At 30.9% G+C, this 144179-nt stretch overlaps 14 protein-coding genes across 19 annotated transcripts; 8 read left to right on the forward strand and 6 right to left on the reverse strand.

Moving 5' to 3' along the window:
- Nucleotides 1-9847: 9847 nt before the first annotated feature.
- Nucleotides 9848-10948, reverse strand: LOC108487928 (protein LEAD-SENSITIVE 1-like). The gene is made up of 2 exons (XM_017792262.2): nucleotides 10791-10948; nucleotides 9848-10487 (listed from the first exon to the last, which is right to left on the reverse strand). Exons 1-2 carry the CDS (start codon nucleotides 10870-10872, stop codon nucleotides 10048-10050), a joined length of 522 nt encoding a protein of 173 aa, XP_017647751.1. The 5' UTR covers nucleotides 10873-10948; the 3' UTR covers nucleotides 9848-10047.
- Nucleotides 10949-18532: 7584 nt separating this feature from the next.
- On the reverse strand, nucleotides 18533-20502 carry LOC108486617 (GDSL esterase/lipase At4g10955-like). Its single transcript, XM_017790760.2, has 2 exons — nucleotides 20352-20502; nucleotides 18533-20012 (listed from the first exon to the last, which is right to left on the reverse strand). The coding sequence occupies exon 2, from the start codon at nucleotides 20003-20005 to the stop codon at nucleotides 18950-18952; it is 1056 nt and encodes a 351-aa protein (XP_017646249.1). The 5' UTR covers nucleotides 20006-20012; nucleotides 20352-20502; the 3' UTR covers nucleotides 18533-18949.
- Nucleotides 20503-23300: 2798 nt separating this feature from the next.
- LOC108454808 (flowering locus K homology domain) lies at nucleotides 23301-28476 on the reverse strand. Of its 3 annotated transcripts, none has more exons than XM_017753400.2 (7): nucleotides 28261-28476; nucleotides 27274-27752; nucleotides 25208-25460; nucleotides 24582-24730; nucleotides 24212-24490; nucleotides 23850-24044; nucleotides 23301-23691 (listed from the first exon to the last, which is right to left on the reverse strand). In XM_017753400.2, the coding sequence occupies exons 2-7, from the start codon at nucleotides 27736-27738 to the stop codon at nucleotides 23521-23523; spliced, it is 1512 nt and encodes a 503-aa protein (XP_017608889.1). In that variant the 5' UTR covers nucleotides 27739-27752; nucleotides 28261-28476; the 3' UTR covers nucleotides 23301-23520. The 3 variants fall into 3 exon arrangements, with proteins under 3 accessions (XP_017608889.1, XP_017608881.1, XP_052874059.1); XM_017753392.2 differs by having other exon boundaries at nucleotides 24582-24739; XM_053018099.1 differs by having other exon boundaries at nucleotides 24582-24739; nucleotides 28224-28270.
- Nucleotides 28477-39051: 10575 nt separating this feature from the next.
- Nucleotides 39052-42186, forward strand: LOC108482384 (protein WVD2-like 1). Its single transcript, XM_053031553.1, has 8 exons — nucleotides 39052-39144; nucleotides 40117-40501; nucleotides 40702-40795; nucleotides 40980-41071; nucleotides 41198-41269; nucleotides 41399-41509; nucleotides 41651-41884; nucleotides 41968-42186. The coding sequence occupies exons 1-8, from the start codon at nucleotides 39122-39124 to the stop codon at nucleotides 41977-41979; spliced, it is 1023 nt and encodes a 340-aa protein (XP_052887513.1). The 5' UTR covers nucleotides 39052-39121; the 3' UTR covers nucleotides 41980-42186.
- Nucleotides 42187-42523: 337 nt separating this feature from the next.
- LOC108476369 (uncharacterized) lies at nucleotides 42524-46574 on the forward strand. The gene is made up of 8 exons (XM_017778608.2): nucleotides 42524-42926; nucleotides 43512-43781; nucleotides 43993-44119; nucleotides 44748-44809; nucleotides 44895-45119; nucleotides 45274-45395; nucleotides 45600-45738; nucleotides 46027-46574. The coding sequence occupies exons 1-8, from the start codon at nucleotides 42582-42584 to the stop codon at nucleotides 46195-46197; spliced, it is 1461 nt and encodes a 486-aa protein (XP_017634097.1). The 5' UTR covers nucleotides 42524-42581; the 3' UTR covers nucleotides 46198-46574.
- On the reverse strand, nucleotides 46565-48512 carry LOC108476455 (probable WRKY transcription factor 74). Its single transcript, XM_017778699.2, has 3 exons — nucleotides 47433-48512; nucleotides 47229-47354; nucleotides 46565-47073 (listed from the first exon to the last, which is right to left on the reverse strand). Exons 1-3 carry the CDS (start codon nucleotides 48173-48175, stop codon nucleotides 46926-46928), a joined length of 1017 nt encoding a protein of 338 aa, XP_017634188.1. The 5' UTR covers nucleotides 48176-48512; the 3' UTR covers nucleotides 46565-46925.
- A 10552-nt stretch (nucleotides 48513-59064) lies between these two features.
- Nucleotides 59065-60542, forward strand: LOC108474697 (uncharacterized). The gene is made up of 2 exons (XM_017776701.2): nucleotides 59065-59939; nucleotides 60028-60542. Exons 1-2 carry the CDS (start codon nucleotides 59444-59446, stop codon nucleotides 60105-60107), a joined length of 576 nt encoding a protein of 191 aa, XP_017632190.1. The 5' UTR covers nucleotides 59065-59443; the 3' UTR covers nucleotides 60108-60542.
- A 19917-nt stretch (nucleotides 60543-80459) lies between these two features.
- Nucleotides 80460-89351, forward strand: LOC108469658 (mediator of RNA polymerase II transcription subunit 14). Its single transcript, XM_017770633.2, is given in 9 exon segments — nucleotides 80460-80947; nucleotides 82004-83068; nucleotides 83279-83376; nucleotides 83631-83805; nucleotides 83913-84921; nucleotides 85008-86026; nucleotides 86817-87904; nucleotides 88305-89041; nucleotides 89044-89351. Coding segments are annotated over 9 exon segments (5496 nt in total). The 5' UTR covers nucleotides 80460-80737; the 3' UTR covers nucleotides 89139-89351.
- A 1582-nt stretch (nucleotides 89352-90933) lies between these two features.
- On the reverse strand, nucleotides 90934-93941 carry LOC108467779 (light-inducible protein CPRF2-like). Its single transcript, XM_017768544.2, has 6 exons — nucleotides 93496-93941; nucleotides 92373-92469; nucleotides 92076-92265; nucleotides 91865-91940; nucleotides 91649-91774; nucleotides 90934-91454 (listed from the first exon to the last, which is right to left on the reverse strand). The coding sequence occupies exons 1-6, from the start codon at nucleotides 93847-93849 to the stop codon at nucleotides 91056-91058; spliced, it is 1242 nt and encodes a 413-aa protein (XP_017624033.1). The 5' UTR covers nucleotides 93850-93941; the 3' UTR covers nucleotides 90934-91055.
- A 3238-nt stretch (nucleotides 93942-97179) lies between these two features.
- LOC108467927 (V-type proton ATPase subunit F-like) lies at nucleotides 97180-99382 on the reverse strand. 3 transcript variants are annotated; one of them, XM_017768753.2, is made up of 5 exons: nucleotides 99245-99382; nucleotides 98954-99034; nucleotides 98764-98845; nucleotides 97883-97965; nucleotides 97180-97609 (listed from the first exon to the last, which is right to left on the reverse strand). In XM_017768753.2, exons 2-5 carry the CDS (start codon nucleotides 99014-99016, stop codon nucleotides 97445-97447), a joined length of 393 nt encoding a protein of 130 aa, XP_017624242.1. In that variant the 5' UTR covers nucleotides 99017-99034; nucleotides 99245-99382; the 3' UTR covers nucleotides 97180-97444. The 3 variants fall into 3 exon arrangements, with proteins under 3 accessions (XP_017624242.1, XP_017624243.1, XP_052887479.1); XM_017768754.2 differs by having other exon boundaries at nucleotides 98954-99018; nucleotides 99245-99380; XM_053031519.1 differs by having other exon boundaries at nucleotides 98954-99150; nucleotides 99245-99350.
- Nucleotides 99383-104337: 4955 nt separating this feature from the next.
- LOC108470172 (GDP-mannose 3,5-epimerase 2) lies at nucleotides 104338-107241 on the forward strand. The gene is made up of 7 exons (XM_017771432.2): nucleotides 104338-104487; nucleotides 105007-105417; nucleotides 105519-105612; nucleotides 105713-105842; nucleotides 105933-106065; nucleotides 106425-106632; nucleotides 106828-107241. The coding sequence occupies exons 1-7, from the start codon at nucleotides 104351-104353 to the stop codon at nucleotides 106981-106983; spliced, it is 1269 nt and encodes a 422-aa protein (XP_017626921.2). The 5' UTR covers nucleotides 104338-104350; the 3' UTR covers nucleotides 106984-107241.
- A 5478-nt stretch (nucleotides 107242-112719) lies between these two features.
- LOC108467939 (probable aldo-keto reductase 1) lies at nucleotides 112720-115235 on the forward strand. The gene is made up of 7 exons (XM_017768769.2): nucleotides 112720-113137; nucleotides 113222-113386; nucleotides 113571-113774; nucleotides 113886-114058; nucleotides 114252-114339; nucleotides 114651-114804; nucleotides 114926-115235. The coding sequence occupies exons 1-7, from the start codon at nucleotides 113090-113092 to the stop codon at nucleotides 115108-115110; spliced, it is 1017 nt and encodes a 338-aa protein (XP_017624258.1). The 5' UTR covers nucleotides 112720-113089; the 3' UTR covers nucleotides 115111-115235.
- Nucleotides 115236-125000: 9765 nt separating this feature from the next.
- On the forward strand, nucleotides 125001-127560 carry LOC108469940 (probable aldo-keto reductase 1). Its single transcript, XM_017771070.2, has 7 exons — nucleotides 125001-125303; nucleotides 125388-125552; nucleotides 125736-125939; nucleotides 126051-126223; nucleotides 126438-126525; nucleotides 126834-126987; nucleotides 127105-127560. The coding sequence occupies exons 1-7, from the start codon at nucleotides 125256-125258 to the stop codon at nucleotides 127287-127289; spliced, it is 1017 nt and encodes a 338-aa protein (XP_017626559.1). The 5' UTR covers nucleotides 125001-125255; the 3' UTR covers nucleotides 127290-127560.
- A 7358-nt stretch (nucleotides 127561-134918) lies between these two features.
- LOC108469939 (probable aldo-keto reductase 1) lies at nucleotides 134919-137545 on the forward strand. Of its 2 annotated transcripts, XM_017771069.2 has the most exons (7): nucleotides 134949-135099; nucleotides 135192-135356; nucleotides 135576-135779; nucleotides 135891-136063; nucleotides 136276-136366; nucleotides 136674-136827; nucleotides 137174-137545. In XM_017771069.2, the coding sequence occupies exons 1-7, from the start codon at nucleotides 135052-135054 to the stop codon at nucleotides 137356-137358; spliced, it is 1020 nt and encodes a 339-aa protein (XP_017626558.1). In that variant the 5' UTR covers nucleotides 134949-135051; the 3' UTR covers nucleotides 137359-137545. The 2 variants fall into 2 exon arrangements, with proteins under 2 accessions (XP_052887838.1, XP_017626558.1); XM_053031878.1 differs by lacking the exon at nucleotides 137174-137545 and having other exon boundaries at nucleotides 134919-135099; nucleotides 136678-136828.
- Nucleotides 137546-144179: the final 6634 nt, after the last annotated feature.

Genomic DNA, 144179 nt, shown 5'->3' on the forward strand with positions numbered 1-144179 from the left:
TTACAATGATTTTCTAAAAACAAAACAGGGGAATTCGAAGTCATTTTGACTCTGTCCCACACCACTTCAAACATCTTATTATCGTAATTCTTTTGCTTACACAGTTTCTTTTATAAGAAACTAGACTCATTAAGCTTTCATTACATAATTTATTCAGCCTCTAACTCAACTCTCACTATTTATGGTGATTTTCCAAAAATCATGTTACTGCTACTGTCCCTAGCAGATTTATTACAATCTACTCTTTCACACATTCTTTGCTTTCATATTATTTAAACATGTATATCATGTCATTCAAGATTGAACTTATATAACGTAGGCATTTAAAATGCTTCACTATCAACTTTAATTCAATCAAAACGAACAAAATACAATATCATATCCACATTTAATTTTCCATGATCATAATCACATATAACAATCATATACTTCCACATAACTTCACAGATTCTTGAATGTATCACGATCACATTTATAGTTGTAACACTTATTCACATATGCATCACTTTATACACTTATAATTCAATCCAAATCAAGATCGCATACGAGTACATAATACGTGCACTGCCCTCATAATGTAACATACATAATCGTAGTAGTTTACCTCGAACATTCAAATTCATAATCTTATTGAATCATCGGCGTTAAGCACGCTAGGTTTAAACCCGAATTCAATCACCAACACAAAGCCTACGGGACTTTAAGCCCGGATATAGTACCAAGATCTGAAGCTCGTGGACCTTAAGTCTGGATATAGTACCAGCACGAAGCCTGTGGATCTTAAGTCCGGATACAATTCCAGCATGAAACATGTGGACCTTATGTCCGGATACAATTCCAGCACGAAGCCTGTGGGTCTTTAAGCCCGGATATAATTCCAGCATATAGCCGGCGGGTCTTTAAGCCCAGATACACATCAAATATCATGCATATTTAATCATATATTAACACATCTCATTCAACATATCACATTAGTTGTCATTTGCTACATTCGGATATAAGCTCCATATGAACACCATCATTTACATTTCGGTTCAAAAGTCATACATAAATATCACATATCCATTTCACCATTCAAGCTTAACCCATATTGACCATTCGATTATAAGTCATTTACATAAATTATTTATCACACAACTTAATTCAAGTAGAACCAAAAGGTCACAGTTCATCTAATATACACATATCAAGGCATCATCAATTATACACTAAAGGTGACTACTCAAAACTTACCTCAGATATATTTGAACGGTTGCGGAAAGGCTACTCTATTACTTTCTCTTTTCCCTTATCTGATTTTGATCCTCTTTGCTCTTGAGCTTAATTAAAACAAATAGATTTGTTTAATTACTTACTCAACTTTATTTCTTAATAGTCACATTTGACAATCATATATAACTTCAATATGTATCATATTTTATAAAATATGCCATGACTCGATTTCATGCTTATTTAATCTATATCTTATTCGCAGACACAAGCAAAGATTCACATAACTTATCATGCTTCCTTATACATGAATTTAACCGTATTCCCGAATGTCTCTATAAGCACAAGGTACATACATAAGGCATATATATATATACCTATATATGACTATCACAATTTAATCATTTACTCATATTTATGCACAACCGCGTATGCACGTGCATATATATAATGCATGCTTTAATATCATATACTTTTATTTATTTTTCAAATTACACTATAGCTTCAAGACATATAGCTAACTCCAAATGTCAACTTATTAAACATTTACCACATTACCAATTGCCATTTATCATCAATGCCGCGCACACAAATACATACATACTCATATGCATAAAATCCGTTTATGTTTAATATATAACCCATTTGGCCTTAACTATTCAAACTTAGCCTTCATATTTAATTCCATTTTATGACCGAATGTAACAAATTCATATAGGTTTCACCTATGCCAAACAATGACCGAACCATTTAATCATGCTTATGGCCGATTATCATATTAACACGAGACACACAAACATCAATATCCAAGTATGCTAATATATCACACCATCAACTAAATCATACAAATAGAAACATAAAATTCATTTGACCTATTATACTTTCATGTGCACATTTTTAACCATATAGCCAACACCTTAATAAACAATTTAAATACATATCACCTACCAATTCACATATCTAAAATCCCCGATACAATCATTTTTTTTTATCATAGCCGAATGCCACAAAACAAGGCATCCAAAATCTCAAATCACTTTATATAATCCATTCAGCCATTTCAAATTAGATACACAAAATTTTATTTTTATTTTTCAAAAACTATCAAACCCGAATCAATATAACATTAAACTCCATATTAATCCACCCTTAGTACATTCGGCCATAATATAGGCACATATACATTTAACTTGATTTCTTCATGAAAAATAAAGGCTATAACCGAATAGTCTTTAACCATTTAAAACTACAAAGCACAAATTATAACTTTAATTTACAAGCTTATATCATAAGAATTTCTCCATTATAATTTTCAAAGTATATTCGGCTATAACACAAGCACACTTAATTTTTACATTTACAAATTCAAACTTTTTTTAAACTTAACATACTTTTATAATTTCAACCGAATAGAGTACTTTTATTAATTCAAAACAAAACATCAAAGTATCATTTCTAAATGAAAAATCCTCTCATGACCGATTGCTCCCATAGCTACCAAAATGAAAATTTGCACATGGGTTATGGAGGAACTAAGAAACTATCCTAAAATACACAAGTAATTTCTTTCAAAACACTTCAAACATACCTCCAACTAAAATCACCAAGGCCAAATATCAAAGAGCCCTTCTGTTCTACCTTCGATTTTGAGCTTGCTCCATTGCCGAAATCCTCAAAGTATATTTCTTCATTCTTTCTCCAACATTCGGCAAGAACAAGGCAAAGATGTATGGCCTTCTTATTCTTTTTTTATTAATCACACCCATTAACTATTATAATATTAATATGTAAGGCATATATGGCTATTCCACTATCACCATGGTCGCTACTTACTTAAAAATGGGGAATTTGACATGCAAATCTTCATATTTTAAGCCATGCAATATTTGACCACTACACTTCAACCTATCACAATTTCAATGTTTTCACATAAGTCCTTTTTAATTAATTTCACATTTAAAAGACAAAATCAAAGCATGAAATTTTCACACATACTTTCACACATACACTTTCACTTATAATAGGCATAGAATATAACATTTAATTATTCTTGTGACTCGATTTTGTGGTCCCGAAATCATTTCCCGACTAGAGTCAAATTAGGGCTGTCACAAGCCTCTTCGACAGATGTCGGCTCAAAATCAACCGTATCCACGGACAATGCTTTGGGTTTAAAAATTCCAGCCTTAGACCGAGTGACCATAGCATGAGAATTAGAAGTACTAGCAGGAGGATCAATAGCAAGAGAAGAAGCAGGTGGAAGAGCAGTAGGAGAAGAGAGGGTCTGTTGTAGGCCAGTCCCCAAAGTAGTCATGGTGTCAACTGAAGGGGGATTTACTAGACTACATGTAGCTGATGAATCAGAGGAAGACGGCTTACAAGTAGTAGCGGGCAAGGAAGCAAGACCAGAATGCTGTCGAGGCCCTGTAGTGGGAAAAGAACGAAGAACAGGAACAAACGAAGAAGTACATACAGGAGGCTGATCACTAAGAACCTAGAATCAGTTAACAAGAACCGCTTTTCATCAAAGACAACATGCCGAGAAATAAGTATCTTACCACTTTATGTTAAACAATAATATCCCTTATGTTGCAAGCTATAGCCAAGAAATATAGAAGGTTGAGTTCGAAATTCAAGCTTGTGTTTAAAAAACGGACGTAAGTATGGGAAACAACAACACTCAAAAACCTGAAGGTGATCATATGCCGGTATACTACCAAACAAATGTTGATACGGTGTCATACCTTTCAACACTGGAATGGGTAGTCTATTGATGAGATGAACTGCACTGCAGAAAGTATAACTCCAGTACGCCATAGGTAGATTGGCCTGAGCTAAAAGAGTGAGACCGGTCTCCACAATATGTCAATGCTTACGCTCAGCAACACCATTCTGTTCAGAAGTGTGAGGACATGAAATGCGATGAAGAATCCCATGACGAGTTAGAACTGGAGCAAAGGCACGAAACTCACCGCCCCAATCACTCTGAAATTTCTTAATACGCTTCCCAAATTGTGTATGAACCATCTGCTGAAATTGGAGAAAATAGTCCACTGCTTGAGACTTGCGTTTGAGCAAGTAAACCCAGGTAAATCGACTATACATGTCAACAAACCATACATAATACAAATTCTCGTCACAGGTAACTGAAGCCGGGCCCCACAAATCAGATACAACTAACTCAAACAATTCATCATATTCAGTACGAGATGAGGAAAAAGGCAATTTATGGGATTTTCCTTGCTGACAAGCTACACAAACATTATCAAGAGAGCTTTTATTTGTAACAATCCGACAATTGTCAAGAATAGCTTTTACAATAGTAGAAGAAGGATGACCAAGCCTTTTATGCCACAAAGTAAAAATATCATCGCCCGTAGATCGATCATGGACATCAGTGGTGTAAGCAGATGGAGACGAATCAACCGAGTCCATAAAAAATGATAAAGCCTATCACGAACTTGGCCCCGCATTAAGATTTCATGTGCCTGAATGTCCTTAATCACACAAAAGGAGGGGGGAAATTCAAAAAAAACATTGTTGTCAGTAGCAAATTTAGACACAGATAGTAATTTTTTTCGGATGCTGGGAACACACAAGACATTTGACAAATGAAGTAATTTTGCCTTTGTAGACAAAAAAATACTCCCGATGGATGAAATACTAAAGGAAACCCCATTGCCCATTAATAAAGAAGAGTCACCTGTATACGGAGAAGAGATATGAAGATCAGACGCATTCTGACACACATGATGAGTAGCCCCCGAGTCTGGACACCAGGAGGAGCTCCCTACCGGCAACGGAACATAGGAGTCATTGTTATCAAAATTAGAGTCATATGTTGTTGCATCAGAAAAATCAGAGGCACGAAACTCAGGAACTCCGGTTGGTATTCCAACAAATTGAGACGAGTCATATTGAGAAGATTCAACATCAAAAACACGAGCTCGCGATTTTGTTCTCCATGGAACCTCAGAAAACCGCACACAATTTGTATTCGGTTTAGAACAATTAAGGCCAGTACTAAGACGAGGCCGAACAGATCCACTAGGCCCTCCACTAGGCCCACACGACGGATCAGCACCAATTGGGCCACGTGGCCTAGCACCATAGGAATAACCCAAATCAGTGTGTTCAATATTGCGGCCAACCATGCGCCCAGAATGTCCATAATCCATATGAAGTCCATGATCAATAGGCGGACTACCATAAAAACCAAAGGAATGTGGCCCAGCTGGCATATGCACAGTATGCGGCCCACGTGTTGAAACAGCCCCCATATTTGGCTAAAGATAAGAACGCACAACAGTACCTCTAGAAAGCCCCATCCAATTTTGACCATCGTGCATCCAATTTTGACCAGGCCATGATTCTTCGTTCGCTCCCAAAGCAGAATCTCCTTGATGTGGCATCGGAGCAGCACGCTGGTGCTGGTCATCACGGTGATAACGATAGAAACAACGCCGAGTAATGTGACCGTAACGACTGCAGATCTGGCACTGGATCAGAGTGCGAAAGCCACGCCCATGCCCACGACCAGGAGATCGACCACCGCGAGAAGAACCGTCCACTGCTGGTGACGAAGAGCCTTCCACAAAATTAGCGGCAACCAGAACATCGAAAATAGTCCACATTTGACAAGCCTCATACTCAAGAAGCGCATCCATAAGACGTTGGAAAGGAACCGGACTGGAGGAGAGGGAGGCAGAGGACATGATAGCATCAAAGTCAGATGACAAGCCTGCAAGCAACACCGATGTCCTCTCGGCCTCCGATATAGGAGAGCCAGATGCTGCAAGAAGGGCACACATGCTTTTGATTTTATCCACATAAGCACGGATGGAAAGGTTACCTTTCTTGAGTGAGTGAAGGTCGTGTCGAAGTTGAGACTGCTTTGCGGTAATGTTTGCTGCAAATAAACTGCTCGCCATCATCCAGACGTCGCACGCAGATCAGACATCCGTGAAAGACGAAAGAAACGAAGAACTAATCGTAGATAACAACCACGATGTGAGAAGATTATCTTGTTGAGTAAAGATCGAGGCCGTTGGATTGGCAACCAGAGTGCCATCAGAGGCTTGGATAAATCGCGCCGAAGCAGACATCGTTCCATCAAGAAAGCCAAGCAAATTATAGCCAGCAAGAATAAAATGTACCTGCTGCTGCCACTGAAGAAAAGTACCCTCATCCAGCTTAACCACATCCTGCCGTAGAAAGGAGGTGACGATCCGATCACTGGAGAAAACCGAGCCACTTAGATCAACAGAATTGGAATCAGGAGAATACGTGAAAGCCATGCTCAAAGATCACCGAGCGACTGATACCATGATAGAAACTAACCAAATTCTAGAGAAATATCTAAAAGGTAATACACTGTATTTCTTAGCTTCCTTTCTCAGTACAAAGGCATAGACTATATACACAATAGGAAAAGCTAACGGCTATTAACGACCCTTAACAATAAAACTAATTCATTCAACAGCCTAACTACCTAATTATGAAACACGTGTGAATTATTCCATACTATAGCAGAGCATGACTTAATTGCTGACAAACTAGCGAAGATAGGCCTCTCTTGGCAGACCTCCCTTCAGACTTTTGAAGTCCCTCTTGATGTGGTGGATACGCTCATCCTGCAAGAGCAAGCTTTTAGTTTATTTTAAAGTCTTTTAAAGTTGTCTTCCTGTTCATGTTTTTTCACCAAAAAAAAAAGAATGTGTTGAAAATTTCATTATTTATCCTAACAAAGTAGTCCTATTTTGTAAGATACTTTGGTGGGAATTGTTATTGTAATATATTTGTATTTCAATTTGGGGCAAAGTCAGAAAATTTTTTTAGGGGATTGAAATTAAATTGTAATTTTTATGATACTAAAAATCTAATTTCACCATTTTAATAGTTTATATCTTTATAATTTTTAAAATATTAAATCAAATTTTATCATTTTTAAAGGGTCAAAGTGCAATTTTATTTTTACCAATTTAAAATTTTAAAAAATTTAAAACACTTAAATGAAAATTTTTCATTTTAGGGAGAAACTGGACCTCTGCCAACCCCCTTAGCTACGCCCCTGATTTCACCATGGCTAAAATAATTATATGTAAAGCTTGACTTAGTTTGTAAGAAAGTTAGTGCTTTATATTATTCTATTAAGAACCACTTTGATTTTATAGCTGCCTTTTTTGATAGAAAATTTAGTAGAAAGTGATCTAGATTTTTTGTATAAGTGTAAGTTTGGTATATAGTGATTTGTAGGATTTAAATCCGTCAAGATCTAGTGCTCTTAGTGTAGTGATTTTGTTTATATGTACTTGTAATTTTTCAAAAAAAATAGTTTAATAAAATATTCATTAGTATTATTAATATATTCATATATTGTCTTCAATAGTTTTTGCATATAAATAAAAATGAAAACAAATATTAGTTTACTAATTTCCTAAAGTTTAACAAATATCAAGCGATATTATATGGTTGGATCATAATAAGGAAAGACAATTTATATTAGTAGATAATCCAAACATGTTATTAGTCTAATCGAAATTGAACAAATCGATTGAAAAACTAATATGTCGTATATCAAGTCCAATTGGAGAGATACCTTGTCTTGGTATTGAAGCAGATGACTCTTAGAAGATCGAGACATAAATGTGACTGACTTGGCTGATAGTATATTGGACAGAATCCAAAATAGATCTTAGATCTGTTTATGAATAGTAGAGAAGGTCATTCAATAGAAAGCTGAGATCGACTTAATCACCTCGTACAAAGCACATATATAATTTCAGTTAAAGTTTAATGCTATAAATATCACAAGACTCGATTTTAAAGAAAATTTTTAAACTTCCGTTGCGTCTAAAAATATTGTTTTTTAAACCAAATTTTCCAACAAAATCATCAATTATACATGGTTGAAATCGAACTGTGTAACCAATCTTTTTGTTTTGTTGTTCTTCACTTGCTAGTCTCCTCAGTTATAACTACTCAAATACCAATGCAAAAATCACTTGTTTCTTCTATTTATTATTAGAGCGAGACACTTGACGTAGTAAGCAGTGATTTTGATATTAATTTTTACTCACTATGAAAGATTCTTCTATCTTACAACCCGATGTTGGATGGATCCAATTAGGCATATTGAAAGGCAAGGATGAAGACTTTTATAAAATCAATCGATGAAAAGACCGGCGTGCAATTCTCATTGGAAGGGAACCTCTTGTAGGTTGCAACCAATTTCAAGGCTTTGAATGCCATTTTGTGGAAGAAAAATGTGATATTCTTGAAACAATTGAAGCTATAGATGCTAATCATAAAATTTGATTCTCGGACTACTGGTGAATGAAACTTTTAATGAAGTTTATGCCAATTTGTCTGTTCTATCAAATTTGCTAGGTTTTTAAATCTCTTCCCGAGAGATTTGTTATCAAAGTAACTGTTATTGAAGAGACAAATCATATATGTGTATCGATAAAGTCATATGTATATATATAGTTATGTTTTGAGCATAAACTAAAATAAAATTATTATACATATGATAAGAACAACATAAAATCAAGAAACAATTAAATTTAATAATGAAATATACCTATACTTTGAAGCTTTTGGAAAGGAGGTTCTTATGCTTGCTGGACAATATTGTTCAAAGGAATCAAATTTAAGATATTGTAAAGTTATAGTTGATTTATGATAAAATTTATCCTATGGATCTAGATGAAACTTTATTGACATGCTTGTTTTATACAAACATGTTAAGATGTTATAATTTTATGTAATTAATAATAATTCATATATAACTAATTTAACTTGAAATAAAGAAGTTTGATTATATCTTAAATACACATTAATTAATTAAGTAATCAAAATAAATACAAGTCAAATAAGTTAATCGAATTGGTTGAAATATAGAAATCTTCGTCCATGGTCGCTAAGGAAGTTGTTTGCGGAAATTGAAGATGGGTGTAGACATATTGCTGAAATCCAGTTTGCAGTCACTAATCACAAAAAGAATAGAATGGTGGAAACTTTAGCAAAGGTAAGCATGTCAAGGTAAAACTTCTTTAAAGCTGCTTGGTGAGTTGCTGTTGAAGCAGAGTGGATGATGCTGGGTTGGTCTGTTGTTTTCTACAGCAGTGTACAACGGGGAAATCTATTGTTGAAGTTGTTTTTGTCTGCTTAGTAATATTTGCTAGATTGAACTTGTTTGGATTGTTCTCAACAATCCTTTTTGTATTTCACTGACTTTGCAAAAAAATAATAATAATAAGTTAGACCTAACTAACTAATATAAGGTTAGTATTAATCCATATAGGGCGTACCTAGGAGATTGGTCGGTTCCTGTCTCTCCTTAAAATGAAAAATTTTCAATTTAGGTCTTTTAAAATTTTTAAAATTTTAAATTAATAAAGGTAAAATTATATTTTGCCCCTAAAATGATAAAAATTTTATTTAATCATTTAAAATTATAAAGATATAGATTATTAAAATAATAAAATTACATTTTACTATCTAACAATTACAATTTAATTTCGATTCCAAAAAAAAATTTAACTTCACTTTCTAAATCGATACAAATAATTCAATTCAAATTAATTAACTAAACAACTAACCAAAATAAACATGAGAGAGAAAATAAGAGATTCGATTATTTGTATTTGATGTGAAAATATATTCATAATTTTTATTGGTATTATTTGCATGTTTTTGTACAGGTTTAGGAAAGTAGCACATCACACACTTTTGCAATACTCTACTAATATTTTTTTTTTATATTATACCACAAAAGCCCAAGTTCAAGTGGCTGTTTATTTCATAAATCATGGCTGATGAGTCCTTAGTTGTTCTTTAATTGGTAAAGGCTTCATAGATCCCTTTGGTAGCATGATATCCAACAGCACCAACCAAGTTAAACCCAAATAACCCTGCTGTTTGATTGCTCATGGCCATGCCCGTTTTGCAATACACCGCGAAGTCCTCGCAGTTGTTGAGGAAAAAATTGTAGCTCCCGAAGCTCTTGTCTTCGAGCAGACGATAGGCGGTTTCGACGACTTGGTTCGCCGGTCTGCAATCCCAAATGCTGCAAGAACCAGAGCGTTTGAAAACCAGTTTTAAGTAAGAAACGTCGTATTCGTAGCGGTAGAGTGAGTGGCCATTGAGGAAGCAATCGAGGCAAGTTTTGAAGATCCCTGCTTGGGGCTTGAACCCACATCTTTGGCAGGGTTTTAGGTTGTAAGTCTTGCTTGGTCCCATCAGATGAATCACCATTTGATCTCCCACATATATGCCTGGTTTAATCACAGGTCTCCCTTTGATTTAGAAATCATGTAATAACCATTATGTGTGAAATTTAACTGAGAACATACACTTGTATCCAATATCCATTCGACCTAGAACTTAGGTCAATTGCTTCTTTCTTTTTTAACTTTTTTTTTAATTTAAAAAATCATTAAGTGATAATAAATTCATGAATGAATGTTATTGGATTTTCCATCCAAAAGAAGCCAAAAAAAAATTAGGAAACCTATAATATTTTCTTCCTGTTCTTTAAGGAAATGAAAAAGAAAAAATAAGAGCAAGAGAGAGTGTACCATGGTGAAAATAGAGACGTGATTTCCTATCAGAAAATATGTGATCTCCTGGTCTTAGAGCGTCTATTCTTACTGTTTTCATCTTTTTAATTCCCTCACCCTTTAAACTTCTATATGTTTGTTATACGCCCTTCTTTAACCCCCCCCCCTCCCCTATATATAGAATTGTGATGTTGAAGCCAAAACATTCAACAAAAGAGAGAATCCATAATAAGTATGAAGAATCATATAAATTTATATATATATATATAGATGCCACTTTATAACCTACTTCAGATTTAAGGAGGATTATTATTATGTCATACTCGTAAACCCGAAAGTAAAAAGACCCAAAGATGTTATAATAAAATATCTAATGCACAGATAATAGGGAGGAAACAAAAGGGGAGTTGTCAATGCCTGATGGTAGGGGAGGAAAAGAACCCTGACACTGCAAAGGATCAAAGCAAGACAGAGCCTAACACGGTCAGAACTAAACAAAAAGAGCAAACGAACAAAACAGAAGGATAAACCAATTCCGATGCACCTTGGATCTCAAGGCTAAGAGGATTGTCACATGAAAGGTAAGGAGGTAAACATAAAAGGCCTCTACGGAGTCCTTTTGATTATGTAAACTATTCATCATCTTGTACCTTTTTTTCATTTTTCCTAAACAAAAACCATTAACTTAAGTATCAAAAAGCGATTGGAATATTAACTCCGGCTACCCATAACACATCTTTCTTTCTTTCTTTCTTTCTTGCAGGCCTTCTCACTTTCACAACTCAATTGCCAGTCCAAATCCTTGTTGATCCAAGGTTGACATTAACAAATTATATTTAACTCTATTTTTTAAATTTATTTTAAAGTTGTAGTTTAAGAGAAGAGATTGTATGAAACTGTGATTTCATATCATTCTTATCCCTTTCTAATAAGAGAATGACAAATCAAATTTTTTCTCTTGATTTTAGCATTTTTAATTGGATTTAATTTTTTCAGGAGGAAAAATCTTATTTTTCATTTTTTTCATTAGAAAGTGATAAAGATGACGTGGAACCACGGTTTTATATAATCTTTTCTCATAATTTAAATTATTTATTTTTAAAAAATTTATCAAGTAGGGAAAAACATAAATATTCTTATAATAAAATCTATTATTTTTTAAAAAATTATTTTTAATTTTTTATAATTGAATTGATGTTCAATTAACTCATAACATCAATTATTATTATTATATATATATACATTATTTTTAAAAAGCATACATAAAGAGTAGATGAGTTATCAATTTTTATCGAAAACTTTTTTCCTTTTTGAAACCATAGGACCAAAATTTATGCACATGATATCAACTTCGAAGAATATTAGAAAATAAATAGAGAGAATAATTAATTATAAATTATCGATACATTTATTTATTTTCCATATGCAAGTCTGTGTCGAAAATTTAAAAATATATATTATAAATGCTGAAAATTAAATTTAAATTTGTAAATTAATTTCATATATTACATGAAGAAATTGAATTAAAATTGAAATTTTAGATTTACTAATATTCGATAATATTGGATGAGTGAGAACAAAATTACTTCATATGAAAAGCGAAAATTTAAAGAATATAATATGACATGGGGCATATGACGATGTAGAAATGTAGTGTGGAAGGCTTGCACTATGTTATCTTTGGCATATATACTTTTCCTTTGAGTTAATGTTACTTTTATTTGCATTTTTTTTTAATTTTACGAATAATAGTCAATTGAGTATTAATTCGATTGGTATGAGAGTATTATTGTCAATGTAGGAGGATATTGGTTCGAGTGTACTTCAATCGCATTATCCTCTTATTTATAGACTAAGTAAGGGCTATGGATAATTTTAGACATAATATCAAAAAGTACAAATATAATCAGAATCTATAATAAAATTATTTTACGAATTTTCGAAAAAGTACTTTCAAACAATTTTATAGTGGAATAAATGAGGAAGAATTGAAACCAATAATAGAGAATCAGATAAAATAAAATAAAATAAGATAAGGGAAAGTAATATTCTTATGCAAATACAAAATGCATCTCTACATGAAGTGGTGTCAAAATAAGGCTTAACATAAATTCTGAAATTTAGTTTAATTGAGTTATATAATTATTTTTAATTAAATTTAGATTTTAACTGTTATAAATTTTCACCTCAAATTAAAGTCTCTTTTGTAAAATTCTTATAATAGTTATCCAATTATTAACTTGTATTTATTTTAGCCACTTAGACTCACAAAATTTTATTTTAGTTATCGACATTTGATGTTTTGGTCACTATTTCATTAAATCATTAACAGAACATTGATGTAACTTTTTTTATGATATAATAACAAATTTAGCCTCCTAATGTTTACAAATTCTATTAATTTGGTCAAAATTCTAAAATAATCAATAAATTTAACATTTAACTTTACATATTCTATCAATTTAATCTTGAATCTTAAAAGTGTAACGCCCCAATTTTCGGGAATTCTGTGAATGTTGGCAAAATTTCATGCTTTAATTTTGTCATTTGTGAGTGAAATTATGAAATAGGACCTATGTGAAAATGTTTGAAAATGGTATAGGCTAAATTGAAGTGACCAAATAAATAGGAGTGCAAAAATAGGAGGATTTGAATGACAAACCTCCCATTTTACATGAAGTGGCTAGCCATCATGTTGTTGTAGACAAAATGTACACTTGATATCCATAATTTATGGTACAAATTGATACAAATTGATAATATGTTAGGTAAATGTTTCATGATAATAGGTTAGGTAAATGTTCCATGATAATGGGTTAGGTAAATGTTCCATGATAATGGGTTAGGTAAATGTTTCATGATAAGAATTTCATGTCTTTTGTATTAAAGAATTAAATGGATGAAATATGAAGTTTTATTAAAAGAAAAAGGGGTGAAAAGAACAAAGTTTTGTCCATCTTTGTTTATCATAGCTGAAAGTTAGAGAAGAGAAAGGAGAGGAGAAAGCTCTTGAGTATTCGGTCATTAGGAGGAGGAAAATTGAAGGTAAGTTCTTGGTACCTTGCTTCTATTTTGAGGTTCATGAGTTCTTCTTGATTCTACCTTAACTCTTGAAGTATATTTTGATTTTTAGTTGTGTTGTGAGCATTTAGTCATGAATTAAAATGAAGGAAATGGTTGTTGTTTCATGTTCTTTTGATGAAAATGGAAGATAAGTGAAGTTGAGCCAAACAAATGAGCATGCATGTGCCTTAGATGTTAAAGGAAAAATCAGCTAACATGTTGTGCTTTAAAATGATGAAATGGAGATTATACTTAAGTAAAATCATAGATATGTGATGATTGATTGGTGATATACATGTTCAAATAACATGCATGCAAGGTATGTGTGAAAGAGTGATTTGGTAATAAATCTGCTTGGAACAGTAGCAGTAACGTGACTTTGGAAAATCACCATAAATTGTGGGAGAAGAATTAGAAGCTGAATAAATTATGTAATTAAAGCTTATTGAGTCTAGTTTCTAATGAAATAAACAAGAACATATTTCGAATTCTGTACAATGAGAAATTTGATTCGTAATGAAGGGTGGTCAGATTAGTCAAACAGTGAAACATGGGAAACTTTGAGAAAATTCTGGTATTGATTGGCTAAACCAAAAATTCTGAAAATTTTATGGATAGAAGATATATGAGTCTATTTTTAGGGAAAATTAACGGAACTTAATTTGGAGTTTCGTAGCTCCAGTTATAAATGATTTAGTGACTGTTACTCAGGAAGATAGCTTGCAGTGAAATTATGATTATGTGGTAAACATTAACAAAAAGTTGTTAATGAGTTGCTTATTGATTTCTTATAAGCTTACTATGATCTGTAGGTGTGGTTGGCCGAATATTGTAAGGGGTTAATATGTAGTTTGTATTTGAATAGTTAGATTAACGTGTTAGTAATCCAATTGTAGGCTGTTCGTGTGTGGATCTCGTCAACATATCGTCGCAAATAGGTGTGTAACTAACACCCTCTTTCTTAGTCTAGATCGGCAAAAGCCGAAAAGCCGAAATGCAAAAAATCGGTATTTTGTAGATTTGCGAGTGTGCGAATGCTCGTGAGGTAAATCGATTAATGTTTTTGGTAAGCTGCAAAATTTGGACTGCAAAGTGTATGATTTCTGTGCCCTCGATATTTTTGGGCTTAATGGGCCAAAATTTGAAATGATGGGCCAACGGGCCCAATTCGGTAAGAACCCTCGGTACGTGATTCTGTAGTACGTGAAAGGTAGGAATATGCATGAAAAACTCTAAAATAGATAATTCTGAAATACCTTTAAAAGTGAAAATTTACAGTTTTACCCCTAGGAGATAAATTACCGAAATACCCCTAGGGTTAAATTGACTTAAATGCATGTTTGACTGTTGTTATTTACTGCATGCCATGTTGTTATCATCTGATGCATGAGATTGGGATATTGACGGAGGAAGTACTGAAAGTGGCTTGTCCCACGTCTTGGAGGCTTTGCCTCAATTCTATGATAAGCGAGCAAAGCAAGGTCGCAATTGTGGAGTGTTAAATTTGGGTGGGTTGAGCTATTCCCACATGGAGTGTATGGCTGGTACGGGTGGAGTGTAGTGGTTGGTGGGTTGAGTAGTCTCCCCAAATGGGCTTGCATATGTTTCTTGATGTTGCATGTATTTTGAAATGGGCCTATGGGCCATATCATTATCTGAATAAGGGGCTAAGGCCCGTTTATTGTGATCTGAAAAGGGCTCGCCCAGATACCACATTATCCGAATGGGCTTAGGCCAATAGGCTTGAGTGACTTGGGCTTTGAATGGGTTTTCCTTACACACTGAGTTTCCCCAAACTCACCCTTTTATTTTCATCCACGCAGAAATCCCTAACCATAGTGGGCTTGAGTCGTGAGGGAATTGAGTGGCCACCCGCTCGAAAGTTTGATTTTCTTCCGTGAACTGGACATCCTTTTATTTACGTTTGAAGTTTTGGGCTTTTAAATGTAATAAGGCCACTTAATTATTTTTGATGGTTTTAATATGTATTACTAAGATAGGTAATACTTATTTTAACTGTTGAAATTGGATAGCTTTAGGCGCGTTTTCAAAAACAACAATTGATTTCAAAATAACACGACAACAAGCAAAGCTTCCATAATAAAAGTATTTTCCAAAATTAATCACTTTTCCTAAAATGACTTAATCAAATCGGTTTTCCTAGAAATATCCATGACGTTAAGGTGTGGCAATGGTAGTATGCATGTCTAGGATTGGATCCGAAGGAGCTTGGTACTTAGCAATCCGATGGACTCACCACCTCTTTTCGGTTTCCTACCGGTGCATGACTTCCATTCACTTTAACCCTTAATGAATTAATCTTTTGAACATCAAGTACGATTTTCGGACTTAGAATGGAATTTTTTTTAACGTTTTTGATGTGGCATGCCGGATCCGGCCTTAACGTCTGGGTCGGGTTTGGGGTGCTACAAAAAGTTTAAAAAAATAAAAATAAATCATTTTTAAAAATTTTGCTTTTTATGGTGAAAATCAAACAAAAATAACTTTTTTAGTTTTAGTGAAAACTATGAAAATAGTTTTTTATTTTTTATTTTCATATATTTTATTTTTTCAAAGATATTTTTAAAATTTTCAAACAAATACATTTTAAAATATAAATAAGGCAACTCACAACTTTGTTAATACACATTATTCTATGCATATCATGTTACTTAGAACGAGCCTCCTTCTTTTATGCCTAGGGCTTTAAAATATGATATTTCATATATTGATACCATTAAATTAAAAAAAAAAAAAAGTAGATATAGGTGTATTGAAGAATTCCTATGACAAGTATTAATAGTTTAATCCCCTTAATCTAATTTTTGTACAATATTTTTAATCATTGTCAATTTCCCCTTTTTATGTGATAGCCCACCTGAGTTCTTGATTCTAACAACTAAGTCTTCTATTAATATTGCAAAGCTTAAGAAGTGCTCCCCAAACTTCCTTTGAGAACTCAATCAAAAAACAGATGATCCCTTGTCTCCTCGGCCCACTACACAATTTGCAGCAAGTGTTGATATTAAGTCCCATAGACTGAAGTCTCTTTTTGGTTGGTAACCTGTTCAAGATCGCCATGCCAAGGGATTTTCCTTCTTTCATTCTAATTTCGACCCAGTCCTTTTTCACAGGCAATTCACCATGACCTACCAGCAAGTATAAGCAAGAACTAGCTTCCTCTCGCAACCCCAAGATCATTCACCGTGACCTGCCACAACTATTGATCTTTTAAAATATAAGCTTGCATCTAAGCTATCCAAAGCGAGCCCTCGCTAGCCGAAGTAGCTTGGATATGCTAACATCATATTAGCGCACGGATCCATATCTCAAGATTCTTTAAACCAAGTCCCCCATCGGATTTGGGCTTACAAATTTCTCCCTAACTTGCCCTTACTCCCTTTGTCGCCCCATCTTTCCCTTTCCAAAGGTAGCAGGCGTAAATCTGATTAGTACGTTGGAGTACAACTTTTGACAAAATAAATTGCCTATACCAAAAATTTTGAACATGAAAGATTACCGATTGAACAAGCTACACTCTACCTGCATCCAAGAAGAAATACGAGCAGAAATCTTCTCCAATAAAGAGAACACACCCTTATTGTTAACCTTCTGGTCACAAGGGGTGCCCTCAAGTACCGTATAGGTAGCTTCCCTATCTGAAATCCAGTGACATGATGAATTGCATCCAACTCTTCTTGAGAAATACCAATAGCGAAAACCTCACTTTTGACGCATTAAGTTGCAGAGTAGACAAAATGTAAAATTGGTCAAGGACGCTTTTAATACCCACAATTGAGCCCATAGTACCCTTCAAAAATATCAACAGATTGTCTCCTTGACTACCACATCCAGCATTTTAAATAGCCCATTCATGGCAATAATAAATAGGTAAGAGGACAGTGCGCGTCTTGACTGATGCCTCTAGTGCCTTTGAAAATCCTACCAGACCACAATTTAGAAAGATAGAAAATAATGTAGTGATGCCATGCTCTTATCCACCCTACAAAAAGATCCAGGTATCCCATGGCAGTCAAAACATCAAGCACAAAACCCCCAATTGAGTGTGTCAAAAGCTTTTTGCAGGTCCGCCTTCATTGCCCACCTAAGGGACAAGTTCTTCCTGTTATAACCTCTTACAATCTCCTAAGCTAACAAGGTATTATCAGTAATACGCCTTTCTTGTATGACAGCGCTCTGATTAGCGGAAATCAAATCAGGGAGAAAAGAGGTGATCCTTTTAACAAGAATTCTAGAAAGACACTTGTACACTACTGAAGAACAAGAGACTGGTCTAAAATCCTTAAACATGATTAGGATTTGGACACTTTAGAGACTAAGACAACAGTAGCAGCATTAAAAGCTGGAAGCATCCTCAAGCACTCAAAAAAGTACTTAACCGCGTTAGAGAGATCATTACCAACTATATGCCATGCAAATTTAAAGAAATGTGAAGTGAAGCCATCAAGCCCTCGTACTTTTTTCTCACTACCTTCATCAAACATAGAGGCTTTAATTCCCTTAGTGAGATCCCAGGTTGCTCCCTCAGGTAAAGAAACCGATAACAAATCATGAAGTTCATCCAGAAGCCATTAACTACATTGCCTTGTGTATTTTATAAATATTTCTTCAGTGGTGGCATGAGTTGAAGACTATTATATTATTAAAATAACTTAAAATTCATGAATTTAAATGTGTTTAAATGCGAAAAATCCTTTGAAAACTCCCCTTCTTACACACTCTAGCTTTTGGCTAATATACATACAAAAGGCTGCTTCTTTTTTAGTAAAATAAAGGAAAGAAACCCCTAAACAAATTAACTATAAACTACTCTCTGGAAAGCAACACCTACCTCATTATAAAAAAATAAATACATAAATTACAAAAGGCTTTTTTATCACCATTTCCATTAAACTCATACAATCTTAATACAAACCAAGCAAAGGCAGGACAGACTAAGGCTTAAATTCTAGGAAATTTATTTAGGATTTACTACAACCCAGTTTTGCATTTTTTTTTTTTTGAAAGCTTATAGTTGTAAACCCTGTAATAATATTAATACATTCCCCGAGATAACCGATGGCAGATCAAGCAGCAGCCATGACAGCGACAAACTATTTGTACTTGTAAACACTGCAATTCAAGTTCAGATCAGGCCTCCACCATTGATGAAGCTCATGAGCAGAAATCATATCTTGGCAAGGATAGAGATTCACTGTCAGATTTGCCGAAGGAAGCAAATGAAGTGGTTCCGAAGTGTCAATACCTTTTATTCCCACTGCACTCATTGCCATATTCCCTAGTGAATGCTGGCTTGTTAGCCTTGCAAGACCCCCAGCTCCAATGTCTTCAAGCTTTTTCCTATGCTTGAAGTAACCAATATATTCAGAACATATGGGGTCTAAATGATTCACAAACAGACATGGAATCCACCCAGATATTGCAGCAAATGATGAATCTTGAATACCATTTGAATTGTTATGATTATCACTTACAGCAGCTGCAAATGCAATGCCAGCTTTGATTAAAGTGCCAGCAAATCGAAGTCCATGCCTCACTTTCTTATTTTTTATTCTCTCAATAGGGGGAGATACATACGGCGGATTAAACAAAAATGCTTCCAAGAAATTCCCTCTTTTCGCCATGTTTTTTCCAGCAAGCATTGCCATGGCTGCACCTAGGGAATGACCGGTTAACCACACCTTTGAAGACCCAACCACTGACACCAAATCTAGAACAGCTTTGATGGCGGTCCTAAAACGACCAGTATGATGAAGTCCGTTTCGAATTATATCGATATCCAACTTAAGATCTCTTGCAAACGATTCTAACTTGATTAAGGTACCTCGAAAGGCGATTACGTACCGAGGGCTTCGATCCATCGAACGATGATACGAATAAGCTGAAGGTTTATATTCGAAAATGGCACCGAAGATGCTTTTATCATTGTCATCAACGAGTGAATTAACCACTTTGAAGTTGAAAAACTCCCACCATGGTGGCGCAACACATTGAGAGACTCCACGTCTAGCTTGTCGATCTTCTTCAAGCATGTAAACACCTTCAACCAAGCTGGCTGATACAGACCTTCGATGGTGGGCGTTGTTCCAGTCGATATTGGTAAGGTATTTGGGTCCGCAACGGTTAAAGTATTCACTTCCAGAGGCCATTATAACACTGCACATTAAAGGAAAAACATATGTGGGTGATTATATATGGGATTTTGAAATGATTTCGATGGGTTTTTTTTTTCCTTCTGTGAATACTATCAATCAAATTACTAAATAATTTTGATGGAAAATTTTTTAAAAAATCTATATTTTACTAATTAATAATATGGCATTATCAACAGAAACAAATCAATCAATAATATAAGAATATTAGTGTATGGTATCAAGTCAAAGAATAATTAAAGCTCTCCTTTTTTCACATGATTTTGGGTTTCCTTCAAAGAATATAAACAAAAAATAAAAAAGCAAAGGAAGTGATAATAAAGAGTGAAAGAAAAGAGAGTACCAGAATGATGGGATGAATAGAGAGGTGAAGCTTTGCCACTCACTTTGAGCTTAAGACACCACCAATTTATAGATGGAACATAATTCCTATCTCCCCAAATCAAACCATAGGAATACGAACAAATCCAAAGCTAAGAAAGAATAAGAATAAGAAAATAAATAAATGCAACTATATGGTTTTCATACACATACCTGATTTTCACATGCATATGTATGTAATAAAATTTTAGTATAATTATAAACTTTTAAATTTTATTATTCTATTTTTAAAAATAATTTATGACCCACAAAGTCAATAATAATAATAATAATTGGAAGTGACTGTCATTGTGTACTTTTAATCTTCAAGTCCAACTTAATAATTCCCTTCTTAAATTCATAATTCTTTCTTATCCAAACCCAATGTTATGTTATGTGGCTGACGCAATATAGGCATCGTATGATTGCTTACATATAATATATGATTATATGTTCTTAGCTTTGCCATTATTCTTTTCCTTTTCAAATCTCCTTTTATAGTTTATTTTTTGGAATTTTTATATTTAATTTAACTTTTATCAGATTATGGCATATTCACTCTGTGAGTGAAAAAATATAATAAATAAATTTGTATATAAAAACTAAATCAATTGATAATTAAAATGTTTGTATTATGTGTCCGTTCAAAACTCATTATATTAAAAATATAAAAATACTCTTATAATAATATAATTTATTTTGTATAAAAAATATTTTAATAATTTTTAATTAAATTAACTCGTGATATCAATTCAATCAAAAATTTAAATATAAGTATAGATTATCTATAGTTGTTGATGGTGTAAATATGATAGTCTTAAAACGCAACAAATATTTTTCCTTTTTCTTTTTCTTTGTTGGGTTGAAGAAACTATGCATTACACAGGGGAATGAGTGCAATGCAATGCAATGGGAAAAGGGAAGAGAGAAAAGATTTGGAAAACTTATTTTTCTCATATATATATATATATATATATATATTTTATACAAACTAACTTGTATATTTTTTTATAAATATTAGACTATAACATGCTCACGAGTCATGGTAAGGATGAAAGTAATTATATAATAAATTTATTAAAAATTAAATATGATTTAATTAAAATGATAAAGTTTAAAGAATGAATATAAAAATATATTGGATTTAAACGCCATTACATACATATATTTTTCTAGATTTATCAAAATATAAACACCTTTAAAATAATATTTATTGCTTTGTAAAATAAATATTTTTAATAAATTCACATGAAGGAATTATATATGTATAGATTATTTTTATTTTATTTTATTTTATTTTATTATGTAGTAATTTATAACTTTCTCATTTTTTTCTTCTAATGATGTATTTTAACTATTTTTCCTATACCAACACTTTATTAATTTAAAAATAGAGAAAATAAATTTATATATTATCTTTATTTTAAGTGTAAATAATAGATATAAAGAGATTGATTCACATATTCACTTAGGAATCTATTTAATATTTATTTTTTAAAAAATTGTTTTTAAATGATAAATTAAAGAATCGAGTCTTCTGTCTATTTAGTTTCTATATTTGACTGATAAGGAAAAATGATATTTTTTATCTTTAAATATAATTTATACATATGTTAAGCATTTGATTAAGTATTATGAGTTACTCGAGTATCATCTCGGTTGGGTAACGACGAAAATATTTTTACTTTACAAGGTAAATTGTATTATTTTGAAGTATTTTGTTATTTCATATTAAAAAAAATTATAAACACGTAGCAGATTTGAAATTAAACCCACTATAGTTTAACTAAAACCTCATTTAATATTTATATTAATTTTTTAGATATATTTGTATATAATTTTACTTTTCACTTGCATCGTGGATGTGCTATATTAATATTGTTGTTTCAAAATATAATAATATTATAATAATTTAAAATAAAAAAATATGATTAGATTCTAAAAACTATGTTTTATATCAATTAAATGATAATTTATGAAAAGACTTAAAAGCCCGGGGGGGTTAATGGTAGTTAGGATAAAAGTTCGGTTATGATTTGGTGTTCAGGTGGTGTAGGATTATTAAATTCAAGAATCACTTGCTTTTCTATGTCCAAACATTATTTTTATTTTTATTCTTTTTCAAGTTAATGTTCCATTATCTTCTATATCTCTATTATTCCCACTCTATTATTCTTCCAGTTTCACATGCATCAATAAATAAAAATAACTTTGCTTTTACAAAATCACGTTAAACCCTAATCATTGAAATGTTCACAAACAACCTTAATCAATGTTCCTTTGGCAGTTGACAAATAATGAGAATACTAAAAGCATGAGATTTTTTCTAATTAGACTTTGTACAAAAATTGTGTAACCCCTCCGGCCCGATAAGCCTCACTCAATTTAAGCCGGACATGGACCTTAGGCTAGCTCAACCTGGATAAATTCAATTTAAATAAAAATTATTTTTAAAATTAATTATAAAAATATTTTATTAACTTTTAACAGTAAACCCATTTTTTGGGTGGGGAGGCCTGGACTTGAAATTTTTTAAAATTGAATAGCACATTTACTTCTAATATAACAATTACTAAATTTAAATATTAATATCCAACATTTATGCTTAATATATATTCAAATATTAAAATGAATATTAAAAGTAATGATTCTTCAAATATACAACATATTTAAAATACATTATATTGAAACATTCACGTAAATTTTAGATGAACATTTTATTGAGAATAATATCTTCTTTTTTATAAATTAATATTTAAAATCATATCCAATGTTGAAAATAAATTACCATAAATGAACTTTTCCTTCCAATTTATTCTTTAAACAATTTCTCCAATTGAACAAGCCACTTGGAGCATTATTCTCTACTGGATTCGAAGTTAACAACAAGATCGAGTCAATGCTATAAGCTTTAAAACAAGAGACTTAAAACTTGGGAAAAACTGGAGATGAACATTAAAATATCAAAAGCATTGAAAATGCATACCATAAAATCTAACATGTTTTGGTTTGCTTTTTAACTCATGACGTTAAGCAAAGATTACAACTTTCTACAGCAGTCCATTGTCCATACTTAAAAAACAAATTTCAGTTAATTTACCCCCAGAATTTTCTATCTCTAAGACAACATCGAAAATCGAAACAATTCTGACTTAGTACCCATAGTTTGAGCCATAAACAGAGCCATACCCTCCCGCATGTCCGGGATTGGATGGTGGCGAAGCATATACCGAACTATGAGCTGCATAAGGATTATAAGCTTGGTCTGCAACCCCACCTGCTTGTGCCTGAGCTGGAGCCGCAGCAGCTTCAGCCATGAAATTCTGCAACATGATTAATTGATATCAGTATTTAGCCCACCATCACAATCTATACAAGACTGCCATGATTAATTCTAACTTGATTACATGATTATTACACAATCATTTTTGTTTTTTATTTTTAAGTATCATTTTTAGGAAATCAGGGCAAAGAACATTGCCTGTATCAGTTGCTGAGCAGTTTGAACTTGTGAAGCAGTTCCACTTATTTCGACTGTCATTTCACCAGGGACACCCCGGGTTTCTTGAATGGTGACAGTTGCCCCACTAGCACGTCGAATATAGCTAATACTTGCACCAGCTGTCCCAATAACAGCATCAGCATAAGATAGTGGAATTTGCATTTGCTGAGTGACCTATAAAGAGAAAACACAGAAAACTTCATTATCTGGTCTAGTTCAAGAACCACGACCATTCATCGACTTAAAATTTTGCAGGACTGGAAATATTGCCGTTAAAACAAAGAACCATAACAGCAGCTGGGGCGGGAAAATAGACACCACAATGTAAGTAGGCAGTATACCTGTGTGATCATTGATGGTGCATTCTGGGGATTTGATGATCCATGGGCACCCATTGGCACTTCTCTTCCATATGCAGAAATACCCTGATGGGGCTGTTTTTCCATATGAGGTGGCATATCAGCAGGAGGGTAGTAATTGTCCATTTGCCGAGGAGGTGGCATGTACTGAGGATTATGACCATAACCAGAACCTCCACTAGCATTTGGAGGGACACCTTGAGGTGGACCCCAGGATTGATGAGGTGGCATGTGATCCATCTGATGATTAGACCTTTGCATCTGGTAAAAACATATAACAGATTTTTCATTACATTTTATGGAAAAGGAGAGGCACAATTAACCATCGGTGAACTAAAAATTGGAGCCTCACATGCATTTCAAATAACGGAATTATACTGCGGTCCACTAAGAACTTCCTGAGATGAGTTGCAATTAGCTCCACTGCTTTGTGCACACCAGCTGCTTCTCCAACAACTTCAACAACCCTATCATCTTGAAGAGCAAAGACGGGAAGGTCTTCTGCAGAATCTCATTTTATTTAAACATAGAGAAAGAAAAAGAAATGTCAACATATCATCAAAAGCAAAAAAAAAAAATTACAAACGAAATCCTTTTAGGAAAATGATATAGCCTGAGATTATCAAACAAAAGATGCCAAAACTAAACAACATCAAATTATTAGGCATTAGTACTAAAAATAAACCATATTCTTGAATTTAGGTAGAAATCAGAAGTCATATTGTCAACGTTATGATTTAATTTGAGAGCAGTATGATTTAAGTTGTGAGCAGTAACATTACTATGATTTAATTTATGAGCGGTAACATTACTCGCCCACAACTTCTTGAAACGCATACATGGAGCAATATGAAATGAAATTAAGAATAAATTTAAAAATAGCTTATGCAGACTGAACATTAAAACTCTACTCTTTCAGCACCGCTAAGTATAAAGAAAAAGCAAAAGATGTAAGAACAGAATCTTGAGGAAAAAAACCTGCTCCCAGAACTCTGACAATACAATTAGAAGATTCCTGAATGGATTTGACAGTTGCTCCCTGTTTTCCAATCAAACTTCCGGCTTGTGAGGCAGGGACTAGCAGCCTAGTTGAAACCTTGGTTCCCGCAGCCGTAGGTGTATGAGATGGATCACCCTCCAAACCATCAACAATGCGTTTATGGACCCTCAAAAGTCCATCCATGGCGGGCGGAAGAGAAGAATCAGGCTCCTCCTTGGCAGATACCATTACCTATTGAAAAGACAAAGCAGTGGCATCAGCACAAAGGCCAAGTGTTACATCCCAATTCTTACATCCCATCAGCAAATATTAAGAATATTGTATCACATGGGTGAAAAAAATGCCATATTTGATCAGATTAGATATGATCTATTACATGACATTAAACTCTCCATACTTAAAAGAAAACCACTTTTGAGTTTGTTCAACAATGATGCCAACTTTTACAAGAACTGTTCTATTTCAGCAAGGTTATAACTTTTCCTTAGTTGAGTTACTTTTCTCCAATTGGATGCCCAAGCATCTATACATACTATTAGCCTTGTCTGCAGTAAGGGAACACTTACTAATCAAGTGGTTTTTACCTGTTAAGTTTTGTAAGTTATTTAGATTATAGATTTTGAATTTTATTAGGAAACATATCATATATGCATTAAAATCTGTTATTGAGTCAGTTTTTACATGAATTTGTATAACTTTAGACCCTAGTTATTGTAGCCATATTTCTAATAAATAAGAGTTTGATTTTAGCTTGAATTCCACGGATCGTTAAGCTGTTTCCACAGGTTCCTTTTAGAGTTTCTTTACTATCTGGAGGCAAGACACCAATCATCCAGGTTCTGAAGTTACCAGAGAGAAAGCAGAGCTTCATGTTCTGACAAGATTTCAAACTTTTGGAAATTTGAAATACTCAATGCGGATCCCTGCTATCTGGGACTTTGGATCCTCAAAACTGGAGTCTGATTGATGATTGACTCCTTGCCTTAAAATTTGCAAACAGAACCTGCACAGACTCATTGTTGTTATTGCAGAAAAGGGAACTGTATCTATATTCTATCGATTGCTTCTTATGATCTTCCTTACAATCTTCTTCAATTACCCAAATCTTCAAAATGATATCATGCCTTGGGCAAGTAGTTGACTGCCGAAATGTTGCAACTTTAAGAGGTAATGAACAATTATTATGTAACAAAGAATTATACTTATTAAAATTACTGCTTCTTGAGTACTGAATCTTACATCCATTAATTTAGCTCTTCCATTCTTCTTCTTGTTTCTTAGTTGTTTTCTTATCTACCTCTATAGGATTGTCCCTCACAAATATGTTAGTAATATGGGATATGTATAAGTAGTTATGAAATTAGTAACTTATGATGGATTGACAGATGTGTTTCCAATTAAAAAAGGGGGGCACCAAGTAATTAACTATGAATCTTATATTTTTTAATTTAGCACTTCAACTCTTCTTCCTATTTCTTTATTGTTTCCCATATACTTTAATGTTTCTACATCTTGGTTCTTGTAGCCCATGCCAAATATATTGAGATTAAGGCTAGTCAGTCTACTTTGGTTTATAAAATTGTTCTAGATTACAAAGGAATAAGTTAAAGCTTAACTTTGATTTGGTGATGTATGTTTGATACTTACCCTTTTTTGTATCATCATCATGTTTACGATATAAACCAATATATCATGCATGTAAGCAATTTCAAATACTAGGAGCTTTATTATTTAATATAGAGAGAATCATTCCCATAGCATTGTATGACTACATCACTTCACTAGAAGCACGAAATGCCAAATACATGCACATGGAATGTCAAACAAATAAAAAATTGAAATGGCAAAAGTTTCCAACAAGAATCAGAAAATATGCAAGAAATTGTAAGGGCAAAGAGCAGTCCTGCGATTACTGTCTGCTTAAGTTGCCACTTTTGCAGTTAAGGAAACCGACTTTGTGCTGCACAATCATTCTATATAACAGTCTATTCCCAGAATCAAAGTCAAACATAATTAAAGCCAAGAAGGAAAGTTACAAACTTACAGCTCTTTCTGTCGTCCCTGGAGGACCATCAAGTATCTTAATACGTGCTCTCGTCTCCTCAACTATTTTTTTTATGAATTCCCCTTTTCGTCCAATTATACTACCGACCTTTTGCGCGGGAACCAACATTCGAAACACACTCTCTCCAGGCCATCCAGGCCACTTCTTTTCACCACCTCCAACTACTGCCTCGTCTTCATGTTCTACTTTTGGTTGATGTTCTGATTCCTGCTGCAAATTTTGCTCCTCCAGGTCCTCTTCCTGATCTTCCTCCTCATGCAAGTTCTGCTCCAAGTTAACGTTGTGGACCAAGCTTATATTGTGTTCCAAGTTCACATTGGGTTCCAAGTCCACGTAGTTCCCTAAGTTCAAGTTATGTTCCAGGTTCGGATTCTGCTCCAAGTTCTGAGGTTCTTGTACCTGTTCCTCCTCATGTTCAACAAAGCTTTGATCAACTTCAGCCATAAGCCCTTTTTTTTCTGCAGAAAAGGAAGAAATGAATATTACAATGCAAATATTTGTGTCAATCTGACTGTTTTTCAAATAAAAGTAACTAATATGAAATATTAATCAAATTGCGCCAACCTCAAATCCCACAAATCAAACATTCAATTGTTTAGCCATGGTTCTACACAAAAATAAATACATGAAACAAAACAGAAAGAAAACAACTGAACCCAGTAACAGCAAGCAAATAAACTCCCCAAAAAAAATTGCATTTAACTATAAAATCAGAACTACTCACTACTGAGAAAAGCTTTATAGAACCAATTCACAGAAGAAGAAGAAAAACTAAGAAAAGCCCAAGCTTGTCACAGAGCAATTCAACTCCAAAAGGAAGTGTATATCATTGCAAAACAAAGATAACCCAGTAATGAATAAGGCTTAAAAAAACTCAAATCAGAAAAAAAAAATGCTTGTATAAGATATGAACTAAAACATATACAAACCCTAAAGCACGAAAATTGATTGAATTTGGATACTTACATGTGATGATAAGAGAAGATAAGAGCAGGAGGGTGATGGGTTTTTGAAAAAAAAATAAAAAGAAATATAAGCTGGAATGGTGAAAAATAAAAGAGAAAATAAAATCTAGCTAGGTTTTGAGGGGTTTTTAGAAGAGAGAAACGGGACCAGAAAATTATTTTTGTTAAAATTATCTGTTCTGATTGGAGGCGGTTTTTAGAGAAAGTTGAATTTGCAAATTTCACCCTAGGTTAAGATTAAATGACAAAAACAACCCTGCAATTTGGGTTTCATATTGGGCTGAGCCCCTTTGAATTTAGTGGATTTGGGTTTTCCAAGTTGGGCTTTAAAGAAGTCTCAACTAAAATAGTTATTTATTAGTTGGCCCAAAACGTAAGTTGATTTTATTAAGCTTCCATTAAATATATTCACAATTATTTTTTAGATCGCGCTTGAATCATACAAGGTAAAATTACCTCTGATAATCAGTGCCAGCCGGTGACTTAAGCTCACAACTAAATTATATATTTTTACGATAATAAAAATATAATTTTATTATTTTAATAGTTTATATATTTATAATTTTTAAAAAATTAAATTAATTTTTTAAAGGGGTTAATATGTAATTTTATTATTATTAATTTAAAATTTTATAAATTATAAAAGACTTAAATTAAATTTTACCATTTTATAGGGGCAATGACCCCTGAGTCTCTACTACACTCCGCCACCGCTAATAATAAGATAACCGAAATATAAGATTATTTAGTATATTATTGAGAATGTTACATTATCTATTTGATTCATTCGATTTAGAATACAAATTTTATTATTTAATTGATAAAATGTAATATTAGTTTTAAAAAATATTTTTTATTGATTGATTGTTGCACAATATTGGTTGTTATGGTTTAAGTGCAAATTTAATAATAATAAAAGGTAATTTTGATAAATATAAAAGATAATTATTTGATACATTTGCATAGTTTTTAAATTTTATAAGCGAAGTTAAGAGGTTGACAAGTATTATTTATTGATATTTTAAACACAGGCTAAAAGGGTATATAAGCCCCTAAATTATTGCAAAAAATTTAATTAAGCCCCTCTGTGAAAAATGCACTCAATTAAGTCCTTAAACTCTCAAATTGCATCAATTAAGCTCTTTGACCAACGTTTTTCATCTTTAACCGTTACAATGTTGATGTGGTTGTTAACGGTTCTGGCATGGCACTTCATGTTGGTGATAAAAGAAACATTATTTATTTTTACTAGAATGAACCTAGACAAATTTCAAAACTTTAAAAATTTTAATTAAAAAAATATTTTAAAAATTAATTTTTAAATATACTTTTGTAAAAACATTATTAAATTTTATAAAAAATTAAATAAATTTCCAAAAAAATAAAAATTAATAAAAAATCATTTAGAAGTTAAAGTCAGGAATATGGACATATGTTGTCCAGGTTCAGATTAGACCTGAACAAACTTATGTCCAGATTCAATGTTAACTCCATTTATAGTCCAATTTAGAGAAATAACACCATTTTGATCCAAGATGATATTTCGCCATGTACTTGGCTGTGAGAAGAACGCAAACGCCACATCCAAGAAGACAAAACTTATGAAGCAGAGTCGGAGCAGCAAAGGTAAAAGGATCGTCCTTTCACAATGATAGCAAAGAAACAAGCTCCAACGTAAATAACTAAATCAGACGCTAAAACCTTAAAAGACTGCAAAACTTCTTGTGAAATGCAGTATTTCAATGTGAACCTGGACAACAACATGTCCATTTTCAATGTGAATCAGGATAACCATATGTCCGGATTCATTTTGCACTTAAACTTTTAAATGATTTTTATTTATTTTTATTTTTTTAACTTTTAAATTTTATTTAATATTTTTATAATTTTAATATTTTTTCAAATTAATAATTTTTAAAAATTAAAAATTTAAAATAATATTTTAAAAATTTTAAAAATATTTCAGTTTTGAAATGAATGAACCAAAAAAATATTTCTTTTATTTTTTATTTTAAAATTTTTAAATTTTTATTTTTTGTCACATGGCAGTGCCCATAAATCTTATTTTCAATTTGTTCCATACAATTGGCTACACATCTTCATGAACCCCACTTTTCACTTCCTTCACTCAAGGGCACAAGAAGTGGGGGACAATGGGCAAATGGTCCCTCCATCTCTAACCCCCCAAACGCACCATTTTTCTTCACTTCTCATAAATCATTGCCGCCAATTGCTCCTACAAGATTTAGGCTAAATTAACTATTAGATTATACGCTACAAATACAATATCAAACGATACTAAAATTATTGTCAAATGTAACAATGAAGTGTAGAATAATGGTTGTCTATCTTATTTTTTAACTATTTGGTTGGAAGGTTGAATTCTCGTTAATAGAAATGAAGTACATTTTATGCCCAACCGTTTACCTCTTTGGAAAGCACTAGCAAGGGTAAAGTCAAGAGAGTTGGTAAGGTCTCGATCCTCCCTAAAATGAGTAATGGTAAATATGCACTTTAGCCTTCCAAAATGATAAAATTTTAATTTAATCATTTTTAAAAATATAAGCTATTAAAATGATAAAATTACATTTTTATTATCATAAAAATAAACAACTTAATTTTACCCCTAAATGAATTTTTCAACTTCACCCCTGATTGCCCTACGATGGACCAAAAATAATTTATGATAAAATATAATACCACATAAAAACTCTCACTAATGATCTAGTGATCAAAGGATATTCGCTCCACAAAATCCACCCAAATTTGAGTTTCTAAAGAGCAGTTGGAAGACTCGATTTAAAGGCAAACTCCCTGATATATGTAGTGTGTGTGAGTGACGTGGATATGAATAAACATAAAATTAACTTGATTTTACTAAATTTTTTTCTTAAATTTAGCTAATGTTTTCGTCAACATATTACCCAAATATAATTTGACATTCTCTTCTAATTTCTACAACATGCCTTTTAGTATAATGGATGTTTATATATATATGAATGGTTATATTTGTAATTGAATTTAGCCATTTAGGGTTGAATCCCAATTCCAAAAGAAGTGGTGGGAGGCAGCTCAAAAATGAAAATTTGTCTAAAAAGTAACAGTCTGAATCTTTTGGACTTTTTGGATGAAACCTTGAAAGTGACAAAAAGTTGTCGTCCTTTATACTTTCTTAGATCAAGTGAGAACTCACCCCTAAAATATTGAATTTTTTTCCCTCCAACCAAACCCAACTATTATCAACAGTCTTCCCGGCTCTTCCCATACAGTACAATTCCTATATTAAATGAAAGGTGAAATTTCCTTCAAAGTCCTTTTATTATAAAGATTGGATTAAAATAGTCTCTTATTATTACATAAATCACTTTAATCAATGTACTGTTAAAAATATTGAAATAAGACTGAAAAAGAAAGAGCTAGCATTTACAATTAAAAAATATGTGAAAATTATTTTATTTCATTTGCAGTTCAACTCTCAACAAAATGTTTCATTTACAAAACTATAAAAAACTTTCAAAATATAATTTTATTAAACAATAAATAATATTTTTAAACGAAATTTGACATTGTTTGATTATTTTTATTAATGTATGAACTAAATTAATTTATTTAATAGTAAAAGAATTAATTTGATTTGGTCTTTTAATTGACAAGTATATCCTTAAATGTTTTCTTTATTATTTAAACTCAATCTTTCAAATACTAAACTTTTAATTTCAGTATATCAAAAAAGTACCATATTGGGTATTTAGAAAGTAAAAGTACCACATTAAAAGATTCATTATAAGGAAAATTTTTCATTATTCAAAAAAAACCAAAACCAAAACCAAAATAAAAATCAATATTATTAAATTATGCGAGTTAAGTGAGATGACAAGAGTCTCTCTTACCTTAATTAGTGATTGAGGGTTTGACCTTCGCTTTGGATATAGAGTAGCTTTAAAACTTGTGGCCAATGTTTTCCCCCTTAATGGACTTATGAACAAGAAAAGTTAATCATTGGGCTCGCTCATATTATGTTTTATATTAGTAGAAAAATATGAATATCTAAAAAAATTAACGTGAATAATATATATTTTTATCTGAATAACCACATTATAAGTTTTGATCATATCTGCTCTTTTTGACACAATACCGCAATCTATAAATAAGAAGAAAATGCGATCCAACGCACTCAAATCCCATAACAATAGAGTCTTAATAATATAGTTAGTTGGACTTTGAAATCAACTCATTAAACGTCGGTTTTATATTTAAAAAACCTAAAAACAAAAAGGAAAAGCTAAATTACCATAGACATCCCTATATTATTCTTTGGACCATATTTTAGTCCATTATTTGAAATAAGCAAATTAATTAATCCTTGTAGATTACTTTGTTAAAATTTTCGTCAATGTGGAATTTTAGTATCACACAACAATAGCAAAAGAAAAAGTATTTGTACAATATGGGTCTGGTTTTGATATATAATGGAATTTTTTTTTCTAACTCAGTAATTACATGACTTTACTAAGAGTCAGACCTTATTTTAGACTGTTGAATATCATTCTCCAGTAAATTCTGAACATTCTCAGGTGGCTCAACGAACTAGCATTTTACATTCAAATCTTCATTTGACATATTTGCTATACAATCCGCATCCTTATTTTGCTCCCTCAAAATATGTCGAAATTTAACTTGTCATTCCTTCAAAATCATAGAATGTATAAGTTGAACTTCCAAAAGATTATTGCCAACTGCATATACATTACTAACCATATCAATCAAGATAATATTATCACTTGCCACTTCAATTTATCGAAACCCTTCATGCCAAGCAACCACAAACCCCTCATAAAGTGCCCTTGCTTCTGTTTGGAAAATGTCAAATCTACCAATTCTCATGTCAAAACCAAATAATCAATTCCCCTTATGATCTTGAATCACACCACCCATAACAACAAATGATATATGTTTTGGTACTGTCATCAATATTAACTTTAAACTCAATATAATTTGAATCACTAGTTGATAGGCATTAATTAGATGGTTTGCGCATACATTGACAGCCCATTTATTGGTTATCTTTCATTTCAAATTACAATAAAAATTATTATACTCACGAAATGGGTACACTCCGAAATTAAAATTGGTCATGAGTTTCATAATTTGTAGCTCAAAAGCTTATAATTGTACAAAATCACATAGCTGGCCACTATTGATTGAAGTGAGGTAAATAGTAACACAATTGACAACCCAATTTCACGGATATTTGTTGCATTGTTTTGGAACTTTTAAATGTCAAATTTTGAAAAATATTGAGAATTTGAAAATTCATTAAAATTACGTGTTAGGTGTAATTGATTATCGTAATTGAAAGAGTAAAAAATGTGAAGATGATTATTTTTAGATTTGTAGAGTTTTATCAAGAGAATAACTCACTATCAATCATCAATGTAAGTTATATAAGTTCAATTTACTCATTATCTTGTAATTTTACATTTATACATTAATCTAATGTCACCTTTTCTAGAAATTCTTTTAAAAAGCTTATTTACAAATTGAACAATAAGAACAATTTGTTTACGATGAATTTTGCAATAAAAATAAGTTATTTGAATAACAAATAACAAGTCTTCTCTTAAATAAACATATATTAACTTGTAATTATTTAATAAGCGTCTTCTTTTAGAAATTAAATCTCTTTGCTTAAGAAAAATAGATCACTTAAAAAGTCTTCAAGATTTAAGGTCCTCGAAAAAGTCATTTGCTTGACTTATATCTAAATAAAATTATTCTTTAATTTTATCCAAATAAACTTGAAAATTTGATTTATGTAAAAGGTTTCTTTAGATATAAATTAAAATTATAAACTTGTTTGAGTTAAAGTTTAATCAATATGGAAAAATGTAATAAATTATTTAAATAGTTGTTGAGTATTAATTCAATTAAGATTGTTGTTGTTGTAATAATAAGGAGAACATGAATTGAATACATTTAAGTACATATTATGTTTTGATTTAAAGATTTGAAAAAGTTGTGGGTAGTAATAGAAAGCGTAAAATAAAACATATCTAAATAAGAAGAACCTAGGGTCGATTGAGTATTAGTTCAATTAGTATAGACATTATTGCCAATACAGGAAGATATTTTTTTTTAGTGCGCTGAAACGCATTATCCTCCTATTTATGGGTTGAAGAGGGACAATGCAAAATCTTAAGTATTGAATAAAAAAACAGATATAATCCGAATGTATAAAGCAATGAAATCATAAACTTTTCTATTAATTTAATATTTTTATGATATATATGTTTTTTTGATACAAAGATTTTCTGACATTTTAATGTAAGCAAATTTAAAATAAATTGAAATATCTCATATTAGTTTACTTGCACTCCATAATTCCCCCCACTTTCTCATCTTGAATTCAAAAATCTACTCACTTTACAACCTTTTTTTTCGCACCTTCCAAACACAAACTTTTTACTGTCAATATTGAAATAGAGAAAAACCCTCAAAATCTGCCATGGAAACACTGTTTTATGGCATCATGGGGTACCCACCACAAGCATTTGAAGGCAAAAATGAATATCTCGTCAATGGGTCCCTTTTTCTTAGCATCTTCCAATCCTAATTCCTACCAAACTTCCATTCTATAATTAAAATCCAAATGAATTTCATAAATAAATAGCCTTTGGACAATTAAATATTTTTACTATTTTATGTACCCATTTTATTAATAAAAGTAAGAGATCAAGTAAATTAAAGATGTTCAAGGATGAAATTGAAACTTTTTTTATTTTAGTTATAAAGATAATAGAATAGATAAACCTAATTTGAGTTGATTAAGTGTGAGTTTGGATGAGCGTTACCTTCTATTGCGATACATTTAGTTTATTTTTTGTTTAACGTTACAGTATTTAATTTAATTGTCACTATTGTTTTTATATTAACAACAACTAAACGCACCATCCATCTAAATTTACATTAAGTTTGAAAGCGGGTTTTCATTTTATTAATCAAAATAATATTTTAAAACTTTTAAATTTAAATTTAAATATGATGGATTCAAATTGGTAAAAATTACGTGAGATGGACAAATACGAGTAAAGGAGGTTTGCCCCTTTTTAGGATTCTCCGACAAAATAGCCGTTGAAAGAAGATGGGGTTCACTGTAGCACTGTTTGAACAGAAAAAAGGAAATATGAATTCATTACAGCGTCAACTACCGTTAAGTGTCAACCCCCACGTTGTCTCTATTTCAATTTCAATTCAAAGATTCAGCCGGTTCATACCCTACAAAAATCGAACCGACCGACTGGAAACCGGTTTAATTATGTGGTACCTGATAAATACCCAATGCTAAATGGGTATTATATTGATGATTTGATCCATGGAAGAGATTTAATTAAAGATATTAAATTGGTTACCACGTTTATTCAATAAAATAAATACTGCTAAACATTATTTTAAAAGTAACTCAGATCCTTCCTAATTAAAATAAATACAATGCATTAGAATCCCAATCTTTTGTTGTATCGCTTTATATTAAACTTTTCTAATATTAAATTTATATATCAACTTTAGTTTAATGTGCAATTTGATACATGCACTTTAATTTGGTACAATTATACGTGCGAAACTTGAATTATGGTTCATATGTATATATAAAACTTTAACTTTGATTCTATTGTACATGTTTAAAGAAATGAATACATATATTAAACTAATATGATTATTTGTATAAGTAATATATCAACGTGAAATAGTGTTAATTTGATAAAATTGTTAATAACTTGTGAAATTTGAATCAAATCAAAATTTTATATATAAAATCGTACAAAATAAAAGTTCATATATAGTTTTGCAGTCTATTACACTTTGTTAGAACGAGAATAATTTTTTTGCTTGGGTTGTGGGCTATTTTGACCTATGGGTATTCGACTTTTTTATTTTGCGTTCAAAGTAGTGGCATGTTTAACAAAAACAATGATTGGATATTGGCTAGGATTCTACATCTCCTTAAAGATTCAGATGATTGTTAAATAAAGTCATTCACTGGGTAAGGCTCCACAGACGTAGAACCGTTGTGTTTGAATCGTGTTAACCAACATTGCATGTTGCCTCTACATTACTTTGCATTTAACCTTTTTGCTCTAACAACAATTTGAACGAAACAATTTTTCAAAAGCAAATCGAAATTTTTCACCTCTCAATAAACTCATTAGACGTACTCCTCGGCCTAATACCCACAAGGGCCCTACCTGTTAATTATCATACCTAGCACCAACCATAACGTCCCATCCATCTGAGCTTATTGAAAACACATATAATTGTCACCCTACTTAGGCCTATAGTGATGGCCCATCCATCTGAATCACTTGTAGGAGCTTGGCACGTGACATCTCGGGACTAATGCTAAGAGTATATAAGCTTATGTGGAAAAGGGATCTGGATCTCTCCTTTTTCATCCTCCTTCCTTTGATTAAACCACCCTATTGAGCAACCCTCTGCCTTGTATTAAACAATGTGAATCGCATACTCCCTTTTGTTAGATAAACCATCAACACGGTTTATGAAAACTAATCCTTTTATGAATCTATGATTGTCCCTCCCAACAATTTCGTCTCCAAAATTCAAACTCATATTCTACTTGAGATTGTAATGTTTGTACTTCTACCACACTAATCTTTAATTATTATTCAAATAAACTATTAACTTTTAATATATAACATTTTAATTGTATAATAAAAACATAGAACAGATCATCCAACTAATGCAGTGGTAAAACCAACATTATTGGTGTAATCAAGATTAATAAACAAAAATCTAAAATGTTTTAGGGGATTAAACGATTGGGAAGACATTTTAATACCTTTTTAGTTTAATAATTGTTCTCTTTCCATACTCAAAATCTGCAATCTTTTTTTCTTTTGATTTTTTGAGTTTTTTTAAAAGATTTATTAGACCTAACCAAGATCACCAATTTCGCCAACATTTTTACATTAATTTTATTCATATTACTAATGCAATAATAATTATTATTATTGTTTCAAAGATAGCTAGCTCTAATAGTTGTTATATCCAATAATACAGATAATATTTTGTAATATAATATTTAAATTTTATAAGCTTTAAAACAGTGTTACATATTAATTTTATATTTTTAAAATTAATATAATAAACCCATTTAATTTTTAAATTTCAAATAAAATCATTATTGTACATATAAACTTTAAAAAAATTTAGGTATAATTTATAGATGATAAAACTCGAACTTAAGATTTCAAAGTTTTCATCTTACCAATATAGATAATATATTCCAATATTTTAATCTTAATTTTGTTTAATATTTGACAAAAAATATTTTGGGAGACATATTTGTGAAATCAGCACCATTTATTCTTCAACAAAATGATCAAGATGTGCTTAACATTTAAGGTTCAAGATAATCAACAAATTAATTAATTTGTGGGATACACTAAGTTTGAGGAAATAATTCAACTTTAAATTTTAGATCCGAGAATTATTATATTAATTTACAAAAAGAAAAGAAAAGATGAGTCAATTCTTATAATAATGTCCTAAGGGAAAGCACATACTAATCAAGGTATTTAAAATTAGATGTAGGATTGAATGGGTTGGACTATTAATTTGTTAGTTTGATTAATTCGATTAAAATCATTAAAAATAAAAAAAAATTGGTTCAATTGTCAATTCAATTATTTTTAATTAAGTTCGTTTGGTTTGTATCAATTCACGGATCAATTGATCTAAACTCTTATTCGAATTGATATATTAACCATTGGTTGGTCCAATTTTAAAACCATGATATTAATAATATACAGTTCTTTGCAATAATAAACATATTAATAATAAAAAATATTAAATTAAAGTTAAATAATTCCTCAAGCGCAATCTAATAATTAAAAGGAGTTAATATACTATTTAATACTTAAGTTTAAATTTAATGTTTAATTTGGTATATGAGTTTTTTTGTCCCAATTTGATACATGAGTTTGGTTTCAATATTCAAAATTAGTATCAAGTTTTCTCAATTTGATACTCGAGTTTTTTACCCAATTAATTACTTGAGTTTAGCTTCAATTTCAATTTGGTACTTGAATTTTTCTCAATGAACTACCTATATTATTTTATTAGAGCACACATGTCAAATATACATTGGATGACATAATCTAATTTGGTTTGGATACCGAACTGAATATTAAAGTGAAATTTAAGTACAAAATTGAGATATAAAATTTAAATACCAAATTAAATATTAAAATCAAGATCAAGTACCAAATATTATAATAACCCAATTAAAAATAAAATAGTACACGACGTAACGCCGTGAATGAACCCCCAAAAAAATGGCGTTATAGTTATAAACTGACTAAACTGTCCCCTATATATAGACATACACAACTGAACACTATTACAGAGAAAGGAGAAAAAACACAGCTTTCAAAGCCTGATAGCTAAATAAAAGAAAAATCACAGAAAGCATTTCGTCTGTTTTAGGAAAAGAAGAAGAATAGAGAAGAAAAGGGGCTGAAGATCTAGTCAAGATCAAGCTAGAAAATACCAAAAAAAGAGAAGCTGTAAGAGAATTGTAATAATGTATATATACACAAAAGTTCTTATCTTTATTTTTTTTCTATCCTGAGTTTCTGTTTTTTCTTTTCTATTTTTGGGTTTTTAGTTTTAACTTTGACCATTGTGGTTTTGATCTGTTCAACTGAAATTTTCCTTTCTTTTTTTTTTTGCTGTCATTTTAAAGGTATTTTGCTTTTTTTTTTTTTTTGGGGGGTAGCCTGTTGCATATTAATGTAAGCTATTTTAAAGGTGTTTTTTTGGGATTGTTTGTTTCATGTGAAAGTATGCTAAGAAATGAAGAGTTTTGGTATTTTTCTCTTCTTCAGTTTTTTTTTTTATCAATCTGGGGTTTCTCATATTGGTCCATAAGTGCTGGATTTGTGGATTATTGTAGCTTTCTTAAGTTAAATGTAAAGGTTTTGTTTTAATGTTTGTTTATTGTGAAATGCTTGTCAATAAATGTGGAGTCTTGCTAAAGCTTTTTTTATTATTAAAAAAACTGAGTTCTCTTATTCCGGTTTAAAGGATTTTGATATGCTCATGCATGATTCAATTTTTCCTTCTTATTTCCTTGATTCTCTAATTTATGGTTGATAAATTAAAAAAAAAACAATTTATTATTATTATCATCATTATTCTTTTGTGTGTGTTTTGCTTGTTACAATTATACGCGAAGGGAACATCTTTCCATACTAAAATAGAGTTTTAAATTCCTTATAGTTTGTCTTTGAAGCTTACATTTCATGATAGTTTGTCTTTCGTCACCTTTTTTGCATCCCAAGGTCGGAACAAGGTGAAAGTATTGCAAGGTTTTGAAAATAAAAAGGGATTCTTTGGGAATAAAAGATTTTTATCACTTGATATGCGTATTATGGTTATGTAATTACTGTTAATTTCATCTAGAACTGCATGTTTTGGCCTTAGATGTGGAATTTGTTTTGCGGATCATGCGGTAATCTACATGAAAAAATAGGTTTGATTGCAATATTTGGGTTTTCGGTCTATGAAACTTGTTATGAATCTCTTAATAATCATGTAGTCCTTGTCCTTCTTTTTGAAGTTTTTGTTTTGACAGCTTTAAATTGCCTTCTGAGGCTAGTTTTTATTGTTATGCATGTACAGCAATGGTCCCTTTCTTTAATTTTACTGAGACAATGTAAAAACGAATTATCTGTCTTTTGATTTGTTTTTCTGTTCTCGTAAATGAATGGACTTTCCTTTTCTGAGCTGAAGGATTCCATTTTCCATTTTTCTAATGTTCAAAGTATTTCTACTGCAGTGTGATGGGGAGGGAACTGACAGAGGTGCACATGGATGTTAAGCCAAACGGTTTAGTGAAATCGATTGTTAATCGTGTTAACTTGCAGGGCACCGAGCCAAATAACTTAACTGTCAAAAAAGGAACAACCGAAAACTCGGTCATTGAGGATGGTCAGGAAAAGCAAGATGTGCTATGTGTTAAAAGCACAAATTTTAGTACCGACATCCCTGAAGAGAAAAATGAAAAGGCTGAAGATCAGAAGTCTGCTGACAATATGTTGAGCACTGCTGAATCTACTAGAGTTGAAAATACTCATTCGAATGACACTACTTCCGAAACTGGTGCAAATGGCATGGAAACTGTTAACTCTACACCTTCCCCTACTTCTGCAAAGGATTCGGAGGTAACTCCAATTCTTGAGCAAGGATGAAATTTCTGATCCGTTGAATACAATACGTAGCTTTAGTTCAGTTAGGGTAGTGTGGATTTGTAATGTTCTATATAAAAGGCCTTACCGGTAACAAAATGATATGCATATGTTGAGATTATATTGTGGATTTATTTGCATGATGCTGATCTTTTAGATTTTGCCATTTATTTCAGCCAAACCGTCCTATGACTCCTTTGATGTCAAAGAAGCCATCACAACCTTATGAGAGGAAGCCTGATGAAGATGATACTTGGTCTGTCGCTTCCTCATATCCTCCATGAGCATGTTGTTGTTACCATGCTTTTAAAAATAACTATAATCGAGGGATTTCCTATCTGAACTATACACCCACATTCTCTCTTTTATTTGTTAACTGTTTTAAGGGAAGGGTTTTTGGTGGTGTAATTGGCCTTTATTGTTTTAGTTGAATTTCCCTTAACTGTGTCTAGTACTGCTATATATGCTCGACGTTCAAGATTGAGGGTAACTGTTGGATCTTCTCCAACTTTTAGAAGTGCTGAACGTGCTGAGAAGCGGAGGGAGGTTCGTTCTTAGTCCTAATGGTTGATATATGAATTCTATTTGCATACTTTTTGTCAATCGTAGGTTATATCTCCCTTTTCATTTTCAACTGATCATAGTTATATGTATGTATATATATCCATCCAGTTTTACCAGAAGTTAGAGGAAAAACACCGAGCTTTGGAGGCTGAGAGAAGCCAGTGGGAGGCAAGGACCAAGGTACATGGCATTTTAAACGTCTTTACATAATATTTATGCTGATCGTTCTCCTCATGCGGCCATATATGTGACATTTATATATATTTTGAAAATTAACAAAATGGACTGACTCTCCATGCTTTCTTGCAGGAAGAGCAAGCAGAAGCCCTCAAGGAGCTTAGAAAGAGCATGGTTGTCAAAGCAAATCCAGTACCTAGTTTCTACTACGAAGGACCTCCACCAAAGGTCGAACTCAAGAAGGTATTCTTTTGAATCTTCTGTCCATGCTTCTCGGCGTATCCTTGAAGTGAAAAGGAATTGAATTTCGGCTTTAGTACCTTTTTGTTTGAAAGCTTTTATATGTTTCATGCATCTTTCATTCTTACTTTCACTTCATTTCAGCTGCCACTGACTCGGCCAAAGTCACCAAATCTTACCCGGAGAATGAGCTGTGGTGACTTAGTCCCTGCCACTCAAGTTGGAAAGGCAAAAGCTTGCTCCCGAACTCACCGCCACAGCTTAGGTAACGGAGTGCAACGATCCACTACTGCAAATATGGTCAAAAGCAAGATCCAGGTCAGTGGACAGAACAGCAACAGCAATGGGACTCACAAGGTGAAAGATCAAGCAAAACAGGTAAAAGAGATGACAAAAACCGCTCCGACGAAAATCGCCGAGCAGAGCAACTAACATCACTGTTCATTCATGAAAATCTCCAGGATTTTAACTGACTCTCCAAGCAGGGAAATGGTCTTGAAGTTTCAGTAGTGCCCATATGGATGTCCTGAAAGAAAAGTAGCCCGATTCATTTTCTGCAGTGATGAGTTGGTTTCTCTTAGTGGGTTTGGGTTGATGTGAAATGTATATGTTGTATAAGTTATATTGTCACAATTCTTGTCATATATATGAGAGAGGTAATGACCCTAATGTTAATGAAATGCCTTGTTTTCATCTGCTATATTCTTTTGGATTGACTCCAACTCCCTTTCAATTTTCATGCTAGGTTTTCTTTAACCAATAACAATCTTTCATAAAGTATAAAAACAGGAAATTTTTCCCTCGAAAACCAGTTGATTGTCGCAATATCAACATGGGTGCTTTTGGTTCACTTTGACTATAACTTCACTTTTCGAATTAAGATTATCTGAAATTGTTATCTATTTAATTGAAAATTAAGTGATTATGGCTGGTAAACTCACATAATTGTTATCTATTTAATTGAAAATTAAGTGAAAATTGATATATTTGTATGTATGTACGTACATAAGTATAATAGGATAAGACACTAAAGATTGTTGTTAGTTGTCGCTCCCTCCAAAAAGAAAAAGAAACAATGGCACCTTCGGCTCTCCCCAATTTTTCTTCTTCATTTCTGTTTCCTCTCAAAACCCAGAAATCCTTTAAACCCCCAAAACCTCTAACCATAACTTGCAGTTCACAAGAACCCAAAAAACCCTCCAAAAACCCACAAAGACCCACTTCAAGGAACAGGAAAAGAACACGATATGGGACTTCTAGGAGGTCAATTCTCAAGAAAACCTTCACTCAGGAGCAGGTCAAGTTCACTGCTGGTATTTCAGCTGACCCTCACGTGGGGATTATTGGTGGAGGAATGGCTGGTCTTCTTTGTGCTTTGAGCTTGGAGAAAAGAGGTGTTAAGTCCACTGTTTTTGACACGGTTGGTTCCTTTGGTTACCTTTCGTGCTGCTTTAATTTGGGTTATTGTTGTTCTTTAGGGTGTTTTGATCAATGAATTAAAAAATGTTTCTTTTCTTGTAATAAAGTTTTTCTTTTCCCTACATGAGTATATGACAATTGGATTTTTTTTTTTTGAATAAAAACACTGCATTTAGTTTATAGAAAGAAATGTTCATTTTGTTAGCATGTTTTAGAGCTCATGCATAAATTTAACTTTGGAGTTGCTCAGTTAATATCTGTGATGAATAGTTGTCTCTAAATTTCTTGTCATATGACAGAAGAAGAGAAGGCTTCTTTTTGTTTGTGTATTCATTGCACTCAAATATTGTTCTTCTGTTAAGAGAAACTCCAGTCTTCAATGAAATTAAATTGTGAATTTGGCATGCCTAAGCTAATATAATTCAACCCTTTCATGTGATTTTCCGGTACCGTTCTTCGTTTTAATGCTCAATAGTTTAGTTATGGGAGGACAAGTTTAGAAGTTCAACCATTTGCATTAACATTGCATAATGTAGTTTGGATAATTGAAAGTGATGTGGTTTCTTGTTGTCTTTTGCCGTAAAAGGGAATGCATGGTTTGGGAGGAAGAATGGGAACTAGAGTCATTGATCCTCAACAATTTATATTTGACCATGCTGCTCAGTTTTTTACCGTCAGTGATTCTCGGCTTTCCAAGCTAGTTGATTATTGGTTGGAGAAAGGCTTGGTTCGAGAATGGCAAGGTTTAGTTGGTCAGCTTGAATTAGGTGGCCGCTTTGTTCCTATTCCTCCATCACCACCAAGGTTTATAGGTGTCAATGGGATGCGCCCTTTAGCCGACTCATTGCTTTCTGAGGTGATCACCTTCATTTTCGTTCTTGCTGCTTATTCTGATTTTTTTAAAGCTTTATTATTAGTCCAATGGAAAGGTTATACTTTGTGAAACAAATAAAATACTAATTGTCTAGAGTGGTGCATTTCATTTTTGGACCCTATTGTCTCAAGTGCTTAATTGGGTTGACATTTTAACAGTGGTTATATCTGAGTAAGTTTGATGCTCGGTGCAGACTTCTATGGTCAATGTAGTGAGACCTTGTTGGATAAGTAAACTTGAGCCATTTAACGGGATGTGGCACTTGAGCGAGAATGGAAAACCTCGTGGGGAATTTGATGCAATTGTTATTGCTCATAATGGTAATTTTGTGCCTCAACACTTATATTTTTTTTCTTCTGTCCCATTTTTTTCAATTCAAATTTGCTCAGGAGTGTTATGTTATGATTTTATGGTAATAGGGTTAGGATTTAATTTTCTCCATGCACAGAATGAGCTGTGAATGTCGTTTTACTTCTTGTTACAGTCAAGATCTAGATAGGGCTGACCATGCAGATAAACCTCTAGATAATAGGTAACAATCTCACGTTATGACATATTTCGGTATTTGTTTGGGGGCAAATCAAGGTATGCTTGGAGGTTAGAAACAAGCTGTTTTTTTAGGAATACAAAAAGTGTATGCATACAAAAGGATGGCTTAAAAGCTAAATAAGCCAACCATTTAGGTTATAGGACAGTACTAGAGATCTTGCCACTGATATTCGGGTAAGAAGGATGAAGGGTATGATTCTTTATCATAACATATATTTTTTATGCATAATTTGTATGATCTTTTTAAACATACATGCAATTCAATGGTTGCTAGACATTTTCGGACATGGGTACAGGGATATGACCCTCAAAATACATCTTCGAACATACCTGTTTTTGAATCATACCCATATCCAGCAATCACACCCAAGTCCGTGTGACATGGCTTGTATTTCACAGGAAAATGTGCAAATCGCTTGCTTGCTTCATCAGGATTACCTCTAATTGCTAGACAAATGAAGGTATATTGTTCTTGTTATTGGATATATTCTCATTTTTGCTGCAGCCATATGTTCTCAACTTCCTTTTTTTTTTTTTTTTTTGTAGAGGCTAGATTTGAGTTCAATATGGGCACTTCTTGCAGCATTCGAGCATCCCCTTCCTATGGGAGATGGTAAAGTGACATTTCAAGGAGCTTTTGTTAAGGGAGTTGATTCCGTATCTTGGATGGCAAACAATTCACTGAAGCTTTTGGGTTCTCAGAGTAATGGTCCTCACTGTTGGACTTTTTTCAGCACCGCAGCCTATGGAAAACAAAACAAGGTTCCTCAGGTTAGTTTTGGACCGCTGAAAAGCTTTGTGATTCTCGTGGACTATCCCGCTCTATGTTGAACCTTGGTGATATTACTGTTATATTGTGTTTGAAACTATAGTAGTTTGGGGGGTTTGGTCAGATATATATAAGTTTTTCGAATTGCATTACCAGGAAAATATACCAAGTCAAACAGTGGAAAAGGTGAAAACAAGCATGCTTGAGGGTGTTGAAGCAGCACTTGGACTACCAAAAGGATCACTTCCGAGACCTATTTACAGTAGAGTTCAGCTATGGTAACATACTTTGTCTGAACTTGTGCATAAATTATTGTTTTTTCAATTATGATCGATATAACCTGCTTGGATTCCGGAATTGCCTGTTCTTAATGATCAAATAAAGAAGGGCTAACATGCTTGAAATATTAGTTAGTATTTGAAACAGAGATTTGCCTTGCAATTTTTTGAATTAATTTCTCCCACTGGTCTGTGGACATGCAGGGGTGCAGCTCTTCCGACTAACACTCCAGGTATCCCATGTATTTTCGATCCTCATGGAAGGGCCGGTATCTGCGGCGATTGGTTATTGGGATCTAATTTAGAGTCGGCTGCTTTAAGTGGCATGGCTCTTGCCAATCATGTAAGTGCCAATTGTGATGTTTGTTTATTTCTGTTTTTTGATAGCAAACTCAAAAAAGCTTTCATCTAACCTAGGTTCTGATTCCGGTTATACCAGACTGCACTAGCCGAGGCTATCTGACCAAAACAAATATGTTGCTTAAAAGTGCATATATATAGATGCAACATCTATATGTATGTCTATATATATATATTTATTTTTCCTTCTCTTGCTGTTTGGTTTGCTTCATGAATCCTTTGCTTTTGACATAGAGATTAATGAAGAAATGTTGTGGATTTAATGATGTAGATTGCAGACTATTTACAAAGTGATGGAGCATGTCCTGAAGAGTTTGCTGTTGGCTTAGAGAAGGAATTTGAGGCAATTGAAGGACATGATATTGGACAATTTGCACTTGCAGGGGTAGAGTCATCCTTAAAACAACACAATGAAATGTCAGCATTTCAACTTGCCACTTAAAATCTCAATCTTCAACCTTCAAAGATTCCTGCAACAGTCCCACAGTATGATTTTCTCTTGCCCTAGGAAGATATTGCAAATAGTGAGATTCGAATCTAGACCTTCTGGATGACCATATGAACCAAGTGAACTGAACTACATGTTCTTGCTCTTGGCGGCTGACATTCCTTACCAATGGCTCTGATGCAATCCGTCAGCTATAAATCGAATATCAAGGTTCGCCAAGCTCCGATCATCATTTAACCAGTAATGTTAGCCAGTTAAATTACTAAATTTTGGCTCTGATCTCATGCAATCCGTTATTAATTGTGTAAACAAGAGTACAATACAAATTATAATATTACGGTATCAGTTGGAAGCAGCATAGTTATTTGGCACTGCTCATGTTCCATTATTTTATTTAACATTGTAGTTTCCATTATACAGATTCTCAAGCATACATACAACCAAAGCTTACAAATAAGAAGGAAAGAAAAGGAAGAAATACAGGTTACACATATTTCAAAGTTAAAAAAGCTCATAACCCCTATAGAAGGCCCCATTCCTTTGCCCTAGTCTAGATCTATGGGTCAGGCTAAATTATGTAGGTATCTCAAATCCAGACCTTTTAAGAATTCATTTTCTAAAGATAGTTGCAAGAACCAACTGAAATAGTTACGTACTGATTGGTGAAAGTTTTTCTGGGGTTTTAGAAGTGAAAGAAGAAAATGATAGAGGTAATGGAATTATCATGTATGGGCAGATTGTGTAGAGAGAAACCTTGAATGATTATGGTCGCCTTCATATGTAACAATCAGCATTGAAGGGTCTTCTAAGCATTTCTCCACATGCTTCCTTGCTGGGCAACCTCTCACACTGCTACACTTATAATATCCCCTGCATCATATTTCACCAATCCATTCACAAACAGGCAACATTAATGACAGAGATGCATATACAATTGGAAAAGAAATAAATCGATAAACATGAATGATTATTTAAAAAAATAACGAAAACTGAAACTAATAAAAAAGTGGTATGGGAATTATTACCTAGGGTGTGGAGAACCCTTAATAGGCTTTTGCCCATATTTCCTCCATGAATATTGATCAGGAGGAATATCTGCAACTTTGTTACTAATTGCAGGCACTTTTATTGTCCTTTTAATCCTCAGTTTCCTAGAAAAAACAAGTTTTGTATTTTAAGTTTGGTGTTCATATCCAAATATAAATAGGATATTTGAGATTAAAACTTACCTCCTCTTTGAACAATGGCATTTAGTAGTAGAAGTTCCACATTTGAAATTGCCATCTTCTCCCCTAAATGAACACCTTCTTGATTGATGTGAGAGTTGACCAAAATTGCGTGGTATATCAATTAAATGGAAAGAATTCCCATCTAAACTATTCACACTACCATGATCCATGCTCAGTGATGAAAGAAATGACATGGTTGGTGATAATGATCCATCAAATTTAAGGTTCATCCCACTGTTACTCTTTGAAAACATCATATCAGCTGCCTGGTTTTTCATTTGCTGAAACTGCACCCTCTGTTGATGATGATGATGATGATGATGAACTAGTGATGAATTCATCATTTGAAATGAAGGGTTTTGATTCTTTTGATCAAACAAGTTTTGTGTCAGCTGGAGTTGGTGTTGAGCTCTAAAATCAACTTCAATGGAAGTCCTTTTATCTAATAGGTTAGGATGAGGGTAAACTTGAAGGGGTTTCGGTGATAAAGTAGTTGTGCAATTGGGAGTCTCAAGGAATATATTTTCAGGCAAATTTGATGTAATTTTCTTGAACTTTCTTCTTTTTCTTCCATTGCTGCTAAGAAGAGAAACAACTTTTTTGAACTTAAACACTGCTTCATCAGTTTCAATCATTAAGTTGCTAAACTGGATTTGGTCTTTTGATAAAGATAAGTGACTAAGAACTTTATTACAGCTTTCAATGGCTGCCTTGTTAGCTTCTTCAACCTCCTCCATGTCCATTCCAACCTCAAAAAATGAAAAACAAAAAAAAACCCTTAAGACCCAGTTGAATACAACATTTGAACGACAACAAAACTCATTTGCAGACCATTACAACCCCAAAAACCAGAACTTTGTTTATGCTCTTTGGTTCACAAAATTAAAAGGGTTGAGGCTTTTCAAAAGATTTAAAAACCAAAACTTGAACGTAAGGTATGACACAAAACTGAAAACTTTTGAAATAAAAGTGGACATGATTGAAATTTAGAACAAGACAAAAGAAAATTCGGCCATTTTCAATGATAAAGAGAACAAGAGAAAACTGGGCTTGAAAAGAAACACAAATTGAAGTGTTGAAAACAACTTGAAAAAGTCATTTTCGGATTTATTTTATTATTAAAATTGTTTTTAAAATTTGAATACATTTTATAATTAAATTTAAATAAAAATAAATTAATCTATTTAGGACTTAAATAAAAATAATTTTTTACTTAACATATCTTATACCCAAATAAAATCACATGATTGTAAAACCAAATAAATTCTTTGATTCAATAGATTAAAATATAAATTAGAGAAACAGATAAAGAAAAAGCTAAAAATCGAAAATGAGAGAAATTTTATTTTTTAACAAAGCTTGAGTTTTATTTTTATTTATTTTTCTTTCATTGTTATTTTAATATTTTTATTTATAAATTTGTATTGAATCATGTTACCTATGAAAAGATTACGTGAATTAGTAATGTCATGTTATCTATATTTTTTAATAATTTTATACTATATTAATATTTTTACCTAAAAAATTAAATTTAAATTAAATTCAAAATTAAGATATAATTATTAATGTAACATGAAATTATTAATAAAAATAATATCTCTATCTCATAATTTTTTGGTTACTTAAATTTGTTAGATTGATGAATTATTGAATTGTTTCCATTAAAAAACACTATGCAAAGGTGTGAAAGAAGACTTTTTTAGCTCTCTATTATTTCAATGACTTGACTAGAATTATTTAAAACAAAACAAATCCTAACTAAAAATATTTAGAGAAGAAATTATAAAAGAACTCTAGTGTTTTACTCTTTGTCAAAGATACCGATGTGGGTCCAAAAAATCATTCTTTTTCTAATTTTACTTTCATTAACATTTTTAATGGTAAAAATTAAATATTGTTATATCCCTATGTTAGATATTTCTTTTACGTGCCAACCACCTTATGCCATTATCGGATACCACTATAATCAATTATTACATTACATCTTTTTCTCATTAGTGTTATTAGTTTTCTCAAGTTCACTAGCTTTGAAGACTCTTCGTATTGGGATAATTAATATCTTAATATAGGTCTAAGTTGGACCATAAATGAGGTAATCATGAGGATTTATTTCAAGTTTTAGTTTATTTTAAATATCCAATTTTCTAAGATGAAAAATAAGAAAATATATAATCTATTTAAAAAAATTTCTAACATCGTTCATCATTTTTAGTAGTTCTTTACAGTACTATTTACGATATGAATCACTCTCATCATTGGGATTTTCTGTACTCCAAACAATCTAAACCACTATCATTATATTATACTACATTTGATATAACTTAATTGTTATAATAATTGTCGTCGATTGTAGGAATTGGATGAGAAGTTATGGCTCAATCAACATAAAACATCTCAAAAGTACAAATTAATAAGGTCAACTACAAGTAGAAAACTTTCGAAACAAACATTACAAGACAATTACTATCAATACAATTACAATTAAGGACAATACTATTAGCAACAAGCAGGAGTAGAATACCATTATTATGCTAGTTACAACTAGTATGATCATCTTGGTTACCAAAGAGATTATTATTAGCAACCTTAACAAAAGCAACCACCTGAGTATTGTGAAAGCTACCCCAATCAACCAAATCCTGGTGGAGCCAGCCAACAATCACAACACCAAGGGGTAGAGAATCCTACCATGTGGAGCATGGTCCAGAAGAGGTGGGCGGGTCTCCCTCTTCAACAACAATTAGAGGCTTTAAGAAGAGAACTGAAATTGCTGAAGGTATTGACAGCATCAGGGAATTGAGGATCCAAGGGACCATATGCATCAGTATAACAATTATATGAGGATTATGGGAGCCTCTAATGCCCGTTAAGTGTAGATTTGAATGGGCATTAGTTTACCTGCGATTAGTATAAAAACAACAATAGTGGTAATATTAAATATTATAGCGATATTGTAGCATGTGACAAAAAATAAGCTAAATACACAGCACCCCACCACCCATTCCCTAAATAGAATAATTGATATATTTAAATTGTCAAAATAATTAATATATTTTAATTAAGCTCACTAGTTATTATTTTGAATAATTTACTTTACATTATTTACGTAAAGTAAAATATTATACGACACAAATGCTGTAAGTATTATTTTAATTTTTAGTATTATTAAAAAATATTGATCTATTCATTCAAAAGAAAATTATTGATCTAGATTATATCAATTTTTATATGTTTTAAATACTTTAATTATGGTTTGAATTTTTTTTATATTTGAATTGTTAAATAAATTAATATATTTTAATTATGTTCAATAATTTAAATAAAAATTAAAAAGATAACTAAAATAATTAAAATATATTATTTAAAAATTAAATAAAAATTAAATATATAAACATTTAAAATTAGAATTTAGTTAGAAAAAACCTCAAAAATAGAAAAAAAAAGGTGCTTTGTTTGATAAACACTTGGATATATAAAACACTAATCCAAATAAAAATGATTTTTTTTTTTTGCACTAAAAGTCAATGGTGGAAGACAGGCACAATAGTTTCATTAAAAAACTTATTTCTTTTAAATAAAATATTATATACACCTTTTAGAAGAATTGTTAAAATATTTCTTTAAATTATATAAAAGTAGACAATATTTTTAGTTAAAAATGTAAAAGTAGAAAAATAAGCTATTCTCTTTTATATAATAATTACAGGTATCTTTATTATTTTATGATCTAAAATTAAATTTATTTAAACTAAAATAATATTCAAATAAAACTTTTCTAACAATAATCAAAATGGAAGTGGACTTCCAATTTTTCCAATAATTATATTATTATGTTCACTTAAATGGTCATATCATATAAATTAATGTAAAGAATAATTTATGTTGACAGGTTCACTTCCAAAATGCCACCATTGAAACTTTAGTACAATTAATATTATATATATGTTAACAAATAGATGTGGATTGTGATTAGGATCATGTTTTATTTATTTATTTATGATACTTTACTTGTAGTTTATTTATTTATTTTATTCTTTGTTTTAGATGTATGTTTAAGCCTTTTAAGGTTCTTTCAACTGAAAACTAAAAATAAAAACTTTTTTGTGGCATCAAATAGATAAGGATTCCAATCTCAAGAAGAACAATATCTATTTGGGTGATTATTTCTTCAAAATGTAAATATTCACAAGGAAAATGAAAATAAATAGTCAAAATATTGGAACCCTAAACACAAAATTATATTTAAATGTACATTGCTTGTATTAATTATATTTTCAAAATGAAAATATTGATGTGACATAAAATTATTAAAAAGGGATACGAGAAGAGAGACATCTCTGTTTCGTAAAATTATATAATTAATTTTCATGTTTGTTAACTTAAATCTATGCTATATAAAAGTCTTGATTGAATAAATGTTACGAGTTAATCGGACACCAACTCAATTAGAAGAAATTAAAAAATTACAAAGTAATAAATATTCTTATGAGAATGTTTTGGCCTTTTTATTTGTTAGATATAAAATTTATGAAAATCAATTTGAAGCAACATGTAATAGGGTTTAAAACTAAACATCGTAGTGTCTAAAATAATATTTTTACATTCTATCAACACTTCATATAAATTTTGTATAAATATATTTGTTATACATTATTTTTCACCCACGTCGATGATATAGCATAATTTAGTATGGTATAAAAAATGTGATTGATTTTGATGTCACAGATTAAAAACACCGACCTAATTAAGTAGATTAAAAAACCTCAAATATAGTAAACATTTTATTAGGGATAGTTAAAACTTTTAAGTTCTAATAAAAACTAAGGTTAAAATAAACACCATTTAATAAAAGAAACTGTTGACTTAAAATTTATTTATTTTTCAAATTATTTTTCTGTCATTTAAAATAATTATAAACCTAAGAAATAGAGAAAAAGATGTTTCTTTTAACCTACATATGGATGAAAGGTAAACTAGTCATATTTATGATTATCTTATTTATCGAGACTTTTTCACATAAAAATGGAATCTTTTATTATAATAGAAGTAGAAGTGATGTGGGTTATTCAAGAATCAAAGTCGATTTACTTTATAAAAAGAAGATATCAATGAACTTTTATGAAATGGTTTCACGGAATTGAGCCAATTGTCTCGATCGTGGGATAATATATCATTGAAAAATAGGAATTCATGTTATCAAAAGATTTCCTGAGATTATTTCTAGTATGGAATGAGTCAATCATCCACTTTGGTATCTTATTGACTAAAAATGGTGATATTGTTCCTCCATTGATCAAGAATTTCAGTTTTTGAGAAGTTTTTTCAAATGAACGATTTGAAGACCTATTGATATTTAATATTTTGCTTTTATACCAAATTACTAAAAACAAAATCCAAAATTGCATTTCTTTCATTTCTTTTAAATGACAATGATTAGTATAGTGGTAGTGTACTTTTTTATTTCACAGGTAGTTTAAAAAATTAACATGTGTTTTTCTTAAATATTTTATTATATCTCTATAAAACAATTATCAACTTTCTACCTCTACTTGTGTAGTCTAAAACTTTTCTTGACGATTGTAACAAATAATATTCTATTAAATAATCTATACAATACCTAAACTATTCATAGTTCTAAGTATATAAAGTGGAAGATATTATAAGTTTTAAATGTATTTAAAAATTTTAAATTATTGCAATAATAACAATATGTTTACTATGGAATAATAATAATAATAATATAATAAAAAAAAGAAAAAAATATAGACATGACAGAGATCTACCCCATTAGCATTAGGTGACCCCATCAATTCCTCAAAAATTTTAATATGTTCTAATGATATCCCCAGTAGGCAAAAGATCAAAGGAGACAATGATAAACCCACTCTTTTCACTCATAATATGTATAATAATATAAAATGAGAAAATATCTATTCATTAAAAGTATAGTTAAGATTCAATCCTGTAATTTATTAATGTATCTTGAATTTGTTATTATGTTATGGATTTAAGGTAAATTATATAAATAATTATTCAATTATAATCATATTTTTATTTTGGTAGTTTATTGTTAAATTGATAATAAAAATAATGACGTAACTTTTTCTAATTAGTATAATAATAAATAGTCCTCAACACTTCAATAAATTTAATCCTTCATATTTTTAAATTTTATCAAATTAATACTCAAACTTCTTTTAAAAAAAAGGAAAAAGAAAAAGAAAAATTAATTTATTTTTTCAAGTTTTAAAGAACACCCAAATGTCAATATGCATACTAATACAGTACGGTAACAATACGCATATTTTCCTTTATGAAAAACAGAATGGTTACATTAATATAACAAATTCTAACGGAATATGTCTTCGACCAGATGCAGGTCTTCATCTTTGTTAGAAGTCATCTTGGTGATACGGTCAACTTCTATATTCTTTTTTCTAGAGATATGTTCAAATTCCCGTTGACTGATTTTCACCAGGAGCAGTTGAATACGTCTAATAAGTGCAGAAGAAGATGTCCTTCAAATGAATTCCTGAATAGCTCGAAGAGCCTCTAAATTATCCGTCCGAATTAACGCTCTATCATATTGTCAACTCTGTAAAATCATCAAACTATTTAAAATACCCCATAATTCAACATTAAATACTGAACATTTACTCAAACACCTTTTAAATCTAAGAATCTATCCTTGTGATGATGTCTCAACACCCCATAATTTGTTGACAAAATGAACCAATAATTCAATATGAAGGATTCTCTAGGCTTTTAATTATAGGTTAACATCACTATGATGACATTTTTCCATGCATTTTTTCTTCTTTCTAATTTTTATATACTGCTTTATTGTTTGGAATCTTAAGTTTCCAAATAATTTCACTCATCAAAAAGCTTCCTCTCCCATACATTCATCATTTCATATATGTTCCAAAACAAATTATTTTATTATTTTTATTTTTGAGTTTGATCACAGAATTGAAGATATTATATTTTATACTAATTTTTATAATTAAATTTATATAAAATATTTAATTACTAAGTAACAAGGAGAGATGGATGAAACTTTGTTTTGAATTATATTTATAGTATTTTATACATGATGAATGAATTATAATATGTTATCTATTAAAATTAAAATTATATTTGTTGATACTGGATATCAACAAAGGTAAGAGTAGAAGGAGATAACGGTAGCAATAAAAAAATCGATTCATCTATGCCAAGTGAAAAATCGAAGTAAATAAAGAGAAGAAAGGAGAAGAAGAGAGAGCAAAGGGAGGAAAAGAAGGTTGTGAGCTTTTATAAGTATATGGTTGTTGAAGGGAGGCAAATATCCCTTTTACTATCCAATTATGCCACATCACTGACAAGTTTAGGATAAGGTTCCCTATCGTGTACGGCTCTAACATTCTCTTTGTTGAGGTAGTACAAAGTTGTTAAATTTCAGTGGTCCTTGTATGATCCCCTCTTGAGAAAAGCACACCCACTAATAACTAGGGGTGTTCATAGTTTGGTTAAAATTGAATTAATCGACTGAACTGATCTAATTTGGTTAATCGGTTGGTGGTCGAATTTAGTTCAATTGGAGATCAGTTAATGATTTTTTGAAATTTCAATTATCGGTTCGAAATTGGATAATTAACCAAATTAAATAATATATATTATATATAATATATTCTTTTGAACTATTAAAACAAATAAACATTAACAATTTATTTTTTATATGTTTTATACTTGTTTTAACAAAAGACAAAAATATATAAATTTCGGTTCGGTTAATGTATTTGAAAAAAAATTTAATTTAATTTACAGTTAAATATTTTTACATTTCAGATAATTCAATTCGATTAATAAATGAACCGATTATTCTAACACACCTACTATAATAACAAGTGGCTGAGGATGGGTGATCTCCCTGTGATCAATGTGGGGCATACAAACGACCAAACATCCAATGGTTATTAGGGCAGTATGAGACAAAAGACCATCTATGGGCATCTCTTTGATCGCTTTTCAAATTGTCAAGTGTCCAGATCGAGATAAGAGTATAATAATATTTATTTTTAATAATTTTGAAATTACCTATTAATTTATTGATATGGTTGAGTGATGGTTGAACATATGGAATAGAATATAAAGTTATAAACCCTTATTATTTTATTAAGATGCTTAAATAAAATATAATTAGAAATATTCAGTTTCTAGATATAGTGAGAAACCAGATTAATTAGTAACGGGCACGCAACTGACTTTAGAGGATAGTCTTCATTTTTAATCATTAATCGTCGTATAAGTGCAATACCAAATTTTCTTTGATTAATACCAACAATAGGTTTGGATAAGATTAATAATAAATAAATAATCAGTCTAGGTTCTCTTCATGTGAGTATTCTCATGTTACCTGACATTCAATTTACGAAATATAAACACGTTAAGTTAATAAATTTTATGAAAATTATTGACGAATAATTAGATTCGATTTTTAAAAAGTAGGGACTAAATTTTAAAATTTATAGAAATATAGGGACCAACAAGTAACCATGTATTTCAACCATTAAAAAAAGCATTTGGTAAGAAAAATGATCATTTTTCAGGTCAACAACGGATTCTTTTACAAGTTGGAATGGCTGAGATTGGTTAAATCTCTTTCTCTGGGGTTTTGAACACTAGGATGTGTTGAATGAATGCTGCCTCGGTATGATTTCCTGAACTCGAACCCAGCTTTTAACCCTTTCTCTCTCAAGTATCTGCAAACTTTTTCTTTTTACTTGGAATTGTTTTTCTCTTTTCCTTTAAAATTAAGATCACATGTCTTCAACAATGGCGGTCCCAATCTTTATTCCCAGGAAATGTTTGTTCTTTTTGCATCCTGAGGATAAAAGTATACCTTAAACATGATAATTAACATTAAAATTTCCATGTAGTAACCCATCTTGGGATTAAATTTTAAAAAATTTATGAAATTAATGAGAATTTCTAAAAGTTTGCTACGACACCTACTTTGATTTGTAACTACCCATCTTTGTTAAAAAAAATGCTTGTGTTCCATGTGTTAAAATCGTAGTCAAAGGAGGCAAACCGACGGGTTTTGGGTCTGCTTGTATCAGATAATCTTATATTTTAGACTATTTTAAGCTAGAAAGTTTGTACCAGTTCAGATATTTTCGAGTTGAAGTCTTTTGGGTTTTGATTTTTTCAAGCTTGAATTTTCTTCAATTTGAACCTTTTTTAGATTTGGATTTTTTAAATTCATATAAAATAATTTTGACGATTTATAGATTATAATTATTTTAATTTTTATTATAATAATTAAATTTACCTTTTTAAAATGATAAAAACAATACAAGTTTATTGATATATTTTACATTTTTATATTAGGAGTATTCTAGTTGTTTTTTTTTTTTTCGTGTTATGTATTATGTTTTGAGGATATCAGCTGGTGCTTAGGATTATACTCAATTTTTGTTGTATGAGGTGCTTTTATGTGGCTTTCATTGGGCTGTTGTTATTGGTTTTGGTTTATCATGTTGAGAGATTTCTCTTTTGAATCTTTTGCAGCTAATTGAGACGACAAAATCTATTTAATTAAGTTTTTTGTACAGTTAAATTTAACTATCGATTAATAAATCCTAAAGATTTTAATGACATGATTGTTAATGATCATTGAGTCAATTGTCATAATGTTAAAATGGCAATCCACGTTAACAACGGTTGTTGACTCGCATTGTTACGTCAATAAAAATAAAACATACTAAAAATTCAAGTTCAAAATGAATTTAAATAAATGAATGTTTAAATTTATTTAAATTTACACATCTATTTATTCAAATTCATTCTAAACATAATTTTAAAATTATAAAAATTAAAATTATTTAAAATGGTGAAACACTATGAATTTTTATTTAAAAGAATAAGAAATAGTGATGCTTGCTATCTCACCAATTCAAGATGAAAGTGCTAACCAAATAAATATAATACTCTAATTATTTAAAAAGCAAACCCAAAATATAATAATATATACACCAGCCCAAATTCATATTAGACTTGAGATGGCTTGATGTTTGAATATTTGTAGAATTTGTACAATTATATGATTTTAACACTTTAAGATTATAACAATATATTTTTCGTTAATATATTATATCTAGATATTTTATTTAGAGTTAGTAAAATAGGCTTGAGTCTGAAAGTTCGCTCGTGCCAATCTAAACCCATAATGATCTTAACTTGAAAATCCGAGCTCAAGAAAGCCAGAGCTCCAGTTGATCCGAGCCCAAGAGTGAAATAAGCTTATTTCCATGTATATAATCTTTCACAATTGAAGTCACTTTTGCAACTTATTACTTTAATTTAAATATTAATTTAAAAATATATATGAACTTATCATACCATATGTACCCTGATCTAGACACGTGGCATTACAGAAAGCAATTTAGGAGCATCCACAGACAGCTCTCTGACTTACACCACCTAGTGACTAGCCACCTGCATGTTTCACCCTCCATCAAGTTACTAGCTTTTTAGCAAGTGCACACTCCTCAAGAAGGGACCACTAAGGCCTAACTATCTCGTCCTATTTAACATAAGGAACGTCAGAGCAATACGATACTGGACGATAACCAACATGTAACTATCTTGCCACTTGGCCAACCACATGTTTGCCATACCCTGGGATTGTTGGTGACATGGCGTAACAGGATATGAGACTCATTGCCTATAAAAACCCTAAGGCACCTTCTTCTCCCCCTCTACAACCCTTGCAATATACCTTGAGCATTAAGCCTTCTACATCTCTCCTCCACCAATATTTCTTCTCCTTTTTTTCTCCATACTCCGACTTTCCTCCTATCATATGTGAACCGGCCTTCTTGTCACCATCACCCTCTCCTCTTTGTTTTACCCTTACTGATACCCATTATCAACAATACCAAATTTAAAATTTCTTTGTAACTATCAACTGTTAAAATCTGGTGTTTTTGATCCAAATTAACTAAAACTGATTGTTTGAATGGCGTTGCGACAGCACAAAACAACCCTAAATTTGGGTTCTTAATTGTTTGAACGATATTTGAATACATTGATATGTTGAAATCATTAAATATAATATTTTTGATATTCCAAATTAGCATATAAATATTGTAGAGAAAAGAGTTTTTTCCGAAGATGTGCTATCATACAAATTACGTTATGTTTAATTTCGATATCATAACCCTAATATATCACTTTTACACATTTAGCTTATTATTTAGCTTATTTTCTAATCAGTTATCTTAATTAGCAATTAATTACTTAAGTATCTATAGATATTCACTTCATATTTTTTTTAAATAATTAAAACTCATATAACTTTAATTTTATTTTATCATTTTTAAATTAATAAATAATAACGTATCCATTACAGCCTCGTCAAGTGTCACTATGGATGAAATATGAGATCGAAGTAGCAATTTTGTTAGGCATGAGTAAAAGCGAGACGAGAGTAGAGACAGCAAAGTGCAAACCTTCCTTGAATCATGGAGTAATGGCAAAATTTAGCCAAAATCCAATCTTCACAACAATGTAGGTGAGCCATCCAAAATTGACAAACTTTTAACAGTTATAATTGGATGGTCCAATAACAAGCCAAACCATCCTATGTCATGCCAACCCTTTGTTTCGCCATTAAAGGAACCTTCCAAATCATCATCTTCCAGCTTAACCTGGTTGGCCCTACTCTTTGTTTTTATCAACAAATAAACAACATTAAAGAGTGTTTTTAAACAGAAATAGAAATCAAAACACCCTGAATTTGCAATATATACCTCCTTGCTTTACAGCTTCCATTTCGGATCCATTCCTTGGTTTCACTTTTAAAAACCATTGCCTGGCCGCCTCAGCTTCACCGTTGCTGCCGGCGGCCAGCATGTGGCAATAGTAATAATAAAAGAAAAGCTTCAGTTTTGTGTTGCATTAGGAACAACAAACAAGAAGCTTGTTCAAAAACTTTCACATATATATAAAATTGTAGGGTGAAGATGGGGAAGGAGGAGGATGAAGAGGGAATGAAAACGGCGATAACATCACCATTATCATCATCGCCGTCATTATGCGAGTCGGAAACGGAAGAGTTACAACGAATGCCGTTGGTGCCACCGCCATTGATGAAGAACAAAATGTATTTGTCAAAGCAGTTGTCGATGTCCGAGACGTCTCGAGACATTGCATGGGAAAGAAGGCGACGGCAAATCCTTCGTCAGCAAAGAGGGAAAAACGGGTTGACTGACGAAGATTTATATGAACTCAAAGGTTGCATCGAGCTTGGGTTTGGGTTCAATGAAGAAGAAGGTCAAAAACTATGCAATACATTGCCTGCTTTAGACCTTTATTTCGCTGTAAATCGTCAACTTTCACCTAGTCCCGTTTCCACCCCTCAAAGCCGACGTTCTTCCTCCACATCTTCACTCGGTGGCCGGTCAACTTCTTTTGACAGTCCTGTAAGTGAGCCAGCTGATTGGAAAATTTACAGCCCAGGTGCTTGTTTCAATCCCTAATCCCATTCAAACCCTTCATTTTTTCTTGAAATATCCACACTTACACTTGAGTTCCAATTTTCTTGTAGGAGAAAATCCACAACAGGTGAAGGCAAAGCTAAGGCATTGGGCACAAGCAGTAGCATGTTCTTTAATGCAATCATATTGATGACCTCTGGGTTTGGGTTGGCTTGTACAGAGGCAGAAAAAAAAAATGTTATATATTCATATATAGAGAGAGGGTCAGAAAAGAAGAGTCAGTCAGTGGGAAAGAGAGAAAGAGACTGGCTTTTCATTGTTTTTAGGGTTCTTTCTTTGATTAAATCAATAATATAAACAAAAATGAATTTGCTAAAAAATCAAAGAAAATACTGCAGCATTTCTGGTTTTTTTTTTTTTTAAATGGAAAAGAAGGGGGCAGTCATTATGATATATGAGAGATTGATATATATACAAGGTTAAAGTTTGGTTAGAGAGGTTTTCAGCCATGGATTCTTCTATTTGATTTTTTTTAAAAGAAAGAAAATGATTTTGTGTCACTGAATCTGATGTAAAATAATTTCACTATTTTTTCATTGCCTGGAAAAAACAAAAAAAAAAAAAATTGGATCAAGGGATATGTATTTTGTTTTCTCTTATTTAATAATTCTAGCTTTTTTAATCTACTTTTGTTTTTGCAAACTTTTATCCTATATGATTTACATTTCTAATTTTGGGAAAGGAATGTAGAAAACACTAACACTAGATCATATGTATCTTTTTAATAGTTTAATATTATATTAGTATTTTTTTTTAATTTTAAAATTTTTATCGTGAAAAAAAATCAAATGAAAATGAAAATCTTAAAATTTAAGATAAATTATTGATATGACATTAAACTATTTGAATAGGATAATATCATTATTTCATACAATACTTTCTCGTTTAAGATTCGTAAATTAGATTCTTCTTTTTACCATTGACAATGAATAACATTGTTCAATAACTATAAATCACAAAAAATTAAGGTTAAAACATGCTATTAGTCCTCATTTTATACTTATTTAGAATTTTTTGTCAATCATATATAACATTATATGTGTACGGTGTAATTAACATGCCAAGTAAGTAAGTTTAGAAAAAAAAAGCTACTGACGTGAATAATTGGACTGAGAGTTTTTTTTTTTAAAAAGAGAACTTAAATTTTAACTTTTAATTACAGAACTAATTTTTTTTCTAAATACAAAGACTAACTACATATTTTAACCTATTTATTTTGAGTGGATTTAGTCAATTTTACTTCTAATTACTCAAAGTTTCTTTTTATTTTTGAAATTGATATTAGGACTAATAGTTTTTGTTATCTCCGTTAGTTAATATAGAAATCCTATCACACGTGTATGCGTGTAGAAATCATAAATTTAGAACATAGATATACAACTGATGAAAGTAATAAAGACAGCATAAAATTTAGTTTAGCAGCAATATTAATGTTCTATTGGTGTAAATAGTATGGGTTCAAATCTGACTCATATAATTTTTTATTGGTTTTAAAAAATAAATTTAATTATTAAAATTTACATATTCTATCAATTTAGTTTCGATCCAACAAATTTAACCTAAAATATTTACACATTTTGTCAACTTGGTCATGATTTAACAAATTTAACCCATAACATTTACACATTCTCTCAATATTTGCACAAAATATATCAATATCAAGAGAAAAATTTATTATTATATCAATCAAAATTATGTACAACTGACAATAAAACATTAATGTTGTAAGTAATTGTTCTTACTTGCTCACATAGAAAATTAATAGACGTTAAATTGCTCCATTTTTTAGTGGGATATCAACTTGCTAATATCAAATTTGAGAGGATCAAAAAGATTTTTAACTCCCTTTTTCTATTAGAGCTGAAAGTATGGGTGGAGAGGATTTTTCCCAATTATAATCTTGCCCTTTTTCTAAGGGTTTTATCATGTTTCGAAGATAAAAGGCGATGTGTGATTTGTTGGTTGAGTTTTCATTAAAACTACCATAAAAATAAAATTAAATAAATAATTTTGTTATTATATAACAATTATGTGAATTTTATTTTTATATAATAATTTAATGATTACATAAATTTTATTAAAATTAGTAGCACCACTTGTTTAAGGAGAGCTTAAATGATAATGGAGATGTGTTTCAGTAAATAGTATTTCCTATCTTGAAAAGTGAATACATGACGATGAGATTAGTTACTATAATAATGAGATTGTATATTATTGTGGTGAAATTAAAATCAGAGATGAGATTTTTTAGATTCAATTATAACGATATTGACGAGATGAATTATAATGAAAAGAGAAATGACAATTATATACTCTATCTAAAAGACATAAATATAAAGGGAAAAATGTGAATATTTAACAAAAATTATATTTTATTTGATATATATGAAATTAAAATTAAATAAAATTTATTAAATTTATAAATATAATAAATAAGAAATTTTTATTGAAACTAATTTTATTTGAAATAATATTATGTATATAAATAATAATTACACATAAAATATTTTTATTCTTCAATTACAAAAACTATTTATTGTATTCTATTTTTAAATAAAATATTAAAATATTTCAAATGTTAATAAAAAAAAAGAAAAGAAAGAAAGAGTGAAAAGAAACATCCAATCAAAAATAAGAAATAAATAAAATATTAGATTAATAAAACCATTAATGAATGATGGAATGAAGTGGTAACATTAATAAAAATGCATGCACATAATATCTAAACTATTATTTTGGTGTTATGAGTAAATTGAAGATTAATTTAATTAAAGAAATTTTAAAATATTTTATTGTTATTAAAATAGATTATATTATTCGAATGTAATTTAATCTTTTAATTTTAAAAAGAAACTCAATAAAATTTAAAATTTAATTGTATCATGTATATTTTATTACCCTTGTCAATTGTAGATATTTATGCTATTATTTAAGCCCTAATTGAGTTAGTGTCACTAGTCAAACGAACACCAATTCAGTTAGAAAAATTACTTTGATGTCTTTTTGTATTTAAAATAAATTATATTCTTCAAGTGTATTTTATCTTTTATTTTTAGAAAACCTAATACCAAACTATTTGCATCAATAAAACATTAACTTTACCGCTAACCAAAGTTTTAATTTAACTTATTTTTGTACATTTTAATTTTATTATACACATTTTATTGCCTCTATCAATTGTATATCTATAAGGGTTTGAAAAAAATACCGAACCAAAAAAACTGAAATGAATCAAACCGAAAAAAATTCGGGTATTTGCATACTCAAGCCTAAATTAAACCTTAAACTCAAATACCCATTAAAACTTAATACTCTTAAAGCCCAAACCCATTAAAACTAATATCCATTAATATTTAAAACCCAAATAGATAATTTAATTTTTATCATTCATTTATAAACTAATTTAAAATTAATATTTAAATGTAAGAAAATAAAAAAATTATTTTAATTTCTACCGATTTTTACTTTAATCCTTAATTTTTTTACCCTAATCAATATTTTAAAAAATAAGTATATTTTTAGGGTGACCAAAATGAAAGTAACCTAGAAGTTAGGTAACTAAAATGAAAGTGTGAACATTATGTGATGTGTACAAGTTATTTGTAGTTAGAGATTTAATAGTTGAGTGACTAAAATGAAAGTGCTCTAAAAGTTGAGTGACGAAATTGTAAGAATTGTATTTTGGGAGACCAAAATGAAGTGCCCTAAAAGTTAGGCACCAACTAGGTAATTTATCTAAATAAATTATATTATTCAATGGTATTTTAGTTTTTTAATTAAAAGCAAATAAAAATATGCATATAGTGATAATTGATCTTGTACCAATTGCATTAATAAAACTTTAAATTTACCACTCCATCAAAACTTTATTTTAATATTTTTATACATTTTATTTTTTATGCACACTTTATTATCGTACATTTCATTATTTATTGTATGTTATTTTTAAACTAACATTTGTGTTCTAAGTACGTAGTTTCCACATACATACATGTCAGATAGAATTTCTACATCTATATTATTATTTAAGACCTTTATTGAGTTAGTATCACAAGTCAACCAGGTATCAACACTGTTAGAAAAAATTACGAAAATGTCCTTTTATAATTAAAACAAGCTATATTATTCAAGGCTACTTTATTTTTTTTATTTTTTTAAAAGGCCAATAAAAAAATTGCATGTCATGGGATTTGAACCTGTGCCAATTACATTAGTAAAAATTTAAATTTATCACTCAACTAAAAGTTTTCTTAAATTTTTTTTTTGTACATTTGTATTTTATTATTCATGTTTTATTACTTCCATAAATTGTACATATCTATACTTGAAATTATTTAAGCCCTTAACTAAATTGATGTCACAAGTCAACCAGATATCAACTCGGTTAGGAAACTACAAAAATACTATTTCATATTTAAAATAAGTTACATTATTCAATGATACTTTTGCCTATTTTATTTGGAAAATTAATTAAAAATATGTATATTGTGATGTATGAACCCACACCAATAAAACCTTAAATTTACCATTTAACTAAAGTTTTATTTTAATTTTATTATTCGTACTTTATTATCTCCATCAATCTGTATATTTTAGTAATGCTGTAATGCATTTAATATTATTAATATGATATGTTTATGTATTTAAATTTCATCTTACTCACAATTTTTTTTCATTTTGATACCATAAATATTAGATTTGTTATTATTAATTAATTTCAAACCTTACGATTTAATTATTTATCTTATGTTATATTCAAATACACACATTTATTCTAAATATAGTTTTCACACACATATACATGTGATAGATATACTAGTATTGATAGAGTTGTTGGATGAGTTGGTGTCACAAGTTAACTTGACACAAACTCAAAATTTATGATAAACATCATGTTAAATAAGCTGTAGTACATTTAGTATTCTTAATATAATGTACTTACGTGTTTAAATTTTATTTTAACATCGTATACATTTTATGTGTTACTATTAATTAGTTTCAAACCAAACATTTCATTATATTATTATATAAAATTTTAACTACCATCTATGTTCTAAATACGTAATTTTCGTATACGTGTGATAGAATTTTTAGAATTAATATATATAAAATAGTACATGCTTGTATGGCCCAAATTTTGCCCGGGGCCCAATAAAACCAAACCCAAATAAACATAACTCAACTGCCCAATTAAAACCCAATACAAACCCAAAACTTAGCCCAAAACACTAACCCAACCCCCCCAAAAAAAAAATCAGAAAAAGAAAAAACCTAATCTCATCTACTCCACCATCATAATTAGCCACCCACCCCCATTTTGCTCCACTTGCCTACAATGGAAAAAGCAAATAAATTAAAAAAAAGGAGAACAAGTGGTAAAAGCTTATAAAAAGCTACAATCTCAATGTAAAAAGGGGGGGATTGGAGAGGAATTTATTATATTTTGGAGAGAAGAAATTTTTTTGAGATTCAAGAAGAGATTTTTTTTTTTGAGATTCAATAGGGGATTTTTTTTTTTGAGATTCAATAACAAAAAATCAGTATATCAATAGCAATCAAAAAGGTTCAAAGGGTTTCATTATATTCACTCCAATCGTAGTAAAAAATAAGGGATAGAATCAAAGCTGCACGTTTTGGGTCAAAGGGCTATTGTCCGTTTTAGTCCTTCCCGGTTATTTGCATGTGCGAATTAATCCCCTCTTCTTTTATTTATTACGGATTTGCCCCAAAATATTGCTCTCAGATTCGATTATGTCTTTCCTATTATTTTTTTATTTGTTTCATTTACCTTATTTATATTATTATGTTTGCATTTATCTCTTATTTCATTCTAATACTAATATTATTAGCACTTCTATTGTTTTTACTATTAATTAATGTATGTTTATTATATATGTACGTATGTACATTTCTATATATATAAGTATTATTTTTATTACGTCATTTTAATATTACTATTATATCATATTTATTTTCGCATTTTAATATTATTATTATTATTATTATTATTAGTGTATATTTTTATGTACATATATGTATGTATATACTTTTATATATAGTATTGTTTTTAAATTTAATATTTTTATTTGCTCTTTGTATTTCTATATTATTATTATTATAATATGGTAGTGTGTATTTGCATTATATGTGTATATATATTAATATATAGTATTATTTTTGTTTACTTTATTTTAATATTATTATTACCTTCATTCCATTATTATTATTACTATTATTATATTTTACTATCATTATTTTCATATGTTTATATGCTATTGTTTATATTATTATTACTATAACTACTATATTTTTTACTACCTCTATTATGTATTACTAATATATTATTACTACTATTGTTCTTGTTATTATCATCACTTGTTATTCTCATCACTATTATTATAATTTATTTTTGTTACTTATTATTTTACTATTATTATCTAATATATCATCATTATCATTATTTTCATTATAACTTAATAGATTATTATTATTATTATTAGCATTACTTTTAATACTATTATTTAATATATTATTTTTACTATTATCGTCATATTGTTATTATTACTATTATATTATTATGTTATTATATCTTTTACTATTATTATTGTTGTATTTTTCTATTATTGTTATTATATTTTCCTTTATTTTTGTATTTACTTATACGTTATTATTTTATATTAACTAATTTGATAACTGTATATTTTTAACATATTTATTTTATTTACATATCATTACTTTTATTATTATTTCATCATCTATTCTATTTATATTTTTTTAAATAATTTCAAATATTTGGCTTATTCATTATTTCCTTTCTTATTATTTATTCGACTCATTTATCTTACCTTCGTATTTATCGTTAGTATTCATATTTGTGTTTATGTTTATCCTGTTATGGTTATCAATTTTTACTTGTTATGCATTCTTTATTATCTCGTTTCATTACGAATTTAGGTTTTATCCAACCCGATAGTAATTCTTTCACTAAAGTAAATATTTCGTATTTGGTAATCCGAGACAATCGTTCCTTAACTTACTGGATTTCGATTTTTTTTCTCTCACGTTTAACCTAAATAACGGCATATTCTTTTAAATCATAATACGAGTGTTAAATAAAATACTTACTCTCTGATATTTGAGGTGTTGTGTCCTAACTCACTAGATATGACATCTTATTACCTCGAGATAAGATTTTTTTTGCAAATAAGGCGATGCTTGGTGTTTGGAAATTTAGAAAGTAGTGCCCTAACTTATTGGGTTGCCACTTTTCTCGTTGAATTGAATAATTAAGCACCCTTCTAAGTTTTTAAAGGTTTTTTAAATGCAAGCCAGTATCTTGGAATTTCAAAGCAATATGTCCTAACTTATTGGATATAGCGTTTTGCTGCTTCGAGATAGGAATTTCAAAAAAAAAGGATAACTTAATGTTAATACTTTGACGCTAGTGAATCCCAATTTTCAAAGTTAAAATATTTTAAAGAGGACTACATCTTAAATTTTTTTTTTCTTTCGACGTTAAAGATATTTGATAATCAATTAGGTACCAATTTTTGGGCGTTGCGAGGGTGCTAATCCTTCCTCGTACGTAACCGACTCCCGAACCTGTTCTTTTACTTCGTGGACCAAAACTAATGATTTTAAAACAAAATGTTTTAAAGGTGATCCAATCACACCTAAAAAAGATTGGTGGCGACTCCCATTTTCATTTTTAAAATCGATTCCCATTTTCCAACACCACGATTTGAAAATGGTTTTGACAATGCTTTTTATCAATTTTAAGATTTTAATGCATTTCATAAATTAGGACCACTTCATGTTTATGTTTAAATAACTTAAAGAAAAATACAAAACATGATAAACATATATATAAATTCAAATTTCTCCACTTGAGTATTGAATTTTGGGTTGTTTTTTCACTCAAAATAAATTTTAAAATATATTTTTCCTATATTTTAATGTCTAATTAACAAAAAATAAATTGATAACTGAAAAATAACTTTTGAAAAATAATTTGTGTTTTAAAGTTATGTCTTCGCTTAGAATATGAAAAATAGAAATGAACAATTTTTGTATAAAAACTAAATTGGATTAAGTTAAATATTATTATAATAGTAAATTTTAATTTAATTTTTAAATATTAAATTATTAATCTCAAATACTGTGATTTTTAATATTACTAAAGCATACATATTTATAGTTGAATAATATATAGTAATATTATTTTAATAATAAATAATAATTAATTTATAGTATTTATAGTATTTATTAAATTATTATTTAATATTTTAATGATAATGTTAAAAATAATTACTATTTTAAAATTTAAATATTATTCTTAATATTAATATAATATTTTATTATTAAAATATTGATATTTGAAATAATATTAGTACTTAGAGCACGAAAGAATATTTTTTTATAATTTTTTCTAACCAAGTTGGTGCTTGGTTGACTTATAACATCAACTCAATCACACACTTAAATAATAATATAGTTACATACAATTGATAAATGTAATAAAATATGCATAATAAAATTAAAATGTACAAAATATATTAAAACCAAGCCTTGGCTGAGTAGTAAAATTAAATTTTATCTGTGCAAATGATGTGAATTCAAATCCTCTACATGCAACTTATTTTACATACAATTAATATTTTTATAATTTCCATAAACGAGTTAGTGTCACAAGTTTGAATAATAGTAAGTATATATATATTTACATATTTGATGGAAGTAATAAAGTATGTATAATCTATACTATTATTTAAGCTCATTACTAAGTTGGTGTCACCTCAATTTGGTTACCAATTTGATTAAGAATTTAAGGAAATGTCCTTTCATAGTTAAAATAAGTAATATTATTTGGGGATATTTTAGCCTTTAAAATATTCATATAATATGATCTAAAATCTCACCAATTACATTAATAAAACCTTTAATTTGCCGTTCAATTAAAATTTTATTTTAATATTTTAATACATTTTCATTTGATTGTGCACATCTTATTACCTTCATTTATTTATTCTTATTTATTAAGCCTTAACTAAGTTGGTGGCACCCTCAACCCGCTTACCAACTCGGTTAAGAAATTACGAAAATGTCATTCTGTAATTAAAATTTTTAATATTATTTGAAGGTATTTTAATCTTTTCATTTTAATAAAAGCCAATTAAAATATGCATATGGTGGGATTTAAACTTGCGACCAATTAGATTACTAAAACCTTACATTTACCACTCATTCAAAGCTTCATTTTAATATATTTTATATATTTATGTTTTAATATACACAATTTACTATATGTATTAATTGTATAATTAGTTTCAAACCATACATTTTATTGTTTATTGTATGTTACTTTTAAACAATGTTATGATGAGATCATTATTCAATCAGACAATCTTGAGAATGAGATTTCTATCAGTGATAGCAAACCTGGTTGTCCAAAAAACTCTTTGATAATGAGGATTTAACAAATTCTAGCCTTTGAAGAGAATTGATTCTTGATTTATGTTCCGAGAGAGACCAATTGGATAGTTGATGCTTTGGCAAAAATAACTTTGTCAAGTGATGAATCTTTGAACATATTCGAGGTTCCCCCTCTAGAGATTGAAGAGATCTTAAAGCATGATAATTCCTTTGATAATTTGCTTATGATCTACTCTATGTATGTAATGGCCTAATTTTCAGTGGTGTCGGAAATGGTGATTTGAGATCACTAAATTCGACAAATAAGATTGAACAAGATAGTAATTTAATATTTATGAGTCAAGTAAGAATTTAGAAGAATTTGTGAAATGGTGAAATTAGTGAATTAAAAGAATTTATTAGGTCAAACGGGTCAAAAATAAGGTATCGAGACCTCAAAGTTGAAAATCAAGCTATAAATATTTTTATAAATATTTATGGAGTGTCATTGAGTTATTATTAAAGTTTCGTTAGAAAATTTTAACGTTTGGATGGCTAATTAATTAAAAAGGACTAAATTGAAAATAGCACAAAATTTGTTAAATTGTGAGTAAATAGCTTAAGTATTTAAAAAGATGGATTTAAAGAGCCATTAGACCCAAAGGTTAATGGCTGGACGGTTTGGGTATGAAATAAGCAAGAAAACAATGTGAACAAGGGGCAAAATTGGAAATAGATAAAAGTTAATAGTTAAATAATGATGTAATTGAAAAATCTAGACATTTCTTCATATTTTCTCAGCCAAAACGCCATAGAAGGTCTGGATAAAGCTGGTTTTTCATATTTTTACATCATGTGAGTTTAATTCTTGCTTTTTCTTGATAATTTTTATGTTTTTATGACTTTTAGAATTAGGTCCACTTGTAGAATTCATTAGTTTTTGATTTTATGGGTGAAATTGGAAGTTACCTTGGATGGATAAGGGAATTTTATGATTAATTATTATGAAATTTAAGTTCTAATTTCATATTAAGGTGGTTTTATTAAGTGATTTTGATAGGAAATGATATTTAGGACCTAATTGTGAAAAAGTTGTGAATTGAAGGTTGCTGTTGAAATTCAGAATATAAAAGGTTTTGAAATAGTTTATAATGATAAAATAAAGTGTTAATTGAGAAAAATTAGTTCAATTGATGGGTGAATTGAGTAGGGACTAAATTGTGAAAACTGTAAATTTTGGGGTAAAAGTGCAATTTCGAAATTTGAACAGCATAAATTGTGAAGTGAAATAGAAATCAAATAAATGCTAATGAGTAGAAATATTTTATATTATAGATCAAGAATCCAAAGAAGAACGAGGAAAAGAAAAAGTTATGAATAGTCCCTAAATTTCAATATCTTCTACAAATTAGCCGGGTAAGTTCATATGGTTGAATTTAGATGTTTATTTGTGAATGATTGAAGTATATAATGTGTTATTATATACGAATTTGTTGTGGGATTGTGTAGATTTTGTTAATGAAAGAATAAATGTGGAAATGCAAATTAGGAAAAACGCAGGATTGAGATACGTTCAGATCGTGACGTGTGATGAATTGATGATAAGACCATGGTTGTTCCATGGCAAAGTGTGAAATGTAGGTATGGTATCATCCATACTAAGTTGTGAAATGTAGGTATGGTATTATCCATATTGAAATGTGAAATGTAGGTATGGTATTATCAAATCCATACTAAGTTAAGAAATGTAGGTATGGCATTTCCCATACCGAGTTGAAAATGTAGGTATGGTATTTCAATGAGGAAAACCATACTGAGTTGTGAATCGTGGCATTGAGCAACGACGTACTCAATTTCGTAAGTCGTTTCCTAATTTGATTATAAGAAATAAAGAGAAGTGATCCAAATGAAAGAGATTGAGTAGTTATTCTTGTTGAGCTCAACTATGTGAATTATTATAACAATGGTTGTGAACCGCAGAAACTTTAGTAAATGTTTTGGTATTGTTTGGAAATATTATGTTTGGTAAGCATTACTTTTAACCTATGAACTTACTAAGCTTCAATAAGCTTACTTGTGTGTGTTTAATATTTTATGTAGATTGACTTGAAGTGAAGTGGGTAGATCGGATCAACACAACAAAGCACACTATCCAGATCAATTCCGTAGCTTTTGTTTTATTTTTGAAGATTTATATGGCATGTATAGAGTTTAAATGAAATGAAGTAAAGATGTTATAAACTAGTTAACAACATTTTGTACTAAAACAGTTTTTGGTTAGTAGCAGTAGTTTGAGTTTGAAAATTTACCATAAATCATGAAAATCTAATTAGAGGTTGAATAAAATATGAAATTAAATCTTATTGAATCTAGTTTCACATAGAAGAAACGGTGTAAGCAAAAGGCTTTCATATCAGGAGATATTTGAATTTTTGTGAGACAAGGTCGAGTGATTTTGAACTCCCTGTTCTGATTTGTAAAATCATTAAAATTGTAAACAATTAATTAGGAGTCATACTATATATGTATGGATTCCTTATTGAGTCTATTTGTAATAGAAATAAACGTCTTGGTTATTTGAATTCTGTACATGGAGAAATTTGGTTCGTAGTGAACAGGGGTCAGAGCAGCCAAACCCTGAAACAGGGGAGACTTCAACTAATAAACTGTACTAATTGGCCTAACAAAAAATTCTAGAAAAAAATTAGTAAGTAGATATATGAGCCTAGATTTGGGGAAAATTTACGGATTTGGATTTCGAGTTTTGTAACTCGAGATATGATTTTTTTTGCATCTATAACACAGTTGGACAGCTTGTCTGGAAAGTGTGATATAAATTGTTTGAATTTGTTTAAGTGCTCAAATAAGTTTAGTAATGCCTCGTGCTCGACTCCGGCGACGGTCTCGGGTAAAGGGGGCGTTACATTTATTGGTATCAGAGCTTTGGTTTAGTCGATTCTCGGAACGAATTTGATGTGTAAAGTGTTTAAAAATACATGCCATACAAATCTGTGATAGTGTGATGTGAATGATCCGATCTAATTACTAATTTTGTTATAGATTGTAAAGATGTCGATAGACCCGATGGTGCTAGTCGGGAAGAGGAAGTTAATAGTAGAATCTGAGACTTCGAAGCAGGGAACAAGTGGTAATGTCCCGATTTCTTTGATGAGAGAGGAAGAACTTAAAAATATGATTTACGGATTAATGAATCAGTGGTATCATGAAACAATACAAGCACAACAACCTCCTCCTCCCCCTACTGTACCACCAGTTACAACCCCGGTTGCTCCTCCTTTAATAGATGAATCTAGCAAAAGAACACCAATTGAAAAACTCGAAAGTTTGGAGTGAAGAATTTCGAGGAGATCGGACGATGATCCGGTTAAAGCGAGTATTGGTTAAAGAGTTTGAGAGAGTTTTAAACAGATGATGTGTTCTCCGGAGGACTATTTGGGATGTGCGATTTAGCTATTGAAAGAAGAAGCGTATAATTGGTGGGAAACCATTGAGGCGATGGTACTGCAGATAAACTTACAGGAATTCTTCCAAAACGAATTTAAGAAGAAGTATGTGGGAAAGAGATATTCAGATAAGAAGAAGAGAGAATTTCTTGATCTTGACAAGGGAATAAAACAGTGGCCAAATATGAAAGAGAATTTGTGTATCTCAAGAGATATGCTCGGGATGTTGTACCGACAGAGGAAGAAATGTGCATTAGATTTGAAGAAGGGCTTAATGATGAAATCGAATGATGATTGGAGGTACAGAGATTCGAGAATTTGTGATTCATCGATCGAGCTCAAAAGATGGAAGAAGTGTATAATGAAAGATGCAAAGAGAAAGAAGAGGTAAAGAGGTATACAAAGGAAGTTTCTCTAGACCAACTTCGACTTTTCCGCCAAAAGTTCGAGAGATGATTCGGTCGACTGTTACAATCCCGAACGATCAAATAAAAGTAAAACGACTCAACAAGATGTCGAGTAACTAAGAAACCAGCACTAGTGTTAGTAGTGTGCAAAATATTCCGAGACTTAGATGTAAAAATTGTGGTAGATTTCATATTGGTGAGTGTTGGGGAAGAGCTGGAGCTTGCTATAAATGTGGTGGAACTGATCATTTTATTCGGGACTGTCCTCAATTATTAAAAGAATATAGAGAACAAGGGGAGAAGCAAGCAAATACTCCTCAGAAAGGTAAACGTTCGGGTCAAAGTAGTCTTCTTTGGACTGTTCATTCGGAACGAGAGATCTGCACTCGATCGAGACAAGAGTACCTGCACGCACATATGCTATCCGGGCAAGGGAAGAAGCTTCTGCTCCAGATGTGATAGCTGGTAATTTCTATCTTTTTGATGATTTTGTGTATGCTTTAATTGATCCTGGATCTACACATTCATATATTTGTACTGCATTAGTGTCAGAAAAGAAAATGACTGTTGAGTCCACTGACCTTGAATTGCAAGTCACTAATCCACTAGGGCAAAGTGTGTTGGTTAATTTAATATGTCGGAATTGTCCACTGAAAATACAAGGCTGTGAATTTTCTGCTGATTTAATGTTGTTACCTTTCCGAGAATTTGATGTTATTCTTGGAATGGATTGGTTGATTGAACACGATGCCATAGTGAATTGTAGAGAAAAACGGATTGATTTAAAATGTCGATGTGGGAAATAGTTTCAGCTGAGTTTGGGGATAAAAAGAATGATGTCAGAATTATTTTAGCCTTTACAGCTCGGAAATTGATTCAGAAAGGTAATGAAGCATTTTTAGCTTATATTCTTGATACTCGGGGTTCTGAATTGAAGATGGAACAATTGTCAGTTGTTAATGAGTTTACTGATGTGTTTCGAGGAATTACCGGTTTACCCCGGATCGTGAGGTTGAATTCACAATTGATGTAATTCCGCACACTCCAATATCAATAACACCGTATAGAATGGCACCGGTGAGTTAAAGAGTTGAAGACATAGTTGCAAGAGTTATTGGATAAAGGGTTCATCGACCGAGTACATCACCTTGGGGCGCTTTGTCTTATTTGTGAAAAAGAAAGATGGTTCGCTATGATTGTGTATTGATTACGTGCGGTTGAATAAGGTAACAATTAAAATAAATATCCATTACCTCGTATCGATGATTTGTTTGATCAACTGAAAGGTGCTACAGTGTTCTCAAAAATAGACCTTAGATCTGGGTATTATCAGCTGAAGGTTAAAGAGTGTGATGTGCCAAAGACTACTTTTCGAACTCGATATGGTCACTACGAATTTTTGGTAATGCCTTTTAGTTTAACGAATGCCCCTGCTGCATTTATGGATTTAATGAATCGAATTTTTCAGTCTTATTTGGATAGATTTGTGGTGGTATTTATTGATGACATATTGGTCTATTCAAAGACAGAATCCAAACATGCACAGCACTTGAGAATTGTACTACAGACTTTGAGAGAAAAGCAGTTATATGCGAAATTTAGTAAATGTGAGTTTTGGCTTCATGAGGTTGGATTTTTGGGTCATATTATATCAGCTGAAGGAGTTCGTGTGGATCCAAGTAAAGTTTCGACAGTGGTGAATTGGAAAACACCGAAGAATGTAACTGAAGTGCGAAGTTTTCTGGGATTAGCAGGATACTATCGCCGTTTTGTAAAGAATTTTTCCATGATTGCTTCACCAATGACTCGTTTATTACGAAGAATGTTGAGTTTATGTGGTCTCGATGAATGTCGCAGAGCTTTGATCGATTAAAGAAAATGTTAATGAAGCTCCGGTCTTAACTCAACCGAATCGTATACCGTATGTTGTGTCTGATGATGCATCTTTAAGTGGTTTGGGTTGTGTGTTAATGCAATGGAAAGGTGGTGGCTTATGCTTCACGGCAATTAAAACCACATGAAAAGAATTACCCTACACATGATCTTGAGTTAGTTGCAATTGTTTTTGCCTTTAAAATTTGGAGATACTATTTATATGGTGAGAAGTGTTATATGTATACGGATCACAAAAGTTTGAAATACTTAATGACTCGAAGGAACCGAACTTAAGAGAGACGGTGGTTAGAGTTCTTTGAAAGACTATGATTTGGTTATTGACTATCATCCGTGGAAAGCTAATGTAGTTCTTGATGCATCGAGTCGAAAGTCATCATTGTTTGTACTTCTGCAATGAATGCTCATTTGGCTCTTAATGAAGAAGGTGTTGTATTAGTAGAATTGAAGGTAAAACCAATGTTTCTTCAACAAATTCGAAGCTACATAATGAAGATCCAAAATTGGTCTGAAACGGCAAATGGTTCGGATAATTTAGATTCGAGTTCAAGATTGATGATGAAGGTATATTACGCTATCATAATAGGATTTGTGTTCCAAATAATTCGATTTAAAGAATGATATTCTTTCGAAGCACATAATAGTATGAATTCTATTCATCCGGTAGTACAAAAATGTATGGTGATCTGAAAAAGACATATTGGTGGCCTGGTATGAAAAGAGAAATTTCAGAATTTATTGCAAAATGTTTGATTTGCCAGCAAGTTAAAGCAGATCATCAAGTGCCAACGGGTTTATTACAACCCATTGTGATTCCTGAATGGAAGTGGGAGCATATTTCAATGGATTTTGTGTCAGGATTACCTGTGACTCCAAGAAAGAAAGATTCGATATGGGTGATTGTTGATAGATTGACAAAGTCAGCACACTTTATTCCAGTTAGAACAGATTTTTCACTTAATAAGTTAGCAGAATTATATGTGTCAGAGATTGTGAGACTACATGGAGTTCCAATATCTATCATTTCAGACCGGGATCCGAGGTTTACTTCAAGATTTTGGAATAAATTGCAAAAAGCTTTAGGCACCAGATTGAATTTTAGTACAAGATTTCATCCTCAAACAGATGGACAATGAGCGAGTGATTCAAATTTTAGAAGATATGTTAAGATGTTGTATACTCGAGTTTGGTGACAGTTGGGAAAGGTATTTACCTTTGGCTGAGTTTGCTTACAACAATAGCTATCAGTCTAGTATAAAATGACACTATTTGAGGCTCTTTATGGTAGAAAATGCAAGACTCCATTGTGTTGGTCGAATTGAGTGAATCAAAATAGTTGGGGTTGATTTGATTCGAGAAACCAAGAGAAAGTCCGGATTATTCGAGATAGTCTAAAAGTCGCTTGGATCGTCGAAGTCATATGCAGATTTAAAACGAAGAGACATAGAATATGCAGTGGGTGATCGAGTATTTTAAAAGTTTCACCATGGAAAAGGGTGTTACGATTTGGTAAAAGGGAAAATTAAGTCCGAGATTCATAAGGCCATACGAAATTGTGGAAAGGGTTGGTCCTGTGGCTTATCGATTGGCTTTACCTCCTAACTTGAGAAGATTCATAATGTGTTTCATGTGTCTATGCTAAGGCGGTATAGGTCGATCCTTCACACGTAATTCCCATACCGAAATTGAGCTTCAACCAGATATGACTTATTCGAAGAACCGGTGAAGATTTTGGCTCGTGAAGTTAAGAAATTGCGAACAAAAGAGTACCATTGGTTAAAGTATTATGGCATCGACATGGTATGGAGGAGGCAACTGGGAAACAGAGGAGTCAATGAGATCACAAGATTCAAATCTATTTTCAGTAACAAATTTCGTGGACGAAATTTTTAAAGGGGGAGAGTTGTAACTACTTAATTTTCAGTGGTGTCGGAAATGGTGATTTGAGATCACTAAATTCGACAAATAAGATTGAACAAGATAGTAATTTAATATTTATGAGTCAAGTAAGAATTTAGAAGAATTTGTGAAATGGTGAAATTAGTGAATTAAAAGAATTTATTAGGTCAAGCGGGTCAAAAATGAGGTATCGAGACCTCAAAGTTGAAAATCGAGCTATAAATATTTTTATAAATATTTATGGAGTGTCATTGAGTTAGTATTAAAGTTTCAGTTAGAAAATTTTAACGTTTGGATGGCTAATTAATTAAAAGGACTAAATTGAAAATAGCACAAAATTTGTTAAATTGTGAGTAAATAGCTTAAGTATTTAAAAGATGGATTTAAAGAGCCATTAGACCCAAAGGTTAATGGCTGGACGGTTTGGGTATGAAATAAGCAAGAAAACAATGTGAACAAGGGCAAAATTGGAAATAGATAAAAGTTAATAGTTAAATAATGATGTAATTGAAAAATCTAGACATTTCTTCATATTTTCTCAGCCAAAACGCCATAGAAGGTCTGGAGAAAGCTGGTTTTCATATTTTTACATCATGTGAGTTTAATTCTTGCTTTTTCTTGATAATTTTATGTTTTTATGACTTTTAATTAGGTCCACTTGTAGAATTCATTAGTTTTTGATTTTATGGGTGAAATTGGAAGTTTCCTTGGATGGATAAGGGAATTTTATGATTAATTATTATGAAATTTAAGTTCTAATTTCATATTAAGGTGGTTTTATTAAGTGATTTTGATAGGAAATGATATTTAGGACCTAATTGTGAAAAAGTTGTGAATTGAAGGTTTCTGTTGAAATTCAGAATATAAAAGGTTTTGAAATAGTTTATAATGATAAAATAAAGTGTTAATTGAGAAAATTAGTTCAATTGATGGGTGAATTGAGCAGGACTAAATTGTGAAAACTGTAAATTTTGGGGTAAAAGTGCAATTTCGAAATTTGAACAGCATAAATTGTGAAGTGAAATAGAAATCAAATAAATGCTAATGAGTAGAAATATTTTATATTATAGATCAAGAATCCAAAGAAGAACGAGGAAAAGAAAAAGTTGCGAATAGTCCCTAAATTTCAATATCTTCTACAAATTAGCGGATAAGTTCATATGGTTGAATTTAGATGTTTATTTGTGAATGATTGAAGTATATAATGTGTTATTATATACGAATTTGTTGTGGGATTGTGTAGATTTTGTTAATGAAAGAATAAATGTGGAAATGCAAATTAGGAAAAACATAGGATTGAGTACGTTCAGATCGTGGACGTGTGATGAATTGATGATAAGACCATGGTTGTTCCATGGCAAAGTGTGAAATGTAGGTATGGTATCATCCATACTGAGTTGTGAAATGTAGGTATGGTATTATCCATATCGAAATCATGAAATGTAGGTATGGTATTATCAAATCCATACCGAGTTAAGAAATGTAGGTATGGCATTTCCCATACCGAGTTGAAAATGTAGGTATGGTATTTCAATGAGGAAAACCATACTGAGTTGTGAATCGTGGCATTGAGCAACGACGTACTCAATTTCGTAAGCCGCTTCCTAATTTAATTATAAGAAATAAAGAGAAGTGATCCAAATGAAAGAGATTGAGTAGTTGTTCTTGTTGAGCTCAACTATGTGAATTATTATAACAATGGTTGTGAACCGCAGGAAACTTTAGTAAATGTTTTGGTATTGTTTGGAAATATTATGTTTGGTAAGCATTACTTTTAACCTATGAACTTACTAAGCTTCAATAAGCTTACTTGTGTGTGTTTAATATTTTTATGTAGATTGACTTGAAGTGAAGTGGGTAGATCGGATCAACACAACAAAGCACACTATCCAGATCAATTCGTAGCTTTTGTTTTATGTTTGAAGGTTTATATGGCATGTATAGAGTTTAAATGAAATGAAGTAAAGATGTTATAAACTAGTTAACAACATTTTGTACTAAAACAGTTTTTGGTTAGTAGCAGTAGTTTGAGTTTGAAAATTTACCATAAATCATGAAAATCTAATTAAAGGTTGAATAAAATATGAAATTAAATCTTATTGAATCTAGTTTCACATAGAAGAAACGGTGTAAGCAAAAGGCTTTCATATCAGGAGATATTTGAATTTTGTGAGACAAGGTCGAGTGATTTTGAACTCCCCTGTTCTGATTTGTAAAAATCATTAAAAATTGTAAACAATTAATTAGGAGTCATACTATATATGTATGGATTCCTTATTGAGTCTATTTGTAGTAGAAATAAACGTCTTGGTTATTTGAATTCTGTACATGGAGAAATTTGGTTCGTAGTGAACAGGGGTCAGAGCAGCCGAACCCTGAAACAGGGGAGACTTCAACTAATAAACTGTACTAATTGGCCCAACAAAAAATTCTAGAAAAAAATTAGTAAGTAGATATATGAGCCGAGATTTGGGGAAAATTTACGGATTTGGATTTCGAGTTTTGTAACTCGAGATATGATTTTTTTGCATCTATAACGCAGTTGGACAGCTTGTCTGGAAAGTGTGATATAAATTGTTTGAATTTGTTTAAGTGCTCAAATAAGTTTAGTAATGCCTCGTGCTCGACTCCGGAGACGGTCTCGGGTAAAGGGGGCGTTACAATGTAATTCCTTTGTTTATTTTATAAAAAAAAGACAATCATTTGTGTTTTTATAATATCACTAATTGCGTTGGTTTCACAAGTCAACTTGATGTTTAGTTTTTTTAAAATAGATTTTTAATATTGAATTTTTTTCTAACTCGATAACTTTTTGACATGTTATAGAAAAATAACAATACATAATAAATAAATTGAATACATTTAATATTCTTAATATTATGTATTTACCTATTTCAATTTTCTTACAAATTAACCTAATTTTTATTTTAATTTTGTACATATTTCATAAATGTTATTTATTGTATATTATATTCAAACATACTTTTATATTCTAATTTAATTAACGATATATCTCATATATTATTATTAATTAATTTTAAACAATATATTTTATTATTTATTGTACACTATTGTTAAATAGATATTTTACTCTACTTTTATGATTTCTACAAACATATATATTTAATAATATTTTTAATAAAATTAAAATGTTTAAAACATATTAAAATAAAACTTTAGTTAATTCATAAAATTGAGGCATTATTAATGCAAATAATATGATTTCAGTTTTCGTTATATGCAAATTTTATTAATTTTTTAAAAATAAAATATTTTCGAATAATATAAATTAATCACAATATATTTTCCATATTCCAAAATTGCAATAAATTTATGAAAGAAGAAAATATTTTAAGATTTTGACTGAAAAAGTATTTTAGGATGACGTGGAAATTTTTCTTTGTTTTTTATATCATTCTTTTTTCTTATCTTTCTTGCATCTAAAATTTCTTTTTGGTACTTCTCTCTTTCTCTCCCAAAGCTAAGAGAAGTCCTAAAGAAGAACGCTTTATCTTACACGAGAGACCTAAAATAGAGAGAGAAAGATTGAGAGGGATGTTCATAAAACCCTAATTCCATGCATTTTAAATGAAACCCAGATCCAATCCCGATCCCTAGATTCCCTAATTAGCATCAATTTTTAAACTTCTTTTCTGTGTTTCGAGGAATTTCCATTTCTGTTTCCAATGGCTGAATTAGGGCAACAAACAGTGGACTTCTCGAGTTTAGTGAGTCGAACAGCCGAGGAATCGTTCACGTCATTGAAAGAACTCGTGGAGAAATCTAAATCAAGCGACCAATCGGATACGGAGAAGAAGATCAATCTCCTTAAGTATATAGTCAAGACCCAGCAACGGATGCTTAGACTCAATGTTCTTGCTAAGTGGTGTCAGCAGGTGAGTCGACCCACTCTTGTTCCCCTCGAGTTCACTTCGCTGACTTCTTTTCAAGTTTTACCTTTTTTCTTGGAAAAGATTTGTTGGTGTTTTGTTGATAGGGAAAAGTTATGTTTTTTTTCTTCTTTAATCGAAAGATTTGAGCTCTTTTAAAAGATTTATTGGTTTTGAGTTTCAGTTAAGTGACTAATTTAAACTAGTGAAAGATTTCCTCTTTGTTTGTTAATTATCTATTGAGTAGTTAATGAAATTGGAATTAAATGAAGGATTTTTTTACTTGTAGCATATGTTCTTTTTGTTCCTTGCTGTGCAATTTATTGAATTTTAGCGAATTCAAATATCTTGAAGTGTACTATCAAGGCAATGCTATATTGCTATGGCATTCCAGCTTGGTATTGTGAGTAGTGAGGAAAAAAAAGGAGGAAGAAATAAAATTACATGCAAAAATGAATGGGGTGAAAATCTAATAGTGTCATCAATGGTCGGTACTGGTCATTTTGCCTATTTCTTATTTAGATTATTAGTAATGTGCTCAAATACGTTCCTTGTGAGGATAAATGTGTAATGAGTTGACCTGATGATTGCTGCACTATCATGGATATGCCCACTTTTTTGTTTCTATTATCTGTGTTATGAGCTTGCAACACCTTCTATGACTTCGATGTTCTATGTTGCATTAGTTCATAGCATTGTAGTAGTTGAATTCTCTCTAGCTATCAATTTCACTGATATCTGTCCATGATAGGTGTCTAGACTCAGTGGAAGTGGAATACTGTACGATGATTGCCTTGAACCATTGCAGATTTTTGTAGCATTAATTAATGTTTTAGATCGTTTTAACCATGTTGGTTGGTTATTAGAGTGCTAGTATTGTCTGGCCCAGTTAATGAATTTAAACTATTGTGATAGCTAGTGGGCTATTACTAAGTTGCTTCTGAAAGTAAATTTGTACCTTTGGTTCCTTTATAAAAAATCCCATAGAGTCCTTTCTACTGGGTATCAATTGAGGTACTAGCTACATTCGCTCATATTTTAGCTTTATGTTGTGACGTGCAGGTTCCACTCATACAGTATTGCCAGCAACTGGCATCTACTTTGTCAAGTCATGACACATGTTTCACCCAGGCTGCGGACTCATTATTCTTCATGCATGAGGGGCTACAGCAAGCTCGCGCCCCTGTGTATGATGTTCCATCTGCTGTTGAAGTTCTACTTACAGGATCATATGAGCGTTTACCAAAATGCATAGAAGATGTGGGTATGCAAAGCTCATTAACTGAAGATCAGCAGAAGCCGGCTTTGAAAAAGCTGGACACACTTGTTCGCTCTAAATTACTTGAAGTTTCATTGCCCAAGGAAATATCCGAAGTGAAAGTTGCTGATGGCACCGCTTTGATTCGTGTAGATGGAGAATTTAAGGTGTTAGTTACTCTTGGTTATCGCGGACATCTATCATTGTGGAGGATTTTGCATTTAGAATTACTTGTTGGTGAGAGAAGCGGGCTTGTGAAACTAGAACAGATGAGAAGGCATGTTCTTGGAGATGACTTAGAGCGCAGAATGTCTACAGCAGAGAATCCATTTGCTACCTTATACTCGGTTCTGCATGAGCTCTGTGTTGCACTTGTTATGGACACCGTCATAAGGCAAGTACAGGCACTCCGGCTAGGGAGATGGAAAGATGCTATACGCTTTGAGCTTATATCTGATGGAGGAAGTGGCGGTTCCTCACAGCTGAATCAAGATAATGAATCTGATTCAGCTGCTCAACGAACACCAGGATTGAAACTTGTCTATTGGCTAGATTTTGATAAAAACTCAGGTGCTTCAGACACAGGATCTTGCCCATATATAAAAATTGAACCTGGACCAGACCTGCAGATTAAGTGTCAACATAGCACATTTGTTATAGACCCATTAACTGGCAAGGAGGCAAGTTTCTTCCTCGACCAAAGTTGCATTGATGTGGAAAAGCTGCTATTAAGAGCTATATCATGCAACAGATATACTCGTCTACTGGAAATTCAGAAAGAGCTGATGAAAAATGTGCATATCTGCCGAGATGCTAGTGATGTTGTTCTCCTTTCGCAGGCTGATGAACCTGATAGTGAGCATAGAAAGGTTTGCTTCCCTTATGTTATGGATGCTGACAATTTACTCTGGAATGTCCTAATTGGGAGATAGAATCTATATGGGCTAAAACTATTGTCACTTTGTATTTTTTATCTTTTAATTAAACTTTCATCATTGTATGCTGTTGCTGGATTTTTTTATTACAGTATCACTGATGATGCTTTGTGGTAATTTATCCCCCTAATTTTTGGGTTACAGGAGGATGCGAAGCTTGACAATAAGGAACATGGGGGGCAGGAATTATTGCGTGTCCGTGCTTATGGCTCATCATATTTTACCCTTGGAATAAATATAAGGTCTGTCCTTGCCAGTTAACATGTCATTTCCTTTATGTCTACTTTTACACTTGTCCATGTGCACTCTCAAAAAAAAAAAAAAAAAAAAAACTGTCTGGGCATTTTCAATTGCACTTGGTAACTTGTATAGATGCTTCTTCACCTGGTGAATCTTTTTCATTTTTGAAGTGCCATATTTATATTTGTATGTAGTTCTGTTAATAAATATTTCTTGGCCTAGTTTAGGGTTTATGAAACTTTGTTTTGGATTGCAGAAATGGCCGTTTCCTTCTCCAGTCATCCCAAAATATTCTTTCATCTTCAGCATTGTTAGAGGGTGAAGAAACACTAAATCAAGGAACCATGACAGCAGTTGATGTTTTTTCAAGCTTGCGGAGCAAAAGTATAATACATCTATTTGCTGCTATTGGAAGATTCTTAGGCCTTGAAGTAATCAACTCTACTTTTTTATTTGTTACTGAGTGGTATTCAATTGCCTTTGTCTTTCACTTATTTATTTCTATTAATAAATGAATTTGTATGTTTGATTCTTGTAGGTCTATGAACATGGTTTTGCTGCAGTGAAAGTGCCCAAGAACCTTGTTAATGGTTCTTCTGTATTAATAATGGGGTTTCCAGAAAGTGAGAGTTCTTATTTTCTCTTGATGGAACTTGATAAGGATTTCAAGCCTCTTTTTAAACTGTTGGAGACTCAGCCAGATCCATCAGGGAAAGGTCATTCATTTAATGACTTAAATAATGTGTTGCGCATCAAGAAAATAGATATAAGCCAGATGCAGATGCTTGAAGATGAAACAAATTTGAGCATACTTGATTGGCGAAAATTGCTTCCATCCTTGCCTAATGTTGGGGGTCCAGATCAAATATCTGAACATGATGTGTTCAACCTCGATGGTTCTATTCAGGTTCCTGGGGGTTCTTCATCAAGCTTTTCATCTATTGTTGATGAAGTTTTTGAAATTGAAAAGGGGACATCTGCAACTCAGTTTCCTTCTCAGAAAATTTCTTCGTTCAGTTCATCTCCTGCGTCTCATCTTACTTCTGTCCCAATGAATCTTCATAGTGTAAAAGCTGGAACCCCCTCTCCAAAGTGGGAAGCGGGTTTGCAGGTCTCACAGCATAATAATGTTGCAAAATCATCAGGTTCCGCTAGTCATTATGATGGTTCATTGTATCCATCAAGTGGTCTTAAGGGCTCATATAACTCTGCTTCATTTGGTTCGTTTTCTTCTGGCACAGGAAGAAGCACATCTGCAAAGAAACTATCTGCTTCAAAATCTGAGCAGGATCTGGCTTCTCTTAGATCTCCTCATTCAGTTGACAATGGAGTATTGGATGAAGATCAGTTGAGATTACTAAATGATACTTCAAAGGACACACTCTCAGCAAGTAGGTCATCTCGACTGTTGTCTCCACCCAGACCAACCCTTCCTCGAGTCATTGCACAAAATGCAAAGCCTAATGGGCCTAGAAGCTCATCTGCTGGAAATCTAACTGCAGCTGTTAGGTTTTCTGGATCAAGCCCATTGGCTTCACCTCCCGTATGTAAGATACTCTCTCCAAGTATGCTGTCTGTTCAATATTGTTTTTTGGTTAGGCATATTTGACTTAGCTAAATGCATCTTTTGCAGCCCAAGCAGCTGAAACTACAATTTGCCATGGCCCTTCTCATGATGCTTCCAAACATGACCAAAATCCACGAAAGCGTAAAATTTCAAATTTATTGAGCTTGATTCCCTCTCTCCAATATATAGAGCCCGATGCAGGATTTTCTAAGAGAAGAAAAACCTCTGATGTGGCTTGTACTCAGCAGCCTACATCTCAGGTGCTTAAATCTTCAGAAATAATCTCTAAATCTGAAACATACAGTTATGGTAATCTTATAGCTGAAGCAAATAAAGGCAATGTACCTTCTGGCATATATGTTTCTGCTCTTCTTCATGTGGTTAGGCATTCTTCACTATGTATTAAACATGCCAAACTCACTAGCCAGATGGAGGAACTGGACATTCCATATGTTGAAGAAGTGGGTTTAAGAAATGCATCCTCGAATATATGGTTCCGGCTTCCATGTTCCCAAGGTGATTCCTGGCGACATATCTGCTTGCGACTTGGCAGACCTGGAAGCATGTACTGGGATGTCAAAATCAATGACCAACACTTCAGGGATTTGTGGGAACTTCAGAAAGGAAGTACTAGTACACCTTGGGGCTCTGGCATACGCATAGCTAATACATCTCATGTGGATTCACATATTCGTTATGATCCAGATGGTGTTGTTCTTAGTTATCAATCTGTTGAGGCAGATAGCATTAAAAAGTTGGTGGCTGATATACGAAGGCTCTCTAATGCTAGAACATTTGCCCTGGGGATGTGGAAACTGCTCGGGGTTAGAGCAGATGACAAGCCTGAAGAAGGCAATGCAAACTCTGATGTTAAAGCACCATCTGGAGGCAAAGGACCTAGTGAGGCTGTTGATAAGTTATCAGAACATATGAGGAGGTCTTTCAGAATTGAGGCAGTAGGATTGTTGAGTTTGTGGTTTTGCTTTGGATCAGGTGTATTAGCTCGCTTTGTTGTGGAGTGGGAATCGGGTAAAGAAGGTTGCACAATGCATGTGTCTCCTGATCAACTTTGGCCTCATACCAAGGTTCGGTTTTTTTTTTTCTTCTTTCTTTTAAAGTAATTTCCTCAATTCTTTTCTCATACTATTTTACCATGACTTTATGTTCCTTAGTATCATTTGTCAGCCTCTTTGTTTCTTCAACATTTCTTTTCATACGTCATATTAAAAATTTCATGGTCTGGCCCTCTTTGAATTTTTGCCCTCTTAAGAACTTGACTAAGAATGGTAGATGGGTTGAGATGGTCCCTCTTTTTCCTGAGCTTTTCAGAATTACTAAGATGCTATGTTGGCTCATTTTGGTGCTTGGTATGGTATCATTTATTTCCTGAATTTTTTAGAATTACTTGTGCCATGGTGGTTTACTTCTATGCTCAGATAAAATCTTTGATACCTTTTTTAGCTTTTGGACAAATGGTGGTTGGCTTAAACTTCTTGTATCTTTTTGTTGAACTGTAGTAAGAGAAAGGAAGATCATTTATGAGCATAAGAGTTCCCTCAACAGATCAGCGAACAAGTAACCTAAATGAACATGTTTAAGTAGGTTTCAGTAAAAATTTTCCTTGGTACTTTGTAGTACAGTGTGATCACTTTGGCATGTAGCTTGATAAATATGTAATATGCTTATGTCACATAAGGGCAAAGGAAAGTTATTCATCTTAGACACATCTTATTTTTCAACTTTGAAATATAATGTAGATTAATTGGAATTCTCTGGATAATAGAGGAACGTGTCTTTGGCTCAAACCTAATCTTACTTAGTTCCAGTTCCCATATGCATCATTAATGCACTAATTGCTCTGATTACTTTGTACAGTTTTTGGAAGATTTCATAGATGGAGCTGAAGTTGCATCCCTGTTGGACTGCATTCGGCTCACTGCAGGACCTTTGCATGCTCTTGCTGCTGCAACTCGGCCTGCTCGAGCTAGTCCTGCTCCAGGAATCTCTGGGCCATCTGGAGTTATTTCTTCTGTGCCAAAACAGCCAGGATACTCGCCATTGCAGGGACTTCTGCCGAGCAGCTCAACCACAAATGTTAATCAGGCTGCTGCTGCTGTTCCAGCAGGAAATACTGCATCTGCTTCTGCAAGCTCTATAGGGAACCATAGCATCCATGGGGCTGCAATGTTAGCTGCAGGGAGAGGGGGCCCTGGCATTGTACCCAGCTCACTGTTGCCCATTGATGTTTCCGTTGTATTACGTGGACCATATTGGATACGCATAATATACCGCAAGCGTTTTGCAGTTGACATGCGGTGCTTTGCTGGTGATCAGGTTTGGCTTCAACCAGCGACACCACCTTCAACACCACCAAGGGGGGGATCTTATGTTGGAGGGTCCTTACCATGTCCACAGTTCAGGCCTTTCATCATGGAGCATGTTGCCCAAGAACTAAATGGATTAGATTCCAGTTTCACGAGTGGCCAACAAACAGTTGGCCCAGCAAATTCAAACAATCCAAACTTGAGTTCAGGTCCACAGCTTTCAGCAAATGGAAGTAGAGTTAACCTTCCTACCTCTGCAGCGATGTCTAGAGCCGCAAACCAGGTAGCTGGTTTAAATCGTGTTGGAAATTCTCTTCCAGGATCACCAAATTTGGCTGTTGTGAGTTCGGGATTGCCAATACGCCGACCGCCTGGTAGTGGTGTTCCTGCACATGTAAGGGGGGAACTGAATACCGCCATTATTGGGCTTGGTGATGATGGAGGATATGGAGGTGGATGGGTTCCTGTTGTTGCTCTTAAGAAGGTTCTTAGGGGTATTCTTAAATACCTCGGAGTTCTATGGTTATTTGCCCAGTTACCCGAGCTTTTGAAAGAAATCCTGGGATCGATCTTGAAGGACAATGAGGGTGCACTTTTGAACTTGGACCAAGAACAGCCTGCCTTGCGTTTCTTTGTGGGGTAAGACCGTGAAAGTTCTTAATTCAGAGTTACAATATTGTTTCTCGCCATCTATCTTTTCTTCATGCATGAAACCTTTATCTTTGATAACTTCCCTGATTTTATATTTCAAGTACCTACAATCATTAGATGCCTAGCATTGAATGAGTCAACCTCCCTTAATACTCCATGTTTGTTAGCATCACTAGGCCTAGGTGTTATTGAACTGTCTCAATCTTTTGCTGACTCATTGTGTTTTGCATCTTAATTCCTGATAGAGATAGGGGAGAATAGCATTGCATTGTTGATCGGTTGAATTCTGTTGAATGCTCTTTCTTTAGGCTGATTTTGTGTTTTGTATATGGAGGAATTGCATGTAGTTTGGATTTGGATGATCATCTGATTGGGATTCTTTCTGCAGAGGCTATGTGTTTGCCGTAAGTGTCCACAGAGTTCAACTTCTTCTTCAGGTTCTTAGTGTGAAGCGCTTCCATCATCAGCAGCAGCAACAACAGCAACAAAACAATGCTAATTCTCAAGAGGAATTAACTCAATCCGAAATAAGCGAGATATGTGACTACTTCAGCCGACGTGTTGCATCCGAACCCTACGATGCCTCACGTGTTGCATCATTCATTACGCTTCTCACATTACCCATATCAGTTTTACGAGAATTCCTGAAGTTAATAGCTTGGAAAAAAGGATTAGCACTAACACAAAGTGGAGATATAGCTCCTGCACAAAAACCCCGGATCGAGTTATGTCTTGAAAATCATACTGGGGTAAACGTTGGTGATGCTTGTGAAAGTTCATCCGCAACTAAAAGCAATATCCATTATGACCGACCTCATAATTCTGTCGATTTTGCCCTGACAGTTGTACTCGATCCTGCCCTCATACCTCATATAAACACTGCTGGTGGTGCAGCATGGCTGCCCTACTGTGTCTCAGTGAGATTAAGATATTCCTTTGGTGAAAACCCCAATGTGTCATTTCTTGGAATGGAAGGAAGCCATGGAGGACGTGCATGCTGGTTACGCCTTGACGAGTGGGAGAAGTGCAAACAGAGGGTGGCTCGAACGGTGGAGGTTAGCGGTTCTTCACCGGCAGATGCAACTCAAGGAAGGTTAAGAATAGTGGCAGACAATGTACAAAGAGCTCTCATTTGTGCCTTCAAGGATTGAGCCATGGTGTTTCAAAGATGGATAAAAATCCAACCAACTCTTTTTTGATAATTTCAAGTTTTAAGTTTTAATTGTCTCTGCTGATTTGATTAGGGATATCACTGTAAATTTGATTAGTGTTAATATTTTACATAACTAGCAAGTCTTTTTTTAAAAGAATTTTGTACTTTCTCCATAAAATAGAATATTGATCTTTGCAATCAAAAACAAATTATATGTATTTGCACTGTTTATTGTCTAATTAACACTTTCATTGGAAAGTCAAGATTTGTTGTAGTATCAAATTCCTGTTGATGGGTCTGTTTATAGTAATATTATTGAAGAATTAATTTTATGTTTTATATTTATGTTATTTATCATATCTAATAGAATCAAGTTTATTTTTTGATTAAAACATGTTTAATTATACCAATTAATTGGTTTCTTATAATATATAAGATGGGGCAAAATAATGTTCAACAACTAAATTGTAAAATGTATTAACTAATTAATAGTTCAATTTGTAGCAATATTTTTTCTTTATTTTTCAATGTAATCCATGCTAAGTGACACTAAAATACAAATAAATAGAACCACTTTTTTAAACTTGCAGTATTCATCTATTGAAGAAACAAACTTGTGTTATTCATCCACTACAAAAAGGTTACTATTAGCTGGAAAATCCGGAAATAAAGAAATATTTGTGTGCTCCAAGGTGAACTTTTTAGCATATTTCATATTCTTCGGTCTTCGTAGTGTTGAGTAAAATCCATTAAGCATTTACCTAGTAGACTTGATGGGAATATCATGAAATGAAACAGCGATCGTAAGTGGAAGCCACTGCTCTCTGGATCCATTAAATTGAATGCTGATGGTGCATGCAAACTGTTTTCGGGTTTCGTCTTCTCGGTAGAAGTGGCAAGAGATGAACATGATAGATGATTGTGTAGGATTGGGAGGAATATTGGTAGATGTAGTATTAAGCAAGTGGAGCTATGGCAATTTATAATGGCCTCTGATTGGCTTAGGATGTTAAATGGGATAAAGTTATTGTTGAAGTTGATTGTGCTCTAGCTATCAAAGGCATGGTGGATGTAGAGGGCAATTAAATAGAGACTTGATTTTAAGAATTCAAGAGCTGTCCAAAGGAGAGTAAAGAGTGAATTTTAAACAAATATCAAGAGAAGTGACTTTGTAGCTCACATTTTGGCTGGATTGATGAAGGATTCCATAATGGTCCCCAATTTTTCCATGAAGCTCCTACAATGATTGCTAACTAGTTATGGATAAATGGCCAATTTTTGTTTTCTAATCCTATTGCTATTTTGTAATTGATACTCTTTTATCTCTTTCTACCAAAAAAAAGGCAATACAATAATTACTTATTTTAATAAATATCACCTTAAAATAGAATTTCATATCTGAAACTGCAATTAGATCAATTCAATATATTTTTATATACTCATACATACTATATTAGATTTGAATATATTTCGCATCAATTTATATTAATTGGCTGCCTTCATTATGTTGTCAGCAAATATTGTTATATTTTATCTTGCATCTTCCAAATCATTCTTACAGGAGATCCAAACTCATTTTTTCTATTTCTTTGATAAAAAAATAAATTTTTTTCATAAAAATTAAGAGATGAAGTTGATAAAAACTTTTTCACTTATCCCTAAAGCTGAATACTTCATTCAAGAAATTTTTTTTTTTAATCCAAACTGTAGGAATTAATAAAAAAGGTAAATCCCTTATAATACACAATATCCAGTATAACCGGGGTCAGGTTTTTTCTTGTAATCCCTGAGAGATGCAATGGCAATGGTAACATGGACCACTGTATTGATTAGTCAAATCTTCTCAGCAGTTGACATTAGCTCCTTACTGCATAATTCACCTTGTTTCCAAACATTTAAAACCCACAAATTATTGTACAGTTTGGTCAAATTCTAAGATAATACATTCTTCAGTTTTTAACTCTTCTTTTTATGCATGTGTGTTGACTACTTCTCACCATTTAACTGAGGTTTACAGGAGCTTATGCCCCCGCACATCCGCTTTTGCAGATGCTCCAAGCTAGCCACTCGCTGCATAGAAGGTGTCCGACCGATTTTGTTTCCTGATACTGATGATACTTCTGACTTCGGTTGTATGTTTTCGACTGAAGATATATCCGCAAGCGCGTTATTGGTTCTCAGGTCATGAGTAGATATAGGTTTGTTTGCAGCAGCCTGATATAAGGGATGCTTTGGGCCGTCTTGTACGGAAACAGCAGCTTCGGTAGATGTATCGGAGGGACTTCCATCGAATGATGACATCCCCGCTGTCGATATTTCGGGTGAGGCATGGAACACAGGGCTCAAACCGGTTATTCTTTTGACGGAATCTTCAGCCATTTTCACCTGGAGAATATAAGTAAACAGTTATATCAAGCAGATATCTAAAGTTCCAGTTTTATCATCATATTAAACACTGATAACCAGGATCAGCTTTTAAGCCAAAATTCCGACCAGTTTGAACGTTGCGAGATCAAAATAGGCTCCTTATGCAGCAAGAAACTCAACTTTAAGACCAATAAATCGAAAGACTCATTTACCTTTGCTCTCAATGTTTCAACATCAGCTTTCAGAACTCTATTGTCGACCGCTGATTCATTGTACTTTTGGCTAATGTCAGTAAGACGCTTCAATAAGGTTGCATTTTCGACTCTTAGTTGAGAAACCTACAAATTAAATAATGGATTAGGATTTCTATAGCTTGAAGGGGGTGCGGAAAGACGAAGACGAAAAGGAAACTGAAAAACAAAAGGCACCTGTGTCTCGAGTTCCGTCAAATGAGCCTGCTTTCTTCTTCTAGAGCGCCTAGCGGACTCTCTATTGGAAAGCATCCTAAATCACCCCACCATATGGATCAATCAGTGAAAATAGAACTCAACAAAAATTGTGTTTTGAATGTCAAATGCGAACAAGCATCATTCGATGTGAACCGATCAACAATCTACAAAAAGGGTACGCAACGGTTACCTCCTTACACGTTTTGCATCAGCTGGATCCATGTTCTCCATTGTTTCGTTCTCTCCTTCTACTTCATCATCTTCCGACATCTCTCTTGATGATCCACTTGTGCTTGGCCTCACCTGAGCTCCAATCTTCTTTTGTCCATTAACCACTGAAGGAAATCCCGACTGTGCATTACCGTCCTTATCACCAGCCCCTATATACACAATGAAACACGAATATAAAGCACATCGCCACAACAAAAAACAGTACGAAGAAGAGCTGTAAGTAAGAAATTTCAGTGATGAACCGATAATTTTAAACCTTTAGAAGTAGCTATGGATCCCGATTGGGGAGTATCGGATGCCTGTGATCCGCTGTCAGCTCTAACAGCCGAATCTTGCGGTTTTACAAAAGATGCCTGTTTGATATGCATATAAACATACTAAATCATAAGTTTCAAGAGAGAAAGGGATTTAGATATACTTTTAACTATAGATAAAGTAACAAATATCCGGGCATGGCTACCAAGATACGATCTTAGAAATTAAACATACTCGTATTTAACACAAACTCGGGACCAACACTCACACCCAGATATGAATAATATAGCATAAGAATTTTTACTCCTTTAAAGGAAAAAAAAATTCATTAAAAAGCAACCAAACCAAGTTTATTCCAAAACCCAAATACAAGGGAGAAAGAACATGAGTATCCACTATCCAATAAAAAAATAAAACAAAAAAAAAATACTATTAATAGCATGAATAAGCTTTTCATGATTTATGTTAAGCTTATTCAAGGGAATATTGGTATATGCCTAATAAAGATATTATTTTTGTAATATTTTAATAGTTTTAGACAACCATATTCATATTCATAGCATGTACACATGTAAGAGATATGGATATTATATATCTATAAGAGATATGGATATTATATATCTATAGAATACGAAGATAATACAGATCTCCAGCTAACCAAAATATTTAGTAAATCATGTTAAACCTTTCCATTACCCAGAAAGTCTAACATTAATAATAACAATGATAATGATTTTCTCGGAAAATTAGACCAAAGCTAGACAACCCTAACACACCATAAAAATTCTCAAAGTTTCAGTTTTTAGAACCTATCCAGAATTTTCAATTTATTAAAAGAAAAAAGTCTACTTTTTCATTACCCAGAAGCAAAAAAAAAAAAATGTAATAAAAAGTAAGTCAAAAATCAGATATCCTCAATGGCCTTTAACTTTTTCTCACCAACCAAACATAACCCAGAGAAGAAACAAAAATCCTATGTTTTTCAAAAACAAGAAAAACCATCAGAGATCCAAACTTTTCCTTCCTCACCGTTTATTCACCCCCCTCCCAACTTTTCTAATCATCCAAACACACAAATGACAAAAAAAATATATATATATAAATGAAGAGAGAACAAGACTTACCCTTGACATGGCAACAGCAGCACAAGCCAAGTTAAGCTTGTTCTTAAGAAAAGCTTGGTATTCATCTGAATCTACCAGAACATTGTTATTACCATTACTCTCTAAACACCCATTGTTAAACGACGGCGTCCCATTCTTCTTCTTTAGATCCCCCTCAGTCACTCCTTCATCTTCACCTTCCTTATCAACTTCCTCTCTAATAAACTGCTGAAAAGCCCATTCGGAAGCACTACGGTTCATTTTAGAACCGGACTTGTTATCGTCATCAGCGGAAGCGGAGTTGGTGGTGGCGGAGGAGGAGGAGGACGGCCAGAAGTGGTCGGAGATTTCTTCGACGGAGAAAACTCTATCCATTATGTGTTTGTGTGTTTTGGCGTTGGGGATTTCGCTTTCGTCGTTTTTATATTTTGCTGATTCAGATTCGAGTCATAAAGATTGGGATTTAGAATTTTCTCTTTTTTTTATTAATTTAATTTTATTATTTTTGGTAACATTGAATGTGGGCCCATCGAAATTTACTATATGGATAAGGTGAGAATAAATTTAGGTCCTCCCGTTTGTAGAATTCTTTTGGTGCAACCATTTAATGCTCATTTATATCTATATTCCTAACTCAGTTATAAAAAGATGAAAACATTTTCCAAAGTAATTTGTATCATTTTAAAAATATTTTTATTTTTATATAAAAATAAAATAACATAATTAAATTTAAACATGTCTCTTTAATTTTTATATTCATATTTTATCATTCAACTAAAACTTCAATTACTATTTATTTAATTTTATAAATATATATGTTAAATAATAATATTGCTTTTCATCTACACTATAGATACATCATAATTTAGAGTATATAGAGACAGTAAAAGAGACAGTAAAAGAGAGATTATATGGAATTGATTGAGTTAGTATCACTTATTAATTCGATCTTAATTCTATCGTAAAATTATTAAAATTTATTTTTAAAATCATAAGATTTAAATCCAATATACCATGATTTCTACTATCTCAATTTTACTATTTTATCTCAAATCAATTCATACGGGCTCGCAAAAATCTCATCACCTAAAATAATGATATTACATTCTTACTATAATATAAATATACAATTTAATTTCAATCCAAAAAATTTCCTAACTTCGAACATGTATATATTTATTTTGTTTCATAGGCTTTCAATTTTTTTTATATTATGCAAATTGCTTTAGTTTTTCAAAATTAATATTATTCAATATGTCAAAAATTGACAATTTAAATTACATGTTTTGAATAAATAAATAAATAAATAATAATTATTTTATATATATATATATATATATATAAAGGTTGTTGGGCTCCACAATACAAGGAAAGTGAATAAAAAAAGAATGTTTGCAACGCAAGGCAAGAATAGGATTTGAAAAACACTACTATTGGATAGGAAGGAAGGAATAGACCTCCTTGAGATGCGGCGTTTATTATTTTCTTTTGTGGATAAATATTGTTTTGGGCCCACAATTTGGTGGGGCCCATTTATCCACCTAAAGCTCAAAAAACCCCTCTCTCAAAAAAAAAAAAAGACATCTTTTCCTTTTTAATCCCATAATATTTAAATAAAATATTATTAAAAATTGGAGGCAATAAATATTGTGTTTGTTTAAAGCTTTTTATCTAATTCTCTATAACTAAATTTGTTTAATTATTACCGATTAAGTTTTAGCTTGATAGGCATGGGTATTATTGTCAATGTTAGAGGATATATGTTTAATTGCAATGAAGCACATGATCTTCTTATTTATGTGTTGGAGAGAGAAACAAAAATTGAAACAATAAATTTAAAAGGATTAAATTTCATTTGGTTTATTGATTAGTGCAAATCTAAAATTCTTTTACAGAGATCAAATTTCAATTATAAATTTTGAGATGTCAAATATAAATTTTATCGTGTATTATTTTATGATTTTGTAATATTTTAAGGATTAAATAAAATATCTTTTCATTTTAAAAGGCCAAAGTGTAATTAATTTTCTATATTAATTTATAATTTAATCATTTATAAAAAGTTATAATTACAATTTTTCAATTTTGAAATGTCGGAGAAATTACCTACCCTATTGTATCCACTCTGAACTATAATCTATAAACTCATTAATATTAGAAAATTTAAATCTCTAAAATTAACTCGACTCATGAATAGAGGTGGATCTAAAATTATTTTTATGGTTAAAATTAAATTGTATATTTTTACGATAGAAAAATTCAATTTCACCATTTTAATAGTTTATGTATATTTATAATTTTAAAAGATTAAATTATTTTATATTTTTAGGTAAGCTAAAATGCAATACTAATTTAAAATTAAATAAATTATAAAAAAATTAAATGAAAAATTTTCTATTTCAGAAGAGTGAATCCTGCCGATACACCCATGGACATATTTATATTTTCAAAAGATTTTAGTAAAATATATTATTTGGAAAACAAAACAAACATGTTGGGCCTATAAAGGTATGTTAGTGGGTGTTGGTGTTTTCCATTAAAAAAGATGGGAAATGTGGTGAGTAAAACTTTAATCGAAAGATTTCCCTTCGCAATTTTGAAGGGGCAACCAACCTTTTATCATTTTTTTTGTTTTTGCAATGAATGGTTATATTGGTCCAAGTACTTTTTAGTCCTTATCAATCTTCAACTTTTAATTCCAATCAATATATATATGATTAAAGTTTTAATAATTATTTAATTTTGAATATCTCAAATATATAAAAAAGAAATCTAATAATTAATATTTATAATAATTTAAAATAAAATCAATGGCATGTATCAATTAAACTGAAAATAGATAATTTATTCAATTCGATTAATCCATTTACAACAATTTAACCGTTAAAATATTAACTGGACCAAATTTAGTTTTTCCATTAAAACCCAGTTCATTAAATCAAGAGTAAGCTTTCAAAATAGTTATTTTATTTCTCTCATGTTACATGACACGTTAAATATCATTTCAAATAAAATTTTTAAGTTAAGTTATACAATTAATCCCTATATATATATTTTTATTTTAAAATTTAATTTTTTTCTTTTACTAATATTACTCTTGTCACACGACCAAGAGTACTAATGTTTAATATTTGGATATAGTGTGATTGAACTCTTATTTTTTTTTAAATAGAATAAAATATAATTCGGTCATAATAGTGCTACTTATGCCAGTTTATGCCCTTTTTTGTTAAGGGCTATTTTATAATTAAACAAACCATGATTACCCTTGAGCTTATCTGTTAAACAATAATTAATCATTTTAGTTATCAGAATTGACTTGTCTCCAACTCAATATAAGGTCATGTTTATCTCTCATGTTACTCCAACTCTTCCTATTCAGACATAAATATAAGAATATGATTTTTCAATATATATACAGTAACGGTACTCATAAGATACCCTAAACTCTAAACCCTAAATCCTGATAACATACAATCCATTAATATAGTACTTTCCGAGCATAACTATAACCCTAAGGGCTAAGAGTACGATCGACACGGATATGTTATCTTTGGATATGTTATCTTTATACCGAGTAAGTGTCGAATACGAATGTCAAACATGGGTGCTTTAAGAAAAATAAAGCCTGCGGAATATTTAGCATGAGATTTGCGGCTTCAAGAAATCATAAAATTAACAACCAAGCACAATATGAGCTACAACTAGAACAAAGAATGGGCTTCAATAGGAATATGAAAGAACAATCAGCTTCTTCTGGGATTTTGGCACTCAATAAGTACAAGAAACACAAGAGGTAAATAAACACTTAAACAACAAGATAACTCGAGCTGCATGAGTGGAAAAGATCAATCACAGCGAAAGTACAGTCATGATGGTGTATGATGATATGCCGGAGCATTTGGAGATTCATTGATTGTGCTATTACTATAATGGGGATTTGATTAAGCATACCGGTGGGACATCATCATTAACGCCTTCCAGACGCAACTGATTCAGCAGAAAAGAGATATTTCACACGGGAGAGAACAGAATCATGAGCAGGATCATAAGGATGATCTTTGGAAGGGATTTCCAGAATTGCAGGAACCGGCTTATTGTAGCTATCAACTAGAAACCTTATCATGTTTGCAACCTAATAAAGTGGAACAAGTGTTAACTCGCTGAAATGATGACAGCTTTGGAGTAAACCTGAAAATAGCAATGCATGCCGGAATGAAAAAATACTAGCACATAAGACAGCTTATAGTTTAACAAGCCACTATCAAACTTCTTCTCGATTACCATTTCACTACAGCTAAGCAGGTGACTTTCCATGATTCAAAGAAGCATGGCATTGAGATTTGAGACTACAATAATGAGATCATGCAAGACGAGTTTTCAACCAAAATATGTGGCAATAACTTACATATTGACTGATCAAAATAATTGCAATATCCTCCCTTGTGGTGTAGTCTTTGAATGTATCTTCAATTGCTTTCACTGTTGTTTCTGAGTCGAAATATCAAATTATTAGCTTTAAGAATCAAGGCAGATAGAAGTCATATATTAAAAGCTTTGAACATAAATACGACAATAGGATGAGCATTCGCAGCATTGTGAAATATAAATGGTAGGTCCACCATCTAACATTCTTCATTACGAAACCATACTTTTCTGGAACACTTCAAAGTAAGCATCCTCTGTTTGAAAATTGCAATTACTGTGAAAAGGATTCACTAATCTGAAAAACTAATAAGCCATAAAGGTAACAACTCGAAGCCAAACGCAATATCCGGCACTCATCCTGGGCATTCCGTTATACTCAAGAATGCATATCAAGCTAAAAAACACCCCTTTGTGAGTTATGAAAAGGGTAAGACAACACCTGACAACGTAAACTTCATGGAAGCTTTGTGATCAATTCGATTCCACAGAAAACAATTTAACTAGTAGGAGTTTTCTTGGCTTATGATGATTAATGATCGAAATGTGAATGCTCAACCTATGTTATTATGACTATTCATTTTCCCTTAAGTGCTCGGGTCAAAATACTCAGTCCAACTCATTCAAATATCGACATAGGATAAGATACTCCAAATATATATATATAAAAAAAACCCTTATCTAGCATTCAGCATAGATCCCTTCATCATTCAACTTCGACCGTGAAGTACCAAAATCTAACTCCTACTTAGCTCTAGTCAGCTAATAGAGTAATTATAAACATTGCAAGGGATCATAAAAAAAACAATTGAGAAAATTCAATAAAATTGTAAGAAAAAAAAAACTTTAAACCAAAATTCATACTTGAATCAACGATTAGATAGTTTGTTTTTCTCCTTAAATCCACATTTCCAACTCCAGCCATCAAAAATCCAGTTACTGTATCCTACACCATATATTAAAAAATAAAAAATAAAAAATAAAAAATAAAATAAATAACAAAATTATGCTAAAATAATACAAAATTTTGAATTAATTTCCGTTTATGATTTACCTCATCAGCAATCATGGCAATTAGTGCTGAATTGCTTGTCGGAATTTGAGCTCTTCCCGCCATTTCTTGAGTAAAAAAAATCTATTAATCACCGAACGTATTTTTTTAGTGGCTGCCGTTCAATTCTACGAGCTAGATTTGTTAAACAAAGGCCAAAGATTTTTTTTTTTTCCTCAATTTCCTACTGCTCGATCTTTCTGAGAATCCAATATTTCCTAAATAAATCTGGTACTATAAACGATTCATAATAAAGAAAACTTTAAAAAACAAACAAAAGTTTAAAGATCAAACCTTTTTCCAGAGCTTCGTCGGATCCACGAGGAAGAGAGAGAAAACTTAATTTCTTTTATTTGATCGAAACTCTGACACCACTTTTTCTTGGAATTAATTTGGGCTTAAAACTAAGCCCTAAAATGAACTTTCTTGGGCTTTTTGGTGACAGTCTAATGCTGAAATGACTGTTAAATTTAGATAAATTATTAGGATTAATTGCATCAACGTCCTTAAACTATGATATTAATTAGTTCTGAAACTTCAAAATATTCTAATTGAGATATTAAAGTATCAATATCATATAAGTCAAGTTATTCTGTTAGCGTAGTCTCTGACTTAGACATTTAATTCTAGCTCGGATTTGATGTGGGGCTTATGTAAAATATGTAGATTAAATTTTGAACACATTTATATATATTGTACATAGATAATTTGTATCTATCATGTTAAAAACCAAAAAATCAAGTTAAATTTTAAAGTAAACTACACCCAAGGTTATTAAACTGCTAGTAATTACTCAACTTCAAAAAGTTACAAAATGTCATTGAATTGTTTGAACATTTTCGTTTAAAGTTATTGAATTGTTCAAAAGTTTTTATTTAAGACATTGGACTATTATTTTTTTTAAGTCCGACTAGCAAGCTCTAAGTGACGATTCAAGGATCGTATAGTGGATCAATACCCATTGACAAGTAGGACCTACCTTAGATTCAAATCGATCTAATAGTTAGTTTCAGAGATTGGAGAAGAAAGCTGTTTGGATTTTATTTCATAGATTCGTGATGTTGAAAGTCGTTTAATGAAAAAAATGAACTGTAGAAGAGAAGGGGAATGAGTAATTCCAATTGGTGCAAACCATGCAAATAGAGAAGGTTATACAATAACGATTTTAACAACTTAGTGGCTTAAATGAAAACTTTTGAATAGTTTAGTGACCATTTTGTAACTTTTTGAAGTTGAGTGACCAAAACTTAAATTTACTAATAGTTTGATGACATTAGGTGTAGTTTACCTAAAATTTTAAAGGATTATTTTCCTTTTCTTAACATGGCTAGTGTTTAAATTTTGATCTACATGTTTTAGGGTTTAGGGTTTAGTGACCATTTTGTAACTTTTTGAAGTTGAGTGACCAAAACTTAAATTTACTAATAGTTTGATGACATTAGGTGTCGTTTACCTAAAATTTTAAAGGATTATTTTCCTTTTCTTAACATGGCTAGTGTTTAAATTTTGATCTACATGTTTTAAGTATGCTTAATGTGATATTAGAATGAGCATTTAAGTTTTGTTTGGAAACAAATCAATTATGAAAATGAAGTGTTTGCTACATTAACTTTTAGTGATGCTTGATACATTAGTGACACTGGTGAATTTTTTAAAAAAAGTTGTGATTTTAAGTATTAAATGTAGGAAAAATGCATTAAGGCATTAAATGCAGAGAAAAAGCTATTGTTTGGTGTGGGAACCACAAATCAATTTATTATTTTTATTATTATCACATTTTCAATATTTTCTTTTTTTATCAAAATTTTTTTAAAAATTTACTGGTGTAGTTAATGTGTCAAGCGGCACCACAATTTTTCTTTTGTCATTTTTTTAAAGTTCATTAGTATCACCAATGTGTCAGTGACACTCAAAATTACTGTATCAAATATCTCATATTCGTAATTAATTTATTCACCATCCGATTTTTATAATTAATTAAAATTTTAATATTATTTTTATAAAAAAGGCATTTTATTGTATATGTCCAAAACAATTACCTTATTACCGTACAAATATGTACTCTTTCTCTCTATCACACTCTCCCTCACACACAAACATATTAACACATAAAACATGTAAAAATAAGTATTTTATTATTATTATTATTATTCAATATTTCTGTTTTTCTTTGGAAAATAAGTATTCCCTTTTTTGTTTTTTTTTAATATTTGTGCCTTAAAATTTCAATATTATTATTCTTGTCTTTGGGTAAAAAAAAAAACAAAAAGTCATAATTTCCTAGTAATTTCCTTGAGTCTGAAAACCGAACAAAGGTTCCACCTTCTGGGAATTTTCCTCCCATCCAACCCTTTGCCAACAATTTCTCATAACTTTATATGTCATGTGCTGATATCATGTACGTGCTGCAATTATGCTTATACTATTAGTTTGATAGCTTATATTATAATACAAATTATTGATATAAAAGAAGTCTTGTCATTTAATATTTTTATTATATCTTTTACCAACATTATTAAAATTGCTAATAAAATATTTAAACTTGAAAAAGAAAGAACCCCCATTAAAAAAAAAAAGTGGTAAAAATATCATAAAACAATAATTGAAAAAGGACTACACAACAAAGAGAGATATCCTTGAAAATGAAGTGGGACTAATTCAAGTAATTCAACCCAATCATTGTACGTTCCTTTGAAATTTTTATTTCATTTCATTCGTCATTTTATTACCAAACAATCAGATAACCTAATTTGTGACATCATATTCTTGTATGTCTCACTCTTCCTAAGAAATTTCCTAACTTTATATAATATTAGACATCATAATTCACATGTTTTTATTAGGTTGAGGTAAGAAGTAGGTATGAGTAATTTAATTTTTGTCTGTTTCTAAAGTAATTAAAGATAATTAATTATAGTGTTAATATCTTTCATTAATTGTATATATTTTTCTGTTTTAGCCTTAATTCAAAAATTCAACCTTAATATTTTGTACAAATATTGTGGGATAAATTTGTTAAATTAGAACCAAATTGAGAATATGTAAACTTTAAGAGCTAAATTTATTATTATACCAATAAAAATATACAATTAATGGAGAATGTTGTTCATTTTTAAATTGATATGGGATTAAATTGTTTTGATTTTTCTATAAGGGACTAGTTTGCTAAATTTCAAACTTGTGAGGGATTGGAGAGGTTTTCTATTGATAAAATTATAACATTTTGAAAAGTTTCAAAGTGAGAATTCTTAATTAAAAAATTATTATATTTTCAAATACTAGTTTATTTATAAATACTAATTTCTTACATGCACAAATTAATTATATGTATTAATTAAAATATAGTTTATTTTAATTTAATACTAGAAAATTAAAAGAATTGATGCCAAATAAAAAGATTGAAAGTAAGAACATAGAATAAGATATAATAAAAACAAAAAAATAAAAATAATTTTATCCAATAGACATTTATAAATATTTTTAGAATTTTTCAAAATTCAAAATTTAAATATCTAATTATCTTAAATTTAAATTGAATTATAACGATAATTTTTAAAAATCTAATGATAACAAATTTAAATATTAAGATAAATAATATTTATATTTATGATAATATTATTTCCTTTTATGGTAAATTTTTATATTTTGTTTTCTTACATAAAATTCACTTAAAATTTTAAATTTTATTTATTTAAAATTATTAAAAAATAATTGTTCATATGTTATCCACATCAACTTTGATTCTTATAATATATATGATTATGTATTTCAAATTTCCCATTTTAATTAATTCTCAAAAATTGTGTAAAAATTTCAAAAGGCTTTTTTGGATTAGCTCCAATAAGATTAAAAAAATTGTATAATAATAAATTTAACTCTTAAATTTTACATATTATATCAATTTAGTTATAATTTTAAAATATTAATTCTCAAATTTTACAAATATTCTCAAATTGATCCTAATTCTAAAAATTCAAAAAATATAAAAATACATAAATATTTTAATTATATATAAATTAAAAAATATTTTCAAGAAAATATAATAAGAAATATAAGATTTTATCAACGATTGGTGATTGATTACCGAGGAGGACTAAGAATGAGATCAGGAGTGAGATGGATCCTGTAACATATGCACAACGTCTTGATTTGATTGACCTGTCTTCTTCCATTATTAGCTCTTCTAAATCCTCAATCGTTAAAACAATCTCCAATAAAACCAGCTTCTTCAAGCTCCCATGTCAGACTACAACTATCAAAATTCCCAGCAAAATTATGCATTAGTTTCGTAACCAAATAATGAACATTGTAATCCAGATCTAATGGTTCCACCACTTGTATCTCACAATTCAAATTTCCAATCAATCGATAGTAGCCTAGATTCAGTGATGTAGACGGTTACATAAAACTTGATTCAATTCGAAAAAGTCGAAAAATATTTTAAATTTTAAGTTAATTTAATTGAATTGTTCGAGTCAACTCGAATAAATATTATGAGTTTTAAGTTTGAATTGAATTGAATTTTACAATTCGAATAATTCAAAAAATTTAAATAACATATTGATGTAAATATCCTTTTGTTCCCAAACAAATTTAAAAATGAGCAAATTGGTATCTTTTTAATAAAATTACAAAAGAGTTTTCAAAATAATTTTCAAAATTTATTTATTTTTAAAAAGTACAATAAATTTTTTAAAAATTCTAAATAATATATAAAGAAAGTTAAAATTTTAAAATGTTATAAAATTATAATTTGGAGGACTGAATAACATAATTAATTATTCAAGTTTATCATACTAAAGTATTTTAGTTTTTTATTATTTTGCTTTGAAAAAGTTATAAAATATATATGGTTACGCTACCATAGAATTAGTTATCTTGTAATAATATTTTAGTTTGATATGTTTAATTTATTAATTTAACTCGATTCAGTTCGACTTAAATTTCATTTCATTTGATTTGATTTAAAAATTTCAAATTGAATTAAAATATAATTAAATAAGACTTATTTACTCAATTAACTCAAAAAAATTTACTTAATTCGATAGACCGTTGAACCCTACATTCTATCATCTACATTCATCAATGTCAACAATACTACCAATTACAATATTCAATAGGCTGCTAAAGTATAAAATTCCAAAGGAATCAACTCGTAAATTTAAAATTATTATTTTAAAATAATTTTAAATTTATTATTATATTTTTACAAATAAATTTGTTTTGATATTATGGTTGAAATAAAAAACTTTCAAACTTTGTTTTTCAATTCTTATCTTAAATTTGCTAAATGTTATCTCTTACATCAATTTCTCTCTCCAAATCTTTTCATTTGAATTGGAGATAAAATAGTAAAAAAAGAAAAACTAGAGACTAAAAATAAGCAGTAAAAAAACATTAATGGCCTTTGTCTCTATATATATAGGAGACCGTCACAGGCTTCACAATCCATTCCCCTCCTATCTCCTGTCTCTGTTTTGCTTCCATTTCTTTCTTCAATTATCTTTTCTCTTCAAAGATTTCAACTCTTTTCTCAGGTAAATATCTCTGCTGGTTTTTCCTTGCTTTCTCCCCTCTAAAATACTCTGTTTTTGCTTTGTTATGAGTTTAATATTATTTGGTTTCTCAATGCTTCTTTTCATTATTTATGGGTGAACTTTTTCTGGGTTTGTTTTAAATTTCGTGTTTGTTTACCCTTTACTTCTCATTTTTGGATTCTCTACCCCTATGCTTAGAGGTTCAGGATTTTGTTTTTATGGTGCTTTAGTTACTGCTATTAGTGAACAAAATTTTGGGTTCATAAAGATTTGCTTTGCAAGATTTTCTTTTTTAAAATTTGGTGGATTTAAGTTATCTGTTTCTTTGATTTTTGTTCTGAATTAGGATATTTTTTGGTGAATTATATGGATGATAATGTAAATTTTTTCAGCTAATTTGGATTTACTAGATAAAGTAGTATATATATATAGATAGATAGATAGATACATGAAAGCTTGAATTTTTATATTTATTTTGTACTATATAAGTTGCGTAAATTTTCAATTGAGCATATGCAGAATGGGAAGTACTGATGGGACCAGCTATGGTGCTTACACCTATGATGCCCTGGAGAGGGAGCCTTACTGGCCATCCGAGAAACTCCGAATTTCCATCACCGGTGCTGGTGGCTTCATCGCTTCGCACATCGCTCGACGTCTGAAGAGCGAAGGACATTACATCATTGCTTCTGATTGGAAGAAGAATGAGCACATGACAGAAGATATGTTCTGTCACGAATTCCATCTTGTTGATCTTCGAGTGATGGAAAATTGCTTGAAGGTTACCAATGGAGTGGATCATGTTTTCAACCTTGCCGCTGATATGGGTGGCATGGGCTTCATCCAGTCCAACCACTCTGTCATTATGTACAACAACACAATGATCAGTTTCAACATGCTCGAGGCTGCTCGAATCAGTGGAGTTAAGAGGTTTGTTTGGATTGGTACATCGTATCATATGATTGCCTTACATTCATTGCAATTCCACTAAGTTTACAGTTTGTTTAAACTCAATATTTTGGTATGTTTAGGTTTTTTTACGCCTCCAGTGCTTGTATCTATCCTGAATTTAAGCAATTGGAAACTAATGTGAGCTTGAAAGAATCCGATGCCTGGCCTGCTGAGGTTTGTGACTCAAATTCATTAAATACTATCCGGTAATCTTATGTTCTATTAGTTAATCCAATATAACTACTGATTGTCGTGTTTTAAACCTTGGTTTTAGCCACAAGATGCTTACGGCTTGGAGAAGCTTGCAACAGAGGAGTTGTGCAAGCATTACACCAAAGACTTTGGAATTGAATGTCGCATTGGAAGGTTCCACAACATTTACGGCCCTTTTGGAACTTGGAAAGGTAAACCCTTAGTTTTGATGAGTGCTTATGTATTTTTTTCGATTTTGGAACTTACTAATTTTTTTTCTTTTCTTGTATCAACCTTAATAGGTGGAAGGGAGAAGGCTCCAGCTGCCTTTTGCAGAAAGGCTATTACTTCCATTGACAAGTTTGAGATGTGGGGAGATGGTCTTCAGACTCGATCTTTCACTTTCATTGATGAATGTGTTGAAGGTGTACTTAGGTAAGTTTTTGGGCAATTTTCAAAGCTCCTCCTGCTGAAACTCATTTTACACAACAAATTTGAAGAGAAAAAAATAAAGGGCTTGCTTTTAGTAAATGTTAAATCTGCATGGATTTGGCTTATAATATAAACATTTGAGGAATCAAATAGGGCATATTTTCTGGTTGCATAGTTTGCTATGCTAGTTGAGTATGCAATTTGGGAAATTATGATTTTGGTGATTAGAATTTAAATTGTATACTGTATTTTATGCTTTAGAAGAAAAACTTTTAGATACTTGTTTCGGCATTTACTAGCCGCTTGATTTCAGTTTGAGATTTGCTAATATTAATCAATCTTTCTCTATATTATGCATTCAGATTGACAAAGTCCGATTTCCGTGAGCCTGTGAACATTGGAAGTGATGAGATGGTTAGCATGAACGAGATGGCGGAGATTGTGCTTAGCTTTGAAGATAAAAAGCTTCCGATCCACCATATCCCTGGTCCAGAGGGTGTCCGTGGTCGTAATTCAGACAATACATTGATCAAAGAAAAACTTGGTTGGGCCCCTACAATGAGGTTGAAGGTAACTGAATTATATTATCCCCACACGATTTTCCCAGTTTAAAAAGATTTTTATGACCTCTGGTTTTGGAAAATGGTTTTGCTCCATTGCCTGTAGAGTAAAAAAGTCTGAAGTCATTGCTTTTGGCCGGTTATTACCTAGTTTCATTCAGTTCCTGATTCACTTGTGACGCATCTGATTTTACTGTTTTTATAGGATGGGCTGAGAATTACATATTTCTGGATCAAGGAACAGATTGAGAAAGAGAAGGCTCAAGGCATTGATCTATCTGTTTATGGATCATCTAAGGTGGTAGGAACCCAAGCACCGGTCCAGCTCGGGTCACTTCGTGCTGCTGACGGCAAAGAATGAAGTAAACTTGCTTTGGAACCAAGTTTTATTATGATATAGCTATGCTAATGGCATTGAATCCAAAAAGTATCAACCAATATCAGTTTAAGATTATTTATTTTGTCGTATTTAGTTTGTGCACTATGATCTTTGTCCAAGGGGAAGCTTTTATGTTTCCACTCTATCCAAAATAGCTTGCTGTTGTAAGTTGATATGCTTAGGCTTTCATAGCCTTTATATAATAAAATTTCTTTCTGCATTTGAGTATTGGATTCATAATGACTTTGTTTCTCAGTCCTTTATGTGCTTCATTGGGTTATATGATTGTTTGTTCGAACTCTTCGATTTTCTAATGCACCCATGTTCAACATCCGTGTCGCGGACTTTTGCCCTTTTGGGTCCCTATCTGGGGCTGAAATTTAATGATATGATTTGATGGGTCTTAATTCTTAGATGGGGAGAGCTGATATAGCTCTTATTTGCATCATCTATCTGAATCCGTGGTTCAGAAATGGCAGAGGATAATAGCTGAGGTGGCAAAATTGAAAGGGCTAAAAGTTCACGGGGTTTATCTGGTTTACGTGGTAGCATAGCAGCTCCAATGTAAATCTAAAACCTTCTTTGTTCCAACGTGGTTTTTCATTAAAAAGGCAGAAAATGACAGAATATTCAGCAATTGGCAATAGGTTTCAGCCCCAAAATTTGTGCGGGCAAAACATCAAACGGGCATCAAGCTCAACCTTTGCTGTCATAGGAAAAAAGATGCTAGCTTGCCAGTGATTTACAAATCAATATGCAAGCATTCATCATTCATTCCGACTAGGATGATGGATCTTTTTATAGAATTTCGATGAGACGAATCACTCCGAAAAAGGGTAACATAATGCATCCATGCAAAGGAACCATTACGAGAGTTTCTTTAGATACTTGGTTATGGTGAAAAATCTTAATTGACTATAAGCACTTCTGATGTGCTGCGGGGTGGTATCACTGATTCGTTGGGCAACCCCCGCATGGATGCATGCTTGCCACTGATTTATTGTATTGTGGATTAAAAATAATGGAGTTATTCACAGTGTTCTAGTCTTCAGGTTCCTCCTTAATGATAATTTCCTTTTGACTTATTCTTGGGAATATTGATTATTATTGGGAATATTGATACTAGTTTCAAATATCTTGAATTTTCTTACCTACTTCTTAAAAAGTCTTACTAATACTAAAGTTCTCAGTAAGCAAGGCAACCTACTTCTGAAGATCTTCAATGGTAACATTCTGAAGTCTTACATATTTCTCATTTACTTGAAAAACAATGTTTCTAACTCCCTTTGCTCTACCACATTTGGTGTAATGACCTAATTTTCGTTTGTGTCAAAAAATTAGTTCGAAGTTGATTTAAATGAAGTTGAAGTACCTGAAAATTAGAATCGAATGCTTATGTGTCGAATATGGAATGTTATGCTCAGATTGTTAAGTGGGATTAGATTAGATAAATTGCTAATTATCGTATAGAGACTATATCATGGAATGAATAAAATAGAAGAAATTGATTAAAAGAAATTAAAAGGGCTCAATATGTAATTTTATTAAGGACTTTAGAGTAATTAAATCATTTATAATTCATGTTGATGTTAAGTGCAAATTATATCATCATTTTCTACCATCGTTTAATTAATCATTAAATTAGTGAGTTAACTAAGTTAAAAAAATCATGTTAATTATACATGTAAATATGAAGGAAAGTGGGATGAAAGAGAAAGCTTATTTGTCTTCCTCATCAAATCGGTTAAGATAACAAAAGAAAAGTAAAAGAAAAACTTTCTAAGCTTTCATCATTGCCATAAGCTTGAAGGCCGACGACATAGGACCTTCACGCGACAAAAGAAAAGTGAAATATGTAGACAAATGACCTATTTTTCCCGTGTGCTTTCATAATTCGATTTCAATATATATATATTTACATAATTCAATAACCGGATAGAAATTCAAAGGAATGTTAATATCGACGTGACCAAGAGATACATATATTCTTTCTTGTTTGATATGATTGAGGTAAGATAAGTAAATATATCGTATATGTGACTACTTGAGATGTTAATTGGATATGTATTTGTTTGTTATGTGTTACTATTGGAAATAAGTCTATAATAATTTATAATGGAAAAATGTCCTATTAACATTGTTAGATAGAGTTATGAGTATAGTTAACATGCCATAGGATCCAATTTTGATAGGTGGGAGATTCAGCGGTATGCACGTACTATATTGTGATAGTTCTCTAATACCTTAGGGGTCAAGAATGTGTCACCATCTTAAATACCTTAAGGGCACAAACGTATTCTGGTGTGGTTGGTGGGATTGTTGGATTTGTGTCTGATTAGCACTTCTATACATATACTGTTGTGTTGGTGGATCGATTCAAGCATACGTCTTTGAATCTGATTTTGTTAATAGAGATTAAAATGTAAAAATTGTATGCTAAGTATAAGTATTATTTAAATGTGACTAGAAGATATAATTTTGGTGTGAGTAAATAGATACAAACACCCTGAGGGTGCATCAAAACTTCGATATGTAAATGCAAGCATTACATTGATATGGATATGATTATATGATATGTAACTATGAAATACTTTGGGAGGTGTAATGGTTTAGTTGAATATATGTTTATATGAATTATAGATCATGAAATAAAGCTTGATTATATATAAATTCACATTACTTAGCATGTTATTCGATTATTACTACATTTGTTTACTAATTTCAAATTATGTTAGTACTATTGTGTATATATTACTTAGCGTCTGATTTTGTTTGTTTTCATATGCGGTCTTAAATGAATACTAAAGTAGATCATAAGTCAGTAAGCATCCAACTTAGAAGCTCAACTCGGAAGTCAAGTTGTGCCTATTTTGTATGTATATACGTGCGAGTACCTAGGTTGGCCTTGTGACTTCACGTTTATTTTAATGTTTTTAGCATATTTTGGTAGCTTGATTTATAATATTTTGGGAGATGAATTTCAATTCTTGATTAGTAGATAATTATGTATGATTATATGTGTTTGATTATGTTATTTACCTTGTTGGATAGTGATGCATTGAATGCAATGACTAGATGATGTTTAAATATGTTTCATATGTTAAGTGCATGTGTTTGAGTTGAGGCAGAGTTTAGGCATATTTTGGTTGAGGTTTGAATGCATTTGAAATGTACATTTTAAGTTAATTTAACTTAGAGTTTGAGAACTCCAAGAACAAATTCTACTACATGGTGTATTGCTTTAGCTTAGGTTTCGAGATAAAGTGACCTTTCTATTTGTCTTGAGACAATGACACATCGAATTTAAAATGATTTTTTTTATTCCAAGTTTCGAGACATGAATCTCTTGTCTTGAGATAGCCAAACATCAAAGGTAAATTAAGAAAACAATGCAGGTTAGTCTCGAGACCTGAAGGCCTTTGTCTTGATACATAGACCCTTATGTCTTGAAACATTGCAACATCAGAGCAAAATTATCTAAAATAATAATAAACTTATTTCGAGACATAGAGTTACTTGTGTCGGAGCAAAATTATCTAGAATAATTCACCATCTCAAATGTGATCTAGACTCGAAATTTGTGCTAGTCGTGTTGTTGTTAGGGTTTTACCTCCTCTTATAATTCATGAATTTTTTTTAAAAAAATTAACTTAATTATAAAATTAAACCCAAAATATATTGCTTTCCTAGTTAAATACTTATTTTTGGGGTAAATACAAAAATGCCACTTTTGTTTACCTCAAATTACATTTTAGTCACTTATGTTTGAAATGTTATGTTTTACTTATGTTATTGTTTTATTACGAAGTGGTCACTCTCTTGTTAAACTCCGTTGGCTCCCTAACGATTGTCTTACGTGGCAGTCCAAATTGATTTAAATATAGACTTGGATGTCCTACATGGAAATCCAAATTAAGTTTATTTAATTAAAAACATATTTTCATTCCAACAACTGGACATCTAAGTTGGCATTTAAAACCCATTTGGATTGCCATATAAAAGCGCTATTAGGGAGATAATAGAGTTTAATGGTAGAGTTACCACTTTGTAATAAAACGATAACGTGAGTGATTAAAACATAACATTTCAAACATAAGTGACTAAAATGTAACTCAAACAAATAAAACTAATTATTTTTAATGTTTACTTTTTTATTTATTTATTTATTTATCAAAAGTGCTATACAACTCATGTCTCATTCTTATTAACTGGTAATATATTTTGAGGCAAATAAGATAAAATTGACCGTTTATATATCATTTTAACCAAAAAAAACTTTAAATATTTAAATGGAAAAATAGTTATAATTTAAGCCAAAAACGTGCTTCAACCAATCAAAAATATATAAGGATAGGATATGATGGAAGAAAAATTACATAAACATGCAGCGATTATTGTAAATCATTACTATTTCAGAATGTAAAACCATGAGCACCAAATAATTCACTACTTTTTCTCATATCATATTTTTAATATTCAAACATAATTATGAAAACTTATGAAAATGCTTTAAGCAATGTATCAACATCAAACATATATATAAATATTTTTTTCACATTAAGATAAACCTATAAAACCTGTAATTTTAATAGAATTTCCTCCTTAACTCAATTTAATTCAATTTTAAAACGCTAGGATTGATAACTTTTTCACAGTTGATTGAGAATGAGATATATGAAATGATATATGACCATATTTGCTCAAAAATTATTCCCTTTACTACATGGCACATGCTTACTAAAAATTAGTCCCTTTGTCACATGTATCTATTTTTAAATATTTATATACTCTTAATTTATTTTCAATTTAATTGTGTAAAATGATTTCTTATGCAACTTTATATTAACTGAAACATGCAACTTGACAAATTTATTCAGAGTGTGATATAATTATCACTAATTTACATACTAAGAACATGGTATAATTATCACAAAGAATATAGTTTATAATTATATTGATACACTATTAATATTTATCAATTTCCACAAGGTTAATATTTGCAAATAAGAAACTTAAGAAATTTGTTTATTTAAAATTTCAAAAATATTCACTAATTAATTTCCATAATGGAAGTTTTAATTCCTTGAAATAGTGTTTTATTTCAATAATTTCATCCAATAAAGACTAAAGTATTATAAATAAATACACAATAAAATGTGTCACACCCTTATTTGTCATTTTACACATATCAACTTTCAACTATCAACTAAGTTTTACTGAACAATTTTAAATAAACAATTAATAGAATCAGTTAATCAAACCAGCCACTACAATCAACAATCAGTTATCCGTCAATTACAACCAAGGCAACATTTGACAATCAATATCAAAATCCTTGACTTTCTAGAAAAAAAATTATTTAGAGAGTTAAAATGTGCTTATAGTTTCTGTACTTTTTAAAATTAAAATTTAGTCCCTGTACTTGTATTTTTACGAATTTAGTCATTTTACGAATAATTCAAATCTAATTGTTAATTTTTTTGTTAAATTTGTTGTTATGACATTTTGAAATAATAATAATAAAAGGCCTTACTAGCCATGTAATTAAAAAAATGTTATAACTAATCTGAATTTAACAAAAAAAATATTAACAGTTGAACTTGAATTTTAAAATCTAAAAAATAGAGGGACTAAATTCTTAAAAATACAAGTAGAGAGACTAAATTCCTAATTTTTAAAAAATACAGAATTTTAACCCTCTAAATAATTTTTTTTTAGAAAGCCGGGATTTTGGTATTGGTTGCAGGAGATCTTTTTTTTCTTTCTTTCTAAATGATGACTTCGAAAAAAAAGCAATATGGAAACGAAACAGCCGTTTTATTGGGACGTTGGTTGATGAATAGCACACGCCATGATCTATAGCTCTTTTGACAAAAACTTCGCCCAGTTTTTTTCAAATACTTAAATGGTTCTTCAATTCTAGAAGTCAAAAACAAATAATTAAATATGAGATGACATAGTTAATGACGTAAGCAGGATCGGGATGAAGGCCTCAAATTTTTCTACATATTTAACGGTATGTTTGGAGTTGTTCAATAATCACAGAAGCCTTTGTTTGTAGAACAGAAAGAACAAGCAAGAAAAAAAGATGGCAATTCAGATTCCTAGAGTGAAACTGGGATCTCAAGGATTTGAGGTTTCAGATTTTGTTTCTTCCTAGTTATATTAGTTAAGAAAATGCCTTTTCATTGAAGGTAAAATCCATTGTTTTTGGTTGCAGGTTTCAAAGCTGGGATTTGGGTGTATGGGTCTTTCAGATCACTACGGGTCAGTGTCAGATGAAGTTGGCATAGCTATCATTAAGCATGCATTCGAAAGAGGGATCACTCACTTTGATACAGCTGAGTTGTATGGACCCAAAACTAACGAAATTCTGGTTGGAAAGGTAACGTCCTTTGTTTGATCAACACTTCAAGTTGAATTACATTGAGCTGTGAGGGATTCTTTCATTTTCACAATGTCCCATACATTTGTGTCAATTACATGCTCGAAGATATTCGTGAGAGATGGCGTTTTTTAGTTTATGAAATAGATATGATTTGAAGGAATCTGGGGAACATTTTTTGCAGGCATTGAAGCATCTGCCACGAGAGAAGGTACAATTGGCTACAAAATTCGGCGTTGAGAGCATGGGTGCAGGTGGTCCGGTTATCAATGGCACTCCTGAATTTGTTCGTTCTTCTCTTGAGGCTAGCCTTCAACGCCTTGACGTGGATTACATTGATCTTTACTATATTATCAGAGTTGACACCAATACTCCTATAGAGGATACCGTAAGCATTGCTGCATTAAAACCCCTACTTTATCTTTCTTTAACACAAATACGATTTTATTTTGTTTTTGGGAAAATTAAGCATAATTTATATTTATTTCGTGTACGATAGATGGAAGAACTGAAGAAGTTGGTGGAAGAGGGAAAAATAAAGTACATTGGTATATCTGAAGCTAGCCCCGAAACTATAAGGAGGGCACACGCTGTTCATCCCCTTACTGCCGTACAAATCGAGTGGTCGCTCTGGACTCGTGATGTTGAGGAAGAAATAATTCCCCTTTGCAGGTTTATTCTTCTATCTTTAATCATCGTTAGAATATACGTTTGGAGGGTTATAGAAATACCCTTTTGTTGATTTATTTCAAAATTAAAATGTTGATCAAGTACTGTTAAGACTCAAAAAACTCAAGCTATCAACAGTTTTAACTCCTTCAACTGCTATGAGATTATGCATGCTTAGATGTGTTCATCAATGCAGGGAACTTGGGATTGGGATTGTTCCATATAGTCCCCTTGGTCGTGGTTTCTTTGCCGGTAAAGCAAAGGGAGATATTAGTAGTTTTCTGGTATGGCAACTTACTTTATATGGCTTTAGTTTATACATAACCTATGTTATATGGTCTCGGAAATAAGTGTTGGATACCGATATGTGTGTCCAACATGAGTATATTCATTTTTTTCTAGGTTCCATTTTCATTTATTTGAAAGATGTTATCTTTGTCTTTATATCCGAATATGCGTCAAAGACATGTTGGATATGAATATTTAAAGAGTTTGGATAATATAGGACCTTAATATTTTATAGTAACATGCTTCTAAGTTGTAAAAAAGAAAAAACAGATTGATTGACTAATTACAAACATTTACTTTTTTTAAGGGACTGTTTCCTAGGTTTCAAGGAGAAAACTTGGAGAAAAATAGGATCCTATATTCGAAAGTAGAGAAGTTGGCTGAAAAGTATGGATGTACACCGGCACAACTTGCACTTTCCTGGGTTCTTCATCAAGGAGATGATGTTGCCCCTATTCCTGGTAAGTCACATTCAATCACTTTCAACTTGGATTCCGAGGTGATCCAATTTATATATATATATATTGTTTGCATTAAGATTTAAGACCAAAGCTTTTGACACTTGGTTTTCACTTCTTACAGGAACAACCAAGATAAAAAATCTAGATAGCAACATTGAATCAGTGAAAGTAAAGCTGACAAAAGAAGATTTGAAAGAAATTTCAGATGTGATCCCAATCCATGAGGTTGCAGGTGGTAGTTATCCTGATGCTTTAAAGAAATTCTCTTGGAAATATGGCAATACACCACCAAAGAAGAGCGCCTAGGTTTTAAAACAAAGTTTCATGAGTTACTAAAGCTTTGGAAATTGCTGTTGTAAGTTGATATGCTTAGGCTTTCATAGCCTTTATATAATAAAATTTCTTTCTGCATTTGAGTATTGGATTCATAATGACTTTGTTTCTCAGTACTTTATGTGCTTCATTGGGTTATATGATTGTTTGTTCGAACTCTTCGATTTTCTAATGCACCCATGTTCAACATCCATGTCGCGGACCATATCTATACATGTGTATATTAGGTACTTTTTGCCCTTTTGGGTCCCTATCTGGGGCTGAAATTTAGTGGTATGATTTGATGGGTCTTAATTCTTAGATGGGGAGAGCTGATATAGCTCTTATTTGCATCAACTATCTGAATCCGTGGTTCAGAAATGGCAGAGGATAATAGCTGAGGTGGCAAAATTGAAAGGGCTAAAAGTTCACAGGGTTTATCTGGTTTACGTGGTAGCATAGCAGCTCCAATGTAAATCTAAAACCTTCTTTGTTCCAACTTGGTTTTTCATTAAAAAGGCTGAAAATGACAGAATATTCAGCAATTGGCAATAGGTTTCAGCCCCAAAATTTGTGCGGGTAAAACATCAAACGGGCATCAACCTCAACCTTTGCTGTCATAGGAAAAAAGATGCTAGCTTGCCAGTGATTTACAAATCAATATGCAATCATTCATCATTCATTCCGATTAGGATGATGGATCTTTTTATAGAATTTCGATGAGACAAATCACTCCGAAAAAGGTTAACATAAAGCATCCATGCAAAGGAACCATTACGAGAGTTTCTTTAGATGCTTGGTTATGGTGAAAAATCTTAATTGACTATAAGCACTTCTGATGTGCTGCCGGTTGGTATCACTGATTCGTTGGGCAACCCCCGCATGGATGCATGCTTGCCACTGATTTGTATAACAACATACAATCATCCACCATTCATTACGGTTAGAATATTGGTTTTTGCAGTGTTTCGCTGTGACCAATCAATGCTAGGAAACTGAAGGGAAGTATCGAAATGCAATAGATATGACCAATTGACACCACTAGTGAATCATCTAAAATCAAATCAATCCAAGGCAAAAGATTCCAACATTAGAAGATCTTGACGATAATCTTAAAACCGGATCATAAAAACACCCAGAAAGTTAAAAACTTGTTTACAATAATCTTAATGATAAAGTAATTGTTTACCTTAACTAATTAGTAATAGCGTGAGAAAGAGGGTCACATTTTTTTTTCGGTGTATTGGAGTATAACTGAAGACCATGATGTTAAATAAATTAATAAATAATAAAGCTATTGTGGTAAGTTTTGGAAGTAGTTGGCCAGCAGGTTAATATTGCGTCATTTACATAATTTGTCTTATTTGTTGTTATGCTTAATCAATATATTTTGATGATTTACTTGTTTTTTTTAAAGATTTTGTGAAGCTAATTTCGTGTTTATTATTAGCGAATAGATTGAATCAAACAAGATTATTTTTTAAGAATTTTTATGTAATTTATTTACCTTATATATTGAGATATGTAACCCAAGAAGATATGGACATATGCTATGGACATATGCTAACCCATATTTGAAGATCTATCTTATGGAGTAACAAATCTTTGAAGATTAGTTTGGACTAGATCGAACAATCAAATCTCTTGAAATATGAAGGTTTGATTGGGACCGCATTGAAGACATATCATTAAGGATTCTACTTTATATTGGACTTTATTGATATATTATATCTTGGTTTATGTATGAAATATGGCGAGCATCTATCTATTCATTGAAAAACATATTTGTGAATGTAATTGAGAGTAAACAAGTTTTGTTTATAGTCTAAATTCTTAGTGGAGGATTTAGAGGTGAGTGTTTTAGTCTTTAGGGATAAAGGTGAGAACTCTATGCTTGAGGAGTGATAGAGTGTGATTCACTTGTTGTATTGTGGATTAAAAATAATGGAGTTATTCACAGTGTTCTAGTCTTCAGGTTCCTCCTTAATGATAATTTCCTTTTGACTTATTCTTGGGAATATTGATTATTATTGGGAATATTGATACTAGTTTCAAATATCTTGAATTTTCTTACCTACTTCTTAAAAAGTCTTACTAATACTAAAGTTCTCAGTAAGCAAGGCAACCTACTTCTGAAGATCTTCAATGGTAACATTCTGAAGTCTTACATATTTCTCATTTACTTGAAAACAATGTTTCTAACTCCCTTTGCTCTACCACATTTGGTGTAATGATCTAATTTTCGTTTGTGTCAAAAAATTAGTTCGAAGTTGATTTAAATTAAGTTGAAGTACCTGAAAATTAGAATCGAATGCTTATGTGTCGAATATGGAATGTTATGCTCAGATTGTTAAGTGGGATTAGATTAGATAAATTGCTAATTATCGTATAGAGACTATATCATGGAATGAATAAAATAGAAGAAATTGATTAAAAGAAATTAAAAGGGGCTCAATATGTAATTTTATTAAGGACTTTAGAGTAATTAAATCATTTATAATTCATGTTGATGTTAAGTGCAAATTATATCATCATTTTCTACCATCGTTTAATTAATCATTAAATTAGTGAGTTAACTAAGTTAAAAAAAATCATGTTAATTATACATGTAAATATGAAGGAAAGTGGGATGAAAGAGAAAGCTTATTTGTCTTCCTCATCAAATAGGTTAAGATAACAAAAGAAAAGTAAAAGAAAAACTTTCTCTAAGCTTTCATCATTGCCATAAGCTTCGAAGGCCAGACGACATAGGACCTTCACGCGACAAAAGAAAAGTGAAATATGTAGACAAATGACCTATTTTTCCCGTGTGCTTTCATAATTCGATTTCAATATATATATATTTACATAATTCAATAACCGGATAGAAATTCAAAGGAATGTTAATATCAGACGTGACCAAGAGATACATATATTCTTTACTGTTTGATATGATTGAGGTAAGATAAGTAAATATACGTATATGTGACTACTTGAGATGTTAATTGGATATGTATTTGTTTGTTATGTGTTACTATTGGAAATAAGTCTATAATAATTTATAATGGAAAAATGTCCTATTAACATTGTTAGATAGAGTTATGAGTATAGTTAACATGCCATAGGATCCAATTTTGATAGGTGGGAGATTCAGCGGTATGCACGTACTATATTGTGATAGTTCTCTAATACCTTAGGGGTCAAGAATGTGTCACCATCTTAAATACCTTAAGGGCACAAACGTATTCTGGTGTGGTTGGTGGGATTGTTGGATTTGTGTCTGATTAGCACTTCTATACATATACTGTTGTGTTGGTGGATCGATTCAAGCATACGTCTTTGAATCTGATTTTGTTAATAGAGATTAAAATGTAAAAATTGTATGCTAAGTATAAGTATTATTTAAATGTGACTAGAAGATATAATTTTGGTGTGAGTAAATAGATACAAACACCCTGAGGGTGCATCAAAACTTCGATATGTAAATGCAAGCATTACATTGATATGGATATGATTATATGATATGTAACTATGAAATACTTTGGGAGGTGTAATGGTTTAGTTGAATATATGTTTATATGAATTATAGATCATGAAATAAAGCTTGATTATATATAAATTCACGTACTTAGCATGTTATTCGATTATTACTACATTTGTTTACTAATTTCAAATTATGTTAGTACTATTGTGTATATATTACTTAGCGTACAGTTTTGTTTGTTTTCATATGCAGGTCTTAAATGAATACTAAAGTAGATCATAAGTCAGTAAGCATCCAACTTAGAAGCTCAACTCGGAAGTCAAGTTGTGCCTATTTTGTATGTATATACGTGCGAGTACCTAGGTTGGCCTTGTGACTTCACGTTTATTTTAATGTTTTTAGCATATTTTGGTAGCTTGATTTATAATATTTTGGGAGATGAATTTCAATTCTTGATTAGTAGATAATTATGTATGATTATATGTGTTTGATTATGTTATTTACCTTGTTGGATAGTGATGCATTGAATGCAATGACTAGATGATGTTTAAATATGTTTCATATGTTAAGTGCATGTGTTTGAGTTGAGGCAGAGTTTAGGCATATTTTGGTTGAGGTTTGAATGCATTTGAAATGTACATTTTAAGTTAATTTAACTTAGAGTTTGAGAACTCCAAGAACAAATTCTACTACATGGTGTATTGCTTTAGCTTAGGTTTCGAGATAAAGTGACCTTTCTATTTGTCTTGAGACAATGACACATCGAATTTAAAATGATTTTTTTTATTCCAAGTTTCGAGACATGAATCTCTTGTCTTGAGATAGCCAAACATCAAAGGTAAATTAAGAAAACAATGCAGGTTAGTCTCGAGACCTGAAGGCCTTTGTCTTGATACATAGACCCTTATGTCTTGAAACATTGCAACATCAGAGCAAAATTATCTAAAATAATAATAAACTTATTTCGAGACATAGAGTTACTTGTGTCGGAGCAAAATTATCTAGAATAATTCACCATCTCAAATGTGATCTAGACTCGAGCTGTGCTAGTCGTGTTGTTGTTAGGGTTTTACCCTCCTCTTATAATTCATGAATTTTTTTTTTAAAAAAAAATTAACTTAATTATAAAATTAAACCCAAAATATATTGCTTTCCTAGTTAAATACTTATTTTTGGGGTAAATACAAAAATGCCACTTTTGTTTACCTCAAATTACATTTTAGTCACTTATGTTTGAAATGTTATGTTTTACTTATGTTATTGTTTTATTACGAAGTGGTCACTCTACTGTTAAACTCCGTTGGCTCCCTAACGACTGTCTTACGTGGCAGTCCAAATTGATTTTAAATATAGACTTGGATGTCCTACATGGAAATCCAAATTAAGTTTATTTAATTAAAAACATATTTTCATTCCAACAACTGGACATCTAAGTTGGCATTTAAAACCCATTTGGACTGCCATATAAAACTGCTATTAGGGAGATAATAGAGTTTAATGGTAGAGTTACCACTTTGTAATAAAACGATAACGTGAGTGATTAAAACATAACATTTCAAACATAAGTGACTAAAATGTAACCTGAAACAAATAAAACTAATTATTTTTAATGTTTACTTTTTTATTTATTTATTTATTTATCAAAAGTGCTATACAACTCATGTCTCATTCTTATTAACTGGTAATATATTTTGAGGCAAATAAGATAAAATTGACCGTTTATATATCATTTTTAACCAAAAAAAACTTTAAATATTTAAATGGAAAAATAGTTATAATTTAAGCCAAAAACGTGCTTCAACCAATCAAAAATATATAAGGATAGGATATGATGGAAGAAAATTACATAAACATGCAGCGATTATTGTAAATCATTACTATTTCAGAATGTAAAACCATGAGCACCAAATAATTCACTACTTTTTCTCATATCATATTTTTAATATTCAAACATAATTATGAAAACTTATGAAAATGCTTTAAGCAATGTATCAACATCAAGATAAACCTATAAAACCTGTAATTTTTAATACAATCTCCTTTCTAATTCAATTTTAAAAATGTTGGGATCGGTAATTTTTTTCATAATTGATTGAGAATGAGATATCTCACCATGTTTGCTAAAAACTATTCCCTTTGCTACATGCTTGCTAAAAATTACTCTCTTTGTCACATATATCTATTTCTTAAATATTTATATACTCTTAACTTATTTTCAATTTAGTTATGTAAAATGATTTCTTATGCAACTTTATATTAACTGAAATATGCGACTTGACAAATTTATTCAGAGTGTAATATAATTATCACTAATTTATATACTAAGAATATGGTATAATTATCACTAAGAATATAGTTTATAATTATATTGATACACTATTAATATTTATCAATTTTCACAAGGTTAATATTTGCAAATAAGGAACTTAAGAAATTTGTTTATTTAAAATTTTAAAAATATTCACTAATTAATTTCCATAATCGATGTTTTAATTCCTTGGTAATAGTGTTTTATTTCAATAATTTCACCCAATAAAGACTAAAGTATTATAAATAAATAAATAATAAAATGAGTCATGCCCTTTGTCGAAACTATTTTTTTTGAAAAATAGGGTCAACTTGATTTTGAAAACGAAGAATGGGAGTCGCCACGATTGTTATTAGGTGTGATCGGATCACCTTTGTTTTAATAAAATATTTTAGCTAACTAAAACTACGTTTTTGGTCTATGAAACTTGAGAGAACGGGTTCGGGATTCGGTTACGTGCGAGGAAGGGTTAGCACCCTCGTCACTCCCAAAATTGGTACCTAATCGATTAATTAATGTCTTAAAGTCGAAAGTTGAAAAGATTTTCAAATAAATTTTAAAATACGATCCCTTTTTATGAATGTTTGGATAACTCGAAGTGGATATTAAGATTCTCTTGTTTTGAAGAAATAAAATATCACATCCAGCACGTAGGACACTACATTTCGAACCTTCGATACCAAAATCATCTCATAATTTCTAAAACTTATGCATTAAAATTTTAAAAGGATATTCGGTCGTTCAGTCAAACGATAAATCGAAACCCAGCACATAGGGCACAATTTCTCGAAATTTTCAAACACGAAATGTTGCCTTTTTGAAGAAAAATGCAGACGAAATTTTAAAGGGATGTTTGATTATTTAGATAAATAGAAAATCGAAATCCAGCACATTAGGGCATGATTTCCAAATTCCCAAACATCAACCATCGCTTTTGTTTTAAAGATTAGAAAACGCGGATAAAATTTAAAAGGGAAATCTGATTATTTAGACAAGTAAAAGATCGAAATCCAACACATTAGGGCACGATCCCTCGAATTTCTAAACATCAAACATCGCCTTTGTTTTATAAAGTCGACTCAAAATACATTAATTTGACTTAAAATAAAGTGGAATAATTAATTTTGGACCAATAAGTTGAAGATTATGAATGTAATGTGACACTCGTGAGTGAAAGGTAAAATTATAAGGATGAGACAATATACATGAATAATGGGCTATACTTAGTGAATGAAAATAGTATTGACAAAAAAAAAACAAATTAACAAACACACAATAGCAATGAGCTCATATCCTATTTATTTAAAAAAACATTAATAATCGAATAATAGAAACTAAAATATAACTAATCAAAGAAACATATTAGAATAAAATATAATGAATTTTCGAACATAGATGAATAACAATTGAAATGATAATACAAAGGACGAATAAACAATATGCAACAATAATATATGAAGTAACATGAAAACTTAAACAATACATAATATACAAAACAATATGTAGGAGCCAATATGATACAAAACAATTTGAAAACCATATAAAAAAATTGCAAATGAATAATACATGCTAAAATTCAAACAATATACATATGTAAAATAAAAACTAAGAATGCATGAATGATTATTAAAATAGATGTTATGAAAGAGGAATTTGGATCAAATAATACACAAAATATTTTCAAAACAAAATATGTCTACTTAAAGTTGAAAATATATGTACAATAGAATTTAATATAAATAATATATAAAAGGGATAATAATATATGAAAGAGTTTTAAATAATAATTTTTTAAGAAATAAACTATATTCATAATAGATTTGAAAAATATATATATATATAAATTGATTTAAAAGAAAATATATATAAGGCAACATGAAATCAATGATATATATACAATAAAAACAATTTTAACATAAACTATGTATATAATAATATATAAAATAATGATATAGAAATACAATACATAGAAATACAATGATGATAGAGATAAAATAGATAAATAATAGTATTTGAGTAAAAAATCTGGAAATATAATAATTATAGTAATAATATATTCAATTAATGATATAATGATATGATAATATAATAATAGGCGTGAAAAGAAAATATAATTAGAACAATAATGACATTAAAATAATTAATAAAATAGCAGAAATAATAAAGTGGGACAAATTTGAATTTTAAAATAGGAATTCAGAGGTAAATCGGAAATAAAATAAAAGGGAAGGGTCAAAAAGTAATGCACGCGGACAAAGAGGGACCGAATGGACAATATTCCCCATCCCCAGAGTGCATCGTTTTGATATGGGCCAAAATGAAATAGGCACGAAAGTTATGGGGCGATATTAAAAAAAATAAAAGAAATGAACAGGATTGAATTAAATGAAGGTGAAAAGTCGGAGGGACTTGGGGTGTAAATATCCCGAAAACAATGAAAACACGCGGATCCCCACCCTCTGGAGTCGGTCGAAATCGGGTTGCCTTATACGGCGTCGTTTTGGGGCATTTTAATCCATCCCAAAATGACGTCGTTTTGGTGCCTTATATAAACTCCCATTTTTTTAAAAAAAACTTCATTTCAGCCCATTTCTTTTTAAAAAAACTGCAAAAAACCTCTCAACTCTCTCCCCCTTTTCCTATTCCGACCGAACCTCGATCATTGGTCGCCATGGGCTCCGCCATCGCCGGCCAGAGCCCAAAAAATCCCTCTTTTTAAGCGACTCGAGAAAGATATCTCTCTCCTCCTTTTTCTTTTCTATATTTCGATAGATATCTATTTATATATAAGAAGAAATCAATGAAATAAACTCTAGAAAAATCAAAGAGAAAAAAACGATATGAAAATCACCTTTTGCAAAATTGCTTCTTTTTTCTTTTTATTTCTTTTTTTTATTGTATTTAATACAATCATTTTTTTTATTTTCAAAATCCCCCCTTTTTACAATCTGTTTTTGTATGGCTTTATAGCCAAATACATGTTACTGTTCTATCACTATTCGGCCTTGCTTTTGCTGCTGCGTTTTCCTATTGTTGCTTGCTGCCATTTCTCTGCTCTATTTTTGCTTTTGTGTTCTTTGCAGGTTGTGCTTGGTCAATGGAAAAGAGGCCTTGCCATTTTGGTGCAAGGCTGAGCAAAGGGGTCAGGCCTCGGGACAAGGCCTGGGCGGTGCGCCCGAGGAGGAGCGGCGCACATGGGAGCTAAGGTTTCTGCCCTCTCTTTTTTTTACTGAAAATTCTTAAGTTTTTGGGCTATGGGCTATTGTAATTTTGGGCTTATTTTTGTTTGGGTTTGTAATTTAATTATTTTTGGGCTTTTATTTGTGAGCCCGGGCAAATTTGGACGTTTACACCCTTATTTGTTATTTTACACATATCAGCTTTCAACTATCAACTAAGTTTTACCGAACAATTATATATAAACAGTTAATAGAATCAGTTGATTAAACCAGCCACTACAATCAACAATCAGTTATTCGTCAATTATCAATCAGGGCAACATTTGACAATCAATATCAAAATCCTTGACTTTCTAGAAAAAAAATTATTTAGAGGGTTAAAACGTGCTTATAGTTTCTGTACTTTTCAAAAATTAAAAATTTAGTCCCCATACTTGTATTTTTATGAATTTAGTCGTTCTACAAATTATATTTCAAAATTCAAATCTAATTGTTAATGTTGTTATTATTATTATTTTGTTAAATTTGTTGTTGTGACATTTTGAAATAATAATAATAATAATAATAATAATAATAATAATAATAATAATAATAATAATAAAAGGCCTTAGTAACCATGTAATTAAAAAAAAGATGTTGTAATTAATCAAAATTTAACAAAGAATAATAATATTAACAGTTGGACCTGAATTTTAAAATCTAAAATGTAGAAAGACTAAATTCTTGGAAATACAAGTAGAGGGACTAAATTCCTAATTTTTGAAAAATACAGGGACTATATGCATATTTTAACCCTCTAATAATAATTTTTTTTTCTAGAAAGTCAGGATTTTGGTATTGGTTGAAGGCAGATTTTTTTTTTCTTTCTAAATGATGACTTTGAAAAAAAAAGCAATATGGAAACGAAACAGCCCTTTTATTGGGACGTTGGTTGATGAATAGCACACGTCATGATCTATAGCTCTTTTGACAAAAACTTCGCCCAGTTTTTTTCAAATACTTAATGGTTCTTCAATTCTAGAAGTCAAAAACAAATAATTAAATATGGGATGACATAGTTAATGACGTAAGAACAGGATTCGGAATGAAGGCCTCAAATTTTTCTATATATTTAACGGTATGTTTGGAGTTGTTCAATAATCACAGAAGCCTTTGTTTGTAGAACAGAAAGAACAAGCAAGAAAAAAAGATGGCAATTCAGATTCCTAGAGTGAAACTGGGATCTCAAGGATTTGAGGTTTCAGATTTTGTTTCTTCCTAGTTATATTAGTTAAGAAAATGCTTTTTCATTGAAGATAAAATCCATTGTTTTTGGTTGCAGGTTTCAAAGCTGGGATTTGGGTGTATGGGTCTTTCAGCTTACAATGTGTCAGTGTCAGATGAAGTTGGCATAGCTATCATTAAGCATGCATTCGAAAGAGGGATCACTCACTTCGATACAGCTGACTATTATGGACCCAAAACTAACGAAATTCTGGTTGGAAAGGTAACGTCCTTTGTTTGATCAGCTCTTCAAGTTGAATTACATTGAGCTGTGAGGGATTCTTTCATTTTCACAATGTCCCATACATTTGTGTCAATTACATGCTCGAAGATATTCGTGAGAGATGCGTTTTTTAGTTTATGAAATAGATATGATTTGAAGGAATCTGGGGAACTTTTTTTGCAGGCATTGAAGCATCTGCCACGAGAGAAGGTACAATTGGCTACAAAATTCGGCATTGAGAGCATGGGTCCAGGTGGTCTGGTTATCAATGGCACTCCTGAATTTGTTCGTTCTTCTCTTGAGGCTAGCCTTCAACGCCTTGACGTGGATTACATTGATCTTTACTATATTATCAGAGTTGACACCAATACTCCTATAGAGGATACCGTGAGCATTGCTGCATTAAAACCCCTATTTTATCTTTCTTTAACACAAATACGATTTTATTTGGTTTATGGGAAAATTAAGCATAATTTATATTTATTTCATGTACGATAGATGGAAGAACTGAAGATGTTGGTGGAAGAGGGAAAAATAAAGTACATTGGTATATCTGAAGCTAGCCCCGAAACTATAAGGAGGGCACACGCTGTTCATCCCCTTACTGCCGTACAAATCGAGTGGTCGCTCTGGACTCGTGATGTTGAGGAAGAAATAATTCCCCTTTGCAGGTTTATTCTTCTATCTTTAATAATCGTTAGAATATAGGTATCTTCAATCAAAGTTTTATATGTTTGGAGGGTTATAGTAATACCCTTTGGTTGATATATGTCAAAATTAAAATGTTGATCGAGTACTGTTAAGACTCAAAAAACTCAAGCTATCAACAGTTTTAACTCCAGCTGCTATGAGATTATGCATGCTTAGATGTGTTCATCAATGCAGGGAACTTGGGATTGGAATTGTTCCATATAGTCCCCTTGGTCGTGGTTTCTTTGCCGGTAAAGCAAAGGGAGATATTAGTAGTTTTCTGGTATGGCAACTTACTTTATATGGCTTTAGTTTATACATAACCTATGTTATATGGATTCGGAAGTAAGTGTTGGATACCGATATGTGTCCAACATGAGTATATTCAATTTTTTCTAGGTTCCATTTTCATTTATTTGAAAGATGTTACCTTTGTATTTATATCCGAATATGCGTCAAAGACATGTTGGATATGAATATTTAAAGAGTTCGGATAACATAGGACCTTAATGTTTTATAATAACATGCTTCTAAGTTGTAAAAAAGAAAAAACAGATTGATTGACTAATTACAAACATCTACTTTTTTAAGGGAATGTTTCCTAGGTTTCAAGGAGAAAACTTGGAGAAAAATAGGATCCTATATTCGAAAGTAGAGAAGTTGGCTGAAAAGTATGGATGTACACCGGCACAACTTGCACTTTCCTGGGTTCTTCACCAAGGGGATGATGTTGCCCCTATTCCTGGTAAGTCACATTCAATCAATTTCAACTTGGATTCCGAGGTGATCCAATTTATATATATATTGTTTGCATTAAGATTTAAGACCAAAGCTTTTGACACTTGGTTTTCACTTCTTACAGGAACCACCAAGATAAAAAATCTAGATAGCAACATTGACTCAGTGAAAGTAAAGCTGACAAAAGAAGATTTGAAAGAAATTTCAGATGTGATCCCAATCCATGAGGTTGCAGGTGGTAGTTATCCTGATGCTTTAAAGAAATACTCTTGGCAATATGGCAACACACCACCAAAGAAGAGCACCTAGGTTTTAAAACAAAGTTTCATGAGTTACTAAAGCTTTGGATTGCCATTAAGGAGGGGTTCATTGAAAGTTGAAGCCTCCATTACCCAAAAGAGAATTTGTGATGTTGTTGTGTCATACTTTGTATCGTGTTTTAATCTCTTTTACGGTGTTCAAAATAATCAAGTCCAAGTTTCTATTTTCTTTACTTGGATGAATAAAGTTTTACATGTTGTTTAGTAAGTGTATGTTGTTATTGTTCTAATACAATTCTTAATCTCTTCTTTTTCTCTCATTTTAATTGACCAATATAATAACACATTTACACTACAACCAACCATTCACTACATAGTTGGTTGCTGCATGTCTAGCCAACTTTATGATCGAAGGGCCAAGAGAATGGGGACACTGACCTAGAGTGACTTCTCCTGTTAGAAACCTCTGCCACTAAGATGTCTTCGCTAGAAGAAACAGACTACGTGAACAAGAAAGTACATGAAAGGATATGCGGTCTCCACCCAAGTGCAAGGGCCCTTGTCTAGAAAGTCCTTCGCTTAGGCTATTAATGGCCCAAATTGAAAAAAGATGCATTGGGACTAGTCATGAGATGCAAGCTATGCCAAAAATTTGCACCCACATTTCCAACTCATTTCCAGCATTTGACCCTTCGCAACTTAAGGTTAAAAACATCCTTAGTCCTTTCCAGCTAGCTATAACACTGAAGAAGTTCATAGTGGTTTCTATAAGATACTCCTTGGAATGGGTGGAGGTAGAAGCCTTTGCCACTATCGCAGAGAAATAAATAGAGAACCTCATCTGAAAAACTATTATTTACAGCTACAGATTACCTCATTTTCTAATAATTGAGTATGGCACTCATTCTAGAAAAAATCTGACAACTTCTGCAAGAATCTCCATATCTCTCATGCCCGCAGCTCAATGAAAACATTGCAAACCAATGGCCATGCAAAGGAAACCAACAAGAAAATATAGCAAGCCTTGAAGAAAATCAACATACAAAACAACATAGATTCTATCAAATTAAATAGAAATAACATGTAAATTTGAGAACCAATTCAAATTGAAAATCCAATCAAATTTAGAGAATCACTGCATTGACGGTTTCTCATTGCTTCCCTGCCAAGCCCCCTCTTTTCTCCATTTGAAGGGTTACATTTGCCTTCCCTCTTTTTTAGTCATTAAAAAAAATCATACAATCCAAAGGGTTGGCTTTGGGCATCGCAAAACTTCATTTTGCTTGTTTTTAATTACTCAATTTTGATGGGACAGCGTGTGTTTTCGAATAAATTACGGAGCTTCCTCTTTCTCCGTGGGTTTAAAATGCTGTAAATTATATTATTAGTCACTAAATTATGGGTAACTTTTCGTTTTGACCACTTAAGGATTTAGAAGTTTTTATTTAAGTAATTGGGTTGTTAAGTTTTTTTTTTCTTAAATTCTACCGACATGCTCAGTAATAAGTTAATGATTGGTACAATGGATCAATACTTATCGACTAATAGAAAAACTTATCTTAGATCCAAGTCAATCTGACAATCAATGTCAGAAATCAGAGAAAAAAGTTATTTGATTTTTAGTTCGTATATTCATGACATCCAAATTTATTCCATTAAAAAATTGAATTATAGAAGAGAAGGGGGGAAAGAGTTTTCAATTGGTTAAAACAGTGTGAACATAGAAAACCATATAGAATTAATTTTAATTAACTTAAACGAAAACTTGCAAAGAGTTTAGTGACCAATTGTAGCTTTTTTCAGTTAGATAATCAAAACAAAAATTTACACATAATTTAGTGAGTAATAGAACAATTTATCTTAAAATTTTAGTTTTAATCACAAGTGGTAAACATCCAATTCACCGCGTAACTAAACTTTTTCTTCAATTTTTTTTGAACAATCTCATTATAAGTTCTAGTTCTATCTGCTCTTTTTTAGACAAAATGTCCAGAACTATCTATAGTCCCTCCTCAACTTATAAATAAGAGGATAATGTGTTTCAGCACAGCCAAAGCCATGCTGTTCTATATTAACAATAATGCTCATGTCAATCAAACTTAGCAGTGCTTAAAAAAAACATTCTTAGCTCCAAAAGTACTTTTGAAAGAAAAGTTGTATTAAACAAGTTGTTTTTGGCTAAAATTTTTGTCTTTTCAAAAATATTTTTGAAAATCACTTTTGAAAAGAAGAAGTTAATATTTTTAGCTTTTCCTCTCCCAAAAGCTCTTTTGGTACTTAATTACTTTTTCACCTTTCCAATAACATAGTATTTTCGCTTCTTCTTTTTCTTAATACTTAATTACAAATGTATTAAGATCAGTAATTAAAAATAAAAATATTTTCTAAAATAATACAAATGTGTTAATATCTAATTATAAATATTAAATAGTTATATTTAAATATTTAAAATATAATTTATATATTTTAATTAAATTTTATAAATAATTAATATTTATTGCTTAAAAAATTCAAAATTTATATTTTATATATTAAAATATTAACGAGTTATAATAATTTTTCTTATATTCTTATATTTTAACTAATTTAAACATTATTTAAATGTAAATTTGTTATTTGATAATAACATGTATAAAATAAATATTTTATTCCTCAAAACACTTCTTAACATGAGAATACTAAATACACAAATCTTAAATCAAAATTTTAAAAACACTTTTCTATAACACTTAATAAAATCACATTTTAAAAACATGACTAAACTCCCCTAAACTCAAACCACTTTTAAAAAAGTCGACACTTTTGAACATTGTGATCTTTATAAACTCGTTCCTTTTCATGAAAAGACTAAACCCACCTTAAAAACACCTTTACTTACTTGGCTTAAAATTAGATATTCAATTTTCAAATTAAAGCTGCTATTGCATTAGGGACAACTTTTAGACTTTGGCTGCGTTGGGAAACCAATTTTTCTCTTGTATTTTGCAATCATATTCTTCACCTTTTGATTTTTATTTTTAATTAGTTGAATTCATATAGATACGATGGAAAAAGTTTTTTTTTATTCCTTCAGATGTTGTACTTATAAGACGGTGATATAAAGATTTCATATAGTACTTTTGATCTAAAATTTAATCTGATTTATTCCGTACTCTTCATTTAACGAAAAAATAGTCAAATTTTATAAGATGAAATTTATGAGATTAGGAAATGATGGAAGGGAATAAAAAAAAAAGAAAAAAAAAGGGAGAAACAACAAATTGATTTGTGGTTCACTCTAGAAAAGAAGCAACAACCCACATTAGTGAAAAGTCAGCAACCTTGTTCCTATCTGAGATTGATTGGCACATTTTTGTCGTTAATTCTAATGAATTTTAAATATAAATGTTACTAAATTTGGTGTTTAGTGGTCTATTTTATATGTCGGTGTAGCACATATCTAGAATATTAGAATATAGTCTGAAACTTAATATCATTGCCAAGATTTGGCTTGTGAGCAAAAATTTTTGTATAAGATTTTTTGATTATTTTGTTTTGTTTTTATTTGTAATTTATAAAAATATTTTGTTAAGAATTTAATTAAGATTAGATTTATTTTATTTAAATAGATAAAGAATAGATTTTATCCTTGGGAATTTGAATAAAATTACAAAATTTTTGGCTTTGTTTGGATTTTTCACTTAATTGTTTCTGTTTGTTATTGGGCTTAACTATTAAAATTAATTGATTGACCAATTAGATGGTGATATAGGGTAGTTGTTGGTTTGATCTTATAATTTTTCCATAAAAATCATTAAAATAATAAAATTAAAATTTATATAAACTTGTAAAAATATAAAAAATCATAAAAATTATTAAATTATAATAAATTATAAGTATAAATATAAAATGAAAATAAAACATATTTATTATTTTTAAAACTTTCTATAAATTTTTTTACTTATGTTCAAAGTATTATAATGTTACTTAAGTATTTATATGCTTATATTTGCGTTTCCATTATTTTCTATTATTTCTCTCAATTCTTCTCCTATTTTACATAATTTATGATGGATAAATTCATATATCTAAAATTTATATAAGGGTAAATATTAAAATTACATATGAATTTGATTTAATATGAAATATGATAAATAAATTTTGATTATGTGTAATTTTATACATAAAATTTTAATTTGATGTAATTTTCATTAATCACTAGCACCATTATCTAAACAAACGCCATTTAATATTCACATATTACATATAGGGAGAAGCTAGAAATTTTTTAGGGGCTGAAATAAAATTTTAATTTTTAATAGTCTATATCTTATAATTTTTAACGGATTAAATTAAATTTTCATAATTTTAAGGGCCAAAGTGAAATTTTACCTTTATTAATTTAAAATTTTAAAAATTTTAAAGGGCCAAAACAATAAATTTCCATTTTAAGAGCCCCTGGATTCGCCTCGATTACATATACAAATAATTATATTTATCCAATATCAATATATATTTATTTAGATGTGTAAAATTAAATCAAAATTAAAGTTTTATATATATAATTGTGTCAATTCAAAATTTATATATTTAATTACATATTAAATTAAAATTCATATGTAACTCTTAAATATTTTTTAATATAAATATTAATTTTAAAATTTAAATTTCTCAATACGCTGTTGAAGTATTTTCTAATAAATACATATCTATAGAACTATCCAGGATTATGGGATTCCTTAAATTTTTTTGTATTTTTCATGTTCGTTTTACAGTTCATGTGCGTGACTATTCATCTCAACAATGTTATCTTCAAGATTTGAAACTATATATCTCTTTGAAAGTACAACATACCTTACTATTGCACCCACACTTGTTGGTGAAATTCCTTAATTTGAATTAAAGAGAGCAATTCCTTTTATGAAAGAGACAAAACAAATATTTGAAGAATAATTATGAATTACGATAATAGTTGGTCCGATCATATTAGTATTACTTTTTGCGCGATAATATATATTTATTGAGTTTATATGAATGTCAATCATGCATTAATTTAATTATAAAATTATTAAAATATTATTTTATATATAAATTAACTTATATTTTAGTAAATATATTTGTTACATGAATTTTTTCACCATTTAGTATGTCATAAATCTAGTAATATTTAATAATATAACTAATTGAATATTAACTCAGTTGACATCATTCTTGATGTAACAATTGAGAAGTCGTGAATTTAAAGTATCTAATTGTGTAATATCCTTCAATGTAAAGGTTAGAGGTTATGAGTAATTTAAAATTATATAAAAATAATATTAATTTTGATAAATTTATAATTTATTTTATGCAAATTTTAACACGTCCATGTATTTATATTATGATGATATATCCAAAATTTTCAAAATGATTCTAATTTTATTTCACATATTATTATTATTAAATATAATTTCAAATACAATCGCATGTGAAGTATGGGTGTCAATTTAGGAGGTGGTTAAAACTCGACAGCTCAAGCTTAAGATTCTAGAAGTTACGCCAATGTTGATTTTCTACCAAAGGACAATTGTATTTAGAATCTTCCATTGTCTGCCAACTCTTTGGACCATCTATAGTCCATTCTTTTTCGAAATATTTTTACTTCTAGAAGTCAAAAACAAGTAATTAAATATGAAAAATATATTTTAAATATGGGATGATAAAGCACGATTAATTGTTTATTTTCGTGAAAAATATTAAAAAAATTAAATATATCTATATTTGGTATTTGATACCGATTTTTCTAAAATGGTCGGTGGTGGGATTAGAAAATTTTTAGGGGTTAAAATTAAATTTATATTTTATGATAGTAAAAATATAATTTTATCATTTTATTAGTCAAAGTGCTAATTTTATTTTTAAAGAATTGAATTAAATTTTTATTTTTGGTAGGCAAAGTGCTAATTTTACTATTATTAATTTAAAATTTTATAAATTATAAAGGGCCTAAATAGGAAATTTCTATTTTAAGAAGTGATACTTATTTTTTTATTTTTAACATGATACTTATATTTGACAAAAGTTATATATTATTTTGATATCAAAAGCTAATAATGTTAACTTTTAATGTTTAATCAGATTTTAGAATTGGATGAAAATTTGTACTAATATCTAAAGTTAAAGATGTCAACTTTTTAATGTTTAATCTGAATTTTAGAGTTGGATGAAAATTCGTAATTGGCTAATAATATTAGTAATTAAATTTCATTACATAGATCTTAAAACTTGAATTAAATCATATCCATTAGGTTGTATTTGAATAATTTAATGCAAAACTAAACAAATTTACAGATAACACTAAATTTATTCTATTAAGAAAATCATGAAAAATTCAAACATAAAATATTAGAAGTTATTTTTCACTAAATTAATCTTAAAACCGAATTTAAAAATTAATATTTTATTTTTAAATACGAAAATATATAATTTTTTCAGATGCAAGTATTATATTGGATAAAAATAAAATAGGTACTGCGTTAAAAAAATGTTAAACTTTGAGTAACTAATGTTATATCAAACAAAAAATTATGAGATGACATTTTCTTTTTTTTTTGTCAAGCATATGTAACATATTAAATAAAATTAAGGGTAAACTATAAAAATGGTCACTAAATTTTAGTATTTTTTATTAAACTATGAAAAGTTATACTTTGATCACTAAAGTTATCAACTTATAACGCTTTGGCCGCTAATTCAAAGATTAATATCCAATTTAATCCCTAAATTATAGCTTAAACATTCAATTTAGTACTTTTATAACATTTTTAACAATAATTTCGAAAAAAATTAAAAATTCTAAAAATATAAAAAATCTTAAATTATTTTGAAAATTCATCATTTATTTGAAATTATATTTTTTAAAATTATAATCATGTAAAAAATAAAACAAAAAATTATAAAAATTATATAATAAACAAAATGCGTATTTACACTATGTGACCATGACTTTACGTAGAGCTGCGCGGCTGTAACGCAGCTTGGGTCTAAATAGTTCAATTATTGTCGATTTCCCAGTAGCTGCTCAAAGGAAAAGGCTTGGCTTGCTTTTCAGCACTGAAAGCTACAGTAGCAGACAAGTTGATCAGATTTAACAAAATGGTTCTATGCTATACCAATAAAACGTATTTTTCTTTTAATTTGTAAAATACGTGTTTTGCTTGTTATAAAATTTTTATAATTTTTTTACATAATTACAATTTTAAAAATATTTTTATAATTTTAAAAATAAATAATGAATTTTAGGATTTTTTATATATTAAAATTTTTATTTTTCTTATTAAAACGTTGTAAAAGTATCAAATTAAATATCTTAGCTATAGTTTAATGATCAAATTAGATATTCACCTTTAAATTAATGTACCCCACCTCACTTTTCTATTAATAGATGAGTGATCGAAATGTTATAAGTAGATAACTTTAGGGATAAAAATGTAACTTTTCATAGTTCAGAGGCAAAAAAAAATTTCACCCTAGTTTAGTGATTATTCTTATAATTTACCTTAAAATAACACAAATATCAAATTAGAAAAAAGATCAAACTTAGGTACCAAATGATATATTTAACCAATTTAAACAGTGTCAAACGTGTCTGCAAAAGAGCTTTATCCATTCATTCAATTGAGGCATAGGGGATGACATACTTAATGACGTAAGAATGTTGACAAAGCTGAGAACAAGATAAGATACTGGATAAAGACCTCAAAATTTTCTATTTAAGGTAAGTTTTGAGAGGTTCAGTAATCAGAGAAGCCTTTGTTTATAGCACACAAAGAAGAAGAAAAAGGAAACAAAAGATGGCAATTGAGATTCCTAGAGTGAAACTTGGAACTCAAGGATTTGAGGTTTGAGATTTTGTTTCCTACTAGTTTATATTAGTTAAGAAAATGGCGTTTTCTTTTGTGGGGTAAAATCTATTATTTTTTGGTTGCTACAGGTTTCAAAGCTGGGATTTGGGTGCATGAGTCTTACAGGTCACGATCATTCAGTGTCAGATGAAGATGGCATAGCCATCATTAAGCATGCAGTCGAAAGAGGAGTCACTCACATCGATACAGCCGACCTCTATGGACCCAAAACTAACGAAATTCTGGTCGGAAAGGTATCCTTTCGTCATCTCTTCAAGTTGAATCACATTGAAACTGAGAGCGATTCTTTCATATTCTCAATTTCCAACACTCTTGTTTCTATTACATGTTCGAAGATATGCGTGAGAGATGGATTTTTTTAGTTTATCAAATCGATGTGATTTAATGTTTTCGTTCTTATTCTTGGCTCGTTAAAGGAATATGGGAAACCAACATCATTTCTTTTTTTGCAGGCATTGAAGCATCTGCCACGAGAGAAGGTACAGTTGGCTACAAAATTCGGTGTTGAAAGCATGGGTCCAGATGGTCCGGTTATCAATGGCACTCCTGAATTTGTTCGTTCTTCACTTGAGGCTAGCCTTCAACGCCTTGATGTGGATTATATTGATCTTTACTATATAATCAGAGTTGACGGCAAGACTCCTATAGAAGATACTGTAAGCATTGCTGCATTAAAGACCCTATTTTGTCTTTCTTTAACACAAATACGATTTTATTTTGTTTATGGGAAAATTAAGCATAATTTATATTTATTTCATGTATGATAGATGGAAGAACTGAAGAAGTTGGTGGAAGAGGGAAAAATAAAGTACATTGGTATATCTGAAGCTAGCCCCGAAACTATAAGGAGGGCACACGCTGTTCATCCTCTTACTGCCGTACAACTTGAGTGGTCGCTTTGGACTCGTGATGTTGAAGAAGAACTAATTCCCCTTTGCAGGTTTGTTCTTCTATCTTCAATCATCGTTAACTTTTTTTTTATTCGAATATAGATATATTCAAATTTTTATATATTTGGAGGGATATAAATATACCCTTTTGCTCAAATATATTGAAATTCACTTATTGATTGTCTTTTCTCAAGTTATCAACTGTTTTAACTCCTTCAACTGCTGTGAGGTTATGCCTGCCTAAATGTGTTCAACAATACAGGGAACTCGGAATTGGGATTGTTGCATATAGTCCCCTTGGTCATGGTTTCTTTGCCGGTAAAGCAAAGGAGGATACCTCTAATAGTTCTCTGGTATGGAAACTCACTTTATATGGCTTTAACCTATACTTAATCTATGTTATATGGGTTCAGGAGTAAGTGTTGGATACAGATATGTGTCCGGCATGAATATATTCAGTTTTTTTTTAAGTTTCATTTTCATTTATTAAGGATGTTACTCTCATACTTATATCCAATTATGTGTCAGAGACATGTTGGATATGAGTAATTAAAGAAAATGAAGAGTTCGGATAACATAGTAACATGCTTCTAAGTTGTAAAAAACAGATCGGTTGACTCATTACAAACGTTGACTCATTACAAACATTTATTTTTTAAGGAAGTGTACCCAAGGTTTCAAGGAGAAAACTTGGAGCAAAATAGGATCCTATATTCGAAAGTAGAGAAGTTGGCTGAAAAGCATGGATGTACACCGGCACAACTTGCACTTGCCTGGGTTCTTCATCAAGGGGATGATGTTTCTCCTATTCCCGGTAAGTCCCATTCAATCACTTTCAACTCGGAATCCGAGGTGATACAATATAAGTGAACTCTTATATTTTTTGAAGTTTTTCATATATTTGGAGGATTGTTTCAATACTCATGTCAAAATATGTTGGGTATTAGACACGGATACTCGAAGAAAAAACAGTCAGAGTAAGTTAGTAACCTGCAGAAATAGCATAGACTTTTCTAGCATATTCCTCCAGATATATGTAAAACCTTAGGAAAATGAACATATCCGTGTTGGACACTCCGATACAAGTTCCTGTACCAACGGCCAGTTTGCATTGAGATTTAAAACCAAAGCTTTTGACACATTGTTTTCACTTCTTACAGGAACAACCAAGATTAAAAATCTAGACAGCAACATTGAATCAGTGAAAGTAAAGCTGACAAAAGAAGATTTGAAAGAAATTTCAGATGCGATCCCAATCCAAGAGGTTGCAGGGGGTACTTATCCTGATGATTTAAAGCAATTCACTTGGAAATATGGCAATACACCACCAAAGAAGAGCGCCTAGGTTTAGAAGCAAAGTTTCATGGGTGTTGGGATGAATGGATTTCCCAAGAAACATACTAAAGCTTTGGATTGTTATTAATGGAGGGTTCAGTGTTGATGATGGTGTTGCGTCATATTTTGTATCGTGTTTACTTGGACGAATAGAGTTGTAGCTATTGTTTAATCAATGTATGTTTTTATTGTTCTAATATAGTTCTTGATCTCTTCTTTTCTCTCATTTGAATTGACTAACATAGTACTTAAACAAGTTACTTATAGCCCAATATAGTCATTGTCATGCATTAATTAAAATAATTACTTAATTTTTAATGAAAATATCATTTAACTTTTCTCAAGAACTTCAAAAAATACTTTTATAAATTCTATTCAATCATTTACTTCAATTTTAACTTCGAAAAGATTCCATTGAGTTACATCACTCTATCCTCAATCAATTAAAAACTATTTTATTCAGAGATTATTTCTTTCAAAGCTCAATTATTAATATTTAATTTGGTTTTGTAACCTTTTCTTATCCCTGAATTTAAAATTGTTTTCACAGCTTAAAATTTTTCTATCAAAATTAGTCCTTTATATTTGTTTTAAAAAAAGTTAAATAAAGAAAATTCAAACCTCAATTTAAAAACAATTAATTTCAAATATTAACTTAAAGAAAAAATTAAGACTTAAATATAGGAGCAATTATTAGTTTAAAGATTAATTTAATAAAAATTAGTTTAAATCACAATGTAATAACAATTAGAAAGCTTAAACTCTAAATTTCGAAAAGAGAACAATGACGAATTCATGGAAAGTTGTCCAAATAATGCAAATATATAACCTATAGTTGAGCACCTCTTGGGTAGTTTGAGGACTCGCATGTGGTATACTCTCACTAACCTTATATTGAATTAAGTATTATTATTCGTCGAATATGTAAATCCATTAAAATTTGAATACACAACATAATATAAAATCAAACAAAAAATTATTTTAAATAAAATTTAAAAATAAATATCGAATTTATAAATTATACATTAATTTTAGTTTAATGTACAATTTGAAACCTAAACATAAATAGAATCATCACTAACCAACTTAAACTAGGTCAGGTAGTTGCCTATTGCCTACAATTTTAGAACTATTCTTAAGGAAAAATCTTAAAAAACTAGATTCGGGCTCGTATCAAAATTGAAGTTCGAGAGTACAATTAAATGTAAAAAAGATTATAGCATTCCTACAACGCCTGTCTAAAGATAATCTTACAAAATTCGGTGTTTAATATTTCTAATTCAAAAATCTTAAAATTGACCCCAATAATCCTAAATCGAAATTTAACCTTTTAAAAGCTCTGCTAGAATTGAGTGACTCGAATTTTTATTTAAATAAAATATAGTGGTAAAATAAAATAAAAGTAAAATCCATATAAACAGGGGCGAAGCCAGAAATTTTTTTTAGGGGGGCCGGATGAAATTTTAATTTTTTATAGTTTATATTTTTATAATTTGTAAAGGATTAAATTGAATTTTTATAATTTTAGAGGGGGCCAAAGTGTAATTTTACCTTTACTAATTTAAAATTTTTAAAAATTTTAAGGGCCTAAAATGTAATTTTCTATTTTAGGGGGGCCAGGGCCCATGCCAACCCCCCTGGCTACGCCCCTACATATAAAACTACACTTCTTTTATTTTATTTTAGAATAAGGTTTTTTAAATCTTATTAAACTCCATCTATTTGATATTGATTACTTATTACACTCCTATTAGAATATGATTTTACAAGCCTATAAATAGACATAGTCTACTCCTCTTGTAATTATTGAATTCGACATAGTGGATTTTCATTTTATCTGCCCGTAATTTTTTCCCGAAAAAGTTTCCACGTAAAAATTTATTTTCTTTATTTTTTTTTCACTTTTCTTTGCGATATATTGTCATTACAAGCTCAAAATTCAATACTATTAAAAAAAAATCAAAATACCCATTGAATCCTAAGAGCTAATCAATTTTAATTCTAACCTAATAATGGAAGTTTAAATTCTATCCTATAAGAACCTATGATTTAATTGATAGAAAATTAAAATTCTAACCTCTATAGCCTAAGATCTAAGTAGGGAAAGAGAAAGTTAACCTATATCAACCTAGCATATAAATTAAAAAAAGAAAAGAAAAGAAATTCTAACCTATTTAAATCTTGAGATTTAAATTAAAAAGGGTAAACCATAAAAATAGTCACTTTTGTTTGCTTCACATTACATTTTAGTCACTTAGGTTTGAAATGTTACGTTTTAGTCACAGTCTAAATTAAATTTATTTAATTAAAAACCTATTTTTATCCCAACAACTAAACATCCAAGTTGACATTTAAAACTCATTTGGATTGCCATGTAGGATTGCCGTTAGTGAGGTAACAAAGTTTAACGGTAGAGTGATCACTTCGTAACAAAACGATAATTTAAGTGACTAAAATGTATATTTCAAACATAAGTGACTAAAATGTAATCTGAAGCAAACAAAAGTGACTATTTTTTAGTTTACCGAATTAGAAAAAATAAAATTTAATCCTAAGATTTAAATTAGAAAAAACAAATTTCTACCCTATTTGAACCTTAAGATCTAAATTAGAAAAGTAAAATTTAACTTATTTGAATCCTAAAATATAAATGAGAAAAATAAAACTTTAACCTATTTAAGTCCTAAGATCTAATTTTTTTAAAAATTATGTTATTTGATTCTTAAGATCTAGGTCAAAGAATTCTAAAATATAATCTAACATAACCTAAAAGAAATCTCAAAATTCAAGTAAAAAGAAGAAACATGAAATATACCAAAATAACAAAGAAAAACAAAAATAATCATAATATTTTATTGTAAAAAGTAAATTTAGTATTTAGATTACTTTTATTATATCTTATAGTTTTTCAATTAATTATATTTTATTTGAATTTTGCTTGTTTTATCATTTTAGAGTTAACTTAGATTCACTTGTAATTTTTCTTTTTCCTATTGTAGGCCTCGGATGAAGTATGGAAAACTTAGAGTTTAGAGTAAGAAGTCGTGAAGAGAAGCCTTCCGCTCCACCGGATTTAATTCAATGCAGTGGACCATGCATACTCTTCAATTTAGAAATTTGATAGCAAGCAATCCATTGTGATGAGATTTAAGGAAAAAAAAGAAGGAAAAGAAAAAGAAATCACTTGGAGGCTAAGAAACAACTCTATCACACCAAAAAAAAAACTTCAAGATTGCAAAGATAGAAGAAAAAGAGGTTTGGAGTAATCGGCATAAATTCTATAACTATTTTTCTCCCTATATTATTTCTTATTACTTTGTATTTATGCAAGTTTGTTTTAAATTTCTTTTTGTGTGATTTTCTCAATTCAACACGAACTAGATTTTATTGTCTTAAAACAATAATGGATTATATTTCCTAGTTAATTAATCAATTTTCTCGTTGATTGTTTCGATATTTTCTAATTATTTATTCGGTTTAGGAGTAAAGCTAGAACAAATTTTTAGGGGGCCGAATAAAATTTTAATTTTTTATAGTCTATATCTTTATAATTTTTAAAGGATTAAGTTAAATTTTTATAATTTTAGGGGGACAAAGTACAATTTTACATTTATTAATTTAAAATTTAAAAAAAAATTCAATAGCCTAAATAGAAATTTTCCATTTTAGGGGGGACAAGGACTTGCCATGTGACAACCCGAATTAGGGCCTAATCGGAATAGTGGTTTCGTGACCACAAATCCGAGATAGAAATAATTGTTTTATAATTATTTTTGGGTTTATGATATGATTGCATGATTGTGTGAAAATTTCGTGATGAAATTCTATGCCTAAAGTGCTTAAATTGAAAGTACGGACTAAATCGAATAAGTTGCAAAATTTGCATCCCAGAAGTTTTTAGTATGAAATTGTTTTGGAATATTAATTAGGAGGTCTTAAATAGCAATTTGACCAATTTTAAGTTCATGGACAAAATTAGGACATGGAAGGGATTTTTGAAAGTTTAGTAAGGAGGGGCATTTTGGTCATTTGGATATTAAATGAAATAAAATGGGAAAAATAACACAAAATTGGTCATCATCCTCCTTAGTTGCTGCCGAATTCTCCCTCTCTCCATAGCTAGGGTTTCTTCAACTTTCAAGCTCCATAGTAAGTGATTCCAAGCCCGTTTTAATGTTCTTTACGTTTTGGAATCCTAAGCTCGATTAAGCTTATGCTAGTAATAATTTAACCTAGGGTTCACATTTGGAAAAATACCCATAGGTGAAATTTGTGTATTTTGATGTTTTATGATAGAATATGAGGTTTTAAATTATGTTAAATAACTTGTGCTACTCGGTTTTAAGTGAAAACGAGTAAAACGGCATAATCGGTAAAAATACCTATTGTTCATAACTATATGATGGAGTGAGAATTTGATGTTGTTGTAGAAGAAAAAAATGTTCAGCATATCATGAAACATAAGAATAAGGGCTGAAATTAAATTCCCGAGCCTAGGGGCAAAAATGTAATTTTGTAAAGTTAGGGGCAAAATGTAATTTTTCCATAATGTGATTTTTGGATTGAAATAAATAGTATGAGTATTAAATGAGCTAAATGTGTTATTATAGATCAAGAAAGACGCGGAATTGATCTCGAACGGGGGAAGGAAAAAGTTTTGGACTAAATTGCAAAATTTCCACATTTTGCACCAAGGTAAGTTTGTATGTAAATATTACAATAATTTCATGTACATTCTTATATTTCAGCCTATTATATAAACATACTAGCTGAAGTTAAAATGTAAATCGACTATTGGAAGAATGGAAATAAATATAGAGAGAGATCCGGTTGAACAATGGAGAGATCGAATGAAATAGAGGGCGTAGCTAGGTCACATGTATGATGCTGAGTGCACATCATGTGTACAAGAAAGCTACGAGACACCCTGTAGTAGCTAGGTCACATGTGTGATACGAGATGTATCCCATGTAGACAAGAGAGCTACGTGAAAGATAAATGTAGCTAGGTCGCATGCGTGATTCCAAGTGAAGGACACCATGTAGACAAGAGAGCTACGTGAAAGATAAATGTAGCTAGGTCGCATGCGTGATTCCAAGTGAAGGACACCATGTAGACAAGAGAGCTACGAGACAAATCGGCTAGGTCGCATGAGTGGTACTAAGTGTTCACCATGTGTACAAGAGAGCCGAACTAAACGAAGTATGATGGTGGGGTGTGTCTTTGAAACCATTAAATATCGAGGATTCATCCGAATTGTTCAACGGGATGGTTTTGTGGTGATATTGTGGTTTGGACCTACACTTATGGTGAATGAAATGTGGTGAAAATGATTTGTGGTATATACAAATATAAGATAAAATGAGGTTAGCATAAAGAATTTGTGAAAGAGTGAAATTAGCATTAAAACTGTTTTTAGATGGTAGCAGTGACGTGATTTTGAAAAATCACCAAAAATAGGAGGAATATAATTAGAGGTTGAATGAGATGTGAAATTAAAGTTTAATGAGTCTACTTTCATATAAAAGAAACAGAGCAAGCAAAGGAGTTCTATATTTTGAGATATTTACAATTGTATGTGACTTGCTCAGGATGAATACGTGATCCCCTGTTTCAACTTTGAAAAATCATTAAAAATTGTACAAGGAAAATTAAGAAATATAGTTTACATGCCTAAATTCCTTATTGAGACTAGTTTTAAATGAAACAGACCTCAGGGTTGTTTGAATTGTGTACTGAGAGATATTCAATTCGTAGTGAACAGAGGTCAGATCAGTCGAGCTGTGTAACAGGGAAACTTTAACTAATAAACTGTACTAATCGGCTGAACCAAAATTATATAAAAAATTAGCAAAAAGCTTTATGAGTCTAGATTCAGGAAATTTTACGGATTTGAATTTTGAGTTTTGTAACTCGAGTTATGATTTATTTAGTGAATATGACGCAGCAGAGACAGCTTAATCAAAGTGGAATGAATAGTGAAGTTAAAGTAGATATACTTGAATTGTTGTGTAAACATGTTAGATTCTTTAATTAGTATTTACATACTTACTTACTAAGCTATAAGCTTACTTTGTTTCTCTCTTTTGTCTTATAGTGTCCTTGACTTGTTCGGGAGTTAAGGATCGTGAAGATCTACCCGCACTATCATACTTTAGGGTATTTGAACTAAACGTTTTGAATTATGGCATGTATAGTAGGCTTAATTATTTTGTTACGTGTCATATTTGTCTAGGTTTAAAATATTAGTTACTGATGCTCGACCAGCTACTTTGTACAAGTCATTAAAGTTGGCTAATATTGTTCAAGACATATGTTATACGATGCACTATCAAATTGGATGACATATTTACATCTCGATTATGTTTAATGGTATGTGTTATGTTCGGTAATACCTTATATCTGTTCGGCTGACAGTAACGGGTAAGGGTGTTACATTTAGTGGTATCAGAGCTATGGTTTAGTCGGTTCTCGGACTAATAAAGTGTGTGTAAAGGTCTAGCGATACATGCCATAAAAATATTGTGATAGTGTGGTGACTCTTGATTATTCTAAAGCTGTGTCTTGTTTTAATATAGTAATGGATCTGAAGGAAGCTGCGGTGATGATCTTTGCTAGTAATCGCCGGCCCGCACAAGGGACCGCTGTGGAAAAGTAGACTGAGACATTGAGACAAGGAGATGAGGCTCGGGATGCCTTTCTCCAAATGATGAACAATTGGTATCTTGAATTTATTCGAGCAAATCCAAATGCTCAACCTCCTCCACCCCTCTTATACCTCGGACAATTCTCAGCTGCTCAAGGTATAGATTTGGTAAGAATGAACAAGCC

This window comes from Gossypium arboreum, chromosome 8 (genome assembly GCF_025698485.1).
Source record: "Gossypium arboreum isolate Shixiya-1 chromosome 8, ASM2569848v2, whole genome shotgun sequence".
NCBI classification, from domain to species: Eukaryota; Viridiplantae; Streptophyta; class Magnoliopsida; order Malvales; family Malvaceae; genus Gossypium; species Gossypium arboreum.

What these genes read in the sequence shown, in the direction of transcription:
- LOC108487928 (XM_017792262.2), bottom strand. Translation starts at nt 10,872, where the DNA reads ATGAAAACAGTAAGAATAGACGCTCTAAGACCAGGAGATCACATATTT. An exon ending in ACGTCTCTATTTTCACCATG is followed by an intron (nt 10,488 to 10,790) that starts GTACACTCTCTC and finishes TGATTAAACCAG; the next exon opens with GCATATATGTGGGAGATCAA.
- LOC108486617 (XM_017790760.2), bottom strand. Translation starts at nt 20,005, where the DNA reads ATGGCCTCTGGAAGTGAATACTTTAACCGTTGCGGACCCAAATACCTT.
- LOC108454808 (XM_017753392.2), bottom strand. Translation starts at nt 27,738, where the DNA reads ATGGCTGAAGTTGATCAAAGCTTTGTTGAACATGAGGAGGAACAGGTA. An exon ending in TGTCAGAGTTCTGGGAGCAG is followed by an intron (nt 24,740 to 25,207) that starts GTTTTTTTCCTC and finishes AAATAAAATGAG; the next exon opens with ATTCTGCAGAAGACCTTCCC. An exon ending in TTCCGTTATTTGAAATGCAT is followed by an intron (nt 24,491 to 24,581) that starts GTGAGGCTCCAA and finishes TGTTTTTACCAG; the next exon opens with ATGCAAAGGTCTAATCATCA.
- LOC108482384 (XM_053031553.1), top strand. Translation starts at nt 39,122, where the DNA reads ATGCTAAGAAATGAAGAGTTTTG. An exon ending in CTTCTGCAAAGGATTCGGAG is followed by an intron (nt 40,502 to 40,701) that starts GTAACTCCAATT and finishes CATTTATTTCAG; the next exon opens with CCAAACCGTCCTATGACTCC. An exon ending in AGTGGGAGGCAAGGACCAAG is followed by an intron (nt 41,270 to 41,398) that starts GTACATGGCATT and finishes GCTTTCTTGCAG; the next exon opens with GAAGAGCAAGCAGAAGCCCT.
- LOC108476369 (XM_017778608.2), top strand. Translation starts at nt 42,582, where the DNA reads ATGGCACCTTCGGCTCTCCCCAATTTTTCTTCTTCATTTCTGTTTCCT. An exon ending in AGTCCACTGTTTTTGACACG is followed by an intron (nt 42,927 to 43,511) that starts GTTGGTTCCTTT and finishes TTGCCGTAAAAG; the next exon opens with GGAATGCATGGTTTGGGAGG. An exon ending in CCGACTCATTGCTTTCTGAG is followed by an intron (nt 43,782 to 43,992) that starts GTGATCACCTTC and finishes TGCTCGGTGCAG; the next exon opens with ACTTCTATGGTCAATGTAGT.
- LOC108476455 (XM_017778699.2), bottom strand. Translation starts at nt 48,175, where the DNA reads ATGGACATGGAGGAGGTTGAAGAAGCTAACAAGGCAGCCATTGAAAGC. An exon ending in TGCCATTGTTCAAAGAGGAG is followed by an intron (nt 47,355 to 47,432) that starts GTAAGTTTTAAT and finishes TGTTTTTTCTAG; the next exon opens with GAAACTGAGGATTAAAAGGA. An exon ending in AAGGGTTCTCCACACCCTAG is followed by an intron (nt 47,074 to 47,228) that starts GTAATAATTCCC and finishes AATATGATGCAG; the next exon opens with GGGATATTATAAGTGTAGCA.
- LOC108474697 (XM_017776701.2), top strand. Translation starts at nt 59,444, where the DNA reads ATGGGGAAGGAGGAGGATGAAGAGGGAATGAAAACGGCGATAACATCA. An exon ending in TTGGAAAATTTACAGCCCAG is followed by an intron (nt 59,940 to 60,027) that starts GTGCTTGTTTCA and finishes ATTTTCTTGTAG; the next exon opens with GAGAAAATCCACAACAGGTG.
- LOC108467779 (XM_017768544.2), bottom strand. Translation starts at nt 93,849, where the DNA reads ATGGATAGAGTTTTCTCCGTCGAAGAAATCTCCGACCACTTCTGGCCG. An exon ending in ATCCATAGCTACTTCTAAAG is followed by an intron (nt 92,266 to 92,372) that starts GTTTAAAATTAT and finishes TTGTGTATATAG; the next exon opens with GGGCTGGTGATAAGGACGGT. An exon ending in TGACGGAACTCGAGACACAG is followed by an intron (nt 91,775 to 91,864) that starts GTGCCTTTTGTT and finishes TTTAATTTGTAG; the next exon opens with GTTTCTCAACTAAGAGTCGA.
- LOC108467927 (XM_017768753.2), bottom strand. Translation starts at nt 99,016, where the DNA reads ATGGCGGGAAGAGCTCAAATTCCGACAAGCAATTCAGCACTAATTGCC. An exon ending in TTGCCATGATTGCTGATGAG is followed by an intron (nt 98,846 to 98,953) that starts GTAAATCATAAA and finishes TATATGGTGTAG; the next exon opens with GATACAGTAACTGGATTTTT. An exon ending in TTATTTTGATCAGTCAATAT is followed by an intron (nt 97,610 to 97,882) that starts GTAAGTTATTGC and finishes CCACTTTATTAG; the next exon opens with GTTGCAAACATGATAAGGTT.
- LOC108470172 (XM_017771432.2), top strand. Translation starts at nt 104,351, where the DNA reads ATGGCCTTTGTCTCTATATATATAGGAGACCGTCACAGGCTTCACAAT. An exon ending in CCGATGCCTGGCCTGCTGAG is followed by an intron (nt 105,613 to 105,712) that starts GTTTGTGACTCA and finishes CCTTGGTTTTAG; the next exon opens with CCACAAGATGCTTACGGCTT. An exon ending in CCCCTACAATGAGGTTGAAG is followed by an intron (nt 106,633 to 106,827) that starts GTAACTGAATTA and finishes CTGTTTTTATAG; the next exon opens with GATGGGCTGAGAATTACATA.
- LOC108467939 (XM_017768769.2), top strand. Translation starts at nt 113,090, where the DNA reads ATGGCAATTCAGATTCCTAGAGTGAAACTGGGATCTCAAGGATTTGAG. An exon ending in GAGATATTAGTAGTTTTCTG is followed by an intron (nt 114,340 to 114,650) that starts GTATGGCAACTT and finishes ACTTTTTTTAAG; the next exon opens with GGACTGTTTCCTAGGTTTCA. An exon ending in TGATGTTGCCCCTATTCCTG is followed by an intron (nt 114,805 to 114,925) that starts GTAAGTCACATT and finishes CACTTCTTACAG; the next exon opens with GAACAACCAAGATAAAAAAT.
- LOC108469940 (XM_017771070.2), top strand. Translation starts at nt 125,256, where the DNA reads ATGGCAATTCAGATTCCTAGAGTGAAACTGGGATCTCAAGGATTTGAG. An exon ending in TGGGATCTCAAGGATTTGAG is followed by an intron (nt 125,304 to 125,387) that starts GTTTCAGATTTT and finishes TTTTGGTTGCAG; the next exon opens with GTTTCAAAGCTGGGATTTGG. An exon ending in TGATGTTGCCCCTATTCCTG is followed by an intron (nt 126,988 to 127,104) that starts GTAAGTCACATT and finishes CACTTCTTACAG; the next exon opens with GAACCACCAAGATAAAAAAT.
- LOC108469939 (XM_017771069.2), top strand. Translation starts at nt 135,052, where the DNA reads ATGGCAATTGAGATTCCTAGAGTGAAACTTGGAACTCAAGGATTTGAG. An exon ending in GAACTAATTCCCCTTTGCAG is followed by an intron (nt 136,064 to 136,275) that starts GTTTGTTCTTCT and finishes TCAACAATACAG; the next exon opens with GGAACTCGGAATTGGGATTG. An exon ending in TGATGTTTCTCCTATTCCCG is followed by an intron (nt 136,828 to 137,173) that starts GTAAGTCCCATT and finishes CACTTCTTACAG; the next exon opens with GAACAACCAAGATTAAAAAT.